The following is a 144179-nucleotide window of genomic DNA, read 5'->3' as shown; positions in this document are numbered from 1 at the left end:
GGGTCTGGTCTACTTACTTCAATGACTTTCACTGAACCAGTGAGTGGGGTGTCTCGCATCCTCTTCCTTCTCTGGCTACAGCTTTTAACCGTAGCCTACACTTTGTTGCCTGAGCCTGATAATTTGTCAAATTGCACTTGTTAAAAATTGTGTGTGATAAGATTGCATTTTGGAACCCCCCCCCCCAAGATGAATGGTTTTGAACACGCTCCACTGCTTTGATTGGTGCAGCTAGAAATCAAAAGTGTCCACGAACTTTGTTTATCTAGTTTGTGCTGTTGTTACATCAAATATTAGTGTTTCGTGTCCGATGCGCTCAGGGTGTTGCTACATATCATTTGCGGCACGCAGTCATTGTAGCCTATCATTTCACCTCCACTAGCTGTGAGAACTATTGCAAGAGTCTACTAAAGGCTTCACCGTGTCCATTACAATGTAGAAAAATGCGTCTAGTCCAAACCGTTCAATAGTTAGCAGGGGCGCAACTTTGGTCTTATCCAGTTGGATAAACACTCCAAACAGCCTACTCGACCGCTCGGTGTCATCCTCATGGTCCTAAAGCACACCCTTTGTCTCGTTTTCTATCACATTCCAATGAGAAAACTCGGGGGGAACAAAAATGCAATTTCAGAATGTGGGGGGGGCGTCCCCAGTGAAAGTTGCGACCCAGATAGTTAGGCTATCCATTTTACCGGAGCTTTATATTATTCTTCCCATTTCTATGGCAGATTCCCAGTCACAATTTATGGACGATGCCAAAACTGTGGACTGGTTTCCCCGATCCATCTGTGGCGAAGTTCTCCCTACACGCTTATGACAAATCCAACTCCAGAACCAGCCATAGCCTAGCTGGCTAATATTTTGAATACAGCGTAGCAATGGATAATATTAGTTAGCCAGATAAGGTTAGCATGCAAGCTAGCACTGACAGCTGTCAGTGCCCTACTTGTTGTTATTTGTGCCCTCCACGTGGAAAGCACCCACAGCGTTCCCATCCCCAATTCGTGAATATGTATTAGCAGCCTGTGTCACTCTTCGGAGGATGGAACCTAAACGTCAATTTCCGCTATAGTTAAATATAACATTTGGAAGAGGAGAAATCCAGTTGAAGTAATAGGTGACATTATAGGGGGTGTGGTCTAGGTGTGGTGTTAGCTAGCATGCCTCACCTGTCTGAACGTCGATGACCATCTGATGACCTCCCCTCATCCCTGGTCTGTTGTCATCCTCATTACCTGGAGTGAGCGATGGAGCAGGAGAGTGCGAGAAAGGGGTTGAGGGAAAGGAGGGAATCAAATGCAGGAGAGGGATGGAGTGTTGAAGGAAAATGGAAAAGGAGCAGAAGAGAAAGGGAGACGGGGAAAAACATTAATGAATCGTTATAGAGTGGTAGTGCACAGCGTACCACAGCATTTTGTTAATTAAAAAACATTTCCTACTTGAGTAGTTTGTCTCACTGTTCATGTCATCTGGGCTTGGCTCTTGCGAGGCTGTACCTTTGTTACTCTTGGGGATGATCTGACTCCATCTTGGCTTGTACTCTTGCTGGCTGATGTATTGGTTAAATAAACCATCTACAGAGGAAGATGTCAAACACAGGAAGATTGTCCAGATTATTTTAGCCAGAAGATAGAAGTGAATAGTTTTGTTACCTTTTCAATCTCAAAAAGAAAGGATGATGTCAGGATGACATTGCCATGCCCTGTGGTTGCAAACCAATCTGATAAAAATGAAAAAGTAATGTAGAGATACATGGATCTATAGTGTAAATAATGAATCACTATGGTATCCCCTGAATTCATGAGCTAAATATAAACCGAGCTAGGTTTTAAGTTCAGTCATGGGATGGTAGAGGTCTGTAGTTAGTATGATGATTGAGGTCATGTAGTTGTATTGAAGTTGATGTGTACAGGGCAGTAGGTCCAGCCCCCATCAGTCTTTCTGAGGAGGTGTGGGTGTCAGGACCTTTGACAGCTTTGTCGATGAGCTCCTCACAGGCGTCAAAGTCTCCACGGAGTACCAGGCGGTCGTGGAGGTGTGTCAGCATTTGGTGTTCCAACGCGATGCGTGTCTTCTTCTGCAGCGACTCAAAGGCCTCTGTGTAGTTATGCTGCCGGAAGTGCTTCAGGCACAGGCGGATCGCTTCCTGTTCCCGGTACTAGAGGAATACAGCTCCATATTTGATCAATGTTTTTCATCACATATGTTATACTTCATATTATAAACTAGGTGGTTCGAGCCCTGAATGCTGATTGGCTGAGAGCTGTGGTATATCAGACCATATACCATGAGCATGACAAAAAAATAATAAGTTTTTACTGTTCTAATTACATTGGTAACCAGTTTATAACAGCAATAAGGCACCTCTGGGGTTTGTGGTATATGGCCAATATACCACGGCTAAGGGCTGTGTCTAGGCACAACAAGTTGCATCGTACATAAGAACAGCCCTTAGCCGTGGTATATTGTCCATATACCGCACCTCCTAGGTCATTATTGCTTAAACTGGGTGGTTCAAGTCCTGAATGCTGATTGGCTGACAGCCGTGGTATATCAGACCGTATACATTTTACATTTACATTTAAGTCATTTAGCAGACCATAGGTATGACAAAATATTATTGTTACTGCTCTAATTACATTGGTTACCAGTTTATAATATCAAAAAGGCACCTCTGGGGTTTGTAGTACACGGCCAATATACCACGATGAAGGGCTATATCCAGGCACTCCGCAAATACCACACCCTCTCTGGCCTTATTGCTTAAGTACCCACTCAGACAGATTCTCTCCCTTAACCCCAACTGTGTTTGTGAGTGCGTGCGTCTCAGAGGCAGGCTCACCTTGCTGTACCAGTTAAGGCAGGGCTGCACTAAGTCAGGTTCCTCTATGCCATGCAGCTCAATGTACCAGATACTGAAGTTAAAACTGGGCCCCCAAGACATCAGAGGCACTGAGAGAGACAGAGAGAACGGTCTATAATTTAAATCATCAACTATTTTGCCATTTTGACTTATTTACATCTCCAGCCGTGTAGCATCCCTTCACTCTAATCATTTTCAAGCTGGACAGAGTCTGTACAACACGTAGGCCCAAGCCTTGGGCCAATTCCATCTCCAAACTCACCTATTTTAACAAATCTGCAGGGAAACATCTGTTCGTCAATCTTGTGCTTCAAGGTGAAGGTCTCCTTGTTGTAGTCATTTTTCAGGCCACTGCAGAGAAATAGAAGATCAAATTAAATAAATATGGTACATACAGTAAGGTAGGTTAATTATACAGTAAAGAAGTACAATTCACTGTCCCTCTGCTCTCACCTGGACAGGAGTTCTGTCATGTTCTCTTCACTCATCCCACCAAACACTTTGAACTTCTTCAGGTTACACACGTGAGTCTTCTCATACTTCCCAAAGGTGATGCTCTGAAAGATTGATGGCCGTTCCAATTTCAACATTAAGTACTGGAGGGAAAATAGAGGGGAGAATCTGATCAGCGGTCTCTCACAATAATTCATAATGCAGTGTCCGATCTATATTATCAACACATGACACTGCAGTTTTCATTCTACTGCTCTCCGAACATGTTTCACAACACTGCAAATGGCACAGAGAGCAGAGGAGAAGTGCTGTGTATACGAGCTGCTGCACAGTCAAACTATGGGACAAAGCTCTCCCTCGCCTTCCATTTGGCAAGTCTGACCATAACTCTATCCTCTTGATTCCTGCTTACAAGCAACAATTAAAGCAGGAAGCACCAGTGACTAGATGAATAAAAAAGTGGTCAGACGAAGCAGATGCTAAAGCTACAGAACTGTTTTGCTAGCACAGACTGGAATATGTTCCAGGATTCCTCCAATGGCATTGAGGAGTGCACCACATCAGTCATAGGCTTCATCAATAAGTGCATCGATGACGTCATCCCCACGTGACCGTACGTACATACCCCAAACAGAAACCATGGATTATAGGCAGCATCTTCACTGAGCTAAAGGATAGAGCTGCCGCTTTCAATGAGCGGGACTCTAACCCGGAAGCTTATAAGAAATCCTGCTATGCCCTCCGACGAACCATCAAACAGGCAAAGCGTCAATACAGGACTAAGATAGTCTGACTACACTGGCTCTGACGCCCGCCAAATGTGGCAGGGCCTGCAAACCATTACAGACTATGAGAGCTGCCAGTGACACGAGCCTACCGGACAGGCTAAACTACTTATACACTCACTTCGAGGCAAATACCACTGAAACATTCATGAGAGGACCAGCTGTACTGGATGACTGTGTGATCGCGCTCTCCGCAGCCGATGCGAGTAAGACCTTTAGACAGGTCAATATTCACAAGGCCGTAGGGCCAGATGGATTACCAGAACGTGTACTGAGAGCATGTGCTGACCAACTCGTAAGTGGCTTGACAGACATTTTCAACCTCCCCCTGTCCAAGTCTGTAATACCAACATGTTTTAAGCAGACCACCATTGTGCCTGTGCCCAAGAACACTAAGGTAACCTGCCTAAATGACTACCGACCCGTAGCACACACGTCTGTAGCCATGAAGTGCGTTGAAAGGCTGGTCATGACTCACATCAACACCATGATCTCAGAGATCCTAGACCCACTCCAATTTTCATACCGCCCCAACAGGTCCACAGATTATGCAGTCTCCATTGCACTCCACACTGCCCTTTCCCACCTGGACAGAAGGAACACCTATGTGAGAATGAATGAATGAATATATGAATATAAGATCAGCGTCAACTCACCATCAGTACGAACAAGAATATGATTTTCGCGACGGGAATCCTGTGTTCTGCCTTTCAAACAGGACAACGGAATGGATCCCATGCGGCGCCCCAAAAAAACGACTCCGAAAAAGAGGGAAACGAGGCGGTCTTCTGGTCAGACTCCGGAGACGGGCACATCGTGCACCACTCCCTAGCATTCTTCTCGCCAATGTCCAGTCTCTTGACAACAAGGTTGATGAAATCCGAGCAAGGGTAGCATTCCAGAGGGACATCAGAGACTGTAAAGTTCTTTGCTTCACGGAAACATGGCTCACTGGAGAGACGCTATCGGAGGCGGTGCAGCCAGCAGGTTTCTCCACGCATCGCGCCGACAGAAACAAACATCTTTCTGGTAAGAAGAGGGGCGGGGGCGTATGCTTTACGGCTAACGAGACATGGTGTGATGAAAGAAACATACAGGAACTCAAATCCTTCTGTTCACCTGATTTAGAATTCCTCACAATCAAATGTCAACCACATTATCTACCAAGAGAATACTCTTCGATTATAATCACAGCCATATATATCCCCCCCCAAGCAGACACATTGATGGCTCTGAACGAACTTTATTTGACTCTTTGCAAACTGGAATCCATTTATCCAGAGGCTGCATTCATTGTAGCTGGGGATTTTAACAAGGCTAATCTGAAAACAAGACTCCCTAAATTTTATCAGCATATCGATTGCGCAACCAGGGGTGGAAAAATCTTGGATCATTGTTCCTCTAACTTCCGCGACGCATATAAGGCCCTGCCTCGCCCTCCTTTCGGAAAAGCTGACCACGACTCCATTTTGTTGATCCCTGCCTACAGACAGAAACTAAAAAAAGAAGCTCCCACGCTGAGGTCTGTCCAACGCTGGTCCGACCAAGCTGACTCCACACTCCAAGACTGCTTCCATCACGTGGACTGGGATATGTTTCGTATTGCGTCAGATAACAACATTGACGAATACGCTGATTCGGTGTGCGAGTTCATTAGAACGTGCGTTGAAGATGTCGTTCTCATAGCAACGATTAAAACATTCCCTAACCAGAAACCGTGGATTGATGGCAGCATTCGCGTGACACTGAAAGCGCGAACCACTGCTTTTAATCAGGGCAAGGTGACTGGTAACATGACCGAATACAAACAGTGCAGCTATTCCCTCCGCAAGGCTATCAAACAAGCTAAGCGTCAGTACAGAGACTAAGTAGAATCTCAATTCAACGGCTCAGACACAAGAGGCATGTGGCAGGGTCTACAGTCAATCACAGACTACAAGAAGAAGACCAGCCCAGTCACGGACCAGGATGACTTGCTACCAGGCAGACTAAATAACTTTTTTGCCCGCTTTGAGGACAATACAGTGCCACTGACACGGCCTGCAACGAAAACATGCCGACTCTCCTTCACTGCAGCCGAGGTGAGTTAGACATTTAAACGTGTTAACCCTCGCAAGGCTGCAGGCCCAGACGGCATCCCCAGCCGCGCCCTCAGAGCATGCGCAGACCAGCTGGCCGGTGTGTTTACGGACATATTCAATCAATCCCTATACCAGTCTGCTGTTCCCACATGTATCAAGAGGGCCATTGTTCCTGTTCCCAAGAAAGCTAAGGTAACTGAGCTAAACGACTACCGCCCCGTAGCACTCACTTCCGTCATCATGAAGTGCTTTGAGAGAATAGTCAAGGACCATATCACCTCCACCCTACCTGACACCCTAGACCCACTCCAATTTGCTTACCGCCCAAATAGGTCCACAGACGACACTCAACCACACTGCACACTGCCCTAACCCATCTGGACAAGAGGAATACCTATGTGAGAATGCTGTTCATCGACTACAGCTCGGAATTCAACACCATAGTACCCTCCAAGCTCGTCATCAAGCTCGAGACCCTGGGTCTCGACCCCGCCCTGTGCAACTGGGTACTGGACCTCCTGATGGGCCGCCCCCAGGTGGTGAGGGTAGGCAACAACATCTCCACCCCGCTGATCCTCAACACTGGGGCCCCACAAGGGTGCGTTCTGAGCCCTCTCCTGTACTCCCTATTCACCCACGACTGCGTGGCCACGCACGCCTCCAACTCAATCATCAAGTTTGCGTACGACACAACAGTGGTAGGCTTGATTACCAACAACGACGAGACGGCCTACAGGTAGGAGGTGAGGGCCCTCGGAGTGTTGTGTCAGGAAAATAACCTCACACTCAACGTCAACAAAACTAAGGAGATGATTGTGGACTTCAGGAAACAGCAGAGGGAACACCCCCCTATCCACATCGATGGAACAGTAGTGGAGAGGGTAGCAAGTTTTAAGTTTCTCGGCATACACATCAGACAAACTGAATTGGTCCACTCACACAGATAGCATCGTGAAGAAGGAGCAGCAGCGCCTCTTCAACCTCAGGAGGCTGAAGGAATTTGGCTTGTCACCAAAAGCACTCACAAACTTCTACAGATGCACAATCGAGAGCATCCTGGCGGGCTGTATCACCGCCTGGTACGGCAACTGCTCCGCCCACAACCGTAAGGCTCTCCAGAGGGTAGTGAGGTCTGCACAACGCATCACCGGGGGCAAACTACCTGCCCTCCAGGACACCTACACCACCCGATGTTACAGGAAGGCCATAAAGATCATCAAGGACAACAACCACCCGAGCCACTGCCTGTTCACCCCGCTATCATCCAGAAGGCGAGGTCAGTACAGGTGCATCAAAGCTGGAACCGAGAGACTGAAAAACAGCTTCTATCTCAAGGCCATCAGACTGTTAAACATCCACCACTAACATTGAGTGGCTGCTGCAAACACACTGACACTGACTCAACTCCAGCCACTTTAATAATGGGAATTGATGGGAAATGATGTAAATATATCACTAGCCACTTTAAACAATGCTACCTAATATAATGTTACATACCCTACATTATTCATCTCATATGCATACGTATATACTGTACTCTATATCATCTACTGCATCCTTATGTAATACATGTATCACTAGCCACTTTAACTATGCCACTTTGTTTACATACTCATCTCATATGTATATACTGTACTCGATACCATCTACTGTATCTTGCCTATGCTGCTCTGTACCATCACTCATTCATATATCTTTATGTACATATTCTTTATCCCCTTACACTGTGTATAAGACAGTAGTTTTGGAATTGTTAGTTAGATTACTTGTTGGTTATTACTGCATTGTCGGAACTAGAAGCACAAGCATTTCGCTACACTCGCATTAACATCTGCTAACCATGTGTATGTGACAAATACAATTTGATTTGATTTGAGCAGTACAGATAGAACATTGATTAAAATCTGCTTTCCGGAAACCAGGCAACCCACAATCCCTGGAGACCCATGTTTCTACATTACATTCTACAAATCCTGTAGGTTTAAATGGCTGTGTGAGTGAGCAATAACCATCCACTACCAGAGTGCATCTGCTGGGCTTTCTAATGGGTCCTCTGATACGGTTCCATCTTCAACAGTTTTCATCAATAATAAGGCAGATATATTGCATCTCATTAGGTTATCGCCTAGGGTACATTTAACACAGAGGGATTATTCCTAGGCTTGGGTATATCGATCTTTCTTTTCCAAAACAGTCCTGTCACCTAAAAACATGGCACACTTGCTAATGAAAGACCCGTATCTCAATGCTTTGTCGATTCTTGTTGTCATAGAAACCATTATAAAACATTTATATGAAAGGACTCAGGCTTCATTTATGATTTATGGGGTATGGTTTTATCATTTGTTCAGTATAATTATTTTGAAGGCTCTACCTCTCAACAACCTCCCTCTCTTTGAAAAGATAAAAGCAGTTGATGAGAGTTCAACATTTTTAGAGAGTGTAACGTATTTGACGTAAACAGGTGCAGTGGAGTTTTGCCTCTGCCACAGTTGAATGTCTAGCTTGGGTGGTTAAGACTGCCATGCTTAGTTTCCTCTTACAGCAAAAACAAAGTTTCAATTTCCTCTGCCCATAACCACAAGACAGTCAAACACGCTACGCTGGGCCACTTCCTACTCACAAAAGTGCAAGTGCAAGTCATTGGGGTCAAGACGTGCATACTAAAGATGTGTTAGCTGACAATACACGCTTCTATGGGGCAGAAGCCCGTGGACTTCATGATTCTGGATGGCTAGATAGCTACCAACAGTGACAAGAAACTGCCATGTGGGGAATCGTAAGTGACTTGTTTCAACTAGTTTAATATTTTTCTTGAACTATACCATGTCTTGTTCAAGGTGTTGATACTGATTTCATGTCAATGCTAAAGAGGCTAAAATTCCCTAGCTAGCAAACAAACAAGTGTAACAATGTATTTGAGAAGTGTTCTTTGTGCAAATGTATTTATGTTTCAATAAATGCTGGAGACAAAATATAGTTTACATGTTGTCAACAATCTAAGTCAACGCAGTCTTTTGCCCCATAGTTGAATGCATGTTGGTTTTGTTGCTAAACAACCAACCCGTCTATTCGGCGCTCCTAATTAGCAGCCACCAGTGAAATGAGAACACGGGTGTTGTATGCAACTAGGCACAGACCCTCTACAGAAGAGCCCCATCCCAAGAAAGACAAGGCATGGAAGGTGTGTGAGTGACAGGAAGGCCTGAGTATGAGACAGGTGTCTATGTGGGCGGGGCACAGCAGACGTTACCTGTGGAGGGTAGTTGCTCTCAGACGACCACCTGGAGGACTGGTCATTGGGTTTGTCCACCAAGATGTTTCTACACACAGAAAGGGAAAGATGGGAGAAAGGACATGTTTCAGCCAACATCCAAACATCATTTGTTGTGAGCAAAGGGATAGGGTAATATCCATGTAAAAGGACCCATGAGCACCACATGTGCAGGGAGTTCATAACAGCGTATCAAATTGGGAGTAAAATAAAAGCTAAGAGTGTATATTTTGGGGAAATAAAGGCATAGATACATTTTTAATCAATTTTCCATCTTAAAATTGAGGCAAAAGTACTAGCCTTGATTTCTGGTCAAACGGGAGGAAACGGGGTCTTAGAAAACATTTACCAGAAAAAGTCAAATGGATTCTCCTGTACTTTTGTATAGTTTTTAGCCAGTAGTTCTGAAAATTGCACTCACGAGCCAAAAGTGGTCCCCGAAAATGGCATATTACGGCACATGTGATGATACTGTATGTGCAACACATCACTGCGCTCTCACTCGCTCCGCTGTGTGGGTATCTTGCTAGATGTCTCGCTTATGGAGAGGGGCTAAAGCTCATTTGGTTTAACTATTTGCTAGGGGGCTGTCCCACGTGGGGGAAAATGGTGCAGCACAGCTTCCAGAAAGAGTTCCTTTCGAACTAGGAATTTAGTGGCTAGTTGAACTAAGACAGTTATTCTGCTCAAAGATTAAGGGTATATGAACTACACATTGACACATCTAGCCCAAAGCAGGAGGTTTAAGTAGTTGCCAAAGTACCGGAGCATGTCTTTAAAAGGTATTAGAAATATATCAAAACACAATAATAGTGAAGTTAAGAACTTATATATAAAACTTGTAATTCTGTATGTCTAAAAATGTTAATGTCAAGCCCAGAAGAGAAATTAGAAGCTTTTTTTGAACTCGTCCAAAAGCTCAAGTCACTTGCCCCCCTTTAATGACAAAATTTGCCCACGAAGGACCGCCGAACCACCTTCCTGTTTAAGTGAGCAAGGCACATCAAGGTGAGTACAAAAATGTATTGTATGCTGCTGCATAGATTATGTAATATGCCAGGGAGATATGTATACTGTAGCTAAGGCAGTAACACTAAGTGTATGTTGTGTAGTAAACTGTTAGTAGCCCAAGTGCCTCACCCTAATAATTTGGTCTATTTTCACCTCTTAATTTCACTGAATATTGTAAGAGCTTTCATTGTCTGCTTATATGTCCCCGTTATTTATCCTACGGTTGACTTGGTGTACAGGGAGAACACTAAGAACGGCCCATGTTCTGAATTCTGTGAATTCTGTAAATAAATCTGTAAATAACAAAAGTGCCGAGCAACTAGTTATTGACTTTGTCCGTCCAAGCTCGCTCATGAATGTCTTAATCTAAATGATGGATTGCCTCTTACCGCTTGTTGTCCCCTTATGCCATAGTTTGTACATCTCAATTATCAGTAGAAACCACATCAGTTTAAGCAAGTCAACCATATCAGCTATGTTTTTTTAAAGACAGTAAACGAGGCTGAATGAACTGTTTTGCTGCCAGACAAGGCTCCGCTAATAGCCAGATGTAGCAGTGGTAAGGTGTTGGGACTGCTGTTGGGACTGCTTTATGTAGGTCCTAACAGTTTGTGGGCACCAGTTGTCACCATCACCATTATAATTAATATATTGTTTAGTGGCTTTGCTGGCATGCATCCCACTTTCTTTTTTTTGCCCCACCTAGATTTAGAGGATAAAATCGCCACTGATGCAGCATCTCTTGCTGTTGTGGCCTTAACCAAGGCACTTGCATCTTGAAATGTCTTTATAATTACATTTTATTTAATTTGATTGACTTAAACCCCCCCCAAAAGTGAAATACTGCAGACAGGCTAGTGTATAAAACACGTGGTCCGTCAACCTTCCATCTGGAGAGCTACTGGGGTGTCCAGGCGTTTGACACAACCCTGCTTAAACAAACCAGAGTCAGCATATCAAGGTCCTGTTGAGCAGCTGACATTCTACAATGTGGTGTGCTCAAGCAGGGCTGGAGCAAAAGCCTGCAAACCCAGTAGCTCTCCTGGAATTTCATGGAGGATGGTTTACCATCCTGCAACATTACAATTACAACCAAATACTTTACGGTTTTATAAAAGAAATCCCTCATTCAATGAACAAGGGATCAAATGGCTAAGGCGGGTGAGGTAGCAGACCTAAATGTTTATGTGTAAGGTTAAAATAGTCAGTGTTCAGGGGAGCTCTTGACAGCATATAAGCTACTTGTCAATTAGTTGAATAAATATTATTGGAATATCCTGTCAGAATTACATGGCCAGTATTGAACAGAGGAGAATCTTATCCAATTTTGAGAGCTTGAGACACATACGGTTTTACAACTGGAGTATGTATGGTTTTATCAACTGCGTGTCGGCCATATACGGTTTTACAACCGGAGTATGTATGGTTTTATCAACTATCAACTGCGTGTCAGCCATTTGCAGTTATACACGAGGGCCATTGGAAAGTTATTTTAGGACATTGAACATGACATTAATACATGCTGATAGCTAAATAGTTGAATAGTGAGAAAGCCAATTGAAAACATGGTGGAGTTTGGCTGATTATCTTTAATTTACCTTCTGCGCAAATCATCCCTCTCCTCTGGCAACAGCCCACTGGCACAGGCAGGTGATGCACACCATGACTTTTCCAGGATTTTCATTGCTGACCAAAAATCTGCTATAACTGGGTAAATAACTCACTAACAAGCAATGAATATCAACCAATATGCACACGTGGTTAGGGTCATTGATCTCAAACACACATCTTGTGACTGCATGATTGAAAGACAGCTCGTGCCCGTCAATGTAGGCCTACAATAATTATACTCCGATGCGTTCTGCAGAGATTTGTAGGACAGTGGGTAACACATTGCATCCGGAGCACACTGATACAATTCTGATCGGAGTAAATTAATTGTTTGATATTGTGATTTCTTCTTCTTTTACTTTTCCATTCGGGCAACTTAAAAGTATATTATTCTTGTCCGATTATCTTTTTTTACTATCCCCGGACAAGTGTTAATGTCGAGCCCTGCTCTCCCTCATGAGGGAGGATAATGAAAGTTCACATTAGTAACAAGTAAAAGTAGACCTACCAATTAAGCTAGTTGGTGTTTTTACTGAAATACATTTGTCTATGAATTAAAAATTGTAATATACTTGTACATATGAATTCCTTTACATTACTTTGTATAAGGTAGTTGTGAAATTGTTAGATATTACTGCATGGTCATAACTAGAAGCACAAGCATTTCGCTCACATTAATATCTGCTAACCATGTGTATTTGACCAATAAAATTTGATTTGATTTAATACTGTTACTTAATCAGAGTAGACAAACCACAGTTTGGTCACCTACTGTCCTCCCTTATGTTCAGCTCATTTGTTTTATTATTCTGTCGTCTGGTTGCCAAAGCAAGTGTGAAAACAGTCTGGACAACAAAAGGTTGAGTATAGTTCAGTCAAATTCAGTAACATAGAACGCACTAGAGTACAGTATAATGTACTGTACTAAACTCTACTGTAATTTGATGTCTAAACTTGGGAAACATAGAAGTCTATGATTCGATCAGATTTGATCCAGTTCAAACCAACCAAATTTCGTAATGTTTGGGAGCAGAGCTCATTCGAATAGCCAGTGTGTAGAATAATACCTATATGTAATGAATGATACTGCATATTTCCACCTTTGTGTAGAATTACGCATTTCTATGTAGTACAGATCAGAAACTAGTGATCAGGGTTCAGCGGTGTCCAGATTTCCATACCTTGCCTGTGCCATCCTGGGATATACGGTATTACTAGTAGTGCACAAGTAAATATATATATTTCTCCAAACAGAAATAAAAGCCCCAAAGAATGTACTTACCAGAATGCTATCAAAATGCTAACAAATACTAAAGAATTCTCATAGCGGATGCTAGGTAAATGGTAATGAGCGCATGCGAATATTTATTACTTGGACAGACAACCCAGCTCATAAAGTTATGCAAGTATCTCAAAATGCAGTTTGCAGCACGTACAACAACACAAATATTAGGCAGGGGATTTTCTCTGATGTAGTTACCAAGAAGCTGGATCTTGCAAGCTTAGTTAACATTAGCAAGTTAGCAACATTCACAAGTTACGTAGCAAAACCCAGCTGGAGAGAATTTGGCACATCTTAAATAGTTAATTGAATAGTTATAATATATATCTGGAAAACATTAGTAGTGGATTTCATACAAGTGTAACTTGATCACCACAACTAAGTTGCGCTGCAGAAGTGACTCACCTTACAAAGCTCCCATTTTGCTCGTTGTGCTTCTTTATAAACAAACACACGTGACTGCCTCAAACCCCTGTTTTGCGAAACTAGTACTGGTAAGCTTCATAATGAAAAATGATCTAGCATGCAAAATGATGAACGAGATCTGCGTTATCTATTGCACAAGTTGACTGGAGGGGTATTTATATAGCCCTAATATTCAAAGCCCCAAAAACATAACTTGCTAACAAAATCAAAGGGAATCAAAGAGAATGCTAACTATACTGAACAAAAATATAACACACAACATGTAAAGTGATCACAGAATTGTTCCATACACACAAAAAGCTTCTCTCAAATTGTGCACACATTTGTTTACATCCCTGTTAGTGAACATTTCTCCTTTGCCAAGATAATCCATCCACCTGACAGGTGTGGCATATCAAGAAGCTGATTTAACAGCGTGATCATTCCACAGGTGGCATGCTGATTGCAGGAATGTCCACCAGAGCTGTTGACAGATAAATGAACATTAAATTCTCTACCATAAGTCACCTCCAATGTCGTTTTAGAGAATTTGGCAATATGTCCAACCAGCCTCAAAAACACAGACCACGTGTAACCACGCCAGCCCTGGATCTCCCCATCCGGCTTCTTCACCTGCGGGATTGTCTGAGACCAGCCACCCGGATACCTAATGAAACTAATGAGTATTCCTGTCTGTAATAAAGCCCTTTTGTGGAGGGAAAACTTCCTGTATACAGCCATGTTAACAGCATCATAGCATATGTACCAGTGAATCACTGTGACATATGAAATACAAGTAAGTGTAATCACTACATATAAAATGTACATGTCAAATTATTAAGTAATGTGCAGTCGTATTCAAGTCCTGATTGGTCAATAAGCTTATTTGACTTGTTAAATAACGAAATGGACTGACCCGAACAGCGTTCCTAATTTGCCCGGCATTGGCCAGAGCAAGTTAGGCCTACTGATGACTGATCTAGTGGTCAGGTAGCCTAGTGGTTAGAGCATTGGACTAGTAACCGAAAGGTTGCAAGATCGAATCCCTGAGCTGACAATGTAGTACAAATATGTTGTTCTGCCCCTGAACAAGGAACCCACCTTTCCTAGGCCATCATTGAAAATAAGAATTTGTTCTTAACTGACTTGCCTAGTCAAATAAATAAAAATCACATCAATCATGGGGTGGTATTGTGACAGGGGCAGTGATACTATTGTCTTCCAAGGCTGCAATTACAAAGGCAGACCAATTCTGATATTTTTCTCACTAATGAGTCTTTTGACCAATCAGATCAGCTTTGAAAAATATCTGTGGGTAAGGAAAGAAGACCCATTTGCGGGAGAAAAAAATCTAAATTGGGCTGCCTGTATAAAAGCAGTAAACATTAGTGCTGACACTAGCAATTCCACTGTTTTTAAAAGAGCGGGATAATAGGATCCATAAATAGCTGACTGTACAGGCATTTCCTATGGTGTCAAGTTACCCAAGCAATACCATAGAAACATACTAGCTCGTTACCTAACATTAACTGGTTATACCCTTTGGCCTTGCACGAACGGGTACAGAACAATCAGATTAAACATGCCTACAAAAAGTGTAGGAGAAAGTTAACTATTTAGCTTACTAGCTAATATAAAAAGTAATGAGTGATTTTGGCTACTAACTTAGTGGTGGTGGCATGCTCGTCTAGTTTGCGAGCTCGCTAACTTAACTAGCTAGCTTTTTTGCCAACTTGTTAGTACGGTTGTTAGATAATTACCATTATCAGCTTTACATTGCATGGAAAGACGTCACACAGTACAAAAATAATCAATTTAGCTGGCTATGCGTGCATTTTGTTTACTCGAGTAAATCTAAATAGCTAACGTTATCCCTGTTGCCTAACGGTGGAGTAGTTAGCTCGCAGTCAAGCTAGGCCGCGGAGACACGATTTCGATCCACTGTGGCAGTTAATGAGACCTGCAGCCACGAAAACAAATACATAAATGTGGTCAACGTATGTGTGCATTACTCACTCTGGTAAATATGTGGAGGAATACGAGCTCCATTTAAAAACACTGAAGGAGAGGACTCTGTTCTCTGGAACGACCGCCATCTTGTTGCAGAAAATGACAAGCAGCAAAGGCTCGAGTGACAGCTCTTAAAGAGACAATACACTTTAATTCGATTAATGCGTTTGGTTACATCGGTCAAGTTCAATAATAGAGAAAACTGTTCAAAAATATTTATGAGGACATGATATTGATTAATGACCCTGAAAATGTGCCTGGAACACTTGCACCAAGTTATTTCAACCATGCTGCTGCCATTAGTTATGCATTTGGCTTGTGTGTGTGTGTGTGTGTGTGTGTGTGTGTGTGTGTGTGTGTGTGTGTGTGTGTGTGTGTGTGTGTGTGTGTGTGTGTGTGTGTGTGTGTGTGTGTGTGTGTGTGTGTGTGTGTGTGTGTGTGTGTGTGTGTGTGTGTGTGTGTGTGTGTGTGTTTGCCTGCGTTTGTGTGTGTGTGTGTTATGACAATAGGTTTCTCCTGACACCTGTTTTATCTGCAGAAATAATATAGTTTATAAACTTTTAGAAACTATTCAGTATAGGCTTGAGTATAGGCTTGTCTCATAATTGTTGCACGTTGAGAAAATGAACAGCATCAACATAATTTAGAATATGTTTGTAATACTGTATCTCTCAAAGATATGGAATCTGTATTATCTCACACAAGCAAGACTGATGTTTCCTTCTGTGTTTGGTTTTCCTTATTCATTTTTAACATAGGCCCATGAATTTGACTTCCCAACCTGTTTCCCACCAAACTCCCAATGATGAGGATATCACATGATAATAGAGTCACTGCTTCATTCTAATGTCATCTTCCCTGGTGATCTCAGTTCCTGCCTGTATATCACAGGGCACATTACTCCTCATCACCCTTTCCCGTCAGCATAACCCCCCCCCTCACCTCTCTCTATCATTCTATCATTCTATCATTCTATCATTCTATCATTCTCTCTCTCTCTCTCTCTCTCTCTCTCTCTCTCTCTCTCTCTCTCTCTCTCTCTCTCTCTCTCTCTCTCTCACTCTCTGTGTCTGAATGTCCAACCTATGGGGCAATGACTGCACTGATTCGATCTTGTTTTTGATTATTTGTGTTGGTTGTTTGACATTTGTCTGCACTGTTAGGAGCTAGTAACACAAGCATTTCGCGGCACCCGCTATAACATCGGTGTATGCGACCAATAAACTTGGATTCTATTTTTATTTGGTTTACTATTAGGCTATTATATAATTGCAAAAACAATAATCTTATTATAAATAAAGCCTCATAATTGTATATAATTTACTGATAACAATAATAGCCATGACTTTCTGCGCGTCAACCAGGCTTTGATCATCCCATTTTTCTAAAGGACCATCTCCGTGTCAAATGCACACCGGGGAATTATCTCCAAGTGGATTGCCAGGAAGCTTCTTGATGTAAGAAATGCACGAAAGTGGCATTTCTTCTAAGTGCACAAGCAGCACTTGGCACAGGAACCTCTTAATTTAGCTTAAATGGAGTGGAGAGGCACTTTTTATTCGTGACTTTTTTGGTCCAAAGCACAGCTGACAAGTGATTATTGAGTGACATTGAGAAGTATAGGCAATATTAAATTATGACTCCTTTTGTAAACTATTGTGTTTCATTTTTCAGGCACTCATTTCAGTATTCGAACTTTGGTAAAAAATTATAGGCTACATGTTTATCATGATAAAACATATATTAACCTATAGGCCTATGGACCAAGAGGTCAGTAGACACAACATTGGTCCTATAATAGCAATACATGCACCTCCTCATCTCATTCCTGAGTCATGGTCATGTCGATGTTATAGCCCACACATGAGCTCATTTATGCGGGAAATAACTCACTATGTGAATATTTTGGAGACGTATACTATTATGTAGGCTAGCTTATATTATATGGGCCAGAATTTACCGAGCGCAGTGGACTTCCCCCTGCCCATAATGACTGCGCATGGACTGGATCACGTGGGAGGTCCCTTTAAGTTTCCATTGAGAGGCTTGGCCATGTCACATGATGGACATGATATAATGAAACAGCAGGAAAACAGAGACGTAGTGTACCCTGAGCTGATAAAAAAAAATCTACGCACTCATCTGCAATAGCACCCGCGCAACTGGGGACCAAGTAGAGGACAGGGGCGGTCCAGAATACGTCCCCATCTGACGGGACATGCCTGTTCATTCGCGATTATACCTACAACTATTAAGCACTTTTTGAAGGGGAAGATCCATTTTAAGTACGTGTTTATTCCATCCATCTACCTGGGAGTGGAATCGGTGCGCATCTCAGGTGAGTGAACTTATTTATATAATGTCCCAGATGGTTGATACGCAGCTGGGTAGAGACACTGTTCCTCTATGCTCTGCTCAGCTGTCATTTCTGCGCGTTACCGCAGGTGCTTTTTGCGCGTTATTTTGGCTTTCTGGTGTTGACACAGCGGAGGAATCGCATTGTGTTCTGTTTTCTGTAAGTGCGTGAAACGAAAATTCGTCCCTGCTCTTGTGGCTGAGCAGATTTAAAAAAAAAAATTCTGCCAGATGGGTTTTGCTCTCTATATCTTTGCCAATGTCCGCATTCCAGTTTGTGTTGCGCAGATTGAAGTTGAAGTAAGCTCGACAACTGGGTCTTTGCTTTCTACACATATTTGATAGCCTATTGCATGTATGCTTAAAAAAAATGCCTATAGGTCGTCCACCTCACCCATATCTTGAAGGATGGCACACGAAACAACACATAGACAGCTGTCCGGTCCAAGGCTAGAAAATACAAGCAATAAAATGTTTTGTTTAAACTCAAATTGAAGTCGCTACTATAGTCTGATTTTTCGTTGTCAAGACAGGTTATTTGGAGCTTGCGCTGACAGCGGAGAGGGCGGCATTTTCATAATTTGTGATGTTCAGATCTCTCCAATCGTCATCATTACGCAACAAAAACAGAACATAACAACTCATCTTTATGAATTCTATTCTATTCTGATGTAACATATTGGGTAGCAAAATCATTCATAACCCGGTTAAAATGTATTTCTGTGAAATAATTGTAAAGTTATAGAATTAACCAAATACTAGGCTACAGCATTGTGATTGGGGTAGCCTTTATATGTCCGATGCATGGATACATTTCTACTGTCAAATCGGAAACTGCGTAGCTGTAGGACCGTCCGCCGTTGATTACATCCTATACCCCCCTGTTAGCCTACAGGTGGGGCCAAATCCTTTACCAACATGTTCTACGGTCCCTCTGTCGGACCGGAACGGGATGTTAAGGGAAATGTGGCAATAACATGCGACGTCACTGCCTTGTACAGTAAGTATGTCGGAGTAGTGTCAGGGACAAATGCGCTTTCAAAACAGGTAGGAACTCGCAAATCTCTAAAGTTCATGATAACTGGGATTCGAAGAAAAAAAACGAACTCTGACAGAGAGAAATCGTTTTGAAAGTTCATCCAACTCGGAATTCCATATTCCTAGACCTCCGACCTTCCGACCTGAATATTCTTTATTTTATTTAACTTGGCAAGTCAGTTATGAAAAAATATATATTTACAATTTTTATTTATATTTATTTGTTTCACCTTATTTCACCTTTATTTAAGCAACTGCGATCTGGCCAAGATAAAGCAAAGCAGTTCGACACATATAACAACACAGAGTTACACATGGAGTAAAACAAACATACAGTCAATAATACAGTAGAAAAATAAGTATGTACAATATGAACAAATGAGGTGAGATAAGGAAGGTAAAGGCAATAAATAGGCCATGGTGGCGAAGTAAATACAATGTAGCAATTAAAACACTGGAATGGTAGACTTGACAGTAGATGAGTGTGCAAAGTAGAAATACTGGGGAGCAAAGGAGGAAAATAAATAAATACAGTAGGGGAAGAGGTAGTTTTTTGGACTATTTATAGATGGATATGTGCAGTGATCTGTGAGCTGCTCTGACAGCTGGTGCTTAAAGCTAGTGAGGGAGATAAGTGTTTCCAGTTTCAAAGATTTTTGTAGTTTGTTCCAGTCATTGGCAGCAGAGAACTGGAAGGAGAGGCGGCCAAATGAGGAATTGGCTTTGTGGGTGACAACTGAGAAATACCTGCTGAAATGCATGCTACGGGTGGGTGCAGCTATGGTGACCAGCGAGCAGAGATAAGGCAGGACTTTACCTAGCAGGGTCTTGTAGATGACCTGGAGCCAGTGGGTTTGGCGATGAGTATGAAGTGAGGGCCAGCCAAAGAGAGCGTACAGGTCGCAGTGGTGGGTAGTATATGGGGCTTTGGTGACAAAACGAATGGCACTGTGATAGACTGCATCCATTTTGTTGAGTAGGGTGTTGGAGGCTATTTTGTAAATGACATCACCAAAGTCGAGGATCGGTAAGATGGTCAGTTTTACGAGGGTATGTTTGGCAGCATGAGTGAAGGATGCTTTGTTGCGAAATAGGAAGCCATTTCTAGATTTAACTTTGGATTTGAGATGTTTTATGTGAGTATGGAAGGAGAGTTTACAGTCTAACCAGACACCTAGGTATTTGTAGTTGTCCACATATTCTAAGTCAGAACCGTCCAGAGTAGTGATGCTGGACAGGCGGGCAGGTGCAGGCAGCGGTCGGTTGAAGAGCATGCATTTAGTTTTACTTGTATTTAAGAGCAGTTGGAGGCCACGGAAGGAGTGTTGTATGGCATTGAAGCTCATCTAGAGGGTTGTTAACACAGTGTCCAAAAAGGGCCAGATGTTTACAGAATGGTGTCGTCTGCTTAGAGGTGGATCAGAGACTCACCAGCAGCACGAGCGACATCATTGATGTATTCAGCCGAAGAGAGTCGACCCAAGAATTGAACCCTGTGGCACCCCCATAGAGACTGCTAGAGGCCCGGACAACAGGCCCTCAGATTTGACACACTGAACTCTGTCGGAGAAGTAGTTGGTGAACCAGGCGAGGCAATCATTTGAGAAACCAAGGCTGTTGAGTCTGCCGATGACAATGACGGCCTACCAAAAGGCAGCCTGTGATGATGGGGGCTGGGATTAAATATATATATGACAAAACACACATCACGATGAGAGACAACACAGCACTACATAAAGAGAGACATAAGACAACAACATATCAAGGCAGCAACACATGACAACACGGCATAGTAGCAACACAACATGACAACAACTTGGTACACAACATGGGACAAACATTCTTTTGCACAGACAACAGCACAAAGGGAAAGAAGGTAGAGACAACAATACATCACACAATGCAGCCACAACTGTCAGTAAGAGTGTCCATGATTGAGTCTTTGAATAAAGAGATGGAGATAAAACTGTCCAGTTTGAGTGTTTGTTGCGGCTTGTTCCAGTCGCTAGCTGCAGCGAACTGAAAAGACGATCAAACCAGGGATGTGTGGGCTCTGGGGACCGTTAACAGAATGTGACTGGAAGAATGGGTGTTGTATGTGGAGGATGAGGGCTGCACTAGATATCTCAGATAGGGAGGAGTGAGGCCTAAGAGGGTTTTATAAATAAGCATCAACCAGTGGGTCTTGTGACAGGTACACAGAGATGACCAGTTTACAGAGGAGTACAGTAATTGGTCCTATAAGGAGCATTGGGGGCAAATCTGATGGCCGAATAGTAAAGAACATCTAGCCCCTCGAGAGCGCCCTTACCCAACAATCTATGAATTATGTCCCGTAATCTAGCATGGGTAGGATGGTCACTTGAATCAGAGTTACTTTAGAAGCTGGGGTGAAAGAGGAGTGATTACGATAGAGGAAACCAAGTCTAGATTTAACTTTAGCCTGCAGCTTTGATATGTGATGAGAGAAGGACAGTGTACCATCTAGCCATACTCTCAAGTACGGCTAAAAGATGGCGCCAAAGAACATGGCTGACGTTTAACATTCTCCAAAACAATTGTGATATTTTGTTAGTTCTTTTGTGTTTTGTGTAACTTTAAAAAAAAAAACGTTTTTTGTACATAATGTTGCTGCTAGCGTCTTTTATGACCGAAAATAACTTGGTATCAGAACAGTGATTACTTCCTTTAACGAGTCCAACGAAAAGAATATACGGCTTTCACTGGAACGGGCCCAGATCCCCGTAATTTGCTTGAAGAACAGACGCAGGAAAAGGGACCGCAGATCTGGCTGCCTTCTGAGAATCTGTAGGCGAGCGAGTCATCTCCCACTGACATCCGTTCTTCTTGCTAATGTTCAATCATTGGAAAATAAAATTGATGACCTACGATTAAGATTATCCTACCAATGGGACATTAAAAACAGTGATATCTCATGTTTCACTGAGACGTGGCTGAACGATAATACAGATAATAAAGAGCTGGCAGGATTTTCCATGCACTGGCAGAACAGAGACTCTACCTCTGGGAACACCAGAGGTGGGTTGTGTGTTTGTTTGTCAATAACAGCTGGTGCGCGATGTCTAATATTGAAGAAGTCTCGAGGTACCTTTATGACAAGCTGAAGACCACACTATCTAACAAGAGTGGAGACACCTGAAACCCCACCTCTTTAAGGAATACCTAGGATAGGATAAAGTAATCCTTCTCACCCCCCCCCCTTAAAATATTTAGATGCACTATTGTAAAGTGGTTGTTCCACTGGATGTCATAAGGTGAATGCACCAATTTGTAAGTCGCTCTGGATAAGAGTGTCTGCTAAATGACTTAAATGTAAATGTAAATGAGAGTTCTCATCTATATTATTCGTAGCTATCTATTTACCACCACAGAATGAAAGTGGCACTAAGACTGCTCTCAACCAACTCTATAAGGCCATAAGCAAAGAAGAAAATGCTCACCCAGAAGCAGCGCTCCTAGTTGCCAGGGACTTTAATACAGGCACATTTAAATCAGTTTTACCAAATTTCTACCAGCATGTTACATGTGCAACCAGAGGGAAAAAAAATCATAGACCACCTTTACTCCACACACTGAGATGCATACAAAGCTTTCCCTCACCCTACATTTGGCAAATCTGACCGTAATTCTATCCTCATGATTCCTGATTACAAGCAAAAACTAAAGCAGGGAGTACCAGTGACTTGCTCAATACGGAAGTGGTCAGATGACGTGGATGCTACGCTACAGTACTGTTTTGCTAGCACAGCCTGGAATATGTTCCGGGATTCATCCAATGACATTGAGGAGTACACCACCTCAGTCATCGGCTTCATCAATAAGTGCATCGACGACATCATCCCCACAGTGACCGTACGTACATATTCCAACCAGAAGCCATGGATTACAGGCAACATCCGCATCGAGCAACATCCGCATCGAGCTAGAGTTTCCGATTTCAAGGAGCTGGAAACTAATCCGGACACTTATAAGAAATCCCACTATGCCCTCAGACGAACCATCAAACAAGCAAAGCGTCAATACAGGATTAAGATTGAATCCTACTACACCGGCTCTGATGCTCGTCGGATGTGTTAGGACTTGAAAACTATTATGGACTACAAAGGGAAACCCAGACACGAGCCTATCAGACAAGCAAAATGCCTTTTATGCTCGTTTTGAGGCAAGCAACACTGAGCATGCATGGGGCGGCAGGTAGCCTAGTGGTTAGAGCATTGGATTAGTAACCGAAAGGTTGCAATATCGAATCCCCGAGCTGACAAGGTAAAAATCTGTCGTTCTGACCCTGAACAAGGCAGTTAACCCATTGTTCCTAAGACGTCATTGAAAATAAGAATTTGTTCTTAACTTGCCTCGTTTAATAAAGGTAAAAAATAAATTTAAAAAATGTAAAAATGCACGAGAGCACCAGCTGTTCTGGATGACTGATAACGCTCTCGGTAGCCGATGTGAACAAAACCTTTAAACAGGTCAACATTCACAAAACCGCTGGGCCAGGCGAATTACCAGGATGTGTACTCAAAGCATGCGCGGACCAAGTGTCTTCACTGACATTTTCAACCTCTCCCTGACCGAGTCTGTAATACCTACATGTTTCAAGCAGACCACCATAGTCCCTGTGTCAAATGAAGTGAAGGTAATCTGCCTAAATGATTACCGCCCCGAATCACTCACGTCGGTAGCCATGAAGTGCTTTGAAAGGATGGTCATGGCGCACATCAACAGAATCCTTCCAGACACCCTAGACCCACTCCAATTCGCATACCGCCCCAACAGATCCACAGATAACGCAATCTCTATTGCACTCAACACTGCCCTTTCCCACCTGGACAAAAGGAACACCTATGTGAGAATGCTGTTCATTGACTACAGCTCAGCGTTCAACACCATAGTTCCCACAAAGCTCATCACTAAGCTAAGGACTCTGGGACTACAAACCTCCCCCTGCAACTGGATCCTGGACTTCCTGATGGCCCAGTACATCACTGGAGCCAAACTTCCTGCCATCCAGGACCTATATAATAGGCGGTGTCAGAGGAAACTCCAGACTGTTTTTTCTGCTACTTCACGGCAAGCGGTACCGTAGCGCCAAGTCTAGGACCAAAAGGCTCCCCAACAGCTTCTACCCCCAAGCCATAAGACTGCTGAACAATTAATAAAATCACCAATGGACTATTTACATTGACCCCCGCCCCCCTCCCCTCCCTTTTGTACACTGCTGCTACTCGTTGTTCATTATCTATGCATAGTCACTTCACCCTACCAACATGTACAAATTACCTCAACTCACCTGTACCCCTGCACACTGACTCGGTACGGGTGACCCCTGTATAGAGCCTCATTATTGTTATTCTTATTGTGTTGCTTTTTATTCTTATTTTTTACTTCAGTCTATTTGGTAAATATTTTCTTAACTCTTCTTGAACTGCACTGTTGGTTAAGGGCTTGTAAGTAAGCATTTCACGGTAAGGTCTACACTTGTTCTATACGGTGCATGTGACAAAGTTTGATTTGATAAGGTGACTACCTCAAGCTCTAAACTCTCAGAGGTAGTAATCATACCTGCGGGGAGAGGGTCATTCTTCTTACCAAACCACATGACCTTTGTTTTGGAGGTGTTCAGAACAAGGTTAAGGGTAGAGAAAGCTTATTGGACACTAAGAAAGCTTTGTTGTTGAGCATTTAACACAAAACCCGGGGAGGCTGCTGAGAATAAAACTGTATCATCTCCATATAAATGGATGAGAGAGCTTCCTACTGCCTGAAATATGTTGTTGATGTAAACTGAGAAGAGTGTGGAGCCTAGGATTGAGCTTTGGGGTACTTTGGGGTGTGCTCCCTCTCCGGCCTCTAGGTCACCAGGCTGCTCGTTATGGCACACACCTGTCACCATCGTTACGCGCATTATGACACTCACTTTGACTCATCACCTCCTTGATTACCTGCCCTATATATGTCACTCCCTTTGGATCCTTCTCCAAGTGGCATTGTCTCTGTTTCTTGTCTGTGCGTTGTTCGTGTTACTTGTTTTGTTAATTTGTTTATTAAAAAAACACTCCCTGAACTTGCTTCCCGACTTTCAGCGCACATCATTACAGAATAAGGCCTCACCAAAGGCCATTCTGAAGTGATATCGGGTCCAGGTGTCAAAACCGGAGCAACATGGGAGCCAGTTTGTCGGATTCCCATGCCTCGGCAGGTTCCCCGTGTCAGCTGGCTTGACGGGTTTCCATACCTCAGCGGGTTCGATAGGTTCCCGTGCCTCGACTGAGGCAACCTGGGAGGTCTCAGCCGGCTCATTTTCCCCTTTTAATGTGTTTCCTTTAATCTTGTGTTGGCCCTGCAGTTAATTCATTCTGAGGGATTTTATTTTTGCTCCTCATGTCATTGTCAACAAAGTGCCACATTGGCCTAAATTCTGGACCACAGCTCAATCTGATAACGAATAATCTAGCTATTGAGCAAGTTGAAGAGACTAAATTACTTGGTGTCACCTTGGATAGTAAACTGTCATGGTCAAAACGTATTGGCTCAATTGTTGTGAAGATGGGGAGCGGTCTGTAATTGATAAAGAGATGCTCTGCTTTTTGACACCACACTCCACAAAGCAAGTCCTGCTGGCTCTAGTTTTTATCTTATCTTGATTATTGCACAGTCATATGGTCAGTTGCGGCAAAGAAGGACCTAGAAAAACTGCAGCTGACCCAGAACAGAGCAGGACGTCTTGCTCTTCACTGTAATCAGAGGGCTAATATCAATATTATGCATGCCTGTCTTTCTTGGCTAAAAGTATACTGACTGCATCACTTCCTGTTTTTATAAGAAACATGTTCAAAATTCCAAATTGTTTGCATAGTCAACATACACATAGAACTGACTATGTGGGATGTGTAAAATGTATGTAGTTCTGTTCTTGTCTATTAATATTCTGTATTATGTCAGGTTTCATATATTATGTGGACCCCAGGAAGAGTACTTGCTACTATCACAACAGCTAATGGGGATCCTAATATAAAACCCCAAATAAACAGTGGTCAACAACAATCAGAAGAAATGTGAATGAAGTATGTTTGAGTTTGAGCACGATTGACATTCCAAAGCATTGAGTGAGATTGAGTGTGGGGATATTCTAACACCCATTTCAAAGGAGAGGTTCAGGGATATAAGCAGTTGTTTCCTCTGGAGAGTGCATGACTTAGCTAAACTACGCGCTCTACTACACTACAGAGGAAGCAGCGAGATTAGTGACATGTTTAAAATGGCTAGAGTGTCACTCAAGTACTGTCACCCAAGTGTTTGTGTGTGTCTGGTGTACGTCCATGCTGAAACCGACATCGCAGTCTGCGTCACAGGCCATGTATGAAGTCCAGTGTTGACAGTCTCCCTGTTACAGGCCAAATGGGTCTGTTCTTGTCCATTACAACAGACAATTTCATTGAATGATATGTTGTTGTGTTTGTCTTTTAAAGCCACGGCTATATTTAAAGTTGAAGCACGCAGACACCTCCTGTGTCTTGGTAATTTGCAGCAGACTGCAATCTAATTCCTGTCCTCTTTCCCCTCCCTCTCTTCCTCCCTCTCCATGCGCCATCACTACTGGTGAGTCAACAGTAGCATGTTACTTGAAAACACTTATAATATAATATAATATATGCCATTTAGCAGACGCTTTTATCCAAAGCGACTTACAGTCATGTGTGCATACATTCTACGTATGGGTGGTCCCGGGGATCGAACCCACTACCCTGGCGTTACAAGCGCCATGCTCTACCAACTGAGCTTGGATTGCAGACTGATTTGAGTACAGAGATCACTGAGGTTGGTGGTTTCACTGTGTGTGGGATGTATTGAATTATTGCAATTCCTCAGGCAGGTGTGTTGTAGTCAGAGTGTTTGTGTGTGTTTCTAGTTATACATATGTCTCTGTTTGTATCTGTGTGCCTGTGAGTGGGAGACAGCTGGTTTTTAAACCAGCTGTTAAAGTTTTATTTCCGCTTGGTGCTTGTGGTTGTGATTAACAACTCCCTTGTGACGTGTGTGTGTGTGTGTGTGTGTGTGTGTGTGTGTGTGTGTGTGTGTGTGTGTGTGTGTGTGTGTGTGTGTGTGTGTGTGTGTGTGTGTGTGTGTGTGTGTGTGTGTGTGTGTGTGTGTGTGTGTGTGTGTGTGTGCTCATGCAAATGAGCATGGATGGACTAGGAGAGGAAGTGACGCAGGAAGCAGCAGAAGAACAAGAGCTGCAGACATTAGGATACACTGCTGCAGAGAAACGGGGGGAGAAAGAGGGAGACAGGTGGAGAGAGAAACTAGCTGTACGTGCAGCACTGCTGAAATGCTCCATCATTTGCTCACAAGAAACAGACGAAGACCAGTTTAGTGTCTGTTTGAGTGTGTGACTGTGCATGTGTGTATGCGTTTGATAACAAGATGTTAACCGTAACGTGGCATGGCATTTGTTTCACCAGAGCCCTCCCGGTTCCTGCTCTCAGCAAACTCTACTGTTGCCAGAGCTATAACAGCTCTAACACAGTTCTAAGTCTCTCTTGAACACTAATCTAGACTGTTCTAGAATGGAAGGGTTTTAGCCCCGAGGTGAGCAGCAGGCTCTAGTCTAGAGCAGGTTGATTCCAGAGCCGAGCAGTCTGGTGGATAGGTATGCATTGTCAGTGTGTCTGGGCTGGCAGAGTTGGCACAGGGGTGGCCTGGGGAGGGTGTGAAATGAAACCTCAGTAGGGTACTGGCAAACAAGGGGAAAACTCCTGCCCACACCTTTATTTTATGAAAATTAGACGTCTACAAATTGCCTTTATAGATCTCCCTTCCTTTACATTTCATATCAGTTATTTATCATTCTGACAATAACTGCAGTTGCATTAGGGTCTTTGTCAGCGGGTAAATGTTATGTGAAAATTATAAAACAACTCTGGCAAGGCTGTCTGAATGTGTGGGCTCGCCAATTAAGCATACTGGAATTTGGATGAGAGAGGGAGGGAGAGGGAGAAAGAGACCGAGAGATGAATAAAGAGAGGTGAAAGAAAGAGCGAGCGAATGAGTGAGAGGGTTGGTTGTCAAGCTGACCAGCAGAGGGGTGGTTTGGGTAGGAACTGAGATGCATTTTCACACAGCAATCACATGAGCTGTACTTGGCAGCCACTATTTGCTTTGATTCTGTCCGGGAGAACAAGACGTTCTCATTCCGGAACCCATCCCGGACCCTGGCCTGCCATGAGGAAGTGGAGCAGTCGTCAAAAGAGAGAGCGAGAGAAAGCATGGAGCCTCATTCAACCCAGAGTGAGAGTTAGAGGGGAAGTGCAGAATGCTACGGCTAGCTAAGTAGGCCACAGGCACAGCGACTGTCACTTGAACGCTGCTGCAGCGTTAGCCATTCTCTAGTGTATGTGTTACCACAGAGTGGAAGAGAGAGTTCATCATTTACTGTACATTAGACCTAATGCGGTTGGCTATATATGAAAAAGCAGGGCAGTGACTAGCTACGTCAGAGCTTCCAATATCCTGTGAAAGACAAATATCGACAGTCAAACTTTGGTTATTAGATTTTTTTAAAAGCAAAGGAAAATTCAGATGTTTCCTTGACGACGCCCCCATGACCACATGACCCTTGGATCTCAATAACCACGACACAGAAGTGGACGTACTATTGTTTCCTTAAAGAGGAAATCCACAGCAGGGGAAACGGTGCCGCCACCCACGGCCGTTGTTATTGTTTTTGTTTTGTTAAAGCAGAGCTGGGAAGCATCATGGTAAAAGGATTGCAGCTTTAAACACAGGTTGATGATCTCTCTAACTCACCTAGTTAAAATACAGAAAAATCCCTGAGAAGAAATCAAATGTTAAGGGATTGTTGTCCAGTCAGAGAGGCAATAAGCAGACCAAGTGGGGATTTCTTGTATAGAGGTCTATGAGAGAGGGTTGTATTTGGTCAATAGAATGTTGTATTGTTAATTTGCTAAGTGAGACTTATTTAATCCAATAAAAGTTTTTGTAATGTTAAGGTTGTTCCGAATGTATTGATATACACTGAGTGTACAAAACACTAATATTCAGTTGCACCCCCTTTTGCCCTCACAATTCGTCAGGGCATGGTATCGAAAGCGTTCCACAGGGATGCTGGCCCATGTTGACTCCCATGCTTCCCAAAGTTGTGTCAAGTTGGCTGGATGTCCTTTGGGTGGTGGACCATTCTTGATACACACAGGAAACTGTTGAGCGTGAAAAACCCAGGAGCGTTGCAGTTCTTGACACACCCAAACTGGTGCACCTGGCACCTACAACCATACCCTGTTCAAAGGCACTTAAATATGTTGTCTTGTCAATTCACCCTCTGAATGGCACATATATACATGTCTCAATTGTCTCAAGGCTTAAAAATCTTTCTTTGACCTGTCTCATCCCCTTTGTCTACATTGATTTGAAGTGACATCAGTAAGGGATCATAGCTTTCACCTGGTCAGTCTATGTCATTGAAAGAGTGGGTTTTACTGATGTTTTGTACACTCAAATATTTGATATCGGAGTTGTCTTTTGTTCACACGAGTATCTGGCCAAACAATGTGCTAGAATGTTCCCACCTGATCTCACCTCCTCCCACCTACCTTTCTGACAACGACTTCCATTGTTAGGGCAGAGACAAGACCATTTCGACATTATATAGATTATCTCTGGTCCAGTTGTTATCTGAAGTCACAGGGAATGAGGTCATCACTTCACTCTAGCCTGGTGGTGAAACAGTGCTCCCTGCTCTAATTTTCAGCTATCCCTCACCACCCTGACACTCTCACCCATCAACAAGTCACACCACTACTGTAAGGAAGATAGCACTATTCCTCTCTTGTGTGAGGATCTAACATCCAGAGGTAGAGAGAAAGGAGACACACACACACACACACAGAGGGAGAGAGAGAGAACAGGAAAGAGACAGAGCACAAACAAATAAAGCAACAGATCGATGGAAGCCCATTTTGGGGCCCCTGCTGTCAACAGACAGGGCTTGTATTTGCATTTGGATTTATTCCCTGTTCTGTCTCTGTGAGCACCCGTCTCTTGAGTGCTACTACTGCTGCTGGGAGATTGACCCCCAGGCTGTCATCTGTCTTTGTCTGACTGGAGGAGGCCTCTCTCTCTCTTTCTGATTCTCTGTCTCTCTCTCTCTCTGATTCGCTCGCTCTCACTCTCTCTCCACGGAGTTGTGTCGTCTCCCAGTGACTACATGAAATGTGATGACTGTGGAGGACTTTGGTTCCCAGTATGAGATGGAAACAGGGTTACATGGGGATAGAAACGGGTACAATGAGGATTAGGATTCCCAGGAAGATGTATTAAACTCTTGTTCTGGACTAATTGATGGTGATAGTGGGTCTCTCACACACACACACACACAAAACACACTCACACATTTCCTCAAATCCAGGATCATTACATTCGTCCCACCCGTTTCCAGGCGTAACTGGCCTAGATTGATGAGTGACTGGCCTAGATTGATGAGTGACTGGCCTAGATTGATGAAAATTGACCTGGAACACTTACCATATTAAGACTTTCCTCTGCTTCTACCCAAGCAAGGTTTTCCAAAAAGTTCCACTGAGTCTAACCATTTAAGTGCTATGTGCAAGTCTATGAAATTATATTTGGCTTAGCTTTACAAAGTTGTTTGATGTTTTGTGCCAAATGTATAATGTGGGTGTAACGGCCGTCATTGGTGGAAGAAGAGGAGGACCAAGGTGCAGAGTGGTATGTGTCCATATTTATGAAATGAACACGGAACTAACAAAGAGAACAACCGAAAACAGTACTGGCTGGTGCAGACACACAACAGAAAATAGAAAATAATCACCCACAAAACACAGGTGAAAAAAGGCTACCCAAGTATGATTCTCAATCAGAGACAACTAACGACACCTGCCTCTGATTGAGAACCATACCAGGCCAAACGCAAAACACAACATAGAAAAACGAACATAGACAACCCACCCAACTCACGCCATGACCATACTAAAACAAAGACATAATAAAATAACTAAGGTCAGAACGTGACAGTGGGATAAAAGGATAACTTTTGTGCATATACAGTACCAGTCAAACGTTTGGACACCTACTCATTCCAGTATTTTACTTTATTTGTACTATTTTCTACAATGTAGAATAATAGTGAAGACATCAAAACTATGAAATTACACATGGAATCATGTAGTAACTAAAGTACGTGCTAAACAAATCAAAATCTATTTGAGATTCTTCAAAGTTGCCACCCTTTTCCTTGATGACAGCTTTGCACACTCTTGGCATTCTCTCAAGTCACCTGGAATGCATTTCAATTAACAGGTGTGCCTTGTTAAAAGTGAATTTGTCGAATTTCTTTCCTTTTTAATGCGTTTTAGTCAATCAGTTGTGTTGTGACAAGGTAGGGGTGGTATACAGAAGATAGCCCTATTTGGTAAAAAACCAAGTCCATATTATGGCAATAACCTGCTCAAACAAGCTAAGAGAAACGACAGTCCATCATTACTTTAAGACATGACAATGACAATTGCAAAATGTCAAGAACTTTTAAAGTTTCTTCAAGTGCAGTCGCAAAAACCATCAAACACTGTAATGAAACTGGCTCTCGTGAGGACCGCCACAGGAAAGAAAGACCCAGAGTTACCCCTTCTGCAGAGGAGAAGTTCATTAGAATTACCAGCCTCAGAAATTGTAGCCCAAATAAATGCTTCACAGAGTGTAAGTAACAGACACATCTCAACATTAACTGTTCAGAGGAGACTGTGTGAATCAGGCCTTCATGGTCGAATTGCTGCAAAGAAACCACTACCTAATGACACCAATAATAAGAAGAGACTTGCTTGGGCCAAGAAACACGAGCAATGGACATTAGACCGGTGGAAATATGTACTTTGTTCTGATGAGTCCAAATTGTCGATTTTTGTTTCCAACGGCGTGCCTTTGTGAGACGAAAGGGTAGGTGAAAGGATGATCTCTCCATGTGTGGTTCCCACCGTAAAGCATGGAGGAGGTGTGATGGTGTGGGGGTGCCTTGCTGGTGACACTGGCGGTGATTTATTTACAATTCAAGGCACACTTAACCAGCATGGCTACCACAGTATTCTGCAGCGATACGCCATCCCATATGGTTTGCGTTTTTTTTTTATAAAACATTTTATTTAACCTTTATTTAACTAGGCAAGTCAGTTAAGAACAAATGCTTATTTTACAATGACGGCCTACCCCAGCCAAACCCTCCCCGAACCTGGATGACGCTGGGCCAATTGCGTGCCGCCCTATGGGGCTCCCGATCACGGCCAGTTGTGATACAGCCCGGAATCACTGAGATGCAGTGCTTTAGACCGCTGCACCACTCGGGAGCATTTAGTAAGACTGTCCTGTTGAAAAACAAATGATAATGACCCAGCACACCTCCAGGCTGTGTAAGTGGTATTTTATTTTACCCCCTTTTTCACCCCAATTTCGTGGTATCCAATTGTTTAGTAGCTACTATCTTGTCTCATCGCTACAACTCCCGTACAGGCTCGGGAGAGACGAAGGTTGAAAGTCATGCGTCCTCCGATACACAACCCAACCAAGCCACACTGCTTCTTAACACAGCACCATCCAACTCGGAACCTTGAGACAAGGATTTCCCTACCGGCCAAACCCTCCCTAACCCGGACAACGCTAGGCCAATTGTGCGTCGCCCCACAGACCTCTCAGTCACAGCCGGTTAGGACAGAGCCTGGGCGCAAACCCAGAGTCTCTGGTGGCGCAGCTGGCGCTGCAGTACAGCGCCCTTAACCGCTGCACCACCCAGGGAGGCCTGTGTAATTTGACCAAGAAGGAGAGTGATTGAGTGACCTGGAAAGCAGTCAACAAGTGCTCAGCATATGTGGGAACTCTTTCAAGACTGTTGGAAATCATTACAGGTGAAGCTGGTTAATGGTGTGCAAAGGTGTCATGAAGGAAAAGGGTGTCTTTGAAGAATCTAAAATCTAAAATATATTTTGATTTGTTTAACAGTTTTTTTGGTTACAACATAATTCCATGTGTTATTTCATAGTTTTGATGTCTTCACTCTTATTCTACAATGCAGAAAATAGTAAAAATCAACAAAAACCCTTGAATGAGTACGTGTGTCCAAGTGTTTGACTGGTACTGTACCTTTTCTATATGTTTTATGTGGAATGAAGAGCTGATTATATTCTATAGGTTGTATCTCTATGGCGCTGACTGTGCTGCTTCAAGACTTTTCTTTAGCTCAAGGCCTTTGCTTTGACTCCACAGCAACCAGCGCCAGACACGTGGGCAGCTGGCTGGAAAACAGAGTCAGAGCAGCTCAACGTCACACACACCCAAAAACATGTCACATGTCATGTCACGCACAAAGTAATGTCACATGCTATGTTTACACTGTGCCTGTACCTGTGTGGGTGGAGGAGGAAGTTATTTGTGACTTTGTTCCTGGTGTTGTCATGCCCTTGTTGTCATGCCCCACTGGCCTCCACTGAGCTGGATCATGATAGAGCCGGGGGCAGACCTCGAGCACTCTGGGACAGACTTATCACTCTCACTACTCACAATGTCTTCTATCTGTCTATTGTCTGTCTGTCTGTCTGTCTGTCTGTCTGTCTGTCTGTCTGTCTGTCTGTCTGTCTGTCTGTCTGTCTGTCTGTCTGTCTGTCTGTCTGTCTGTCTGTCTGTCTGTCTGTCTGTCTGTCTGTCTGTCTGTCTGTCTGTCTGTCTGTCTGTCTGTCTGTCTGTCTGTCTGTCTGTCTGTCTGTCTGTCTGTCTGTCTGTCTGTCTGTCTGTCTGTCTGTCTGTCTGCATCTCCAATAGATGAGTATTACACATGCATAAACACAAACTGACACACTCTGTCTCTCTCTCTCTCTCTCTCTCTCTCTCTCTCTCTCTCTCTCTCTCTCTCTCTCTCTCTCTCTCTCTCTCTCTCTCTCTCTCTCTCTCTCTCTCTCTCTTCCCTCTCTTTTCGTTGACACTTTCCCAAAGGGATGTCTGGTATACATTTATGTCATCAAAATTCATCATGCTTGACACTGGCAGTAATAGTGGTGTCATGGTTACTGCTGAGCGGAAGAATAAAACACAACACACATTGTTGCCCTGATCATACTTAAGAGCCAAGGCCATATTTCTTATATTATTTATCAGTAATGTTGACTCTTAATTTTACATTTTATATATATATGTGTTACTGCGTCATGCATGGTGTTTACTGAATGTGTTCAAGCATAATTTAATAGGTGGCAGGGTAGCCTAGTGGTTCGAATGTTGGACTAGTAACCGGAAGGTTGCAAGTTCAAACCCCTGAGCTGACATGGTAAAAATCTGTCGTTCTGCCCCTGAACAGGCAGTTAACCCACTGTTCCTAGGCCGTCATTGAAACTAAGAAAATAATTTGTTCTTAACTGGCTTGCCTGGTAAAATAAATAAAAATAGGTCATTTGGCAGTTGTACACTTTACCTCCACTAGGTGTCCCTACCACCTCAGCGCTGATGCACTTTCTGTTAATCTAGTTTGCTCCGAAATGCCGGCGCTATGACATGTACAAAACATGGTTTTACATAGTGAGTTCAAGAGGTTAGTGCTACTGATCCTCACTTTCTTCAGGTTTCACCCTCCTACTGGCCTGTGTGTGTTCAAAGGAGCACTTCACAGACACTCACCATAGAGCCCCACAGTGGAGGTGTCATAATAGCCAGAAAACCTAACGGTCAAACAGGGAAATGGTTCCAAATGTTTTTCCACCATTCATATTTCTCATAGAGGATTTTAGAAACACTTCAAATAAGGGCTGTGTTTCGTGCAGGCTTACAGTGATGTGATGATAACCATGTAAATCTCTCTCGGACAAGGTGACTTATATTCAGCTCTATTTACTCTCAGATTCAAAAATGATAATTAGCATCAAAGTAGACATCATGCAAGACTACAAATCCCTGCAAGCTCCCGCATGTCATGTCTAGCTCACACGTTTGCTAACAGATATTGTGTCAATTTAAAACTTGCACAAAACAGTTCACAGAATTGTCAATTTAAAGAAATGTAGTCAATTTATTCATTACTACATTTAGCTAACATTAGATAGTTAATCCAGAGATTCTTAATTTTGCCTTAATCCGGTATTCTCGTCCAGATCATGATGACATTTGTAGTTCTTTATGATAGCCACATTAGCAGATAATTATTTGGGGGGAGGGAGGATATAGGTGAATATATAGGTGAATATATTGATAAAAGTCACCTTGTTCTTGGGAGATTTACACGATTATCAAAACGTCACGCCAGAGTAAGCATACACGAAACACAGCCCTTATTTTAAATGTTTATAAAATTACCTAAGGGAAACCTATGGGAAAATGAAAAAAGATTGGAACCATTTCCCTGTTTGACTGCTAGGTTTTATGGGTATTATGAATCATACTGTGGTACTCTATAGACCTGCAGAGTTACCTGGAACTCTACTGTTTTGTGTGTATGTGTCCACTGTCTTGCTGTGATGATAAATGGGGATGAGTGTTTTTCCTTGCCCCCCGTGAGAGGTCCTGCATTGAAATCAGTGCAAAGTACGTCTGTGGGAGTGGTACATTGCATCGAAGTGTCCTCTCTTACACACACACACACACACACACACACACACACACACACACACACACACACACACACACACACACACACACACACACACACACACACACACACACACACACACACACACACACACACACACACACACACACACACACACACACACGTTTGTTTTACTATCCTTGTGGGGCCCAAACAGTTGATTCCCATTCGAAATCAGATTTTCCCTAACCCCCAAACCTAACCTTAACCTCTAACCCTAACTCCTAACGCCTAACCCAAATTGTAACCCTAAATCTAACCTCTACGCCTAAAATGTCCTTTTTCCTTGTGGGGACTGGCGAAATGTCCCCACTTGTCCGAATGTTCCTTGTTTTACTATCCTTGTGGGGAATACTGTCCTTGTGAGGACTTCTGGTCCCCACAAGGACAATAAAACTAAAAACACACACACGTGGAGGGTGCTGCCCTCAGATCCTCTAATGGCATTAGTCAGGCCTCACCAAAGGAGCATAGCTGCTGTTTGTTTCAATTAAGAGCATGTCAAGACCAAGTCCCACACGGAGCTGGAGTGAGCTCTGCCTAATTTAGCTAATTTCTTATTTATGAGAGAGAATGCAAGTAATACAACTACCCGGTCGCATTCACAGGTTGTATCACATTTTCACTTCATTTCATTACAGTACAACGGTTTGATTTGTTTGATCGTAGCTAGCTACTTAGCTAGCTACATAGCCGTCTTTGTATCAAAGATAATTGTGTAGTCTAGAGCGATTTTCTAGGTTCGCTAGCCATCTATTGTCGTTCTTTTAACGCAACGTAACGTAAACAACACTGCTAGCTAGCCTGCTAGCCCCCGAATAGCAACACTGCAGAAACTATTACACTCAACGGAACGACTTGATTAGTGTAGTGTCAACAACGCACCCACTGCCAGCTGGCCTACTTCAGCAGTACTGTATCATTTTAATCATTTTAGTCAATAAGATTCTTGCTACGTAGCTTAACTTTCTGAACATTCGAGACGTGTAGTCCACTTGTCATTCCAATCTCCTTTGCATTAGCGTAGCCTCTTCTGTAGCCTGTCAACTATGTGTCTGTTTATCCCTGTTCTCTCCTCTCTGCACAGACCATACAAACGCTCCTCACCGCGTGGCCGCGGCCACCCTACTCTGGTGGTCCCAGCGCGCACGACCCACGTGGAGTTCCAGGTCTCCGGTAGCCTCTGGAACTGCCAATCTGCGGTCAACAAGGCAGAGTTCATCTCAGCCTATGCCTCCCTCCAGTCCCTCGACTTCTTGGCACTGACGGAAACATGGATCACCACAGACAACACTGCTACTCCTACTGCTCTCTCTTCGTCCGCCCACGTGTTCTCGCACACCCGAGAGCGTCTGGTCAGCGGGGTGGTGGCACCGGGATCCTCATCTCTCCCAAGTGGTCATTCTCTCTTTCTCCCCTTACCCATCTGTCTATCGCCTCCTTTGAATTCCATGCTGTCACAGTTACTAGCCCTTTCAAGCTTAACATCCTTATCATTTATCGCCCTCCAGGTTCCCTCGGAGAGTTCATCAATGAGCTTGATGCCTTGATAAGCTCCTTTCCTGAGGACGGCTCACCTCTCACAGTTCTGGGCGACTTTAACCTCCCCACGTCTACCTTTGACTCTTTCCTCTCTGCCTCCTTCTTTCCACTCCTCTCCTCTTTTGACCTCACCCTCTCACCTTCCCCCCTACTCACAAGGCAGGCAATACGCTCGACCTCATCTTTACTAGATGCTGTTCTTCCACTAACCTCATTGCAACTCCCCTCCAAGTCTCCGACCACTGCCTTGTATCCTTTTCCCTCTCGCTCTCATCCAACACCTCCCACACTGCCCCTACTCGGATGGTATCACGCCGTCCCAACCTTCGCTCTCTCTCCCCCGCTACTCTCTCCTCTTCCATCCTATCATCTCTTCCCTCCGCTCAAACCTTCTCCCACCTATCTCCTGATTCTGCCTCCTCAACCCTCCTCTCCTCCCTCTCTGCATCCCTTGACTCTCTATGTCCCCTATCCTCCAGGCCGGCTCGGTCCTCCCCTCCCGCTCCGTGGCTCGATGACTCATTGCGAGCTCACAGAACAGGGCTCCGGGCAGCCGAGCGGAAATGGAGGAAAACTCGCCTCCCTGCGGACCTGGCATCCTTTCACTCCCTCCTCTCTACATTTTCCTCCTCTGTCTCTGCTGCTAAAGCCACTTTCTACCACGCTAAATTCCAAGCATCTGCCTCTAACCCTAGGAAGCTCTTTGCCACCTTCTCCTCCCTCCTGAATCCTCCGCCCCCCCCCCCCTCCTCCCTCTCTGCAGATGACTTCGTCAACCATTTTGAAAAGAAGGTCGACGACATCCGATCCTCGTTTGCTAAGTCAAACGACACCGCTGGTTCTGCTCACACTGCCCTACCCTGTGCTCTGACCTCTTTCTCCCCTCTCTCTCCAGATGAAATCTCGCGTCTTGTGACGGCCGGCCGCCCAACAACCTGCCCGCTTGACCCTATCCCCTCCTCTCTTCTCCAGACCATTTCCGGAGACCTTCTCCCTTACCTCACCTCGCTCATCAACTCATCCCTGACCGTTGGCTACGTCCCTTCCGTCTTCAAGAGAGCGAGAGTTGCACCCCTTCTGAAAAAACCTACACTCGATCCCTCCGATGTCAACAATTACAGACCAGTATCCCTTCTTTCTTTTCTCTCCAAAACTCTTGAACGTGCCGTCCTTGGCCAGCTCTCCCGCTATCTCTCTCTGAATGACCTTCTTGATCCAAATCAGTCAGGTTTCAAGACTAGTCATTCAACTGAGACTGCTCTCCTCTGTATCACGGAGGCGCTCCGCACTGCTAAAGCTAACTCTCTCTCCTCTGCTCTCATCCTTCTAGATCTATCGGCTGCCTTCGATACTGTGAACCATCAGATCCTCCTCTCCACCCTCTCCGAGTTGGGCATCTCCGGCGCGGCCCACGCTTGGATTGCGTCCTACCTGACAGGTCGCTCCTACCAGGTGGCGTGGCGAGAATCTGTCTCCTCACCACGCGCTCTCACCACTGGTGTCCACCAGGGCTCTGTTCTTGGCCCTCTCCTATTCTCGCTATACACCAAGTCACTTGGCTCTGTCATAACCTCACATGGTCTCTCTTATCATTGCTATGCAGACGACACACAATTAATCTTCTCCTTTCCCCCTTCTGATGACCAGGTGGCGAATCGCATCTCTGCATGTCTGGCAGACATATCAGTGTGGATGACGGATCACCACCTCAAGCTGAACCTCGGCAAGACGGAGCTGCTCTTCCTCCCGGGGAAGGACTGCCCGTTCCATGATCTCGCCATCACGGTTGACAACTCCATTGTGTCCTCCTCCCAGAGCGCCAAGAACCTTGGCGTGATCCTGGACAACACCCTGTCGTTCTCAACTAACATCAAGGCGGTGGCCCGTTCCTGTAGGTTCATGCTCTACAACATCCGCAGAGTACGACCCTGCCTCACACAGGAAGCGGCGCAGGTCCTAATCCAGGCACTTGTCATCTCCCGTCTGGATTACTGCAACTCGCTGTTGGCTGGGCTCCCTGCCTGTGCCATTAAACCCCTTCAACTCATCCAGAACGCCGCAGCCCGTCTGGTGTTCAACCTTCCCAAGTTCTCTCACGTCACCCCGCTCCTCCGTTCTCTCCACTGGCTTCCAGTTGAAGCTCGCATCCGCTACAAGACCATGGTGCTTGCCTACGGAGCTGTGAGGGGAACGGCACCTCAGTACCTCCAGGCTCTGATCAGGCCCTACACCCAAACAAGGGCACTGCGTTCATCCACCTCTGGCCTGCTCGCCTCCCTACCACTGAGGAAGTACAGCTCCCGCTCAGCCCAGTCAAAACTGTTCGCTGCCCTGGCCCCCCAATGGTGGAACAAACTCCCTCACGACGCCAGGACAGCGGAGTCAATCACCACCTTCCGGAGACACCTGAAACCCCACCTCTTTAAGGAATACCTAGGATAGGTTAAGTAATCCCTCTCACCCCACCCCCCCTAAGTTTTAGATGCACTATTGTTAAGTGACTGTCCCACTGGATGTCATAAGGTGAATGCACCAATTTGTAAGTCGCTCTGGATAAGAGCGTCTGCTAAATGACTTAAATGTAATGTAAAATGTAATAAACATTCTGTTCTTTCGCTCGCTCGCTCTCTCTCTCTCTCTCTCTCTCTCTCTCTCTCTCTCTCTCTCTCTCTCTCTCTCTCTCTCTCTCTCTCTCTCTCTCTCTCTCTCTCTCTCTCTCTCTCTTTCGCTCTCTCTCTGAATGTTAAATCTTCACACAAGAGAGGGATAGTGCTATCTTCCTTACAGTAGTGGTGTGACTTGTTGATGGGTGAGAGAGTGTCAGGATGGAGAGGGATAGCTGAAAATTAGAGCAGGGAGCAGCAGACACTGTTTCACCACCAGGCTAGAGTGAAGTGATGACCTCATTTCCTGTGACTTCAGAGAAGAACTGGACAAGAGATAATCTATATAATGTCGAAATGCTCTTGTCCCTGCCCTAACAATGGAAGTCGTTGTCGTAAAGACGGAAAGGCAGGTGGGAGGAGGTGAGATCAGGTGGGAACATTCTAGCACTAGACTAGCACATTGTTAGGGCAGATACTCATGTGAACAACAGACACAACTCCGATATCAAATATTTTTTTCTCAAAGTTGCCGAGATGCCACGTGTGTTCACTTACACTGCTTGTACAGAACATCAGTAACACCTGCTCTTTCAATGACATAGACTGACCAGGTGAATCCAGGTGAAAGCTGTGACCCCTTACTGATGTCACTTCAAATCAATGTAGACAAAGGGGAGGAGACAGGTCAAAGAAAGATTTTTAAGCCTTGAGACAATTGAGACATGAATTGTGTATGTGTGCCATTCAGAGGGTGAATGGGGAAGACACAATATTGAAGTGCCTTTGAATGGGGTATAGTAGTAGGTGCCAGGTGCACCGATTAGAGTGTGTCAAGAACTGCAACGCTGCTGGGTTTTTCACACTCAACAGTTTCCTGTGTGTATCAAGAATGGTCCACCACCCAAAGGACATCCAGCCTGTGGGAAGCACTGGAGTCAACATGGGCCAGAATCCCTGTGGAACGCTTTCAACACTTTTTAGAGGCCATGCCCCGACGAATTGGGTCTGTTCTGAAGGCAAAAAGGTGTGCAACTCAATATTAGGAAGGTGGTCCTAATGTTTTGTACACTCTGTGTATATCAATACATTCAGAACAACCTTAACATTAGGAAACTTATATTCGATTAAATAAGCCTCACTTAGCAAATTAGCAGTACAACATTTTATTGGCTAAATCCAACACTCTCTCATAGACCTCTTTATAAAAAATCCCCACTTGGTCTGATTATCGCTTTTGATGGGAGTGGAGCCTCTTGCTTCGTTTTTTCCTCTCTGACTTGTCACAATCCCATATCATTTGATTTCATCTCAAGGTTTTTTCTGTATTTTAACTAGTTGAGTTTGAGATCATCCAAATAGCTTCAGGACCAGTGTTTAAAGCTGGAATCCTTCATGGTGAAACTGCCACATCCATTTGCAATATTACAACAACAAATAAGTTACTGCAAACATCCAACGCTGTTTTTTTCCCCCTCTGACATTGCACGCGTGACAGAACAGCAGCATATGTAATGCAACAATTAGACAATGTACTGTAATAAATCTTCTACCTCTCTTGTCTTTACGACCTGTGCTGTGCTGCTGCTCTCACTGTGACTAGGCCTGTTGCTATGGTACACCACCAACCCTGCTCTACAAATACAGCCCAGACTCAACACTGGGGAGGCATTTCGGTGGGTGATATGTAAATAAGCTGTTCCCCTTCCCACTCTGTTACCTGATGTTGGGTTTCAGAATTGATCCAGGGACAATGTTGTATTTTTGTTCTGCTCATAGTACAGTTGCAGTAGGTTTAAAATGCAGTCACTTCCTCATACCATCAGAGTAGAGTAACTTATTAGCTGAAGAGCCTTAGTCATTATGACACTGCGTCTGTGTGTGGCTGCTCATGTTTGTCCTATTTCACACATGTACAAGTGTGTATTAATGTAGTGTGTGTGGAGGGGGTTTGCGGTCTCCCATTTATGTGGAACAGTATAGATTTGAAAAGCCATGTATTTTCCGGTCATACGTCCTTCGTTGTGGCGGGGCAGGGTTTATATTTGCCTATGAATAAGGGGTTATTGGTCATAAGCTGACAATGATACACGTATGATTTGCTGAGGAACATACAGTGCCTTGCGAAAGTATTCGGCCCCTTGAACTTTGCGACCTTTTGCCACATTTCAGGCTTCAAACAAAGATATAAAACTGTATTTTTTTGTGAAGAATCAACAACAAGTGGGACACAATCATGAAGTGGAACAACATTTATTGGATATTTCAAACTTTTTTAACAAATCAAAAACTGAAAAATTGGGCGTGCAAAATTATTCAGCCCCTTTACTTTCAGTGCAGCAAAATCTCTCCAGAAGTTCAGTGAGGATCTCTGAATGATCCAATGTTGACCTAAATGACTAATGATGATAAATACAATCCACCTGTGTGTAATCAAGTCTCCGTATAAATGCACCTGCACTGTGATAGTCTCAGAGGTTCGTTAAAAGCGCAGAGAGCATCATGAAGAACAAGGAACACACCAGGCAGGTCCGAGATACTGTTGTGAAGAAGTTTAAAGCCGGATTTGGATACAAAAAGATTTCCCAAGCTTTAAACATCCCAAGGAGCACTGTGCAAGCGATAATATTGAAATGGAAGGAGTATCAGACCACTGCAAATCTACCAAGACCTGGCCGTCCCTCTAAACTTTCAGCTCATACAAGGAGAAGACTGATCAGAGATGCAGCCAAGAGGCCCATGATCACTATGGATGAACTGCAGAGATCTACAGCTGAGGTGGGACACTCTGTCCATAGGACAACAATCAGTCGTATAATTGCACAAATCTGGCCTTTATGGAAGAGTGGCAAGAAGAAAGCCATTTCTTAAAGATATCCATAAAAAGTGTTGTTTAAAGTTTGCCACAAGCCACCTGGGAGACACACCAAACATGTGGAAGAAGGTGCTCTGGTCAGATGAATCCAAAATTGAACTTTTTGGCAACAATGCAAAACGTTATGTTCGGTGTAAAAGCAACACAGCTCATCACCCTGAACACACCATCCCCACTGTCAAACATGGTGGTGGCAGCATCATGGTTTGGGCCTGCTTTTCTTCAGCAGGGACAGGGAAGATGGTTAAAATTGATGGGAAGATGGATGGAGCCAAATACAGGACCATTCTGGAAGAAAACCTGATGGAGTCTGCAAAAGACCTGAGACTGGGACGGAGATTTGTCTTCCAACAAGACAATGATCCAAAACATAAAGCAAAATCTACAATGGAATGGTTCAAAATTAAACATATCCGGGTGTTAGAATGGCCAAGTCAAAGTCCAGACCTGAATCCAATCGAGAATCTGTGGAAAGAACTGAAAACTGCTGTTCACAAATGCTCTCCATCCAACCTCACTGAGCTCGAGCTGTTTTGCAAGGAGGAACGGGAAAAAATTTCAGTCTCTCGATGTGCAAAACTGATAGAGACATACCCCAAGCGACTTACAGCTGTAGTCGCAGCAAAAGGTGGCTCTACAAAGTATTAACTTAAGGGGGCTGAATAATTTTGCATGCCCAATTTTTCAGTTTTTGATTTGTTAAAAAAGTTTGAAATATCCAATAAATGTCGTTCCACTTCATGATTGTGTCCCACTTGTTGTTGATTCTTCACAAAAAAATACAGTTTTATATCTTTATGTTTGAAGCCTGAAATGTGGCAAAAGGTCGCAAAGTTCAAGGGGGCCGAATACTTTCGCAAGGCACTGTATATTTGTGTTGGGTATCGCATGCGTCATTGGCTGATTTTCTTCAGGTCTCACTCTCTGATTGGTTCCAAGACTCCGTCTTCAGCTGCATAAACGCTGACGGTCTTCTGACGGAAGCCTGTGTTTGGCTGAGAGCCACAGGTCATCCATTCTAACAGGAAGGGACTGGACTTTGCACAACGTGTTTCCATAGCAACTGTGTAGAGGTCAGTTGCTGGAAAAGCATGCACGAGTCCTTTTGTAATAAAACTCTCTTTACAGTGTTTTTATATCTATCTCTTCACTCGCTATTTATTTTCCTCCCTCGCTGTCCTCAGAGCAACAGCAAACATGCCTAAACTAATACGAGAGAGAGAGAGAGAGAGAGAGAGAGAGAGAGAGAGAGAGAGAGAGAGAGAGAGAGAGAGAGAGAGAGAGAGAGAGAGAGAGAGAGAGAGAGAGAGAGAGAGAGAGAGAGAGAGAGAGAGAGAGAGAGAGAGAGAGAGAGAGAGAGAGAGAGAGAGAGAGAGAGAGAGAGAGAGAGAGAGAGAGAGAGAGAGAGAGAGAGAATCATCATTTGGGCAAAAGACTGTCCTCTCCTTGACTCCTCCTTCCTCTTACCTCCGTGACCCAGAAACCGTTAAGTGGGTGGTGTCAAATGCTCAAGAGTATCCTTGCAGCAGGTCGTGTGGAGGTGTTTTATAATTTGACACACCCCCTTTGAATCAGCTGTTGTTTTCTAGAAAGAGAAAAGCAATCGCACATTTAAAAACTATTTGCTACTTATCCTTTTATCTAAAAAATGTATTGTACAACTAGCCGTTATTCAATTTGTAAAAAATCAATTTGCACATTTTTGGGGGGGATTGCACCCCTGTAAATGTAATTTGCGTGATGACGCTCGAGTGGAAGAGTGTCTCATTTCATGCAAGCACATTTGTTTCCACATTTCCTCTCCTCCCCTCCCATCTTCTCCTCGATTACCTTTGAACTTGTTCAAAAAGAGGCGGGAGAGAATGGAGGATGGAGGAGTTAGCTAAATCAATTGACAATCTCCCTGAGAGGGAGACTGAGAAAGTGATTGAGTGAAAAGGAGAGTAGGAGAACCGAAAACAGGGCGGGAAAGAGAGATGCACAGAAAAAGCGAGGGAAAAGGAGCCAGGCTTGGCAAACAGAGTGAAGAGGGGAGGCTTTACAAGAGAGAAAATTCCAAAATGATGGCCGTCTTTTCCATTTTACTGGCTTGATCCCAGGTTTGTATACCTTGACCTCGTCTTCATGGCCTATTATTGTGTCCTTGACCCATTGTACAGTAGGGATGTTTAAGCACTGGAAGCAAAACCAGGTCACAAAGTAGTAGCAGTGCAGTGTTGTGTGCTGACACTTTGGACTGCACTGTGACCTCCTAAGCCAGAAGAACCATTCAAATCAAATCAAATCAAATTTGATTTGTCACATAAACATGGTTAGCAGATGTTAATGCGAGTGTAGTGAAATGCTTGTGCTTCTAGTTCCGACAATGCAGTAATAACCAACAAGTAATCTAACTAACAATTCCAAAACTACTGTCTTATACACAGTGTAAGGGGATAAAGAATATGTACATAAGGATATATGAATGAGTGATGGTACAGAGCAGCATAGGCAAGATACAGTAGATGGTATCGAGTACAGTATATACATATGAGATGAGTATGTAAACAAAGTGGCATAGTTAAAGTGGCTAGTGATACATGTATTACATAAGGATGCAGTCGATGATATAGAGTACAGTATATACGTATGCATATGAGATGAATAATGTAGGGTAAGTAACATTATATAAGGTAGCATTGTTTAAAGTGGCTAGTGATATATTTACATCATTTCCCATCAATTCCCATTATTAAAGTGGCTGGAGTTGAGTCAGTGTGTGTGTTGGCAGCAGCCACTCAATGTTAGTGGTGGCTGTTTAACAGTCTGATGGCCTTGAGATAGAAGCTGTTTTTCAGTCTCTCGGTCCCAGCTTTGATGCACCTGTACTGACCTCGCCTTCTGGATGATAGCGGGGTGAACAGGCAGTGGCTCGGGTGGTTGATGTCCTTGATGATCTTTATGGCCTTCCTGTAACATCGGGTGGTGTAGGTGTCCTAGAGGGCAGGTAGTTTGCCCCCGGTGATGTGTTGTGCAGACTTCACTACCCTCTGGAAAGCCTTACGGTTGAGGGCGGAGCAGTTGCCGTACCAGGCGGTGATACAGCCCGCCAGGATGCTCTCGATTGTGCATCTGTAGAAGTTTGTGAGTGCTTTTGGTGACAAGCCGAATTTCTTCAGCCTCCTGAGGTTGAAGAGGCGCTGCTGCGCCTTCTTCACAATGCTGTCTGTGTGAGTGGACCAATTCAGTTTGTCTGTGATGTGTATGCCGAGGAACTTAAAACTTGCTACCCTCTCCACTACTGTTCCATTGATGTGGATAGGGGGGTGTTCCCTCTGCTGTTTCCTGAAGTCCACAATCATCTCCTTAGTTTTGTTGACGTTGAGTGTGAGGTTATTTTCCTGACACAACACTCATACCCGTTTGTTAGTGTTGACCATTTTCTGGAACTTACTATGGCAAAACAAACCATTTGTTTCCACTGTGTTCCCAATGTGTTCACAGTTTAGTCCTTGGCTATGAAAAAAGAATGGAAAGTTTTCAAACCGGGAAACTCATGAGAGAGAGGGAGATAAGGCGAGAGGGAATGGAAAAAGTGGCAGGCTGGTATTTGCATTTGTTTGCGGCTTGTGATAATTGAAAACCTTTAAATGATTAATTTTTGTCAATGTTTGAGGTGGTTTCTTGAAATGAACCCTCAAATGGGTGGGGATGATGCTACATCTGAGGGGTGTAAAAGCAGTAGAGCAGACGTCACAACAACGGTGATAACTAAAAGGAGATGTGTGCCGCCTGCCTGACAAAGAGCAGCTTGGGTCGGAACAGACCGCGCCACTGTACCCGTCTGCTGCTGTGTTTGATATAACCATTAGGGATCTGTTTCTCCTAAACACAATGTTTTTACACAGTCTTACACCGCAACAGATTCCTTCTACTTTGCGAAGACCAGGTGGGGACGTTTTCAACGTCGACATGAGAGTCTTGTCTAGAAAAGAAGCAGCGTGACAGACACAGAGAGGCTGACATGTTGACTATTTCGGTAGCCGTGTTTCCTGTCTTTAGTGTTCGGTGGTGTTTGTGTGTAGAAGTTCTTTAGACGTGGTCTGTTATTGTCAAAGGGAGCAAAGGTAACCATCTTATTCACCCATATACCCCCCCCGCCTCTTCTGCCTCCACTCACCACTATGCAAGATCATTGCTCAAGCTTGTTATTTTACTGCATGTGTCATCAATGGACCTTTTCTATTCTCTATCCCTCCTCTCTCCCCCCTTTCGCTCTGCCTCCTAAAGAGACGTTCCTCCTTTCTCTGCCTCTCTCTCTCTTTTTCTCTTGCTCTCTGTGGTCAGTTTCCTGTTTGTCTGTTTGTCAGTTAGTCTCTGTTTCAGAATGACCAATTTGCGCTGAGAGCCAGTCGTCCATTCCATTTCCTGGAAGAGAGGCTTATGTTGTCTCATAGGAACGGGGGATTTTCTCCACACAACAATCAGCCAGTACATAATCCAATTCTAATTACTGATAGAGGCACTGTGACATACTGAATCATAACTGGAGTACTGTAGTGACTGGTATGAATGGACAGAGGTGACTATGTTCACTGTGGTTATACAAGGCCTTTGGATGATTGTGGTGTGGGTGTGTGGTGCTCCTCATTTCCATGTGTTGGTTTGTGCCATAAACCATATATACACTATACAGTATATGCAAAAGTAGGTCTACACTCCTTCAAATTAATGGATTATTATTATTATTATTATTATTGTGAAATGGAGCAACAACAGCTCAGCCGCGAAGTGGTAGGCCACAAAAGCTCAAAAGCTCACAGAACGGGACCTACCACTGCTGAAGCATGTAACGTGTATAAATCGTCTGTCCTCGGTTGCAATACTCACTACCAAGTTCCAAACTGCCCCTGTAAGCAACGTCAGCACAAGAACTGTTTGTCGGGAGCTTCATGAAATGGGTTTCCATGGCTGAGCAGCCGCACACAAGCCTAAGATCACCATGCGCAATGCCAAGCGTCGGCTGGAGTGTAAAGCTCGCCGCCATTGGACTCTGGAGTAGTGGAAACGCTTTCTTTGGAATGATGAATCACGCTTCACCATCTGGCGGTCTGATGGATGAATCTGTGTTTGGCGGATGCCAGGAGAACGATACCTGCCCCAATGCATAGTGCCAACTGTAAAGTTTGGTGGAAGAGGAATAATGGTCTGGGACTGTTTTTCATGGTTCAAACTAGGCCCCTTAGTTCCAGTGAAGGGACATTTTAACGCTACAGCATACATTCTAGACAATTCTGTGCTTCCAACTTTTTGGCAACAGTTTGGTGAAGGCCCTTTTGTGTTTCAGCATGACAATGCCCCCGTGCACAAACTGAGCTCCATGATTTGTCGAGATCTGTATGGAAGAACTTGATTAGCCTGCACAGAGCCCTGACCTCAACCCCATCGAATACCTTTGGGATGAATTGAAACGCCGTCTGCGAGCCAGGCCTAATCACCAAACATCAATGCCAGACCCCACTAATGCTCTTGTGGCTGAATAGAAGCAAGTCCCGGCAGCAATTGTCCAACATCTAGTGGAAAGCTTTCCTAGAACAGTGGAGGCTGTTCTAGCAGCAAGGGGGACCAACTCCATATTAATGCCAATGATATTGGAATGAGATGTTCAAAGAGCAGATGGTCATGAGGTGTAGGTTAATGGCTCCTGTGCCTCTTAGCAGGAAAAGGCTGTCACCTTGGTGATACGTTGGGTTCATTCCTAGAAAGAAATGTGGCGGTCTGACATCCCCAGAGTGGGAGAGGCAGAGAGCGCCAGGTAGCCTAGTGGTTAAGAGTATTAGGCTAGTAACCAAAAGGTTGCTGGTTTGAATCCCCGAGCTGGCAAGGTGGAAAAAAATCTGCCGTTCTGCCCTTGAGCAAGGCAGTTAACTCCCAACAACCACTGCTCTCTGGGCGCCTTGGACGCCAATCAAGGCAGCTCCCCGCACCTCTCTGATTCAGAGGGGTTGGGTTGAATGCATTGTTATGCAAGTGATTAGATATCATCCTCCTTTTCAAATCCTGATCAGATAAAAATAAATTAAATGGTTACTTCAGAGGCAAGTGGGGGCACTGTATTGCCAGAAGTCAGGTAATTTCAACATATAATATGCACATTTTGCAGTTAATCACAAGATCAGATCACTAAGCTTAGGCTGTGGCCTAGTCTCAGTGTGTCTCTTATGGGGCCACTCAATCAGAAACCCAACATTTCTCATACGATACTCTCATCTCACAGTTGGTAGCTAACCATCAAACCACACCAGCACAGTCAATGGCAGTTTATTAATTCAATTAGAAAAGTACCTGCTGTCTTTGACAGGGTGAAATTAGTGTGCCAACCAAAAGCATTCAATACAGTGGAACTGAGACAGCCTTATTTGGCTGTTGAGATTTGAATCAGAGATCAGCACCGTTCGTTTCAAACAAACCTCCCTCATTGGTCATTGGTGATGTCTTAGTTTGGTGTGTTATTATAAAAAACAATCGGAATCAAAAAACATGCTGGCGCACACCCAGAAAAATGATTTTGCGTGGAGGTGCTGACTAATGGCGAATAAACGATAAAAACAGAGTCACACTCGTTGGTGATTAGTTACTAGATGAAGGCATTTCTCAGGGAATTCTTGGAATATAAACCATTTATTATCAGTATTATCTCCTGACAATGTCACTGTTTTCTGTTGCCTCCCTTTTAAGTGAACGTTTCATTTCCTCCCAAACGAAACTCGTCAAACCCTCTTGACGGTTGTGTGACCCCACCCTAGCAGGTTCAGTTCAACAATGAGGTTTTGCACTTTGAGGAGGTCACAAGTGTGGGCCAGTGCTGGTGTTGAATCGTAGGGCTACTGTATGGTTACCTTCACTTCTGCACTGCAGTATAGCAGCTCTTACCATTTCACATACTAATAAGGCTATAGGACAGACTCCTACTGTACACTGTAGTATAGAAAGCCCTTCGCCAAGGTCTTGCTCTAGCATGAAGCATGTCTGAAGGGATGATGAAGTGCTCTATGTTGTATCTTCATACTCTGTATGTATGGCGTGTTGTAGGGGTCGGTAGCATAGCATGGTCTGTATGTTGTGCCTGTAGCTAGATCTGGATCAATGAATCATAGCAGAGCACAGATGGAGAGATCAAGAAAGGGAAGGAGAAATGAGTACGGTAAGGAAAAGGTGAGATAGGGAGGAGAGGAGAGAAAGGGAAGGAGAAACGAGTATGGTAAGGAAAAGGTGAGATAGGGAGGAGAGGAGAGAAAGGGAAGGAGAAACGAGTAAGGTAAGGAAAAGGTGAGATAAGGAGAGAAAGGGAAGGAGAAACGAGTAAGGTAAGGAAAAGGTGAGATAGGGAGGAGAGGAGAGAAAGGGAAGGAGAAATGAGTAAGGTAAGGAAAAGGTGAGATAGAGAGGAGAGGAGAGAAAGGGAAGGAGAAATGAGTAAGGTAAGGAAAAGGTGAGATAGGGAGGAGAGGAGAGAAAGGGAAGGAGAAATGAGTAAGGTAAGGAAAAGGTGAGATAGGGAGGAGAGAGGAGGGAAGAAAATGGAAGGAGAAATGAGATAGGGAAGGAGAGAAAGGGAAGGAGAAATGAGTAAGGTAAGGAAAAGGTGAGATAGGAGGAGAGGAGAGAAAGGGAAGGAGAAATGAGTAAGGTAAGGAAAAGGTGAGATAGGGAGGAGAGGAGAGAAAGGGAAGGAGAAATGAGTAAGGTAAGGAAAAGGTGAGATAGGAAAAGGAAAGGGAAGGAGAAATGAGTAGAAATGAGAAGGTAGGAAAAGGAGAGGAGGTGAGAGGAGAGAGGAGAGAAAGGGAAGGAGAAATGAGTAAGGTAAGGAAAAGGGGAGGAGAGGAGAGAAAGGGAAGGAGAAATGAGTAAGGTAAGGAAAAGGTGAGATAGAGAGGAGAGAAAGGGAAGGAGAAATGAGTAAGGTAAGGAAAAGGTGAGATAGAGAGGAGAGAAAGGGAAGGAGAAATGAGTAAGGTAAGGAAAAGGTGAGATAGAGAGGAGAGAAAGGGAAGGAGAAATGAGTAAGGTAAGGAAAAGGTGAGAAATTAGTAAGGTAAGAAAAGGTGAAGGAGAAATGGGAAGGAAAATGAGTAAGGAAAAGGTGAGATAGAGAGGAGAGAAAGGGAAGGAGAAATGAGTAAGGTAAGGAAAAGGTGAGATAGGGAGGAGGAGAGAAAGGGAAGGAGAAATGAGTAAGGTAAGGAAAAGGTGAGATAGAGAGGAGAGGAGAGAAAGGGAAGGAGAAATGAGTAAGGTAAGGAAAAGGTGAGATAGGGAGGAGAGGAGAGAAAGGGAAGGAGAAATGAGTAAGGTACGGAAAAGGTGAGATAGAGAGGAGAGAAAGGGAAGGAGAAATGAGTAAGGTAAGGAAAAGGTGAGATAGGGAGGAGAGGAGAGAAAGGGAAGGAGAAATGAGTAAGGTAAGGAAAAGGTGAGATAGGGAGGAGAGGAGAGAAAGGGAAGGAGAAATGAGTAAGGTAAGGAAAAGGTGAGATAGAGAGGAGAGAAAGGGAAGGAGAAATGAGTAAGGTAAGGAAAAGGTGAGATAGGGAGGAGAGGAGAGAAAGGGAAGGAGAAATGAGTAAGGTAAGGAAAAGGTGAGATAGGGAGGAGAGGAGAGAAAGGGAAGGAGAAATGAGTAAGGTAAGGAAAAGGTGAGATAGAGAGGAGAGAAAGGGAAGGAGAAATGAGTAAGGTAAGGAAAAGGTGAGATAGAGAGGAGAGGAGAGAAAGGGAAGGAGAAATGAGTAAGGTAAGGAAAAGGTGAGATAGGGAGGAGAGGAGAGAAAGGAAAGGAGAAATGAGTAAGGTAAGGAAAAGGTGAGATAGGGAGGAGAAGATAGAAAGGGAAGGAGAAATGAGTAAGGTAAGGAAAAGGTGAGATAGGGAGGAGAGGAGAGAAAGGGAAGGAGAAATGAGTAAAGTAAGGAAAAGGTGAGATAGAGATAGAGGAGAGAAACGGAGACAAGACGATGCCAGCAAGGCAAATGAAATATGTATTTAAAAAACAATGATAGCTGTACAGCCATGATGACTCTGCAGTTGTGAGGGGGACGGGGGGATTGGGTTGTTGTTAACTCCCAGCGTTGAGAGGTTTATTGCAGCGCAGGCCACACATACATACTCTCACACTATTAGACTTACAGGGGACAGCACTGTTTCCCAACCCATGCTCCAGCCCACAACCCACCTTATCAAATTAATTTGATTGGGCTGTGTATCCCCATGAGCTTCAGGTCGGTCTCACACTCCACTTAAAGAATGAGCATTGGACTGGTCAGTGATCCGATGGTGTGAAGGGGACAGAGGAGTTCTAGAAGGTTCTAAAATGAGTTTCTGATTTCACACACTCATGGCTTGACCTCTATCACACACTCGTTTTCTTGCTTTGTTGTTGTTGTTGTTGTTCGGATGTGATGTTAGATTGCATCATCCTCGATCCCTCTACAAAGCACAACATGTTGGGTAACATGATTGACATGTCACAGAGACACTGCCCTAACATGAGTTCATAGGAATTCATAGGAATCTTACTGCTTATGAGTCTGTTGAGATGGTTTCTCACTCTTTGGCTGGACTTAGATATCAAGACAGGTAGTGGTCACATTGCATTATTCATATCTCTCTCTTCCTCCTTCCTCCACTGTGTGGGAGTGAGCAGAGGATGTGTCTTTGTCCTGCTGTCCGTGTGAACATGAGGGTGCGTGTGCCTGCGGTAAGCTCTGCCTTGGCTGTGTTGAGTTAGATGAATCATGCAGTCACCCAGGTCATAAAATGCTGCAGTTCAAAGGACCACTACAGAGACACTCACCACACTGTTGAGAGAGAGAGAGAGAGAGAGAGAGAGAGAGAGAGAGAGAGAGAGAGAGAGAGAGAGAGAGAGAGAGAGAGAGAGAGAGAGAGAGAGAGAGAGAGAGAGAGAGAGAGAGAGAGAGAGAGAGAGAGAGAGAGAGAGAGAGAGACTGAGAGAGAGACTGAGAGAGACTGAGAGAGACTGAGAGAGACTGAGAGAGACTGAGAGAGACTGAGAGAGACTGATAAAGAAGTCCCTGTCTCAACAGCATGCTGAAGAGACATACAGAGGGGTAAGTACACACTCAGCTTGTGAATGCCATTATCTTGTGTTTTTTTTTAGACTGTTTGAGGCAGTGTTTGTGACCAGAGTGACTTGGCTGGTGCTTGGTGGATGTTGTTCTGATCTCGTGCCAGTGTAGTTGTGTTTGTGTGACAGGGAGTGGAGATGGTTCAGAGGTCAGGGATGATCCGGGGTGTTGTTTTTGCAACCATTTATATCAGTAAATTGCATTAGAAATGTCATACGCCCCTGTTGTTGCTTCATTCATTCCATGATCCTTGCCTGAGCTTCCAACACTTTCATATATGAACTGATTTCAGTCACCTCCAAAGTATTATGATGGGATGGGCTATAGTGGAATGGAAGTGTGGATACAGACGTAATTTTTCCACTGTGTTACTGGTGATTGGTCAACAAGGAGTTGTCAAACTGTCAGAATGACCACTTCACAATCAGAGTTATTGTAACACAGGGTACATCCATGCTTCAGTACAGCCATGCTGTGTATTGAGATTTAGCAGCCAGATTCACTTCGAAATTGGACGTCCATCCATGTCCCGAGGACGTCTGGAGATGCCTTCAGAATCCTGCTAGGGCATTGTGGACGGAGATGGTGAATGAGCGTTAGCCACCCAGTGCTAAACAGTCGTTTTACATGTATTTGTTTTAACCCTATCCTTAACCTTGTAAGTTCTAAATCTGTCATTTTCATTGAAAGCAAATCTAAGAAGTAGTAGTTCTGTCATATGCTCTATTTCTATGCTTCCTGTTCTTACGTTTTGTTTTTATGTCTTTTACCTTCGGTTTTGTACACCAACTTCAAATAGATGAAAATACAATATTTTCGGTTATTGAAAATATATTTCACAGCGGTTTAAATGGTACAATGATTCTCTATACTATACGGTTAAAGGTGAAATATGCAGAAATCGCTCCCCCAATTCCTGGTTTCTAAAATTCAAATAGTTAGTTCAATTTCAGTTTATGCTAAATTACTTGTTTTGTCACGAACTTAAATTAGGCGATCTATTCAAATTTTAACCTTTAACTATTGTTTTTGTTTGAACTCTATCCCAGCCCTTAACTCTTAACTTAACCATTCAGAATGAGAGACAGCAGTGGTGCAACCCCAGATGCAGATGCTGCAGTAGGAGCAACTCTTGGTGTCCAAAACATGTCCTAATTTGACATTTGGAGCAGTTTTTGAAATTTTACGTTTGAAGAAACATGAAAAAACATCTGAACCTGAAGTTAAATTGATCAAACCGTAAGATCTTGTTGGATCTTTCTTCAAGGCGTCTAGTTGTTCTATATTATAGACCTGACAGTCACTACGAGACAGCAAGGTACGCTAATATGTGGTGAAGAAGGAACTACCCAGATTACTCTACTACGATAGGGTAGTTGTGAAATGACTCAGTCGCGAATGGCTGGTTTCTGAAATGACTTGCCACCGATTGATTGGATGATGTGTAGAGAGAAAAGGGTAGGGCTTCATTCCAACCAGTGATTCAAACCACCTGTGGGGACTTCACCTGAAAGTATCAATGTGCTTGTTTAAGGATTTTGGCCAGTGCTCTTTTCTCAAGAACACACACACCACAGTTCCCAAGGCTATGGTAATACAAATACAAGAGAGTCACTTTGAATAATATGTGTGTTCTCTCACTCTCTCTCACTTTGTGGAAATCACACTGACATTGTCACTGTAACTGGGCCTTTCAGAGCTGTGGGCAGGAATGACTGTGACATCTCATTTTCACAGAGCAAAAAGTGACACGGTTGTCAAACGGACATTATCACCATTTACACTTCACTCACTTGAAAAACCCTCTTTAAAACCCTGTAAGAACTATATTTACCCCCAGGAGAGGGAAATTACATTTTAACTTGAGTATGAGTGGGGGTATAAAATAGAATTTGTTTGGAAATGGAATACGCTGTCAGACATGATTAGAATTCTAGATGTATGCAGGTTGGGAGTACTTCACTCTTCGTTCGAGATGCTTTCGCCCTGTCAAGGAAGGTCGGAGAAAAAAATATATATTTTCCAACAATGCAGAGTTAAAGATGCAGAGTTAAAGATCAAATAAAAATAGAAATAGTGACATGAGGAATAAATATGCAGTGAATAACAATAACGAGTAAATAATAACATGGCTATATACAGGGAGTACCAGTACTGAGTCAATGTGCAGGGGCATGAGATGCACTATGAAAACCAGTCCCAGACCATTATTCCTCCTCCACCAAACTTTACAGTTGGCAATATGCATTGGGGCAGGTATCGTTCTCCTGGCATCCGTCAAACACTGATTCATCCATCAGATGGTGAAGCGTGATTCATCATTCCAGAGAAAGCATTTCCACTACTCTAGAGTCCAATGGCGGCGAGCTTTACACTCCAGCCGATGCTTGGCGTTGCGCATGGTGATCTTAGGCTTGTGTGTGGCTGCTCAGCCATGGAAACGAATTTCATGAAGCTCCTGATGAGCAGTTTTTGTGCTGATGTTGCTTCCAGGGGCAGTTTGGAACTTGGTAGCTTTAAGATTTTCCTTCACTGGAACTAAGGGACCTAGTCCAAACCATTAAGAACAGCCACAGACCATTATTCCTCCTCCACCAAACTTTACAGTTGGCACTATGCATTGGGGCAGGTAATATTCTCCTGGCATCCGCCAAACCTGGCATTCGCCAGTCCCTGTCACACACGTTTTTTGGTTACTACATGATTCCATATGTGTTATTTCATAGTTTGATGTCGTCAATTTTACAATGTAGAAAATAATTAAAATATAGAAAAACCCTTTAATGGGTAGGTTTGTCCTAACTTTTGACTGGTACTGTCCTCGTTCAGCCATGACTCTGAGAAACATTGGATATTACAGTTTTTCATGTCCCGTTGATAAGATAGTCTCAAACGGACTTCATCCAGTTTGTTTTTGCCCACGTAATCTCGTCAGGGAGCCGGCTCGCTTGCCAGAGCTGCCAACTCGTTGAAGTAGACATTTTAGTCCAAATCGAGGTTAGTGATCGCTGTTCTGATGTTCAGAAACTGTTTTCAGGTCGTGGGAGAATTGGTCAGCAGCCGGTAGGGGGGTATCTGGGTATGGGCCGACAGTTTCTCCGGCTGGTGCCAAAAATGACATTCTTTGGCAGGGCACAGGGCTGCTGCAAAGCACTACTCAGGAACACAATGTTCGGGACGCTGGATGCAGCAAAGAAGCACTCTTAGATTAAACAAGACCAATGTGATAACTGCTGAGCTCTAATGGAAAACAATACAGTCAAAGCATTACCACTGTTGAAATATTACTGTAACATTACAGGAACAGTCACTTAGCGAAGTTGTCCTCTTTTTTTGGTCCACTTTGCCGAGTGATTGATTGACACTTCCTCCAGCCAATAGGCCACTCAATCTCCTGGCTGTGGTCCTGGCCCAACAGAGGGGAGATGAGAGTTATTCTGCCTGCAATGCCAAGGGTAATGAGAACAACGCCACCACTGTATCTGGCTTCCCGGGATCTGTGCCAGTCTAGGGGCCTCTCTGTCCATCCATGGCCGAGCTCCCCTCACCCTCAGTCAGCCACAGATGGGTGGTGTCTCCCCTGGGTGTGGTAGTGGAGAACCAAGAGACTGAGCTGAGACATCCGGTCAATTAATTATATAAAATGGCCATAATTGTAGCATCTTAGCATTCATTTGTCTTATTAAATGGAGATTTGACAGACTTCCAATAGCAATCCATTAGTTTATTTAGATGTCTTGTGAAGAGGCAGGTAGAACTATTGTTACATGCAGGTGTATTGCTTGTCCAGTAGAGAGCAGTGTGTGTTGGACTGTATTGTATTTTTTTGCCAGCTCAGACTTGATTTGTTAACTTCCTGGGATAGAGGATGGAGATGGTAGTATGGCTGTGTGTGGTAGGGCTGGGATAGAGGATGGAGATGGTAGTATGGCTGTATGTGGTAGGGCTGGGATATAGGATGGAGATGGTAGTATGGCTGTGTGTGGTAGGGCTGGGATATAGGATGGAGATAGTAGTATGGCTGTATGTGGTAGGGTTGGGATATAGGATGGAGATAGTAGTATGGCTGTATGTGGTAGGGCTGGGATATAGGATGGAGATGGTAGTATGGCTGTATGTGGTAGGGCTGGGATAGAGGATGGAGATGGTAGTATGGCTGTATGTGGTAGGGCTGGGATAGAGGATGGGGATGGTAGTATGGCTGTGTGTGGTAGGGCTGGGATAGAGGATTGGGATGGTAGTATCTCTGTGTGTGGTAGGGCTACGATAGAGGATGGAGATGGTAGTATGGCTGTGTGTGGTAGGGCTGCGATAGAGGATGGAGATGGTAGTATGGCTGTGTGTGGTAGGGCTGGGTTAGAGGATGGAGATGGTAGTATGGCTGTGTGTGGTAGGGCTGGGATAGACGATGGAGATGGCAGTATGGCTGTGTGTGGTAGGGCTGGGTTAGAGGATGGAGATGGTAGTATGGCTGTGTGTGGTAGGGCTGGGATAGAGGATGGAGATGGTAGTATGGCTGTGTGTGGTAGGGCTGGGATATAGGATGGAGATAGTAGTATGGCTGTATGTGGTAGGGTTGGGATATAGGATGGAGATAGTAGTATGGCTGTATGTGGTAGGGCTGGGATATAGGATGGAGATGGTAGTATGGCTGTATGTGGTAGGGCTGGGATAGAGGATGGAGATGGTAGTATGGCTGTATGTGGTAGGGCTGGGATAGAGGATGGGGATGGTAGTATGGCTGTGTGTGGTAGGGCTGGGATAGAGGATTGGGATGGTAGTATCTCTGTGTGTGGTAGGGCTACGATAGAGGATGGAGATGGTAGTATGGCTGTGTGTGGTAGGGCTGGGATATAGGATGGAGATAGTAGTATGGCTGTATGTGGTAGGGTTGGGATATAGGATGGAGATAGTAGTATGGCTGTATGTGGTAGGGCTGGGATATAGGATGGAGATGGTAGTATGGCTGTATGTGGTAGGGCTGGGATAGAGGATGGAGATGGTAGTATGGCTGTGTGTGGTAGGGCTGGGATAGAGGATTGGGATGGTAGTATCTCTGTGTGTGGTAGGGCTACGATAGAGGATGGAGATGGTAGTATGGCTGTGTGTGGTAGGGCTGCGATAGAGGATGGAGATGGTAGTATGGCTGTGTGTGGTAGGGCTGGGATAGACGATGGAGATGGCAGTATGGCTGTGTGTGGTAGGGCTGGGTTAGAGGATGGAGATGGTAGTATGGCTGTGTGTGGTAGGGCTGGGATAGAGGATGGAGATGGTAGTATGGCTGTGTGTGGTAGGGCTGGGATATAGGATGGAGATGGTAGTATGGCTGTGTGTGGTAGGGCTGGGATAGAGGATGGGGATGGTAGTATGGCTGTGTGTGGTAGGGCTGGCATAGAGGATGGAGATGGTAGTATGGCTGTGTGTGGTAGGGCTGGGATATAGGATGGAGATAGTAGTATGGCTGTATGTGGTAGGGTTGGGATATAGGATGGAGATAGTAGTATGGCTGTATGTGGTAGGGCTGGGATATAGGATGGAGATGGTAGTATGGCTGTATGTGGTAGGGCTGGGATAGAGGATGGAGATGGTAGTATGGCTGTATGTGGTAGGGCTGGGATAGAGGATGGGGATGGTAGTATGGCTGTGTGTGGTAGGGCTGGGATAGAGGATTGGGATGGTAGTATCTCTGTGTGTGGTAGGGCTACGATAGAGGATGGAGATGGTAGTATGGCTGTGTGTGGTAGGGCTGCGATAGAGGATGGAGATGGTAGTATGGCTGTGTGTGGTAGGGCTGGGTTAGAGGATGGAGATGGTAGTATGGCTGTGTGTGGTAGGGCTGGGATAGACGATGGAGATGGCAGTATGGCTGTGTGTGGTAGGGCTGGGTTAGAGGATGGAGATGGTAGTATGGCTGTGTGTGGTAGGGCTGGGATATAGGATGGAGATGGTAGTATGGCTGTGTGTGGTAGGGCTGGGATAGAGGATGGGGATGGTAGTATGGCTGTGTGTGGTAGGGCTGGCATAGAGGATGGAGATGGTAGTATGGCTGTGTGTGGTAGGGCTGCGATAGAGTATGGAGATGGTAGTATGGCTGTGTGTGGTAGGGCTGGGATAGAGGATGGAGATGGTAGTATGGCTGTGTGTGGTAGGGCTGGGTTAGAGGATGGAGATGGTAGTATGGCTGTGTGTGGTAGGGCTGCGATAGAGGATGGAGATGGTAGTATGGCTGTGTGTGGTAGGGCTGCGATAGAGGATGGAGATGGTAGTATGGCTGTGTGTGGTAGCGCTGCGATAGAGGATGGAGATGGTAGTATGGCTGTGTGTGGTAGGGCTGGGATAGAGGATGGGGATGGTAGTATGGCTGTGTGTGGTAGGGCTGCGATAGAGGATGGAGATGGTAGTATGGCTGTGTGTGGTAGGGCTGGGTTAGAGGATGGAGATGGTAGTATGGCTGTGTGTGGTAGGGCTGGGTTGGAGGATGGAGATGGTAGTATGGCTGTGTGTGGTAGGGATGGGATAGAGGATGGAGATGGAGTATGGTGTGTGGTAGTATGGAGATGGTGTGGATGGTAGGGCTGGGTTGGAGGATGGAGATGGTAGTATGGCTGTGTGTGTTAGGGCTGGGTTGGAGGATGGAGATGGTAGTATGGCTGTGTGTGGTAGGGATGGGATAGAGGATGGAGATGGTAGTATGGCTGTGTGTGGTAGGGCTGGGTTGGAGGATGGAGATGGTAGTATGGCTGTGTGTGGTAGGGCTGGGTTGGAGGATGGAGATGGTAGTATGGCTGTGTGTGGTAGGGATGGGATAGAGGATTGAGATGGTAGTATGGCTGTGTGTGGTAGGGCTGGGTTGGAGGATGGAGATGGTAGTATGGCTGTGTGTGGTAGGGCTGGGATATAGGATGGAGATGGTAGTATGGCTGTGTGTGGTAGGGCTGGGTTAGAGGATGGGGATGGTAGTATGGCTGTGTGTGGTAGGGCTGCGATATAGTATGGAGATGGTAGTATGGCTGTGTGTGGTAGGGCTGCGATAGAGTATGGAGATGGTAGTATGGCTGTGTGTGGTAGGGCTGCGATAGAGTATGGAGATGGTAGTATGGCTGTGTGTGGTAGGGCTGGGTTAGAGGATGGAGATGGTAGTATGGCTGTGTTTGGTAGGGCTGGGTTAGAGGATGGAGATGGTAGTATGGCTGTGTGTGGTAGGGCTGCGATAGAGGATGGAGATGGTAGTATGGCTGTGTGTCGTAGGGCTGGGATAGAGGATGGAGATGGTAGTATGGCTGTGTGTGGTAGGGCTGTGATAGAGGATGGAGATGGTAGTATGGCTGTGTGTGGTAGGGCTGCGATAGAGGATGGAGATGGTACTATCTCTGTGTGTGGTAGGGCTGGGATAGAGGATGGAGATGGTAGTATGGCTGTGTGTGGTAGGGCTGGGTTAGAGGATGGAGATGGAAGTATGTCTGTGTGTGGTAGGGATGGGTTGGAGGATGGAGATGGTAGTATGGCTGTGTGTGGTAGGGATGGGTTGGAGGATGGAGATGGTAGTATGGCTGTGTGTGGTAGGGATGGGTTGGAGGATGGAGATGGTAGTATGGCTGTGTGTGGTAGGGCTGGGATAGAGGATGGAGATGGGAGTATGGCTGTGTGTGGTAGGGCTGGGATAGAGGAGGGAGATGGTAGTATGGCTGTGTGTGGTAGGGCTGGGATAGAGGATGGAGATGGTAGTATGGCTGTGTGTGGTAGGGCTGTGATAGAGGATGGAGATGGAAGTATGTCTGTGTGTGGTAGGGATGGGTTGGAGGATGGAGATGGTAGTATGGCTGTGTGTGGTAGGGATGGGTTGGAGGATGGAGATGGTAGTATGGCTGTGTGTGGTAGGGATGGGTTGGAGGATGGAGATGGTAGTATGGCTGTGTGTGGTAGGGCTGGGATAGAGGATGGAGATGGTAGTATGGCTGTGTGTGGTAGGGCTGGGGGGAGGCATGGAAAGGTACTCATTGGGGTGTTGGACCCAGCAGCTCTAACAAGGCTGTATGTGACTCATCACAATGTGTGTGCTACTAACAATGTGTGAGATGTGCTCTGGCTGGCATTACGAAACCCAGAGTGTTTAGCCCCTCTCACCCAGTCCAGCCTTAGAGAGAGAGAGGGGGAGAGAAAGAGTGTTTGTGTCTGTTTACTGTTAAGTCCAGCCTTAGAGAGAGAGAGAAGAGAGAGTGTTTTTGTGTGTTTACTGTTAAGTCCAGCCTTAAAGAGAGAGACAGAAGAGAGTGTTTGTGTGTGTTTACTGTTAAGTCCAGCCTTAAAGAGAGAGACAGAAGAGAGTGTTTGTGTGTGTTTACTGTTAAGTCCAGCCTTAAAGAGAGAGACAGAAGAGAGTGTTTGTGTGTGTTTACTGTTAAGTCCAGCCTTAAAGAGAGAAAGAAGAGAGAGTTTGTGTGTGTTTACTGTTAAGTCCAGCCTTAAAGAGAGAGAGAAGAGAGAGTGTTTGTGTGTGTTTACTGTTAAGCCCAGCCTTAAAGAGAGAGAAGAGAGAGTGTTTGTGTGTGTTTACTGTTAAGTCCAGCCTTAAAGAGAGAAAGAAGAGTGTTTGTGTGTGTTTACTGTTTAGTCCAGCCTTAAAGAGAGAGAGAGAGAAGAGAGAGTGTTTGTGTGTGTTTACTGTTAAGTCCAGCCTTAAAGAGAGAGAGAAGAGTGTTTGTGTGTGTTTACTGTTAAGTCCAGCCACAGAGAGAGAGAGAAGAGAGTGTTTGTGTGTGTTTACTGTTAAGTCCAGCCTTAGAGAGAGAGACAGAAGAGAGTGTTTGTGTGTGTTTACTGTTAAGTCCAGCCTTAAAGAGAGTGTGTGTTTGTTTACTGTTAAGTCCAGCCTTAGAGAGAGTGTTTGTGTGTGTTTACTGAGAGAGAGAGAAGAGAGAGTGTTTGTGTGTGTTTACTGTTAAGTCCAGGCTTAGAGAGAGAGAGAGAGAAGAGAGAGTGTTTGTGTGTGTTTACTGTTAAGTCCAGCCTTAAAGAGAGAGACAGAAGAGAGTGTTTGTGTGTGTTTACTGTTAAGTCCAGCCTCAGAGAGAGAGATAGAAGAGAGTGTTTGTGTGTGTTTACTGTTAAGTCAAGCCTTAGAGAGGGAGAAGAGAGTGTTTGTGTGTGTTTACTGTTCAGTCCAGCCTTAAAGAGAGAGAGAGATGAGAGAGTGTTTGTGTGTGTTTACTGTTAAGTCCAGCCTTAAAGAGAGAGAGAGATGAGAGAGTGTTTGTGTGTGTTTACTGTTAAGTCCAGCCTTAGAGAGAGAGAGAGAGAGAGAAGAGAGAGAAGTCCAGCCTTAGAGAGAGACAGAAGAGAGTGTTTGTGTGTGTTTACTGTTAAGTCCAGCCTTAGAGAGAGAGAGAGAGACTGTTAAGTCCAGCCTTAGAGAGAGAGAGAGTGTTTACTGTTTTGTGTGTGTTTACTGTTAAGTCCAGCCTTAGAGAGAGAGAGAGAGAGAGAGTGTTTGTGTGTGTTTACTGTTAAGTCCAGCCTTAGAGAGAGAGAGAGAAGAGAGAGAGTGTTTGTGTGTGTTTACTGTTAAGTCCAGCCTTAAAGAGAGAGAGAGAGAGAGAGAGAGAGAGTGTTTGTGTGTGTTTACTGTTAAGTCCAGCCTTAAAGAGAGAGAGAAGAGAGTGTTTGTGTGTGTTTACTGTTAAGTCCAGCCTTAAAGAGAGAGAGAGAGAGAAGAAGAGCCTGTTTGTGTGTGTTTACTGTTAAGTCCAGCCTTATAGAGACAGAAGAGAGTGTTTGTGTGTGTTTACTTATAGTGTTTGTGTGTGTTTACTGTTAAGTCCAGCCTCAGAGAGAGAGAGAGAAGAGAGTGTTTGTGTGTGTTTACTGTTAAGTCCAGCCTTAGAGAGAGAGAAGAGAGAGTGTTTGTGTGTGTTTACTGTTAAGTCCAGCCTTAAAGAGAGAGAGAAGAGTGTTTGTGTCTGTTTACTGTTAAGTCCAGCCTTAAAGAGAGAGAGACTGTTAAGAGCCTTAGAGTGTTTGTGTGTGTTTACTGTTAAGTCCAGCCTTAAAGAGAGAGAGAAGAGTGTTTGTGTGTGTTTACTGTTAAGTCCAGCCTTAAAGAGAGAGAGAGAAGAGAGAGTGTTTGTGTGTGTTTACTGTTAAGTCCAGCCTTAAAGAGAGAGAGAGATGAGAGAGTGTTTGTGTGTGTTTACTGTTAAGTCCAGCCTTAAAGAGAGAGAGAGAGAGAGAGAGAGAGAGAGAGAGAGAGAGAGAGAGAGAGAGAGAGAGTGTGTGTTTACTGTTAAGTCCAGCCTTAGAGAGAGAGAGAGAGAGAGAAGAGAGTGTTTGTGTGTGTTTACTGTTAAGTCCAGCCTTAGAGAGAGAGAAGAGAGTGTTTGTGTGTGTTTACTGTTAAGTCCAGCCTTAAAGAGAGAGAGAGAGAGAGAGAGAGAGTGTTTGTGTGTGTTTACTGTTAAGTCCAGCCTTATAGAGACAGAAGAGAGTGTTTGTGTGTGTTTACTGTTAAGTCCAGCCTTAAAGAGAGAGAGAGAGAGAGAGAGAAGAGAGTGTTTGTGTGTGTTTACTGTTAAGTCCAGCCTTATAGAGACAGAAGAGAGTGTTTGTGTGTGTTTACTGTTAAGTCCAGCCTCAGAGAGAGAGAGAGAAGAGAGTGTTTGTGTGTGTTTACTGTTAAGTCCAGCCTTAGAGAGAGAGAAGAGAGAGTGTTTGTGTGTGTTTACTGTTAAGTCCAGCCTTAAAGAGAGAGAGAGTGTTTGTGTGTGTTTACTGTTTACTGTTAAGTCCAGCCTTAAAGAGAGAGAAGAGAGAGTGTTTGTGTGTGTTTACTGTTAAGTCCAGCCTTAAAGAGAGAGAGAAGAGTGTTTGTGTCTGTTTACTGTTAAGTCCAGCCTTAAAGAGAGAGAGAAGAGAGAGTGTTTGTGTGTGTTTACTGTTAAGTCCAGCCTTAAAGAGAGAGAGAAGAGAGTGTTTGTGTGTGTTTACTGTTAAGTCCAGCCTTAAAGAGAGTGTTTGTGTCTGTTTAGTTAAGTCCAGCCTTAGAGAGAGAGAGAGTGTTTGTGTGTGTTTAATGTTAAGTCCAGCCTTAAAGAGAGAGAGTGTTTGTGTGTGTTTAGTTAGAGAGAGAGAGAGAGAGAGAGAGAGAGAGAGAGAGAGAGAGAGAGAGAGAGAGAGAGAAGAGTGTTTGTGTGTGTTTACTGTTAAGTCCAGCCTTAGAGAGAGACAGAAGAGAGTGTTTGTGTGTGTTTACTGTTAAGTCCAGTCTTAGAGAGAGAGACAGAATAGAGTTTTTGTGTGTGTTTACTGTTAAGTAATGTTTATGTAAGATGTCTCCCCGCCTCTTCGATGGGATTGAGAGGCTTGTTGAAGATTTATCAGCAAAGACAGGCAATAAAGAGATGATGTCCTTATAACACGGACCTTATATAAGGAGCTCTCTCTCTCTTTGTTTGTCTGTCTCTGTCTCTGTCTCTCCCTCTATGGCCTTGAGTGGAATATGCAGACAACGTCTATGCAGATAACGCATAGGCAGTCAAAGTTATATTGGAGATGTACTGTATATCATAAAGGCAGAAGTTCTCCTCTTGATGCTGTCCACAGTGTTGTTATGTGTGGTGATGAATGTTGAATCGTTGTGTACATTTTGTGTGTGTAACGTACAGTAACTGATGTGTTTGCATAAAGGTGTGTGTTTATGTGTATGTATGTGCTTAAGGGTGTATGTGGTTAATTGGGATCTGTACATGATATGTATTTGGGGTCAAAGTTGAAGGTTTTATGTTTGTGTTGTGGGTGTTGACGGAGGATATTTTTGGTCACTGGTGACGTGGTGTGTGTGTGTGTGTGTACTGTGTACAGTGTGTATACTGTGTACAGTGTGTGGGTGTGTACTGTGTGTGTGTACTGTGTGTACTGTGTGTGTACTGTGTACTGTTGGATCCGCAGTCATGGAATTACGCCCATTCACAACCCCTGTCCGCAGCTCCCTAGCAAGTTGAAAGCCTACTCAGTGGCATGTATTCATGGATGCCAAGGGAAGGGCATTTTAACCAGGTAGTTTAGGACAACAAAAACTAAGTGTGTATTGTCTGACAGAGTCATAGACAGTTTTGGCAACATGAAAGAAAGGAGGATGCCATTGGTGTTTCTCCACAAGTAGGGTGAGTCAACATTTTGTTATACTTGCAAACACACACACACACGCATACAGAAATCAGTACCATGGACAGCCACATCATATTTAGCTGACGTTGATTGGACTGAATTGTTTTTGGTCTTTTAGTCACTGTATTAGATTAAGCGTAGGTGATTTGATGAATTTGAAATGGTGCTGGAATAGTGGAGGCAGCTCCTGTTTTCTTTGCGACTTGCTGTAAGTCTCTGTGGTTCTAAATCAATAGTTGTTTAGTAGTCCTAAAAATGTCAGAAACATCAACTTGCTTGACCATGCTGTAGGTCATGTAACTGTTTGTTACATGCAATATGCTTTGTGGACTTCACCGGACAGAGCGTGCTCTCCGGTTTTGTGATGAAACAAAGGTGTGGTTGAATTTATTCTGCCACTGTGTCTTCTTGTTGTCTCGGCCTTTAGGCCCAAATATCACGGTGGCAAGGCATATGAACTAACAGGTTATAGAGCAAACAACTAAATGATCACGTTGTAATATGGAATTTACCCACGCACCGCTGCTGAGCCTATTTGACCCTGATTTCCGGATTCATGGGATTCTGCTCAAAACCCAGGCCTACTTAATGGTAATTGCGCTCACTGTTTCCTCCAGTGGATGGTTTTGAAGGCATTTTCCAACTTCGTTGTGAGATGGACAGATGTCCAATTTCTAAGTCAATCTTGGGCGGTGTGTGTGTGTGTGTGTGTGTGTGTGTGTGTGTGTGTGTGTGTGTGTGTGTGTGTGTGTGTGTGTGTGTGTGTGTGTGTGTGTGTGTGTGTGTGTGTGTGTGTGTGTGTGTGTGTGTGTGTGTGTGTGTGTGTGTGTGTGTGTGTGTGTTTTGTGTGTGTGTGTGTGTGTGTGTGTGTGTACTTAATTGTTTACCTGGCCAGAGAACTTTAAAATGTGTGTGTGTGTGGGCATCTTGCAAGTTCATGTTGTGTGTGTTTTGGACTGGCCATACACACCACCACCACTTCTTTCACTACGAACTCTGCCTCACATACCCAACTATTAGTTCTAGGATGTACTGTATGATCATGCTGTTTTTGACAGATACATGGACGTTTGGAGGGAATGATTAAATGGAGGGAGGGATAGATTGAAGACAGGTGGAGGAAGGAGGTGGTATGAGGCAGATAGCTGCTGGGGGTTGTGGGTAGTGAGAGGAACAGGGTCAGAGTATCGGGTGACTTGGGAAGGGATGCAGAACTAGGTGAAGGGTTATGGGCTGGAAGACAGGGGCTGTTAAAGGGCTGTGGTGACACATATACACACACACACACTGAAACACACACACACAGACAGTGCTGGCTGCTGGCACCTGATGAAGAACATCAAGAGTGAAACCTCAGTGACTCATAGTCCAGTCATGGAACCATAAATGCAGACACTTATGTGTTCATGGATGTGGACATGTTTAACTATACTTGTGGGGACCAGAGGTCTCCATAAGAATAGTAAATGAACAAAAATGTTATCAACTGGGGACATTTTGTTAGTCCCCACAAGTTCAAATGCTATTTTTAGGGGGTTTATGGTTAAGGTTAGAATTAGAATTAGGTTTAGTGTTAGGAGCTGGTGTTCGTTTTAGGGTTAGGTTTAGGGTTAGGGTTAAGGTTAAGGTTAGGGTTAGGGTCAGGTAAGGGTAAGGGTAAGGGTTAGAGTTGGGGAAAATAGGATTTTGAATGGGACTGTATATTGTGTCCCCACAAGGTTAGTTGTACAAGTCTGTGTTTTTGTGTGTGTGAGACAGGTGTTCCCGTACAGTGGGATGTGAGTCAGGAATGAGGAATCCACCAGTGAGGGTTCATTTATTTTGGTGGGAAACCGAGAGTTACCTTCAACACACACACACCGCAGGCCACACACCACGCATACTCCACGAGAAAGGACCACAGGCAACTTCCTAGCATTCTCCTCGGCATTCCGTGTGTGTGTGTGTGTGTGTGTGTGTGTGTGTGTGTGTGTGTGTGTGTGTGTGTGTGTGTGTGTGTGTGTGTGTGTGTGTGTGTGTGTGTGTGTGTGTGTGTGTGTGTGTGTGTGTGTGTGTGTGTGTGTGTGTGTGTGTGATGGCATGTAAACGTAGTGTCTCCATGTGTTTCCATTCCAGTGAAATGGTGTTTAACATCTAGTTTGGGCAGATATCTCTCTCTCACCATGATTACAACATTTTGAAGGCCAGCAAAATGTTTTTTTTTCATGAAACATCTGTTTAATCCTTTCAACAAGTTGTTTTTGATTGTAGTCTGAGGATTCCTTTGCCCCTTCCACCCTCCAAGGTTTCCAACACAATGGCAGCCTGTCATAACCACAACCACAATAACACAATCCCAACACAACAGTCACACTAACCATTACAAATGTGAATCATGGCAGTCAGAGGACGTTTTCACTCGGAAACAGTACCGACTGCTGTGTGTTAGAAGAACTGCAACAGAGGAAGACAACCAATCTATATACAGAAAAGAGTGAAGGGAGAATCTTAGAGAGTGTTTTGGAGAGTGGCAGAGAAAGAAGGAATGGAAGAGAAAAGAGGATGAGGGGGAGAGGAAGAGAGAGAGTGAGGCTCACTGCCTGTTGACTCACTGAGCAGGAATGACTTGACTGGTCATGATCTGTATGACTGAGCAGTGCGCAAGCTCTCTCTTTCTCACACACGCTCTCTCTCGCACTCTCTCACCACAGACACACTCACCCGCTGAGTGGAGAGCTCCAGGACAGGCTGCTCTCGCAGCACAGCCTCAGGGACTTAGAGGTACTCTGCTGGGGAAGAGAGACAGGCAGGGACCCCCCCTGGAGCTCACTGGAACTTACTCTGTTTTTCTCTCCCTCTCTTTTTGTCTATTCCCTCTCACTCAGTCTCTCTCCCCTTTCTCTCCCATTATCTCTCTATTTCTACTCTCTCCTTCCGTCTCTTTCCCTCTCTCTCCTTCTCAGGACGGACACAGGATGTGAAGAGAGCAGGTGGCTGACAGTCTCACAGCAACAGTAGGTTACTTTTTCTATTTTCATTTTTTCATGTTTATAATATATTACAGGGAGTTTGTTAGTGTGTTTTCGTTCCAAGGACATGGAGTCATATTGGAACACATCACTGCAAGTCTGGACAGATTCAGAGGAGATTCAAATAATGATCTTAATAAGTGGAATGCGTGATTATTCAAATGCCGCCGCTTATTCTCAGAACTCATTGTTCACCTACTGCCAGAGCTTGGCTTTAGGCTACCCTTTGGCTAGGTTAGTGATGATATGGTGCAGCTCTGTGCTTAGTCATGTGTGTGCTTAGTCATTAGTAGGGATCTATGATGTAGTCTGTCTGTTCGCTGTAATGACTGAGGTCATTTATCTCCATTATATCTCCTCCTCCTCTGATTGCTGTGGAATACGAGAGGCTAGTGAGGGAGTTAACCTACCTACTGTACGGTTGTGAACGGGTCAACTCAGTTAGGAGCCCATATCAATTAGAAAGGGACTCCAAGGGACATTAGAATGGACAAGACTTTCCAAGGCGTGTTTGAATCAGATTTATTGCGCAACATTCCGGTTTCTGAGACCAATCTCACAGAGATACACAGACACACCTACACCTGAGGTAACTATAGCTGTTGACTCAGCTGGTTTTGTGTTTCTGTGAGTCTCCTCCTCACACCTCCGTATGTTCTTGGAATCAGCGTGTGAATGGCTGGGAGGGGTGGGTGTGGCACGCACCACTGTACCTTGACCTAACACCCGCAACGCCCACACACTCGTAAACCTGTATCTTCACAATCACACTCTTACATACAAGGTAAGGGCATGGCAAAGTTTATACTTTATACTGGACTAATTCAGGTAGGGGCTCTTTCCTTCTCCCTATCCTTCAGATGATAGGTGAACACACCTGGATTGTCCTACTGTGTGTGTGTCTGCTGTAATAGAAAGGCCTCATTCTGTCAGTACGGCTGATTCACTGTAGGGGGGAGGCCGGGAGAGCTTAAAACCTGCTCGTCTCTCATGTGACACACACACACACACACACACACACACACACACACACACACACACACACACACACACACACACACACACACACACACACACACACACACACACACACACACACACACACACACACACACACACACACACACACACACACACACACGCTTATCTCTGCTGGTCAGACTTAGCAGTGTGTTTGTGGCCATAGATCATGTCTCTCTAATTGAAAATGAAGCTCCTGTTCTCATGGCTCTGGATGTATGGGGACTGGAGTTGTCTTTGTGCCTCACTAGAGTGGCCCAGATTCAGTCAGGTCAGCTTGGGTCTCCACTTCAGGGTTAGTAGACAGGTCAGGGTCAATGGCATGGTTGTTTGTGTGTGTGTGTGTGTGTGTGTGTGTGTGTGTGTGTGTGTGTGTGTGTGTGTGTGTGTGTGTGTGTGTGTGTGTGTGTGTGTGTGTGTGTGTGTGTGTGTGTGTGTGTGTGTGTGTGTGTGTGTGTGTGTGTGTGTGTGTGTGTGTGTGTGTGTGTGAGAGAACAGACAGACAGACAGACAGACAGACAGACAGACAGACAGACAGACAGACAGACAGACAGACAGACAGACAGACAGACAGACAGACAGACAGACAGACAGACAGACAGACAGACAGACAGACAGACAGACAGAAAGAAAGAAAGAAAGAAAGAAAGAAAGAAAGAAAGAAAGAAAGAAAGAAAGAAAGAAAGAAAGAAAGAAAGAAAGAAAGAAAGAAAGAAAGAAAGAAAGAAAGAAAGAAAGAAAGAAAGAAAGAAAGAAAGAAAGAAAGAAAGAAAAAGTTGGATACCACTGAGAGAGCATGTGAACTGGGTCCGTTTTTCCACAATGCCAAGTGTGTATAGAGATATGAGTCGTGGTCACTCAGGTGGAGCCCTCCTCTGTTCCTACATCACCACAGAAACAGGCCTCTCATTTTGTTATCACTTACAGACTAAATTGGGGCTACATTGGAATTGCCCCACTTGACCAACAATCGCCGCCCTACTAGGGAATATGCTGTTTAAGGAATAGCTAACACTTGGGAACTGATAAGTGGGATTGACAATAATCTGTGATTAATATGTAGATGTTTAAACTTCCTCTTCACTTTTTGGTTGGTGGTCTCTGCTGTTTGCTTGTCAACAGCCCTGTGGCGTGCCCAAGCCTGTGGCTATTCCCATTTCTCCTGGTATTCCCAGTTCTCCTCCTGGCTTGGCTGGGCTCCTCTCCAGCTTCCTGTAGTGGAGTGTTTGGCATCACACCGTGCCCAGGAACACACATTGCAGCCATGCCTGTGGGCATGAAGTGTGTGTGTGGGAGAGAGAGAGGGAGAGAGATGGAGTGTCAGGGGACGTAGAGTAAAGGTACTGTCTCTCTCAAACACACACACACACACACACACACACACACACACACACACACACACACACACACACACACACACACACACACACACACACACACACACACACACACACACACACACACACACACACACACACACACACACACACACACACACACACACACACACACACACACACACACACTACTTAGCAGTGCCACACTTTCTCACATGTGGGCTTCCTTTTCTTTACTAGTTTTTGTTGACTGCTGAGATAGACATACCCTCTGTGTTTGGTAGACCTGGAGTAAGAGGAGAGGACAGGAGAGGGGCCAGACTCACCCAGGTGGACAGAGGTAGGAGTGGACGGAAGAGGACACCCATGGAGGAAGGTCACTCTGATATTTCCCACTACTGACCCCCTTGTCGTGCATAGCCAGACATCGTATTCTTGCAATCGCAAAAATCAAAGCTAGTGACACGTTGATGACTCGGCTGGTATTCTTGTGCTTTCTCAGGAAATGGGAGGCTGTGGAGGATATGACAAACAGCCCTCATTCAGTCAGCAGACTAACAGCTCTACTGTACGCCACAGGGTACAGTAAGTAAAACTATTTATTTACTAAGGACCATACGGGAAGCCGTGACCTGTTTGTCATGGTCCTGTTAATGACTAATTAGTGTGTGCGGATGTATTTCAATTCAGAATGTTTTTATTTGATTTGTGTGTCTGTCAGTGCCTGCGTTTCTTCATTGTATGTTAGTATTGTGTAGAGAATGCGTGTTTGTGTTTTTGTGGGTGTGTGTATTTGATTACATCTGTGTGTATCTCTGTGTGAATGTGCGTCAGTGGATGGTAACCAAATCTGGCCGGCTCCGACCCACCCCTCTGGTGATGCACACACACTCTGCCACGTCTCACAGCTTTGTTGTAGTGGAATGAATACCTGTTACGTCTCGGAGGGAGGGAGGGAGGGAGGGAGGGAGAGGGAGGAGGGAGGGAGGGAGGGAGGGAGGGAGGGAGGGAGGGAGGGAGGGAGGGAGGGAGGGAGGGAGGGAGGGAGGGAGGGAGAGAAATAAAAAGAGAAGGAATGAGATGGAGAGCAGTGGGAGGGGGTGTTACAGAGATTGAGGGGTGATTGTTAAGTTGTGATAGATGGAGTTGGATCCAGTACTGTAGATAGGGTAAAGGGTAGGTCAACAGAATAGTAAATATGAGATGTGTGTCCCTCCTTTCCAATACTGGTGTCTGTAACTGTAAAACACAGGGAATTCCCTTTTCTCCTACCTCTGACAAATACACCTCCGGGGGATGATTTCTGAAAACATGTTTTTGTGGGCCTTACACAGAGACACAAAGCATCGATGGGTGTCAATTGAGTGTTCTCAGCATAGCACAGGAAGTGACTTGATTTGACTATAACATCACTTCCATTGTGGGGGTGGTCGAGAACAGTTTGTTTCAGTTGGAACAAACGGTTTTGCTAATGTCATTGGGTGTGTTTATGTGTGGCAGTCCATGTTTACGGGTCAAATTCACCTGGGACGACTTCTCAGTTGAAGCAGAACACACACAGTTCTGAAGCAGTGAAGCTCGCTCCCACACATGCTGGAGAACGGTCACTGTTTGGCTGGTCCCAAGGGTGTCTACACATCAGGCCCTGAGTGTTGCGGGAAACCAGGCCAGCCTGTTCCACACACACACACACGCACCCCTCCGTAGCTATCACTGTCAGAGCTCCCATTAGCGTCATTGTTCCCTTGGCGACAACAGGGTCAGGGGTCACTTAGCAACGGCAGAATGTTGAGGACACTGGAGGGAGACTGGAGCTCAGTGCTTCTGGCCTTTTGTTCCAGAACATAGCCTCAAGTCTGAAAATAGATATGGGCTTTAATATTTCCACACTGTTTTCCTCCGCAAAGTGATGACACACTCTTCTATGGTAGTCGGATGTCGTCATCACAGCTAATGACATACGTTAATGTATAGAGAATCTATGTCCTTCTATGATATGAGGAAGCCGGCGTGATGTTCTATATGACACTGAGCATGATGGATCGTCTCCTCTCCTTCTGGCTCGCTGCCAAGAAGGGCTTTACATGTCTTAGAGTAGGCTTCCTCTTTCCTTATTCCCTCTTTGATCAGACGGCACACCGTAAACACAAGGGGTGGTGATCGATACAAGCAGTGTGAGAGTTCTTGCCAGTAACAAATGTTTTTGACAAGGTTAACAGCGGTGATAAATGACCATAGTACTGGAAAAGCACGCGTGAACATTTATGACACCACCAGGCTGTGCTGCCGTGTACCTGTGCTTCATGTAGTACCTGCGTCACACTACCTGTGTACTCTAATGACCGTCAGAGAAGTGGCCCTATATAGTCCTTACAGTGCACTATAAACTGAATAATCAGATAAACATGATATTATGACAAAGCTTATCATATACTGGGAACCACGTACACATATATTCAGGAAAAATAACATTCTGGCATGTGGATATGCTTACACCTTTCTCTCTCTTTCTCTCAGGCACCTCTCCGTAGGGACGGAGAGGTGCCTGAGGAATGATTTGTAGGGAAGGAGAGGAGCCTGAGGAATGATTTGTAGGGACGGAGAGGTGCCTGAGGAATGATTTGTAGGGACTGAGAGGTGCCTGAGGAATGATTTGTTGGTGAAGGAGAGGTGCCTGAGGAATGATTTGTAGGGAAGGAGAGGTGCCTGAGGAATGATTTGTAGGGACGGAGAGGTGCCTGAGGAATGATTTGTAGGGACAAAGAGGTGCCTGAGGAATGATTTGTAGGGACGGAGAGGTGCCTGAGGAATGATTTGTAGGGACGGAGAGGTGCCTGAGGAATGATTTGTAGGGACGGAGAGGTGCCTGAGGAATGATTTGTAGGGACGGAGAGGTGCCTGAGGAATGATTTGTAGGGACGGAGAGGTGCCTGAGGAATGATTTGTAGGGACGGAGAGGTGCCTGAGGAATGATTTGTAGGGACTGAGAGGTGCCTGAGGAATTATTTGTTGGTGAAGGAGAGGTGCCTGAGGAATGATTTGTAGGGAAGGAGAGGTGCCTGAGGAATGATTTGTAGGGACGGAGAGGTGCCTGAGGAATGATTTGTAGGGAGGGAGAGGTGCCTGAGGAATGATTTGTAGGGAGGGAGAGGTGCCTGAGGAATGATTTGTAGGGAAGAAGAGGTGCCTGAGGAATAATTTGTAGGGAAGGAGAGGTGCCTGAGGAATGATTTGTAGGGAAGGAGAGGTGCCTGAGGAATGATTTGTAGGGAAGGAGAGGAGCCTGAGGAATGATTTGTAGGGAAGGAGAGGTGCCTGAGGAATGATTTATAGGGAAGGAGAGGTGCCTGAGGAATGATTTGTAGGGAAGGAGAGGAGCCTGAGGAATGATTTGTAGGGAAGGAGAGGAGCCTGAGGAATGATTTGTAGGGAAGGAGAGGAGCCTGAGGAATGATTTGTAGGGAAGGAGAGGTGCCTGAGGAATGATTTGTAGGGAAGGAGAGGAGCCTGAGGAATGATTTGTAGGGAAGGAGAGGAGCCTGAGGAATGATTTGTAGGGAAGGAGAGGTGCCTGAGGAATGATTTGTAGGGAAGGAGAGGAGCCTGAGGAATGATTTGTAGGGAAGGAGAGGAGCCTGAGGAATGATTTATAGGGAAGGAGAGGAGCCTGAGGAATGCTCTTCAGATGTACAGTCGTTGATTTTAGAGGTGGAAGAGAGAAGTGCTCAGACTCCGAGGGCTTTGGACTGGCCGTGAGCCAGCAAGCAAACACTGGGCGCCTTTGAGGAGAACAGCTATGGTGCTGGGGGGAGGTCAGAAATAGTTGGCTCATTTTCCATCTGCATATCCAACGATAGAGAAATTATATATTATTCTCTGGAGACCGTGACATAAAGTTCTTGCCTAATCATCAACCATTCCCCACTCACTCAAACACACGCCTACACAGTACTATCAGATGTCTAAACTTGAAGATTTCTCTCTTCATAAACAATGTTGTACAGTCATAGTGTGGCTGCTGGGGCTTTCTGGAAAATTAGTTTACAGTAAAAAGGAGCTCTCTTTTTGGGAAGTTGCCTTGGCGATGGGCCAACAGGGAGTCCGCCTGCTTTGTGTGTATGTATGTGTGTGTGCATGTGTGTGTGCGTGTGTGTGTGTGTTGTTGTTGTGACTCAGTGTTTGTGGGCTGCAGATAACTGTGTCAAAATTAAAAGAAAATGTGTCCCATTTCAAATGGATTTTAGGGCTTTAGTAAGAAAATAGCAGTCCTCAGTTTGCCGTGGCAGATGTTTGTCAGAGACTAAGAATGTACTGTACAGATATACTATCTTAATTTGACCAGTTTCGCACTGCAGGAAAATAATCCTGCAGGAACAGGAAATGTGAATTATTATGTGGATTGTAATTAATGGATGTTCCTAGGCCGTCATTGAAAATAAGAATTTGTTCTCAACTGACTTGCCTAGTTAAATAAAGGTAAAATAAAAATAAATAAAAATAGGGGCTGATTCATTTAAAAAAAAAAAATCAAGTCTCACAAATTTAAAGTGGAAATTAAACTTAAGAAGCCTTTTTAAACCTCAAATACACTACAATTTGCATTTCCTGTTGCACTGCAAAATTATCTGACAACACAGTGATCAAATTACAATAGCACATCTGTGTATAATTGGTTTACTGTAAATGTGAACCACTTTGTCAAGATGTGTGAGTTTTGTCTCAGCTTAATTCCAAGGAGGGTGATGGTTCCCCCCTTTCCCTTCTCTTGCAATAGACACACACAAACACACACCCTGTCAGTTGGGATGTGTGGAGATAAACAGGAGGCTGATCACAGCAATCCTGAATGCCACATCATTCCTGCTACCACCGTCATCTGGGTTTAGTGACTCACCCTGCCGTCATCTAGGCCCTCCGAGGGTCACACACGTCACCCAGAGCCCCACAACACACCCCCTCTTCCTGGCTTGCCCCCCCCCCCCCCCCTCCCTCTCTCTATGGCCTACTCATCCCTCTCTGGCTCCCTGGCAGCCTGCTCCTGAGCTGGAGGTGAAGAGAGTCTCTGTTTCTCTCTCGCACATTTCCAGAGCCTTTCAGTCTCATACGCAGAAAAACAAGGGCTATTTTTTAACCGTGCTCCAATTAGGATGTTAAGATTGTTTATCTATTTCCGTGAAAGACGTGTCCTCCCGGCTTGCAGTGGCACAGAAAATGGAGCAACGTTCGTCCCGTCCCGTTCCCGGAACTGGATCCAAACAGAGCCAGATATTTAAGATTCTCTTGCAAGCGAGGAGACGCACTTGTTATTGTCCTCTTTTTCTCTGACAGTGGAAAATACTTTGGATGGTTATGGGGAAACGTCAGCCTGCCTTGTGTGTGTTCTGAAAAGCCAGGAACTCTTAAATCTTATCTTATTATGTGGGCTTATTTTCATGTGTGTGTGTGTGTGTGTGTGTGTGTGTGTGTGTGTGTGTGTGTGTGTGTGTGTGTGTGTGTGTGTGTGTGTGTGTGTGTGTGTGTGTGTGTGTGTGTGTGTGTGTGTGTGTGTGTGTGTGTGTGTGTGTGTGTGTGTGTGTGACATTCAAAAGTCTGGCACTGTACTGTATTCCTCGCTTACTGCATAGATGCATGTTCGATAGTATTTGATTAAAAGCCCCCACTTACTCCAGAAACATGATGGATGTTCTGTTCTCCCTCCATCAGACTGATCTGCCATTAGCATAGCTCACACAGTGGGCTAATACCTGCCATCAGTACAGCCTATTGCTCTGCATGGCCCATGCATGAACCCATAGCGCAGCTAGCGCTCGCGCGCTAATGCACATTAACACACACATGAACCCAGCGATACACGCTAGGCTTAACCACATGATCTGGAATGGGGTACTGACAGAGACACTTATCCAGTAATGGAGGGTCTTTATTGGTTAACTCCTGGAATGCCCCTCAGAGAATGGCCCCATCATCCAGTTTAATGCCTTACCACCACATCTGTACTGAACGTGTGGCGTCATCTGTCACGGTTCACATACTGTACAGCACAGGGTCTTTGATGGGGTTGCAGGCTCCTTCATTATCATTACTCAGTTGGCACTCCTGTTTTGTAACATCCTATGCAGATTGACACGCACGCGCACACACAGAAACACACACACCCAATATTCACATCATGGACACCTGTGCATGTTGGCTGTGTACCCTATCATGAAAGATCTGTTTCAATGTGCAACCTCCTCCTTTAGCTTCTCCCATTGACTTTCCATAGACTTTCTTGATCAGGAATCCAATAAAGAGACTTAAGCCAGAGGTTCCAGGGGTTCTGAAAAGACTAGGAGGGAAGGTATTAATCAGTAGTATGTCAACACTGATTCACTGTCTCTGATGAAATGCCAGTCACTCCTTTGAGCCTCTTCAGCACTCCATTCCGCTACACAGTTCCAGGAACAGTTATGTCAATATAATGGCTCAGATGCTATATTTACAGGAATGAAGGATACACTCAGGTCAGTGATGATGTAGTCCCAGGGGGATAGAGGGGTTTGACGTGCTGCCTGTTGAAGACAGGAGAACTTAGTCAGTCATCAGGCCTCATAAAGCTCTGGATGACTCACTGTTTTAACACCTCAGCAGTGTGTCCTCTCTATTCCGCTTTAGTGAGTCCCATCAGAACAGTGTTTCTCACATTTATCAAATGACTGATTCGCATTATATTAGATGTGTTGTCATGGTGGGAAAGATGCTCTGACTGATGACTCATAATCCCTTTCCCCTCCCACACGTATACACACACACACACACACACACACACACACACACACACACACACACACACACACACACACACACACACACACACACACACACACACACACACACACACACACACACACACACACACACACACACACACACACACACACACACACACACAACCCGTAGGTAACTAATGCCATATCCGGCAGGAGGGGTAACCTTGTTGTCTGATTATCATACTGGCAGTGAGTAATTCTTCCTGTGTAATGACGAGAACATCCTTTCCAGAGTCAACCCTCCATCATCCCCCATCATCCTCCTCTTATGCACCTTCACCACAATCTACCCTCTCGCAGTCACCCCACATCCACAGAGCTCTGTCTGTCTCCTCCTCTTGTGTGAGACGTTTATGTGTGTTTGAAACTCAGAGTGGACGACTTGCAGCACATACCGTTTCCACCCTTTTCTGAAACTAACAAATGAATAACCTTGTGTCACTTTTTTGGATGAGTATAAGATTAAGTCTAATCTCACTAAATAGGTGTGCCGCAAGATGTGCCCATACAAGTTTGGACAAAAGAAAGATGCTACTCTACCCAGCATAGGTATAGGCCGGCCTCTCCCTGAAAAAGGAATCTCATAAAATTTTCAGGAAAATTACCCCCCCCCCACCCCTCTCCACCACCATCCAGGCTGTTATATAAACACACCACCGTCACTTTCTCTCTTTCTTGCTCTCTCTTGATCTTTTTGATACCCTGAGTGAAGGAATGGAGGAGCAGCAGCAGGAAGGGGGACATTACCGTCACCCGCAGCAGCTAGGGCCTGCCGGGCTGGTGTGTGGGAGTCTCTATCTCTGCATGTTACTTCCTGGGAGAGAATGAAACAGAAAGCGCAACGGCCAAACCTCACAAGGGCTCCTTTCACATGGGGGGGGGGGGGAGTGGTAGAGTTGAAATCTGTCTCTTACTTATTCATTCATCCCACAGGGTGTTGTTGTTGTTAGGTTTGGGGTTGGCTTCTCTCTTTCCTCTCCCCTACCATGCTACGTGCTGGTGGGTGACTATTTATGGTGTGGTTTATGAGATGTTATGCCTCCCCCTAGTGTCCAAAGGCAGGATTGTAGAAAAGTGCCACGTTGTGATGATACTGTTCCATCCAACTGTGTTTTCCTTATTTACAACATGCTCTGACATACACTATGCTACATGGCCATTATAGGTCATCCAACACCCAGCATTCAGACACCTGTGATTGACTGTGAGAACCTCTTTGACCAACTGCTATTAAGCTGTGTTGTCATGGCGACGCCATGGTTACGTAAGTGTTTTGGCCTGGTTCTCATAATCACAAAGCACAGAGCTCTTTGTGTCCCAGTCGTTTTTCCCGACACTGGACACCCCAGCTGTGATCTGTTCACCCACTGTACATTCCTCCACCTGAATGTGATATGATGAAGATCAGGTGGGATACACAGGTGTGTGTGCTGCCTGCCACGCCCTACGTGAAACACACGTGTGTGTTTGTGTGTGGTGGGTGGTCATGATGTCATCGTCAACACTAGCCCCATTGTAAATAGAAATAGGGTTTGGGGAGGTGCACATCGGTGTGTCACTGTGTCACATGGACAGCAGCCTGTGCCCTGCCGTGTCCATAGATACCTGCAGGACAGGTACAGTAAGCCGGACACAATAAGGAAGCTATTGTAAGGCTATGAGGCAAGCACTGTAAAACACGTAAGATATCACAACTAGTGTTTAGTGGCTGTGAGAGTAGTTTGTTTGGTTACTCATGGATGTGGAGTGTATGCCCAAACACACACACACACACACACACACACACACACACACACACACACACACACACACACACACACACACACACACACACACACACACACACACACACACACACACACACACACACACACAGACACAGACACAGACACAGACACACACAGACACAGACAGACACAGACACAGACACAGACACAGACACAGACACAGACACAGACACAGACACAGACACAGACACAGACACAGACACAGACACACAGACACACAGACACACAGACACACAGACACACAGACACACACTCACTCACTCACTCACTCACTCACTCACTCACTCACTCACTCATTCACTCACTCACTCACACACACACACTGTGTGGTCATGTGGTGTTTCTATGTGTTTTTCCCAGGACCCTTGGCAGGCAGAGAGGTCGCTGAGCTCTGAGAACAACAGTTAGTTGGGTGGGTGAGTAACATTGTAACATTCATGTTTGTTGGGTGAGTTCTAGAATAGAAGACGAGTAGACTGGTTAGATGTTGTTACATATTTCTTACAGTCATTTATTGTTGATAGATAATGATTGCTGTAATGAATTGTGCATACAAAATTGTACAATTGTCCTATACTGTCTAATATTATATCATGTGTTATGTTTTCTTTATGTTGACGTGACGAGAATAGTATCTGAAGATATGATAGTATTCTTATAATGTTGCTGCAGATCTTCTTCACAGCTCTACTGTTAAGAGGCAGTGTCCAAAGTGTGGAGGATGATGTCACACGTCAGCTGTCCTCATAGCTGGGCTACCATGGCAACGACATTCATCAGAATGACTTGCTGCAAAAGCAAAGCACTGTCACGATCACTTTCTGTACTGACAGATCACTTTACGAGGATAATTATTGTGTTTGTGTAAGGTTAAGCATTGAAATGCGATGCCAAATGAGTGGACTGTCTTTGTAAATCTACTTGTCATCCATGTCACAACTGCTGCACAGAGTTTCTAAATAAGCAAAGTGTCCTCCAAAATCTTTGCTGCTGCCACGCAACCACTGCATCCCTATTGTCCGGCAGGGAAAGTCTTCCCCCAGAGGCTGGTTTCACATGGTGGTTTAGATTAATGTTCCCAGTGTCTAGCACCATTTGAAATCAGTGTTCTTGGGGACAGGAGAACAGCACTGGGCCTCTGGTAGTGTCAGTCAGTCTATTGGAGCCATCCTCTCTCTCTCTCTCCCCTTTAAAGGATGACTGATTTCCTCTGGTGTTTAGAGCCCCTTACAGCCTTCTAGCACCATTTGAAATCGGTTATAATGACTGGGGATCAATGCCTCAATGTCTTCACGATGTCTACATGTTAACTCTACAGTCAAGCAGACAGGAAATGAATTGGATGAATGTTCATATTATACGTGTCACAGGGTCTGCTCTTCAGATCCTGGAATCGCAATGAGTTGGACAGGAGCTCAATTCCAGTGGGACAGTTTAAAAGTTTTTATTGAATAAATGTTCAATAAAACTGAATTGATATTGCAACCTTATTTTACTTTTTCTGTGTGTATGTTATCATATTTGTGTCCGTGGTTCTGAACCTGCATGTGAACTATATAACCCTGCTCTGCTATGTATAAAACCTATCAGAGCTCAAGGAATCATAACAGGTCTTTTCACAATACCCTCACTCATAACAGATTTAATCACTGTTATATCTAGAAGCACTCAACACAATCCAACACTTACTTTATAACATGATAATGGAAACAGGAAAGGCTTTTTATTGCAGGGCTTGTACCAGACACCGCACAGAACCACAGAAGATGGCGTCTACTGAGTACAGAATGTTAAACCGGAAATGTTCCTGTTCTGTAATTTGGGGTGAATGAGTTCCAAGGAAGCCTGATGTTTTCAATAAGATTTTAAAGTTGTGTAAGTTTATCTCACCTCTGCTCGGCGTCTCTGTCGCCTGTGTTACCATGTCACTCTCCGGGTCGGGCGAGACATGCTGTGCACAACCGGTATCTATTCATTTAGTGTGTTGTTAGGTGTAGATAAAGGTGTGGGCGATGGCGTTGATGGTGGTTAGCATGGTAGTATGAACATGATCATGGAGTTGAACTTGGAGACCATCCCAGAGAATGCAGTTGAACTGGGAGAGGAAGAGGAGGCGGCAAAGGAAGACAAATAAGTGCCTCTCCACATTCGAGCTCTACAGAGGTTCAACTTGGACCCGAGGTCATTCTGTGTACATGATTATTAGCTGAGATACTATGCAATTTCAACTCATATCATTATTTTAGAACCTAATTGGGGAGGACAGGCTCATTGTAATCGCTGGAATGGAATGAACGGTAAGAAACACATCAAACCTGTGGTATTATGAGCCATTCTCCCCTCACCAGCCTCCTGTGGAGCCTGTATTGGCAAGGTTGAAGACAAAATAGGTAAGGACAAGTTGTATTCATGAAAATTAAACAGATTCATGTTTATTCTAGTTGATAACTAGCATCGCCTGGTCGTTCTTTAAAAGTGATATCCTCACCATCTTAAATAAGCATGCCCCTTTCAAAAAATGTAGAACTAAGAACAGATATAGCCCTTGGTTCACTCCAGACCGGACTGCCCTCGACCAGCACAAAAACATCCTGTGGCAGACTGCACTAGCATCGAATAGTTCCCGCGATATGCAACTTTTCTGGGGAGTCAGGAACCAATACACACAGTCAGTCAGGAAAGCAAAGACTAGCTTTTTCAAACAGAAATTTGCATCCTGTAGCTCAAACTCCAAAATGTTTTGGAACACTGTAAAGTCCATGGAGAATAAGAACACCTCCTCCCAGCTGCCCACTGCACTGTGGCTAGGAAACACTGTTACCACTGATAAATCCTCGATAATCGAGAATTTCAATAAGCATTTCTCTACGGCTGGCCATGCTTTCCTCCTGGCTACCCCAACCCCCGGCCAACAGCTCTGCACTCCCCGCAGCTACTTGCCCAAGCTTCCCCAGCTTCTCCTTCACCCAAATCCAGATAGCAGATGTTTTGAAAGAGCTGCAAAACCTGGACCTGTACAAATCAGTTGGGCTAGACAATCTGGACCTTCTCTTTCTAAAATTATCCAAAGCCATTGTTGCAACCCCTATTACCAGTCTGTTCAACCTCTCTTTCATATCGTCCGAGATCCCTAAAGATTGGAAATTGGAAAGCTGCTGCAGTCATCTCCCTCTTCAAAGGGGAGACACTCTAGACCCAAACTGTCACAGACCTATATCCATCCTGCCCTGCCTTTCTAACGTCTTCGAAAGCCAAGTTAATAAACAGATCACTGACCAATTCGAATCCCACTGTACCTTCTCCGCTGTGCAATTTGTTTCCGAGCTGGTCACGGGTGCACCTCAGCCATGCTCAAGGTACTAAATGATATCATAACCACTATCGATAAAAGACAGTACTGTGCAGCCATCTTCATCGACCTGGCCAAGGCTTTCGACTCTGTCAATCACTGTATTCTTATCGGCAGACTCAACAGCCTTGGTTTCTCAAATGACTGCCTCGCCTGGTTCACCAACTACTTCTCAGACAGAGTTCAGTGTGTCAAATCGGAGGGCCTGATGTCCGGACCTCTGGCAGTCTCTATGGGGATACCATAGGGTTCAATTCTTAGGCCGACTCTTTTCTCTGTATATTAACGATGTCGCTCTTGCTGCGGGTGATTCCCTGATCCACCTCTACGCAAACGACACCATTCTGTATAAATCTAGCCCTTCTTTGGACACTGTGTTAACTAACCTCCAAATGAGCTTCAAAGCCATACAACACTCCTTCCGTGGCCTCCAACTGCTCTTAAATGTGTGTAAAACTAAATGCATGCTTTGCTGCCCACACCAGCCCGCCCGACTAGCATCACTACTCTGGACGGTTCTGACTTAGAATATGTGGACAACTAGAAATACCTAGGTGTCTGGCTAGACTGTACTTTCCTTCCAGACTCATATTAAACATCTCCAATCCAAAATTAGATCTAGAATCGGCTTCCTATTTCGCAACAAAGCCTCCTTCACTCATGCTGCCAAACATACCCTCGTAAAACGATCCTTGACTTCGGCGATGTCATCTACAAAATAGCTTCCAATACTCTACTCAGCAAACTGGATGCAGTCTATCACAGTGCCATCCATTTTGTCACCAAAGCCCCTTATACCACCCACCACTGCGACCTGTATGCTCTAGTCGGCTGGCCCTTGCTACATATTCATCGACAGACCCACTGGCTCCAGGTCATCTTTAAGTCTTTGCTAGGTAAAGCTCCGCCTTATCTCAGCTCACTGGTCATGATAACAACACCCACCCGTAGCACGTGCTCCAGCACGTAAATCTCACTGGTCATCCCCAAAGCCAACACCTCCTTTGGCCGCCTTTCCTTCCAGTTCTCTGCTACCAATGACTGGAACGAATTGCAAAAATCGCCGAAGCTGGAGACTTATATTTCCCTCACTAATTTTAAACATCAGCTATTTGAGCAGCTAACCGATCGCTGCAGCTGTACATAGCCCATCTGTAAATAGCCCAGCCAATCTGCCTACCTCATCCCCATATTGTTTTTATTTACTTTTCTGCTCTTTTGCACACCAGTTTTTCTACTTGCACATCATCATCGGCTCATCTTTCACTCCAGTGTTAATCTGTTAAATTGTAATTACTTCGCTACTATGGCCTATTTATTGCTTTACCTCCTCACGCCATTCACACTGTATATAGACTTTCTTTTTAAAATATTGTGTTATTGACTGTACGCTTGTTAATTCCATGTGTAACTCTGTGTTGTTTGTGTCACACTGCTTTGCTTTATCTTGGCCAGGTCGCAGTTGTAAATGAGATCTTGTTCTCAACTAGCCTACCTGGTTAAATAAAGGTGAAGTAAAAAATAATGTAAAAAATTGCTTGTCTGTTTGTTTAGAAATTGTTTACAAAGCTTTATGGGATATTAGAAATCCTCCTAACCTGGGTATCTTCAACCTAGCATATTATTGCTTCGATGTCACAACATACAACTTTGGGGGTGTTTCAGCAACAGTGCAAAGTTCTACATTACAGTTCTACAGTACACTATGACATCACCCAAAGACCTGTAGAATGCTGAATATCATATCTAAATATGATGGAACGGTGCTTTCACTTAAGCCTCTGAATCACAATGTCAGTATTCTCATTGTATCAACTTGTTTTTGAATCGTCCATGCAGGCTAAAAAGTACGTTTTGATTTGATAGATTATTAGAGTTTGTTATTATAATACTTATGAATTGGCTGTAGTGAGATTGTCCATGCATTGATTTAGAGGGCTTTAGGGAATAAGGCTTTCCTCCATCCAGTGAGCAAGGATGAGATTATTGAGATGAGATCTATCAGAAAGCAAAAGTTGAGAGAATCATTCTAATAATGCAAATATATGACCGGGTTCCTCCTCAGAAACATCCTCTTAAATTGCCATCTGGGACGAGAAGAGAGGGCAGTTAGTGGAGCAGCATGTGCGTGTGCTGGGAAAGAGTTGAGTGGTCTTGAGTTGTTTTCACAAAACATTTGAAACATTATATTTCTCTCCATTACCATGTACAGTACATGTACAGTTAGGTATATTGATGAATGGCAATACTTTGTGTCCCACAGAGCTGCATCATGGGTGTGAACACATCTCTGTGTGCAGTTCTCTGAGGATAGGTCAACTTTTCAGGCAGGGACAACTGGCAAGAAGGTATTTCATCACACGCGACAAGACATTGATTTTGGTGATGATTACAATTATAGAAATATTTTGTGCGTGTGTGTGTGTCTGTATCTAAGTGCTGCCCTAGATTTGACCGAGAGCACTGAGGTTAAATATCAGTGTACTAAACTGTGTGAGCCCCTCACTCTCTCGGCCCTGCTGGAGACTAATGTCACAGTAACAGCACCAGGACAGGGGGCGTTCCGTTACCGCCTACTGGAATGTGACCAGCAACTGTGAACTGCCGCCATGACTTCTGAAGCCTGGACCTTTCCGTGCACGCTAGATTTGGAACTATTTGTTGAAATTCAGCAATAAATACTTTATACTGGACTAATTCAGGTAGGGGCTCCTTCCTTCTCCCTGTCCTTCGGATGATAGGTGAACACACCTGGATTGTCCTACTGTGTGTGTGTCTGCTGTAATAGAAAGGCCTCATTCTGTCAGTACGGCTGATTCACTGTAGGGGGGAGGACGGGGGAGCTTAAAACATGCTTGTATCTCAGGTGACACACACATATACACACACACACACACACACACACACACACACACACACACACACACACACACACACATCTCTGCTGGTCAGACTTAGCAGTGTGTTTGTGGCCATAGATCATGTCTCTCTAATTGAAAATGAAGCTCCTGTTCTCACTCTGGATGTACACAAATGTTATCTCTGCTGGTCAGACTTAGCAGTGTGTTTGTGGCCATAGATCATGTCTCTCTAATTGAAAATGAAGCTCCTGTTCTCATGGCTCTGGATGTATGGGGGCTATGTGTGTGTAAAAACTAATGTGTGTGTGTTACTGTAGTGTTTTACTGGGTGATTTTCACTTTTGCTTGAGTAACTTCCTATTAAGTTTGACAATTGTAATTTTTCCATGTGTGTGTGTGTGTGTGTGTGTGTGTGTGTGTGTGCGTGCGTGCGTGTGTGCGTGTGTGTGTGTGTGCGTGTGTGCGTGCGTGCGTGCGTGCGCGTGCGTGCGTGGACTCACTAAACACAAATGCATCTTTTGTAAATAATGTGTTGGAGTGTGCCCCTGGCTATCCGTAAATTGTAAACAAGAAAATGTTGCCGTCTGCTTTGCTTAATATAAGACATTTGAAATGAATTATATTTTTTACTTTTGATATTCAAGTATATTTTAGCAATTACATTTACTTGTGATACTTAAGTATTTTCAAAACTAATAACTTTTAGACTTTTACTCAAGTAGTGTTTTACTGGGTGATTTTCACTTTTGCTTGAGTAACTTCCTATTAAGGTTTGACAATTGGGTAATTTTTCCATGTGTGTGTGTGTGTGTGTGTGTGTGTGTGTGTGTGTGTGTGTGTGTGTGTGTGTGTGTGTGTGTGTGTGTGTGTGTGTGTGTGTGTGTGTGTGTGATTCTATCCAGAATAGTTCATTTCACACCAGATGATCCCATCTGCCTTTTGCAGTTGCATAACAATAAGGTAATATTTTAAATCCTTGCAGAACACAACTGTTTGTTGAACTGAAATATCAAAGAGGGCAGAAATGCACAACATTAGTCTATTACAATACAAAAACACGGTAGAGTGCATTGATATGTAATTGCGTCTAAGGGTTGTTTTGTGCAGATAATAGAAGCAAGTTCATTGTAACAGCATTTCCAATTGTTATTAGAGGTGCTGGCCCCGCCCAGAGTCGTCTGTTTATGTTATGACCCCTCCCATTTAACCATATAGCCTAGCAACTAGAACCTCACTAGAACTAGAACCTCTTTCCTTATTGGTCATTGTTCAGATTTCCGCCATATTCAAAGAATTTCAAACATCCGTCTACTGTTATTATTTTTTTCATAAATAGTTATCTATTATCTAGGTGAGAATCCTTTAACATTGATTTCTGGTTCTGCCTTTCAAATGGAGGAAACCGGTGAAGCACAGGTTCAAATTTCGATACCAGAGAAGCAGAATGACAGACCAAAGAGAAAGGCAAACATGAAGAGGAAGTTCACCATAGATGATGAGACATCCCCCGAGAGAAATAACAATAGCAAATCAAGGTGAGACAAACGCGGCCTTAACTATTGAGTGCAGGGGATGAAATGATTATAAGTGTAAACTATTTATATGGCGTTAACAACGTATTACCAACAGACTCTAGCTAACATTATTTAGATAGCTAATCATATTAGTTACGTCAGTAATGTTTGTTTCGTTGGCTAGCATGTGCCTGGCTGACGTTACAATTCGAGTAAATTGTCATTGTTACACCCCAGTTTACCTCATGGTTCTCACAAGGGAAGTGAAATTATAGGCTTGATGACTTTGCTCATGAGTTCATGCACGCCGCAAATGACATGTTACTATAAATTCCTTGAATTTTCTTTCACGGGTGTCTTTTCATTATCGATAACGTTACACCTATCAAAGCAGGGCGAGTGTGATGAATGGTCAACCATTCATCTTGGAGCGGGTTTGCGGAATGCTGTCATATCACGTAATTATACAATTTTATACAATTGAGATTTATTTATATATGAATAAATTGACAAATTATCCAATTGATTATGGTATTTTTTCCCATCGAAGAGCACAAAAGGCTGTTTGGCGCATCTATCATGAAGAGGAGTAACTTTGCAGCTGTTTCTGATTAATAAGCAATGCCATGCTGGCGGGTGGTAACCAGTGTGTAACCAGTGGCGATTTTAGCATTTTAGCAAATAAATATTTAACCAGGTAGGCTAGTTGAGAACAAGTTATCATTTACAACTGCGACCTGGCCAAGATAAAGCATAGCAGTGTGAACAGACAACAACACAGAGTTACACATAGAGTAAACAATAAACAAGTCAATAACACAGTAGAAAAAAAGAAAAAAAAGAGTCTATATACATTGTGTGCAAAAGGCATGAGGAGGTAGGCGAATAATTACAATTTAGCAGATGAACACTGGAGTGATACATTATCAGATGGTCATGTGCAGGTCGAGATACTGGTGTGCAGAAAAGTAAATAAATAAAAACAGTATGGGGATTGGGTGGGCTATTTACAGATCGACTATGTACAGCTGCAGCGATCGGTTAGCTGCTCAGATAGCAGATGTTTAAAGTTGGTGAGGGAGATAAAAGTCTCCAACTTCAGCGATTTAAAAAAAAGTTTTTTTTTTTTTATATAAATATTTTTATATATATATTTTTTGCAATTCGTTCCAGTCACAGGCAGCAGAGAACTGGAAGGAAATGCGGCCAAATGAGGTGTTGGCTTTAGGGATGATCAGTGATATACACCTGCTGGAGTTCGTGCTACGGGTGGGTGTTGCCATCGTGACCAGTGAACTGAGATAAGGCGGAGCTTTACCTAGCATGGACTTATAGATGACCTGGAGCCAGTGGGTCTGGCGACGAATATGTAGTGAGGGCCAGCCGACTAGAGCATACAGGTCGCAGTGGTGGGTGGTATAAGGGGCTTTAGTAACAAAGCGGATTGCACTGTGATAAACTGCATCCAGTTTGCTGAGTAGAGTATTGGAAGCCATTTTGTAGATGCGGCGTGAGTGAAGTAGGCTTTGTTGCAAAATAGAAAGCTGATTCTAGATTTGATTTTTGATTGGAGATGTTTGATATGAATCTGGAAGGAGAGTTTACAGTCTAGCCAGACACCTAGGTAATTATAGATGTCCACATATTCTAGGTCGGAACCATCCAGGGTGGTGATGCTAGTCGGGCTTGCGGGTGCAGGCAGCGAATGGTTGAAGAGCATGCATTTGGTTTTACTAGCGTTTAAGAGCAGTTGGAGGCGACGGAAGGAGTGTTGTATGGCATTGAAGCTTGTTTGGAGGTTAGATAGCACAGTGTCCAAGGAAGGGCCAGAAGTATACAGAATGGTGTCGTCTGCGTAGAGGTGGATCAGTGAATCGCCCGCAGCAAGAGCAACAGCATTGATATATACAGAGAAAAGAGTCAGCCCGAGAATTGAACCCTGTGGCACCCCCATAGAGACTGCCAGAGGACCGGACAACATGCCCTCCGATTTGACACACTGAACTCTCTGCAAAGTAGTTGGAGAACCAGGCAAGGCAGTCATTAGAAAAAACCGAGGCTACTGAGTCTGCTGATAAGAATATGGTGATTGACAGAGTCGAAAGCCTTGGCCAGGTCGATGAAGACGGCTGCACAGTACTGTCTTTTTCCGATGGTGTTTATGATATCGTTTAGTACCTTTAGCGTGGCTGAGGTGCACCCGTGACCGGCTCGGAAACAAGATTGCACAGCGGAAAAGGTACGCGTGGGGGGGGGGGGGGTGGGGAGTAGCCAGGAGGAAGGCATGGCCAGCCGTTGAGAAATGCTTGTTGAAGTTTTTGATTATCATGGATTTATCGTTGGTGACCGTGTTACCTAGCCTCAGTGCAGTGGGCAGCTGGGAGGAGGTGCTCTTGTTCTCCATGGTGGGGCAACCTCAACAAAAAAAATGTTTTATTTGCATGCCAGCAAAGCCACAACACTAAACAATACATTCAAATGGTGGTGCCCACAAACTGCTAGGGCCTACATAAAGCTGTCCCAGCAGTGGAGTCCCACCAGCAGTCTCAACACCTGAATATCAACTACGACTTGTCTGGCAGCGAAACAGTTCATTCAGCCTCATTTACTGCCTTTAACAAAAAAAGACAGCTAATATGGCTGACTTGGTTAAACAAATGTGCATAAGAGGCAATCTGTAATTTCGATTAAGACATTAATGAGCTAGGACGGACATAGTCAATATAACTATTTGTTCAGCACTTTTGAAATGTACAGCAACATAATTCAGAACAGGTCGTTCTTACAGTATTCTCCCTGTACAGCAAGTCAGAACTGTAGTATAAATAAAGGGGGCATATAAGCAGACAATGAAAGCGCTTACAATATTCAATGATGACATTTTTCTAAAACAGGCTACAGTCTACATGTGCACCACCAAGTCAGAACAGTAGGCTAAGTTATGGGGGTAAAAGAGATCAAATTAATATGGTGAAGAACACAGGCTACCAACAGCTTACTACACAATGTATATTAGTATTACATTCTTAGCTACAGTATACATATCTCCCTGGCATATTACATCATTTATGCAGCAGCATACAATACATTTTTGGACTCACCTTGTTGTGCCTTGCTCACTTGAACAAGAAGGTGGCGCGGCGGTCCTTCGTGGGCAAATTCTGTCATCAAAGTCTGGAATCCTCTGGATTTATGGTCCTATCTCCCATTGGCTATCTAGCTAGCTTTGTTAAACCTGGATTGAGGCTTATTTGACAAAGATACAGTCGTTCAAGTGATGGCCACCCGCATCATCGGCGTGCCATGAAGGCCTCACTCTCTGACCAAATATGGTGTCCTATAAGATATACTACACCCCTAATGAAGTCTTGTTACCTTCTAGGATCTCTGAGGAATAGATACGAACATGATTTGACTCGTTCAAACAACGTTCAGGGTGAGATTTTCACAGATTCCTTTCTTTGCAAATTGAACGAGTGGAAATACAAAATCGATTGTGAGTGCTATATGGACCTTTTTAGGATATGAAAAATTTTATCTAACAAAACAGCACTTCATGTTATCTCTGGGACCCTTTGGATGATACATTCTGAAATCTTGCTCTAAGCACACATTTCACCTTCAGAGGTGAAATTATCCAACAATATATAATATAATAATATAACCTATTGCATTGAAAAAAGTGTTTTCTTGATATAACGCGCTGCATGATTTCTAACTGTCCCGTTAACGGAAAGCCGATCCTTAATTAAACAAGCAAACACATTTATATTGCAGCTAGAAGGTAGTGCTGGTTGCATATTCCAAGTCCTTGGAAAACTATTTTAGCTGGTTACTTTTGCATGTTCCCGTCAGGACCTAATTATCCTTTTGCGTCAGCACATGCCGTAATTGTAAACTTTTAAACAGACAGTCGGCTACAGATAGCAAGTACTGCAAATAATTGTGTACTACTGGACAGTATGCTGCAATACTGTAATACACACTAGTTGACCACAAGGTGGCAGTAAATGCCAACAAATTAATCAAGTAACTACGAATAACAGTTGGTGTGGGTGTTTGGATGATAGATAAATAGTTTGTTAGTCACATGTGTAGGGATGCAGATGTAATTTCCGTGTACAGGGAAAATCTTATGCGCCGTGCTCCAACAGTGCAGGTCATTCTAAAAAGAATTGAGTGAGACAAAATAAAGATGATAATAATATAACCACATTTACAACTGGGGGCAGGGTAAGAGTGAATGAAACAGGAATATAAAAAATAATACTATATACTTTACATAATTATTATTTTAAAAAATGTAACCTTTACAGTTAAGAACTAATTATTATTTTCAATGATGGCCTAGGAACAGTGGGTTCAGGGGCAGAACTACAAATTTGCACCTTGCCAGCTCGGGTTTCGATCTTGCAACCTTTCGGTTGCTCGCCCAACGCTCTAACCACTAGGCTACCTGCTGCCCCTTACACTGTAGCAATGATAAATGTCCATTGGGGGTAGTCGGGGGGTGTAGCAGGGAGCTGCCTAGTGACTATCGAGCAGCCTGATGGTCTGGGAATAGAAGCCAGTCTGACAGTTTTTGTCAGAGTTGGGACGTGCCAAGTAAACCGTTTAGACTTCCTATCAATTCAATTCAAAGGGCTTTATTCGCAAGGGAAACATATATTGACATTGCCAAAGCAAGTGAAATGGATAATATACAGTAAACATTACCCTCAAATTCTGACTGAATAGAGACATTTCAAATGTCATATTATGTCTATATACAGTGTTGTAATGATGGGCAAAAAATGAAAGTACAGAAGGGAAAATAAACATAAATATGAGTTGTATTTACAATGGTGTTTGTTCTTCACTGGTTGCCCTATTCTTGTGGCAACAGGTCATCTTACTGCTGTGATGGCACACTGGTATTTCACCGAATAGATATGGGAATTTATCAAAATTGAATTTGTTTTCAAATTCTTTGTGGGTCTGTGTAATCTGAGGGAAATATATGCCTCTAAATGGTCATACATTTGGCAGGAGGTGGCTTTTCTTGGGAGCACATAGCCTGTCTTTTCTTGGGAGACAGGTCTGCCTACGGTAGCCTGTCCTTTCTTGGGAGCCAGGTCTGCCTACGGTAGCCTGTCTTTTCTTGGGAGCCAGGTCTGCCTACGGTAGCCTGTCTTTTCTTGGGAGCCAGGTCTGCCTACGGTAGCCTGTCTTTTCTTGGGAGCCAGGTCTGCCTACGGTAGCCTGTCTTTTCTTGGGTGCCAGGTCTGCCTACGGCGGCCTGTCTTTTCTTGGGAGCCAGGTCTGCCTACTGTGGCCTGTCTTTACTTGGGAGCCAGGTCTGCCTACGGCGGCCTGTCTTTTCTTGGGAGCCAGGTCTGCCTACGGCGGCCTGTCTTTTCTTGGGAGCCAGGTCTGCCTACGGCGGCCTGTCTTTTCTTGGGAGCCAGGTCTGCCTACGGCGGCCTGTCTTTTCTTGGGAGCCAGGTCTGCCTACGGCGGCCTGTCTTTTCTTGGGAGCCAGGTCTGCCTACGGCGGCCTGTCTTTTCTTGGGAGCCAGGTCTGCCTACGGCGGCCTGTCTTTTCTTGGGAGCCAGGTCTGCCTGTCAACCTTCCTTGTTTTGGGTCAGTCACAGTGGTCAGGTATTCTGCCTCTGTGTACTCTCTGTTTATGGTCAAATAAGCATCTAGTTTGCTCAGTTTTTTTGTTAGTAGTTTCCAATATGTCAACTAATTATTGTTATGTTTTCTCGTGTTTTGGTTGGGTCTAATTGTGTTGCTTTGTGCTTTCTGTTTGTTTGAACAGAGCCCTGGGACTCATCTATAGGTTCATCTCTCTGTAGGTGACGGCTTTGTTATGTATGGTTAGGGAATCGATTTCCATTTAGGTGGTTGTCGAATTGAACGTCTCTTTTCTGGATTTTTATCATTAGCGGGTATCGACCTAATTCTTGCTCTGCATGCATTATTTGGTGTTTTACGTTGTACACCAATATTTTTGCTGAATTCTGCATATCTCTCTGGCCTACAGAACAGCATATGTCTCATGAAAGGACTTGGACTTCTTGTTCAAAGTCTCATAAAGATAGTGTTCCCGTGTGACTCCAACCTCTACTTGTAAGGAAGAAAATACTTGATTTGTTTATACTTTTTTAATCTTTCCTGTTTGAGTATACAATTTATGACACATAGTCTTCATGAATTTCCCCAGGCCTTTAAATCAAACTTACTATTTCAGTTTTAGACAGACAGCAGACAGGGAGCCAAAAGTCACATTTATTTTGGGGTAATCAGTACTGAGAAATTTGATGTTGGCATGTGGCACACTGGTAGGCTTTCTATCCTTTGTGCCAAAAGGCCCCTGCCCACTGTTGGGAAAACATGGAAAACTGTGACTATAAATATGACCCCAATAGCCAACCCTGCAGGGAAACAAGGAGAGTGTTGCTCAGTGGACTTTGGACTACTAGGTAATAGGTGTTTGATTGCATGTTACCTTTGTGATTATTGAGCCGCGTGTTCCTGTGTCTCGATCGTTATTCACTGTCCTTCAGCCTCAATTATGTCAACATTTTCTGACTTGCTTCCAGCCTATTCAGGTGTTATTCACCCACAGAAGTGTGTAAGAGATAGGTCTACCTCTGAGTAAGAATCATACCCCTGCCCGTGACGTCCAATCACAAGCCCCAGGGACCGACCTTTGTCTCCTTTTACAATGGACCGGTGTCGTGGGAGCAGAATGGTCAGTAATGTTCTAGAAAAATAAACAACTATCTATATAATGTCCTACAAACCTAGATTGTAAAACATCTATAGTTTTTAGACCCTTTAACAATCGCATTCAGGTGTATTCAATGTAATGTATCCAATGTCACGTTTCCAACCCACGATGAGCTGTTCAGAAAGCTGATACCAGCCATTGTGCTGGTGTGTGGGGCCTTTTTATGCATACGTGATTGATGTCACTTCGTATTCACTTGGTCATAGCAGTCAGCTTTGGGGCAAAGGCCACTTTCACTGTGCCAGTGTGAGAGAGCTGTATGTGCTGTGAGTCAGTGGAAAGGCATCATAGTAGGCCCTGCCTTTGTTTGTTAGGTTAGGTTATATAAAACTGATTCCAACCACTCCACCTCCCGCTCCCCTGGCCTCCGCTCTTCCAGTATTTCTCACCTGGAAAAACTCTCTTGCCCCAGGTAAAGATTTCAGAGTAAATGACCTTCAGGCATGCACAGTCAGACACTCGGAGGGGTTTTTATGATGAAGTCTGTCAGGTGCACCACATTGCTATCTCTGTTTTTTAACAGGTCAGCATCCTTAAACATCCGGTCCACATAAGGTCAGATAAAAGGAAATTGTGTCTGAAATAATCATGTGTTTTGTAATTGGGATGTTTTTTTTTCTCATTTGAATGACCCAGGTTCCCGAGTGGCTCAGCGGCCTAAGGCACTGCATCTCAGAGCTTGAGGCGTCACTACAGACACCCAGGTTCGAATCCAGGCTGTATCACAACCGGCCATGATTGGGAGTCCCATAGGGCGGCGCGCAATTGTCCCAGCAACGTCCGGTTGTGGCCCTCTAAACAACATTACATCCCATCAACATTACAGAATCTGAAATAATCGATTTAGGCTAGGGTCAGGTGTGACTGTTATCTGGTGTGTGTGGGTCAGAAATGTGAGTAAAAGCAATGCTGGCCTAACCACTCTAGGATGATACAACGTTGATGTCATTTGCTGAACAACGTGTTTATCAGAGAGGAAGAACCTTCCAAAACATCATGATTAGGCCTAAATCCTGTTAGCAAATGCCTTTCCCAGTCTCTGGGTGGAATTATTTTCTGCATTATTACATAATGTACCTTTTTACTGTGTTTGTTTAGAATAATGAGAGACAGGACTGCTGGTGATATATGTGTTGGTGTACACACACACCCGTGTTGGGCTCCAGCCTCATTCCCTGCATGTTTTGACCACTGTCTGAGAAATAGCCCTGCTCTGGCCGTCCCTTGGCTTCTCCTGAAGGAGCTACTGTGATTATCTAGTGTTCCTGTGAAGCTCCATTGCATTCCTCAGACACCACCACCAGGCAGACACCAGAGAACCACCCAGGTCGTCACAGCGTAGCAGCATAGCTTTCATTCATCACCTCGCATACCTCAGTGTTCCTGCTGTCTACAGAACACACCGGTTCCCAGAACATAGAATAACACAAAGCATCACCTCACTTTATGAGCTCATTGGCTGCCAGATGTCACTGGGATGTCTATTGGACAGGAATGTCTCACTGAACAGAGACGTTTCTGATAGCATACTGTTGATAGACCTATCAGGGTACTTATTACTGGTGTCTCTTCAGATTTGTTTCACATCATGGCTCATTGTCTGAGGTAATGTCATTTTGAATAATGTACACATTAATACACACCCTAGGGGTGTTCTTGACAGTCGTCATAACCATCCTCCTCACCTCCAGGCCACAGCAGATCCAGTAACTAAACTCTCCCTTCTTTTTCCCACCTTATGGTGCGTTCAGTTGAATACTGAGTCAAACCGATCATCCCGTTCACGCTGTGGTTCTGACTCATGCAGGAGCAGCACTGCTTGTGCGTAGGACTCTCGCTCATAATGGCTGGATGGTCTCTACCATGAGTGTCACTGACCACAGTCCTCATGATGTAAAGGGGTAAGATGGCGGAGGGGTGTGGTGTCTGTTGACCACCTGTAGTGACCTTTCACATCTCCCAGTGCCACACAGACACAACTCTCTCTTCTGCCCAGGTCTCTCTCTCTCGCTCAATTCAAAGGGATTTATTGGCATGTTAAACATATGTTTGAGGTCCGCCTACGGCGGCCTCTCTCAATAGCAAAGCTATGCTCACTGAGTCTGTACATAGTCTAAGCTTTTTTTCTCTCTTTTCCCTTGTTGATTCTCCCATCACTCTCTTTATCCTTGGCCTTATTCCCTACAATCTACTTTCCACCTTTTAGTCCTATATTTTTCTTCCTGTTTGACTTGTCTGAACTCCCTATGTTCTTCGTTCTCTCACACTCATGCTCTCACACTAGTGCTCTCACACTCGTGCTCTCACACTAGTGCTCTCACACTCATGCTCTCACACTAGTGCTCTCACACTCGTGCTCTCACACTAGTGCTCTCACACTCATGCTCTCACACTAGTGCTCTCACACTCGTGCTCTCACACTAGTGCTCTCACACTCGTGCTCTCACACTAGTGCTCTCACACTCATGCTCTCACACTCACACTAGTGCTCTCACACTCATGCTCTCACACTAGTGCTCTCACACTCATGCTCTCACACTAGTGCTCTCACACTCGTGCTCTCACACTAGTGCTCTCACACTCGTGCTCTCACACTAGTGCTCTCACACTCGTGCTCTCACACTAGTGCTCTCACACTCGTGCTCTCACACTAGTGCTCTCACACTAGTGCTCTCACACTCGTGCTCTCACACTAGTGCTCTCACACTCGTGCTCTCACACTAGTGCTCTCACACTCGTGCTCTCACACTAGTGCTCTCACACTAGTGCTCTCACACTCGTGCTCTCACACTAGTGCTCTCACACTCGTGCTCTCACACTAGTGCTCTCACACTCGTGCTCTCACACTAGTGCTCTCACACTCGTGCTCTCACACTAGTGCTCTCACACTCGTGCTCTCACACTAGTGCTCTCACACTCGTGCTCTCACACTAGTGCTCTCACACTCGTGCTCTCACACTAGTGCTCTCACACTCGTGCTCTCACACTAGTGCTCTCACACTCGTGCTCTCACACTAGTGCTCTCACACTCGTGCTCTCACACTAGTGCTCTCACACTCGTGCTCTCACACTAGTGCTCTCACACTCGTGCTCTCACACTAGTGCTCTCACACTCGTGCTCTCACACTAGTGCTCTCACACTCGTGCTCTCACACTAGTGCTCTCACACTCGTGCTCTCACACTCGTGCTCTCACACTCGTGCTCTCACACTCGTGCTCTCACACTAGTGCTCTCACACTCGTGCTCTCACACTCGTGCTCTCGTTCTCTTTCTCTCGCACTTGTGCTCTCACTCATGCTTTCTTTCTCTCACACTTGTTATTTCTCACACGTGCTCTTTTTCTCACTCGTTCTCGCTTTCTCTCACACTTGTTCTGTCTCTCACACTTGTTCTTTCCCTCACACTCGTGCTCTCACACTTGTTCTCTTTCTCTCACACTCGTGCTCTTTCTCTCTCACTCGTGCTCTCTTTCTCTCTTCTCTCACACTCATTCTCTCGTGCTCTCTTTCTCTCACACTTGTGCTCTCACTCGTGCTCTCTTTCTCTCACAGTTGTGCTCTCACACTTGTTCTCTTTCTCTCGCACCCGTGCTCTCTTTCTCTCGCACCCGTGCTCTCTTTCTCTCGCACCCGTGCTCTCTTTCTCTCGCACCCGGGCTCTCTTTCTCTCGCACCCGGGCTCTCTTTCTCTCGCACCCCGGCTCTCTTTCTCTCGCACCCCGGCTCTCTTTCTCTCGCACCCCGGCTCTCTTTCTCTCGCACCCCGGCTCTCTTTCTCTCGCACCCGGGCTCTCTTTCTCTCGCACCCGGGCTCTCTTTCTCTCGCACCCCGGCTCTCTTTCTCTCGCACCCCGGCTCTCTTTCTCTCGCACCCCGGCTCTCTTTCTCTCGCACCCGGGCTCTCTTTCTCTCGCACCCGGGCTCTCTTTCTCTCGCACCCCGGCTCTCTTTCTCTCGCACCCGGGCTCTCTTTCTCTCGCACCCGGGCTCTCTTGCTCTTTCACTCACTCACTCCACCACTGTCCGCCAGGCCTCCACTACTAGTCGTTCAGTACCGATTTCTGAGTGCAGACCACATAGGAAGCTGTAGAGTGGCACCACAGCTGCGGTCAGTGCAGTCTGCCCTTCACTATAGACAAGTGCTGTGTCACTGTGCACAATGCCACCTGTAGCAACGAGGCAGGCAGGCCAACGGAATGACTTGGCCCAGTAATAGCAGTACAAGAGGAACACATGCTAGAGACAAGTGGTTCAATGGAATCAAGGAAAGAATGTTAGGATTGTAGAGGTTTAATTTCCTTTGAGGTTTCTCAAAATATATAAAGACCATTATCACCAATCTGTTTTCAGATATGATCTGAACATATTGTTGATGGTTTCAGAAGATATGAGTGTTCATCTAAGTAACACCTTGACATGAACTCAAACCCAAACAATGTGGAAACTGGTCTTTTTGAAAGCCATCCAATTTGGCTTCATCGTCACTCATGTGGGTTGTTATCAGTGTGTGACAGGGCAATAATAGAAATCCAATCCTTCTGTCTCAAAAGACTGACAGAGGTTTTTAGGTGTGCTGACAGGGTGCCTGTCTGAAGGGGAATCGTCTCGTCAGACAGAGGGAATAGATTCCGCTTTGTCTAAGAGCTCTCAACTTGTCCTGATCTGACCTAAACTAGCCCACTCTAATGGCCAGACTGACGTAATCCCTCAAAAATCCCTTATACAGATCTCTCCCTCATCAGGTTATCAATGATTAAATATAATCAGAAGTTTAATCATTGATGATAACCTGATAAGGGTGAGTATTGTATTCGAGGGGTTCCATGAGGTCCATGAGTATTGTGAGGACATCTTGGAGACCTGGTAACCCTGTGGGTGCTGCACAGAGAGTGAGGGGTGAAGGACAGTTCTCTGACTGGATCTACTCTGCTGGGTGTCTATCCTAGCTGGCTGTCTGAGGATGCAGCGAAGGGGACATCGTTATGGCTACAGCAGGCTGTGGTATGTACCAGAGCCCATGCACCGTGTGCCACAGATGTATACGGTGGCACCTGAGCATGGGTCTTTGGGGAAGGCACTGAATGACTGAAGTAGTTATTGTGTTTGAGGCACTTCCTGCACTACCATGATTGAGCGTTCACAAGGCAGGGGTGAGCTTGCGTTCTTGCATGCGGTTGTTACCTGCTGGCGTTGTGGTGGTGTTATGTCATCTCGTGCCCTGAGATGTAAAGGTCTTAGTAGTGTCACCTTTTTGAATTATGGTGTAGGGTATGGTGTTATTCATATTGTACTAGTTGAACAAGCAATCATTTCCTGCTCTTTTTCCATCTTCATCTTGTAGGCCTGGACTGAGAAGAGGGAGCTCCTTCACCTTCCTCACCCCTGGACCTCAATGGGACTTCAGTCTGGTGAGTACAGCCTCCATCCAGCTCTTGTTTTTGTGTTTCCCTGTTCCCTCACAGAACCTTGGCTCATTCCACTGTCCTCCACATTTTATCCTGGCATTGTTTGGGACGATTATGGCTATCCGGCCTGTTTGTGCAAAACTGTCTGTTTTGGCTTCAAATCTGGCCTTGGTGTTTTTAAACCGACACAGAAGCAAATGGACCTGTTCATTCTCAAAGCTGTAAAGTTCCTCTGACTTGGACCACAGATACGGACTCTTTGCACTTAGGTTTAGGAAAAAGTCCTTTATTAGTAAGCGATAATGACAAATGACTGAATCACTTTGGTCTTAAGGTTTTGAGGGGAGGTTTGGACTGCATCTTGGATGCATCCGGCATCACTTGTGTATCGGTATTCAGAACATAGTCTATTGTAACCCAGTCTTCACCCATTACTCCATAGTGGATGATGGTGTCACTCAGGCTCCTGAGTGGCACAGCAGTCTAAGACACTGCATCTCAGTGCAAGAGGAGTCACTAGTTTATTCCCTGGTTCGAATCCAGGCTGTATCACATCCGGCCATGATTGGAGTCCCATAGGGCGGTGCACAATTGGCACAGCGACGTCCAGGTTTGGCCGATGTAGGCTGTCATTATGAATAAGAATTTGTTCTTAACTAACTTGCCTAGTTTAAAAAATACACGTTACTGCATTGTTCATGATAACCTTGATCCCCAAAATAAAGGCACTCAAACTAAACCTTGAATCGCTCATGCAACTCGCAATCACCTCTGAGTGAGAGGTGACGTAAGCATTCTGCAGGTCCATCTGATCCTCCATTCAGGAACCTTTTAATTGCATGACTCCCTCACAGCTGATGCCAGGCACAGGACATACTACCCAGTGACCCAACAGTGAACAAACAAGAAAAATTTCCTGTTTCTATTTCCCCTTCAACATAATGGAATCAACATAGCTCCTGTTCCTCTCAGATTGGCCGGCCTACTGTTTACAGTAAAACCTAGACCTCAATGTGATCAGTGATTGGAAACAGAGTTGAGAGGAGAGATTAGAGAAAGGAACGGAACGACAAGCCCTGGAGCATTCCAGGGTTTATGAGTGAACCCCAGCTGAAACCCTATCTATCACTCATCTGAGCCGGGGAGAGGAGGAGATGAAAAGAAGGGACGAGGGAGGGGTAGAGGAGAGGAGGCTAGCGGCTCTTCATCTCGTGCCAAACGTTGCCTTTGATTCCACTAATTTACTTTAACTGGCATGCTTACCTCAACCACTAAAAGCATATAGCGCGTGTTGCCTAGGCCCCCCCCACCCCCCATGACTCCATTATTATCTCAACTTTTATAAATCTACCCAAAGAGAGAGAAATGTAGACAAACGGTGGGCTCCTTTCTTCTCCTTTGTCTCCCATCCCCTCCTATCTCTACCTTGAAACGTGAATAAGGTCAGGAGGATCCTGTGCTTTGATGTGGGAATGTAGGGGACTTTCTAGAGGCTGGGGCGGGCATAGTACAGTTTAGGTAGGGGGGGGGGGCTGTAGTGTTTCATATTATCTCAGACTACATTAGCAAGGCCTCAGGGCAGTTCTGTAATGTTGAGAATGTCATTTAGGTTTCCAGTTCTGTGCAAAGCCCAACTGCTGTTGTGTGAATGTAGGCAGGTAATTAGTAGGGGAGATCGCAGCTTTTCTGTCTCTCCCAGCGACGTGTTCAGACAGACAGAATGTCAGTCAGCATCGCTTTCCATGCAAACGTTCCTACTTCAAACAGGTGTGTGTGTGTGTGTGTGTGTGTGTGTGTGTGTGTGTGTGTGTGTGTGTGTGTGTGTGTGTGTGTGTGTGTGTGTGTGTGTGTGTGTGTGTGTGTGTGTGTGTGTGTGTGTGTGTGTGTGTGTGTGTGTGTGTGTGTGTGTGTGCGCCTAGGAATTGAGATTGTATTTTGATGTGCCTATGTGTGTGTCTCTGTGTGTAAGATCAAGCACCCTAATTCAATGATATCAACATAAACCTACCCAGCACATACCAAAAGACTGAGGTGGGGTACTAAGTATGACCACTGTTTATCATAGTCTCTGTTCTAGAATCTCTTGAGAGTCCATGGCATTCTTTAACACAGTGTCGACCCCACAGCCCCCACCTTTTTCTATGCCTACCTACCTCATACTTTGTTTTGTGCCGGTAATTACATAGGGCCAGCCAGGTTGTGTATTCTGGCAGCTGACCAGGTCATGGTTTTATTGTGCCATTTTCACGTGACACACACACAAACAGGCTAGCACAATAATAGGCCAGTGTTACTTGTGAGAGAACTCCACTGTTGCCTCACTCCCAACCCCCACTCTGTCCTTTCTGCACCTCTCCCCATCCTCCCTCTACCACTCCCTCCTTCTCTCACTGTTTCCCTCTCTCTGTGCAATCAATGTTTCTCACCTATCATTCTATCAAGCAGAACATACTTAACAAATATCACCAAGTTCTTTATCTAATCCCACCTGACATTAATGCCCTTTTTTCTCAGGCCGAAGCTGGGCCTGTTTAAAAGGTTAGTTTAGCCCAGCCCATAATGTTATGGTAATGTAAAATTGTATCATTTGCATGGGCAGCAGCAGCAGTCAACAGGGACTCTGCCCTCACACAAGCCTTGTTGTCTGGGGGAGGCTCTGAAGAAGAGACCCCTCTAGCCCAGACTTGCATGGCATATGCAGTAGTTTGTTAGCTTCATGAACTGAGGAGCTTCTACATTATGCCTCTAGTCCAGTGTAAACATTCCATCTAACCTGGCACACCCTTTTTGATGATTTCATCAAAAACTGACCAGAAACACATCGTTATTTAATAGCTAGCCTAGCACTATGCAGTTAAGCCCTCTGATGGTAAACTCTTTAATGTCTTGTTATTTTCTCTGATCAATCACTTGAATTCCTTTTTGAATGGGGATCAGCTTAATGATTAGTCGTTCAGTCACTAGCTGATTAAAGACACTAGTCTAAAGCTATTGGCTAATGAGCCTTTTTTAAAGCTAGTTGATGAATGGCTACACTTGTAGCCTTTTGATCAGATTGCCAGTTTCAGGCTCTCCTTTTACCGTCAGCTCTACTATAAACAAGAGTTGAATTGATTGATCCCACTTCCCTCATTAGCTTCAGAAAAGGTCCTAACTGCCTCAATTAGCCTACCTTTAAAAAAACTGACTGAGTGTGGAACTACTGTATTCAACAGCTGTAGCATTAAATGAGAATCTCTTGATAAGGAGCTGTACTGTAGTATTGAGTAACTTTATGTTAGCCAAAGCACTGTTCACTCCCCTTAGTGGGCTAGCTAATCATCTAGCCTTGTTCTCTCATCTGGGGCATTGCATATGGAGGCCCCTTGTGTCCCCTTGTAATTTATGAACCATGCAAATTCACATTTTCTCACCTTGTATGATCAGATATTGCACAAGGAGTTGTCTTTATATTGCACAAGGAGTTGTCTTTATATTGCACAAGGAGTTGTCTTTATATTGCACAAGGAGTTGTCTTTATATTGCACAAGGAGTTGTCTTTATATTGCACAAGGAGTTGTCTTTACAAGGAGTGCATGTTGCAAGGAGTGAGTTGCACAAGGAGTGGTCGTTTGCATATTGCACAAGGAGTGGTCGTTATGTTGCACAAGGAGTGGTGTTGCACAAGGAGTGGTCGTTATGTTGCACAAGGAGTGGGAGTGGTCGTTATGTTGCACAAGGAGTGGTCGTTATGTTGCACAAGGAGTGGTCGTTATGTTGCACAAGGAGTTGTCGTTATGTTGCACAAGGAGTGGTCGTTATGTTGCACAAGGAGTGGTCTTATGTTGCACAAGGAGTGGTGTTGCACAAGGAGTGGTCGTTATGTTGCACAAGGAGTGGTCGTTATGTTGCACAAGGAGTGGTCTTTATGTTGCACAAGGAGTGGTCTTTATGTTGCACAAGGAGTATGTTGCACAAGGAGTGGTCGTTATGTTGCACAAGGAGTGGTCGTTATGTTGCACAAGGAGTGGTCGTTAGTTGCACAAGGAGTGTCTTTATGTTGCACAAGGAGTGGTCGTTATGTTGCACAAGTTATATTGCACAAGGAGTGGTCGTTATGTTGCACAAGGAGTGGTCGTTATGTTGCACAAGGAGTGGTCGTTATGTTGCACAAGGAGTGGTGCATGTTGCACAAGGAGTGGTCGTTATGTTGCACAAGGAGTGGTCGTTATGTTGCACAAGGAGTGGTCGTTATGTTGCACAAGGAGTGGTCACAAGGAGTGGTCGTTATGTTGCACAAGTGGTCGTGTTGCACAAGGAGTGGTCGTTATGTTGCACAAGGAGTGGTCGTTATGTTGCACAAGGAGTGGTCGTTATGTTGCACAAGGAGTGGTCGTTATGTTGCACAAGGAGTGGTCGTTATGTTGCACAAGGAGTGGTCGTTATGTTGCACAAGGAGTGGTCGTTATGTTGCACAAGGAGTGGTCGTTATGTTGCACAAGGAGTGGTCGTTATGTTGCACAAGGAGTGGTCGTTATGTTGCACAAGGAGTGGTTGTTGCACAAGGAGTGGTCGTTATGTTGCACAAGGAGTGGTCGTTATGTTGCACAAGGAGTGGTCGTTATGTTGCACAAGGAGTGGTCGTTATGTTGCACAAGGAGTGGTCGTTATGTTGCACAAGGAGTGGTCGTTATGTTGCACAAGGAGTGGTCGTTATGTTGCACAAGGAGTGGTCGTTATGTTGCACAAGGAGTGTTGCATGTTGCACAAGGAGTGGTTGCACAAGGAGTGGTCGTTATGTTGCACAAGGAGTGGTTGCACAAGGAGTGGTCGTTATGTTGCACAAGGAGTGGTCGTTATGTTGCACAAGGAGTGGTATGTTGCACAAGGAGTGGTCGTTATGTTGCACAAGGAGTGGTCGTTATGTTGCACAAGGAGTGGTCGTTATGTTGCACAAGGAGTGGTCGTTATGTTGCACAAGGAGTGGTTTATGTTGCACAAGGAGTGGTCGTTATGTTGCACAAGGAGTGGTCGTTATGTTGCACAAGGAGTGGTCGTTATGTTGCACAAGGAGTGGTCGTTATGTTGCACAAGGAGTGGTCGTTATGTTGCACAAGGAGTGGTCTTTATGTTGCACAAGGAGTGGTCTTTATGTTGCACAAGGAGTGGTCTTTATGTTGCACAAGGAGTGGTCTTTATGTTGCACAAGGAGTGGTCTTTATGTTACACAAGGAGTGGTCTTTATGTTGCACAAGGAGTGGTCTTTATGTTGCACAAGGAGTTGTCTTTATGTTGCACAAGGAGTTGTCTTTATGTTGCACAAGGAGTTGTCTTTATGTTACACAAGAAGTGGTCTTTATATTGCACAAGGAGTTGTCTTTATGTTACACAAGGAGTTGTCTTTACTGTGGAAAGCTGACAGGTTTGTGGAAGAAATGCCCATTTACCTCCTTCAAAACAAACTATTCATAACAAAAAACTACCTCAACATACTGTCTCACTCACTCTGCACACCCGTGGTCCCGTCTCGACTTCCTGAATGCCCTGTGATGGCCCTCTACTCCCTCTGTGGTTAATGTGCCCTAATGACAGCGCCCTAAGAGCCCCGGCAGTCAGGCGACGCCAGCGCTCCTCCAGCGCTCCTCCAGCGCTCCTCCAGCGCTCCTCCAGCGCTCCTCCAGCCTTTACAACCCTAGTCGCATACACACAAACTCCGGGCCAGATCTCATCTCACCTGCCAGCTGATCTTTTCCCCAGGTGTTCAAGTGCTCTTGTGCTTCATTAACCCTTTCCTCTTCCCAATGGAACCTGCAGGGGTGAACATTGTCCCTGGGGCAATAGTGGCAGTTCTTCACTTCACTGGGGTTATTCTCTGAGACCAGGATAGGACAGGGTAATGGGGCAGAGGGGTGGCGGTTGTCTATTAAAGTCTAACTATTTCTAACATCAGAGAACAGCAGGAGTCCAGACTAGATGTAGTTGTTTTGTGTGAATTGGAGAGACTCATGAGTGTGTGTAGCTATCTGTCTAAAGAGTGTGTGTGTGTGTGTGTGTGTGTGTGTGTGTGTGTGTGTGTGTGTGTGTGTGTGTGTGTGTGTGTGTGTGTGTGTGTGTGTGTGTGTGTGTGTGTGTGTGTGTGTGTGTGTGTGTGTGTGTGTGTGTGTGTGTGTGTGTGTGTGTATTTATCTGTCTAAATTTGAAAAATAACAATCTAATTTCAATCTGTCCACAGAAGCGGAAGTGCAGAGAGAAGGATGAGTCTGATGCAGTCAGCCTGTGCAGCTTTGACTTCAAGGTAAAACACACAATAAATCGGCCCATAACACTGATCTGAGTTCACAATATAGATGCCCTGAACCAGCATTACTGATCCGAGATCAGTTTGTCAAAGTGATGCACACAGTTATGTAAACTGTTGTTTTCCCCAAGAGTTGCTGACATTCATGAATGTACGGGAAATTCCATTCCAGACTTAGAATGTTATTGCAATGGATCATTTGGTACCAACATGGAGGACAGTTTCCTGACCTCTGTATATCTTTGGCTGAGGTCTGAAGAAGCTAGGTCTATAGCCTATCCAAAGTCTAGCCCTGTCCTGTTTGTTTGTGATACTTGAGCATATCACTGAAAACCATCCAGATAAGGACCATGTTTGTTTATAGCAACCACCACAACATTCATCAACTTATGTTTGGGGAATTCCATCACCAAATCTACTGTAGTTACTAAGATTATTATTTCTAGTAAATTGACAATCAGGGCTCGTTGGTTGGAAAAGGTCCTCCTAATGGGTCTATAATGTTGTCTGGGTGTTTGACTCACATACTCAGGCCTGTCACCAGTATTCCAATTTGGGATGATTTTCTCAATAATCCCCCTTTGGTAATGCTCTCTGCTTCCACAGAGGTTTCATTATCACACTCAATCTGGAGGCGAAAGAAACGCACACCTGGTGAGGTGAGGTGCTGGCTAGTGGAGTAGAACACCTGGTGAGGTGAGGTGCTGGCTAGTGGAGTAGAACACCTGGTGAGGTGAGGTGCTGGCTAGTGGAGTAGAACACCTGGTGAGGTGAGGTGCTGGCTAGTGGAGTAGAACACCTGGTGAGGTGAGGTGCTGGCTCGTGGAGTAGAACACCTGGTGAGGTGAGGTGCTGGCTCGTGGAGTAGAACACCTGGTGAGGTGAGGTGCTGGCTAGTGGAGTAGAACACCTGGTGAGGTGAGGTGCTGGCTAGTGGAGTAGAACACCTGGTGAGGTGAGGTGCTGGCTAGTGGAGTAGAACACCTGGTGAGGTGAGGTGAGGTGCTGGCTAGTGGAGTAGAACACCTGGTGAGGTGCTGGCTAGTGGAGTAGAACACCTGGTAAGGTGAGGTGCTGGCTAGTGGAGTAGAACACCTGGTGAGGTGAGGTGCTGACTAGCGGAGTAGAACACCTGGTGAGGTGAGGTGCTGGCTAGCGGAGTAGAACACCTGGTGAGGTGAGGTGAGGTGAGGTGCTGGCTAGTGGAGTAGAACAACTGGAGAGGTGAGGTGCTGGCTAGCGGAGTAGAACACCTGGTGAGGTGAGGTGCTGGCTAGCGGAGTAGAACACCTGGTGAGGTGAGGTGAGGTGCTGGCTAGTGGAGTAGAACAACTGGAGAGGTGAGGTGCTGGCTAGCGGAGTAGAACACCTGGTGAGGTGAGGTGCTGGCTAGTGGAGTAGAACACCTGGTGAGGTGAGGTGAGGTGCTGGCTAGCGGAGTAGAACACCTGGTGAGGTGCTGGCTAGTGGAGTAGAACACCTGGTGAGGTGAGGTGCTGGCTAGTGGAGTAGAACACCTGGTGAGGTGAGGTGCTGGCTAGCGGAGTAGAACACCTGGTGAGGTGAGGTGCTGGCTAGTGGAGTAGAACACCTGGTGAGGTGAGGTGCTGGCTAGTGGAGTAGAACACCTGGTGAGGTGAGGTGCTGGCTAGTGGAGTAGAACACCTGGTGAGGTGAGGTGCTGGCTAGTGGAGTAGAACACCTGGTGAGGTGAGGTGCTGGCTAGTGGAGTAGAACACTTGGTGAGGTGAGGTGCTGGCTAGTGGAGTAGAACACCTGGTGAGGTGAGGTGCTGGCTAGTGGAGTAGAACACCTGGTGAGGTGAGGTGCTGGCTAGTGGAGTAGAACACCTGGTGAGGTGAGGTGCTGGCTAGTGGAGTAGAACACCTGGTGAGGTGAGGTGCTGGCTAGCGGAGTAGAACACCTGGTGAGGTGAGGTGCTGGCTAGTGGAGTAGAACACCTGGTGAGGTGAGGTGCTGGCTAGCGGAGTAGAACACCTGGTGAGGTGAGGTGCTGGCTAGTGGAGTAGAACACCTGGTGAGGTGAGGTGCTGGCTAGCGGAGTAGAACACCTGGTGAGGTGAGGTGCTGGCTAGTGGAGTAGAACACCTGGTGAGGTGAGGTGCTGGCTAGTGGAGTAGAACACCTGGTGAGGTGAGGTGAGGTGCTGGCATGAGAGAGCCCCAGTAAGCCAGTGACTCAGCCCCTGTAATAGGGTTAGAGGCAGAGAATCCCAGTGGAAAGAGAGGGAACCGGCCAGGCAGAGACAGCAAGGGCGGTTCGTTGCTCCAGAGCCTTTCCGTTCACCTAGGAGCTAGGAGCACAGTCTAGGAGCTCAGATGCAATAATTGAATAACCTAATAACTAATGTTTGGACAAACGAGCTATAATTATCACACTCAAAACATAACAAGCACTTTTCTGAGTAATCAGACGATTAATAGTACCCTGTTAAATTTCTCACAAACCACTATGACAGGCCACATTTCTAGTGAACGCTTACTTTTGATGACTACATGGAGGACATTAGTCTGTTTCTACCCAGCGGAGCCTAATCTTGTTTTTTTGATCGCTTCATATTTCTTCAGTAAAATGCTTGGGTCTGAAATGACTCGAAAGCTGAGGATGGTCTGATGAGACTGTTGATAGTCGTGCATTAAAGAGATTTGCCCGTCACAATTTATAAACAACCCTACATCATTATGCTCAATCAGATTTGAGCCATTTTACTGGTAGTCTCTGTATACAAAGACTTGTTATTGTCCTGTAGCATTGGTTTTTTTTTAGGTGGTTTATAGGCTGGTCTATGTATTGGTCTATACCAGGGAACTCTGTCGGGGTCTCGACTTACTTTCTACAGTTAAAATACTAGAATACACAAGGTGCAATTTCAAAATGTGGTTGTGTATCAGCAGTTTCTCTTATGTCAATCACTGAAAGTCAGTCAATTAGCTCATGTCGGCTAATCGATTTTTAGATTAGCGGTCAGCTATAGTAGTTACTAAGATTATTATTTCTAGTAAATTATTTCTAGTAAATTGACAATCAGGGCTCGTTGGTTGGAAAAGGTCCTCCTAATGGGTCTATAATGTTGTCTGGGTGTTTGACTCACATACTCAGGCCTGTCACCAGTATTCCAATTTGGGATGATTTTCTCAATAATCCCCCTTTGGTAATGCTCTCTGCTTCCACAGAGGTTTCATTATCACACTCAATCTGGAGGCGAAAGAACCTGGTGAGGTGAGGTGCTGGCTACACCTGGTGAGGTGAGGTGCTGGCTAGTGGAGTAGAACACCTGGTGAGGTGAGGTGCTGGCTAGTGGAGTAGAACACCTGGTGAGGTGAGTGCTGGCTAGAACACCTGGTGAGGTGAGGTGCTGGCTAGTGGAGTAGAACACCTGGTGAGGTGAGGTGCTGGCTAGTGGAGTAGAACACCTGGTGAGGTGAGGTGCTGGCTAGTGGAGTAGAACACCTGGTGAGGTGAGGTGCTGGCTAGTGGAGTAGAACACCTGGTGAGGTGAGTTGCTGGCTAGTGGAGTAGAACACCTGGTGAGGTGAGGTGCTGGCTCGTGGAGTAGAACACCTGGTGAGGTGAGGTGCTGGCTCGTGGAGTAGAACACCTGGTGAGGTGAGGTGCTGGCTCGTGGAGTAGAACACCTGGTGAGGTGAGGTGCTGGCTAGTGGAGTAGAACACCTGGTGAGGTGAGGTGCTGGCTAGTGGAGTAGAACACCTGGTGAGGTGAGGTGAGGTGCTGGCTAGTGGAGTAGAACACCTGGTGAGGTGAGGTGCTGGCTAGTGGAGTAGAACACCTGGTGAGGTGCTGGCTAGTGGAGTAGAACACCTGGTAAGGTGAGGTGCTGGCTAGTGGAGTAGAACACCTGGTGAGGTGAGGTGCTGACTAGCGGAGTAGAACACCTGGTGAGGTGAGGTGCTGGCTAGCGGAGTAGAACACCTGGTGAGGTGAGGTGCTGGCTAGCGGAGTAGAACACCTGGTGAGGTGAGGTGCTGGCTAGCGGAGTAGAACACCTGGTGAGGTGAGGTGCTGGCTAGTGGAGTAGAACACCTGGTGAGGTGAGGTGAGGTGCTGGCTAGTGGAGTAGAACACCTGGTGAGGTGAGGTGCTGGCTAGTGGAGTAGAACACCTGGTGAGGTGCTGGCTAGTGGAGTAGAACACCTGGTGAGGTGAGGTGAGGTGCTGGCTAGTGGAGTAGAACACCTGGTGAGGTGAGGTGCTGGCTAGCGGAGTAGAACACCTGGTGAGGTGAGGTGCTGGCTAGTGGAGTAGAACACCTGGTGAGGTGCTGGCTAGTGGAGTAGAACACCTGGTGAGGTGAGGTGCTGGCTGGCACCTGGTGAGGTGCTGGCTAGTGGAACACCTGGTGAGGTGAGGTGCTGGCTAGTGGAGTAGAACACCTGGTGAGGTGAGGTGCTGGCTAGTGGAGTAGAACACTTGGTGAGGTGCTGGCTAGTGGAGTAGAACACCTGGTGAGGTGAGGTGCTGACTAGTGGAGTAGAACACTTGGTGAGGTGAGGTGCTGGCTAGTGGAGTAGAACACCTGGTGAGGTGAGGTGCTGGCTAGTGGAGTAGAACACCTGGTGAGGTGAGGTGCTGGCTAGTGGAGTAGAACACCTGGTGAGGTGAGGTGCTGGCTAGTGGAGTAGAACACCTGGTGAGGTGAGGTGCTGGCTAGTGGAGTAGAACACCTGGTGAGGTGAGGTGCTGGCTAGTGGAGTAGAACACCTGGTGAGGTGCTGGCTAGCGGAGTAGAACACCTGGTGAGGTGAGGTGCTGGCTAGTGGAGTAGAACACCTGGTGAGGTGAGGTGCTGGCTAGTGGAGTAGAACACCAGGTGAGGTGCTGGCTAGTGGAGTAGAACACCTGGTGAGGTGAGGTGCTGGCTAGTGGAGTAGAACACCTGGTGAGGTGAGGTGCTGGCTAGTGGAGTAGAACACCTGGTGAGGTGAGGTGCTGGCTAGTGGAGTAGAACACCTGGTGAGGTGAGGTGAGGTGCTGGCATGAGAGAGCCCCAGTAAGCCAGTGACTCAGCCCCTGTAATAGGGTTAGAGGCAGAGAATCCCAGTGGAAAGAGAGGGAACCGGCCAGGCAGAGACAGCAAGGGCGGTTCGTTGCTCCAGAGCCTTTCCGTTCACCTAGGAGCTAGGAGCACAGTCTAGGAGCTCAGATGCAATAATTGAATAACCTAATAACTAATGTTTGGACAAACGAGCTATAATTATTACACTCAAAACATAACAAGCACTTTTCTGAGTAATCAGACGATTAATAGTACCCTGTTAAATTTCTCACAAACCACTATGACAGGCCACATTTCTAGTGAACGCTTACTTTTGATGACTACATGGAGGACATTAGTCTGTTTCTACCCAGCGGAGCCTAATCTTGTTTTTTTGATCGCTTCATATTTCTTCAGTAAAATGCTTGGGTCTGAAATGACTCGAAAGCTGAGGATGGTCTGATGAGACTGTTGATAGTCGTGCATTAAAGAGATTTGCCCGTCACAATTTATAAACAACCCTACATCATTATGCTCAATCAGATTTGAGCCATTTTACTGGTAGTCTCTGTATACAAAGACTTGTTATTGTCCTGTAGCATTGGGGTTTTTTGAGGTGGTTTATAGGCTGGTCTATGTATTGGTCTATACCAGGGAACTCTGTCGGGGTCTCGACTTACTTTCTACAGTTAAAATACTAGAATACACAAGGTGCAATTTCAAAATGTGGTTGTGTATCAGCAGTTTCTCTTATGTCAATCACTGAAAGTCAGTCAATTAGCTCATGTCGGCTAATCGATTTTTAGATTAGCGGTCAGCTATCTAAACTTGTTATCATTGAGGAATTACGACCAGGGGGCCCCCGTTGATTTTGTTAGTCAGTCTCACTCGGTTATGATATTAAAAAATGCTAACATTTCTGTCCACACTGTGGCAAAATGAATAGAATTGCATAAAATGACACTGAACAAAAATATAAACGTAAAGTGTAGGTCGCATGTTTAATGAGCTGAAATAAAATATCCCAGAAATGTTCCATACTCACAAAAGCGCATTTCTCTCAAATGTTGCACTCAAGTTTGTTTACATCCCTGTTGGTGAACATTTCTCCTTTGCCAAGATAATCCATCCACCTGACAGGTGTGGCACATGAAGAAGCTGATTAAACAGCATGATATTACACAGGTGCACCTTGTGCTGGAGGTTTTGTGTCACAACATAATGCCACAGATGGCTCAAGTTTTGAGGGAGTGTGTAATTGGCATGCTGACTGCAGGAATGTCCACCAGAGCTGTTGCCAGTGAATTGAATGTTAATTTCTTTACCCTAAACGGACTCCAATGTCATTTTAGATCATTTGGCAGTAAGTCCAACCGGCCTCACAACCGCAGACCACAATCTATGGCGTTGTGTGTGGGGGCGAGCGGTTTGCTGACATCAACGTTGTGAACAGAGTGCCCCATGGTGCAGATTATGCCATGCCTTGTCTCTGTTGTTGCTTCATTCATTCCATGATCCGTGCCTGAGCTTCCAACACTTTCATGGTTGAACTGATTTCAGTCACCTGAAATCAGTGACTGGTATTATGATCCCATCACAAGGTATTATGACGGGATGGGCTATAGTGAAATGTGTGGATACAGACGAAATCCTGTCTGTCATTCTGTGGTATTAAAGTCTTATTTTTCCACTGTGTTATTGGTGATTGGTCAACAAGGAGTTGTCAGAATGACCACTACATGATCAGAATTATAGTAACACAAGTTACATCTATGCTTCAGTAGAGGACGCCATGCTGCGTACTGACATCTAGCAGCCAGATTCACTTCGAAATTGGACGTCCATCCATGTCCCAAGGACGTCTGGAGATGCCTTCAGAATCCTGCTAGGGCATTGTGGACGGAGATGGTGAATGAGCGTTAGCCACCCAGTGCTAAACAGTCGTTTTACATGTATTTGTTTTAACCTTATCCTTAACCTTGTTAGTTCTAGATCTGTCATTTTCATTGAAAGCAAATCTAAGAAGTAGTAGTTCTGTCATATGCTCTATTTCTATGCTTCCTGTTCTTACGTTTTGTTTTTGTACACCAACTTCAAACAGATGAAAATACAATATTTTCGGTTATTGAAAATATATTTCACAGCGGTTTAAATGGTACAATGATTCTCTATACTATACGGTTAAAGGTGAAATATGCAGAAATCGCTCCACCATTTCCTGGATTCTAAAATTCAAATAGTTAGTTTAATTTCAGTTTACGCTAAATTGCTTGTTTTGTCACTGAAATTAGGCCATCTATTCGAATTTTAGCAACCAGCAAATGGCGGCGCGATTTCTGCACATTGCACCTTTTAACTGTTGAGTTGTTTTTGTTCCAACACTCTACTCAGCAAACTGGATGCAGTTTATCACAGTGCCATCCGTTTTGTCACTAAAGCACCTTATACCACCCACCACTGCGACCTGTATGCTCTAGTCGGCTGGCCCTCGCTACATACCCACAGACCCACTGGCTCCAGGTCATCTACAAGTCCATGCTAGGTAAAGCTCCACCTTATCTCAATTCACTGGTCACGATGGCAACACCCACCCGTAGCACGCGCTCCAGCAGGTGTATCTCACTGATCATCCCTAAAGCCAACACCTCATTTGGCCGCCTTTTGTTCCAGTTCTCTGCTGCCTGTGACTGGAACAAATTGCAAAAATCGCTGAAGTTGGAGACTTTTATCTCCCTCACCAACTTTAAACATCTGCTATCTGAGCAGCTAACCGATCGCTGCAGCTGTACATAGTCTATCGGTAAATAGCCCACCCAATTTTACCTACCTCATCCCCATACTGTTTTTATTTATTTACTTTTCTGCTCTTTTGCACACCAATATCTCTACCTGTACATGACCATCTGATTATTTATCACTCCAGTGTTAATCTGCAAAAATGTAATTATTCGCCTACCTCTTCATGCCTTTTGCACACAATGTATAGGTTAAAGGCTCTTGTAGTGTATGACTAACTGAGGTCAAACCACTCACTGACTCAAACTAAACACGATCAAAACAAGATTCGGCACCGCTGGGGAAGAACGGAATAATTACAATAAACTTACAAAGTGATATTTCATATAGTCGAAGTTAGGCAAGAATAGAGAGAGGAATGATTCACTGAACCACTCCTCTGTCATAAAGTATGTGTTTACTAGAAATGTGGCCTGTCATAGAGGTTTGTGACAAATTGAACAGGGTACTATTATTCATCTGATTAGAAAAATCTGCCATTGTGTCCTTGAGCAAGGCACTTAACCCTAATTGCTGCTGTAAGTCGCTCTGGATAAGAGCGTCTGCTAAATGACTCAAATGTCAAATGAACTCATTCGGCTGCTAGGTGAACAGTCTACTCTGGCGAATGGTCCTCGTTTCATGAAGTTAGATCAAAGCTGAATCAATGTCTGCATCCAAGATCACATCATGATGGTATTCTACATAACTGAGTATTATAGTGTATTATAGTTTTCCTGTAAAACAAACACTACCTCAATCAGGGTGATTGTGGCATGCTACAGTTTGATAACCCATCTACACTAAAATCTGCCCATAATTCTAAACCACACTGTAGGCTACTTCAGAACAACGCTGTATAACTCCAGAAGAGCTAAATGTATCTCCTTGTGAAACTGATTGAGATCCAATAGTTGGCATGCAGACGCTGCATGGATGTTTCACTGGTAAAACTTGAAGAATTATTATTCCCGAGTGAAAGTGAGAAATGTGCAGGGAGGGTACCACAAAAATGTGTGCGTAAATCCTTCCCACATGCGCAGAACGTGATTTGGAGGGCGGTTACCTACAGAATCGCAGTCTCGGCCTGTTCGCAAACTTGTTGTACCAGACCATATCCCCTCCCCCGCACACCTCCCCAAATCCACCTTCAAACCCCCCATGCTGTCTTGCTCTTTGGCCCAGGTGGAGGGGGTTGAGGCAGCTTAACAACCTACGAACAATAGGCTACTTCCATAGTTCTCTGCCCCCCCTCAACCCTCCAGGTTTGACCTCCATGCTCGCCCGGAGAGCCAAAATGTTGCCACAATAAAAACAGGGCAGGGGGGTTGAGTAGCTGACTAGAAGGTGTTTGCTGTAAATGCTGCACACTTGTATCGCGTATCGCCAGTCCTGGCTGGAATCAGGGTTCCTTGAAAAACCTGAAGCCACAAGTTGTAACTTTCCAAGCTTCTTTCACCACCCATTTTTTTCTCTTCTGCATGTTTGCTTGGTGGGTTAGCTAGATTGTGTGTGTGTGTGTGTGTGTGCTCTCTATGAATGTGTCATGACAAACCTGTGGTTCCTGGTTACCTCCACACACTGTTTGGTAGCAACCCATAGAATCCCTGGTTGTGTGCACTGAGAATAACTCACTTAAGTAAACTATTGAGTAACCAGGGGATGTTTGTCTGGTGTGAATTATAGCGCTGGTATTGTGTTTAATGGCTGCTCTGTGATGGTTTTAGTGGGGCACTGCTGGATAAGAAGCCCTGTCCTCATCTCCCCTCTAATAGCTGCCGAAGATACCTTTTTTAAAGGTTGATTGGCAGTAAGACAGAGGAATGAGGGAGGAATGGAGACCACGGGAAATTGGGGATCAGGTATAGGTGGAAAGTGAATGGGAAGAATCGAGCGAGAACAACAGAGGCAAATTCCAAATAGAGAGAAATGGGGCGATACAGGAGTTGGTGTATCAGAAACAAAACTGTTTTTGTTTTTCTCTTTCTCTTGGCCCACTCAATCTGGCAGTGCCTGGGCTTGATATGATCACACTGAAGCTGTGATTCATTATAGTATATGAACACCCGTAGGCCTATTCTCTTCCTGCCTGCTCAAATAAGGACTCACCGGCCAAATGTATATAGGGAGGAATAATCCACTAATATTAGATTCATTCCAGACCATATCTGCCATTTGCTGTACCTGAACTCCTGCACCAAACTCCCACCACCAGGGGGCAATGGTTCCACCACTTGTTGAGTGAATTAGTCCCCTTGGAAATTGTTGGCTGTTATGTTTACTCCAGAACTCTAATAAACACTAGCCTTTTCCTGTACTGCTGGTGTGGAGGGCATGTACAGTTCAGTCCGAACTGTAAGCCCCAGGGCTCTGTTTGTTCCTGGCAGGGAGGTACCATGGTGGAATAGAGGGTAACGCTATGGTTGAGGTGACTCACTCCTGCCTGCCTCTCTGTGTGTGTGTGTGGGGGGGATAGTAAAGTGTGTGAGAGGGTAGTATTAAGTAAGTAAGTAAGTGTGTGTGAGAGGGTAGTATTAAGTAAGTAAGTAAGTGTGTGTGAGAGGGTATTAGTATTAAGTAGAGTAATTAAGTAAGTAAGTGTGTGTGAGAGGGTATTAAGTAAGTAAGTAAGTGTGTGTGAGAGGGTAGTATTAAGTATTAAGTGTGTGTGAGAGGGTAAGTAAGTAAGTAGAGGGTAGTATTAAGTAAGTAAGTAAGTGTGTGAGAGGGTAGTATTAAGTAAGTAAGTAAGTGTGTGTGAGAGGGTAGTATTAAGTAAGTAAGTAAGTGTGTGTGAGAGGGTAGTATTAAGTAAGTAAGTGTGTGTGAGAGGGTAGTATTAAGTAAGTAAGTGTGTGTGAGAGGGTAGTATTAAGTAAGTAAGTGTGTGTGAGAGGGTAGTATTAAGTAAGTGTGTGTGAGAGGGTAGTATTAAGTAAGTAAGTGTGTGTGAATACACGGTTGTTTGTCAGACCTTTCCTACAGCTGACTGGGTGTTTGGGCCCAGCAGGTTGAGCTATTTTGTGTTTGGTTGTGTCCACAGCCCACCCACGGGTGATGGACCAGACAGAGGGGTGACTCAGCCTCAGGTCTCCCCACACGGAGTGACTAACACTGAGATGCACCGTGTTGTCTTCCCTGTGTCTGGATGATTGCACGATAAAGACTCTTTTCACAGACACAGGTTTTCATTTTCTCCACTGAAAGTGTACACTGGGTCAGTGGTGTGTTTTATAGTCTATCTCCTCCAGACTGTCTGTTTCCTGGTTCATATTCCAGCAAACAGACATTTTGTAAATATTATTATTCAGTCTTCCCTGAATAATCATTCACACCATCCTCCCTTCTGGCAAACTGCTCTCCCTTTTCCACAAGTAATCTAATCATCCCCCAAATCAACATGTAGTCAGACTTTCCCCCTGGGCTGTTAATTAGCATTTGATTCCTTGCCTGGAGCTGTGAATCCTAGCCACTTCTTGGTTCAGTTTGTGGAGTGGACTCTGCTTGTGGAGTGATTGATGTATGCCAGACTGTCAGAGCCCTGTTGGTCTGTATAACACAATCAATTTGACCTGTAAACAGACAGTCCTGACGAACACATTCTCAACCATGGTGCCAGTCCTCATGTAGTTTAGCAACAATGATCCATCTGTGTTTTCTCAATTCTGTCACCACACACACACACACACACACACACACACACACACACACACACACACACACACACACACACACACACACACACACACACACACACACACACACACACACACACACACACACACACACACGCTTAGTTGCATATGTCCTGTTTCACACCTTAGTATTGACACAGGAGGGTGAATTCGAGCCTTCACATTGGTCTAATTTGTTTGCTCAACACACACGCAAGCACACACAGACTGTGGCTAAATGACTAGCAAGGCTTTACATCCCTTCCAACACATAGCACCTCAGCACATTATCCTGTCCATCACAGTCAACACCTTGGAATCTGCAGTCCATTTGCACAGCAGTTCTGAGTATGTAGCAACATGTCGGGTTTAGTGGCTTGCCACAGGTGTTTTCACATCTCTAATCACGTCTCGGTTCACTTTTATTCAGATGGAACACGAATGTGTCTGGCTGTGACATGAGTTTGTGCAGGAAAAGGGCAGCAAGCTTGTCTTTTACTTTAAAACTCTGCTACAGAATGAGTGAGTTTAGTTTCTCACTTCTATGTACTGTTAAACTGGGTGCAGATGAAATGCACCCCCCCGCCCTTTATCTACATTCAGAGTCTGATGAACTTGTGGATACCATTTTTATGTCTCTGTGTGCAGTTTGAAAGAAGTTGCTAATTAGTGTTAGCGTAATGGAAGTCTATAATATCTACTAGCATTCTGGGTAATAACAAACTAAACACCCCTATTTAAATCCACCCCACCCCCACACACAACACTTCTGCCCTCAATACACAGGGTCTTGTGTGTGTGTGTGTGTGTGTGTGTGTGTGTGTGTGTGTGTGTGTGTGTGTGTGTGTGTGTGTGTGTGTGTGTGTGTGTGAGTGTGAGTGTGAGTGTGTGTGTGTGTGTGATATAATAAGGAGGTGAATGAGTGCGTCCCTCTTATTGATATTCTAATTGATCTTCCCCTTCCCCTGCTGATCAGAGCCTGGTAACAGCTCTCTGCCATTAGCTAAAGCAGACAGCGAACACTGGTGCACTTTACACCTTTCACACCAGAAAGCCAGGGGACAAAGAAGTGCTCCATAATTACTCACTCAATGAGGTGTGTTATTGATTACATGATAGTTCATTACTTATAGGTTGTGTTTGAACTAGATTCTATAGGTGGAAATGTACAACTGCTGTTTTCAAGGAATTTTCATGATTAATTATCTGAAGTAGAATTCCTCTTAGCCTACTTTTTTACATGATTCATCAGTAAGAGCTCAGAAGACATTTGTTTAGTTTAAAAACGCGAAGCAGGTTTCTGTCTGAGTTAGGGATGCTCAATGAATCTAATTTGGATCGAAACTGCAATATTGTTAGAGGCTGCATTTTTAAACATGTTTTTAAATTATTTTTATGCCATGATTATAATATTCAAATGTAATAAGGGTCTCCAGGGAAACGCTGACCAACACTTTGGGTTCCTTCCCTTTCACAACGTCTACTGTACCTGTCTTTTTCAGTAGTTGTCATGACAAACAACACCAACCATAGAATTGGAATACTCATTTTATTTCTATGATTCTTAGTGTTTTGATCTAAATCGGAAGTAAAATCGCAATCATAATATTGGGTTCAAAAATTGCGATTTAGATAATTTTCCCATATTGTGCAGTCCTAAATTGTTGGACGGTAACTTGTTCTCTGATGCGAGAGCAACAGATCTCTTATCAGATCTGTGACTGAATCAGCAACTAGCCCTGTTCTCTCTGCTATCTCCACTGAACACTGTATCTTAGCAGGGTATGTTTGTGTGTGTTTAGTCTCTGGCAGATTACTGCCTTGTTCAAACCAGAACTCTTAGAGATCATTGTTCTGTAATACTGTCTGCACATGATGCATACCTTTTCCATGCACTTTAACAACAGACCTACATGGAATTCTCCCAGCACTTTTTTTTTAATGTGTGTGTGTGTGTCACCAACAAAAAGCAAACGGGCTGCTTCGCCTGTATAGCCCTTCACACTTCCAAGAAGAGTCTGATTCCTCCAACAGTAACCCCCGTAAATGGTGGGAGGGGTTTGGAGAGCTTGGTCCTCCCTTTACCAAGGAGTATTTAAACCGCCCCCTCCCTAACTCCACCTCAGACCAAAGTTTAGAAAGAGAGAGCGGTAGTGTGTGGAGAGAATTTGTTCTACTGTCACAAAGATATTTTGAAGAAGAGAAAGAAAAAAACAACTATTTCATATGGATTAATGAAGACTAACTGGACATAGCAGAAACCTTGTTGGATTTTTTTACTCAACGCTATGGTGGCTTACGATGAACTGGGTAGCTTGGTGCCTATCAAACGGACTCTACAAGCTATAGACTGTCAGAACCGAGGCAACAAAGACTCAGAGGTGAGATACTGGGAGAAGAAATGATTGATCTAGTATGTTCTTTCTGCTGGCTTTGTCATTTGGTATCAGTTGGATAGGAACTTGTTCTCTGCTGCGATAGCCACTGATCTCTTATCAGATCTGAGTGAATCAGCACCTTGCCCTGTTCTCTGCTATCAAATTTTATTTGTCACATGCTCCGTAAACAACAGCTTTGTCACAAGCGTATTTGTCACATACTTCGTATCTCACCTGAACACTGCACCTTACTTATTAGTAAGGTATGTGTGTGTGTGTGTGTGTAGTCTCTGGTAGAACCTTGAGCAGGCAGGAACCATATTTGTTCTATGATACTATCACACTGAAGATTGCTCAACAGGTTGAAGTTGAGGTCATAAAACTATCCATCCCTTTAGCTTTGCTGGCTTTTGTGTGAATCTATCTGCCCAGACAGGTAATGTATCGTATCCTATCCCTGGGGGTTGAGTAGTACCTCATCAGCACTGTAACAGCAGGGGACAAATAGCCATAAAGAGATCAGCACCATGTTTTCAACTTCTCACCAAATGTTTCATTGCAATAACATTCTTTACTTGGAAGGTATGTGGTTTGAAGTTGGAACTTAATGCCAACATTATTGCACATTTAAATGTTCCAGTTGGGATTCCCCCAGCCCCATTTCTCCGAGCCCTGGGGGAGTGAGTGCAATGAAGCGGCTCTCAGGTGTGAGTGCTCACACCGAAGGCTGAGTGCATTCCTCACACACAATTAAAGGGAGGTGGGGTAGAACCCAGGTGTGAGTGCTCACACAGTAGGCTGAGAGCATTCCTCACACACAATTAAAGGGAGGGGGGTAGAACCCAGGTGTGCCTCTTCTTCTCTGACTCACACAGAGCCACTGGTCAGCAGAAGCCTTTCTCCCATTCAAGGTTTTTGTGGTTATATTTCGGAAGGGGTTTCAGGGGGAAGCCAGCGGCTACATTGTCGGTAAATCAGAAAGAAGAAGTTGAGTTCTTCAATGAAGTGAGTAGTCGCGTTTGGAAACCTAAGTCACCCCACAGTTACACTTTGATGAGCTCTTTTGTTGGAGTCCAGGGTAAACCATGGCGTTCCACTCCCTCAGAGCCCTGCTATCAGCTATGCTGTAATGAGAGAGAGAGAGAGAGAGAGAGAGATGCAGTAGGGAGGGACAGCCAAGCCAGCAGGGATTAACACATGTGGGGTTACATCAAAGGGAGGCCAGGGGCACAGGAAGGGGCTATTGGGGGGGGCTGGCTGAAAAAGTGGATGCATTTAGTTGATGAGCCTTTGGCTTTCTGGTTGGAGATAACGAAGTAGAAGGATAATTGTGGAGAGGAGGAAGGGAGGGGCGTTGTTATTAAAAGGGGCCAATTTAGGACATTAGGGAAGATTTGAGTGAGTGCCCATGGTCCCTCAATCTGTGGTGGTGGTGGTGGGGGGGATTGTTCCAAAGACTGTACAGAACGATACAGTCCAGCAGCACAAACCCCGGATATATCTGGCTTCCTGAAGGGAGCGAGACTGAACAGTATTCCAGGGAGTTCCCTGTAGTCAAACTGCCTGGACCAGAACTAGTTTCTATCAGTCTGCAGGTTGTCTCTCCAGCTGATAGTAACACTGGGTGGGCGTACAAAGAACAGCACTAGTGGCCTTTGTTATTCCAGGGCCGGTCCCCAAATGACAGGAAAGGCACAATGGGCAACACACGTTTCCAAAGTTTACATTGGAAGACCCCTTGATTTCCAAAGCAAATTCCCCCTCTGTTTCCATTGTCCAATGGGGTTTACAGCAGAACTAGTTGGACACAGTGTGGCTGTTATGGTCCTCTCTCCACTCAGTAATGAGGCCCATTAAAATACATTCCTAGAGAGGTTTAAATCAGACCTGTGTTTTAGGATTGGGATTCCTTTCTGACCGCACCACTGTCAGAGCAGTTCGGATGTGGTCAGTGCTGGTCCTCTCGGTTTATTGTCTCTGGGGTACAGTGGTTTAGATAAGTTCCTGGACTGTCTGGCGGTCCTGGTCAAAGACCCCGACCACATTTGGACCATGACCCTAGCTGTCCGCAGCCACAGTGGCTTTCACACCAGACTCTGGGGTGGATCTGTTCTGCAGCTGTGTTCTGCTTCTGGGGCCAGGAGGAGCCTGAATGGCTCTCTGTTCCCCCAGTTTTGCTGAGCTAAGGCAAAACCCCATTCATCCTGCAGCATAGATTTCATAAGACTGATTTTTTTCTTTTCTTTTTTTTTCTTTCCTAAACATGTCTAAGAGCATTATATTTAGGGTTGTTTTTGAAGAGGTCTCTCTCACAGTTTATGAATTCATTACCTCAGATCTGCAGTGCTTTGATATGTGTGCTGCTGTTTGCAGCAGACCAGTGCATTGGCAGGGGAGTGTTGCGCTCAGTACAGGGGAGTGAAGCGGGATTACATGGTGTGATGCTTCTCTCACGCGACAAGGGCTCCAGGGCCTGTTCTGACTCGCACCCACAAACCCCACACCACCCCCTGTGACTCCTAAAAAAAGACTGAGACTTCCAGTATTCTAGTGCCTGTTTAGGACGAGGCCTGTGAGTTCCTCTCTATCTCTCACTGGTGGTCTTTCGTCTAGTCTCACATCAGTTTTACTCTGGCTGTCCAAACACAGCACCGTCCTGTCTCGTACCTCACTGAACTCTGGGAGACGGGAGTTAAATGATGAGGCCTTTTGTCGTCCTATGTTTGAGTGACTGAACAGTCCCAAATCTCACGGTCAGTTTGCTGTAGTTAAGCCATAATGCTGAGTAGTTGTGTAGTGTGTGTGTGTGTGTGTGTTTGTGTGTGATAGAGTGAGTGTGTTGGACAGCTGAGAGCAGGGGTCCCATGCATTCCTGGCATGCCTCCAGGCCCCTTCTCTGGTCGGCGCCTCTGGGCTGCAGTCTGAAAGGGGGTCTTTGTGCTCCCCCAGCCTGTCCTGGGCTCCTCAGTCCTCACATGATGGAGGCAACAGCTGCTGGGGCTGCTGCTTCCTCCTGCCCGCAGTCTCTATGGCCTGACCCCAGCTCCAAACCCCTCCTCCCTTTTGGAGGGAGTGTCATCAATAGGGATTCATGGCTGGCATCATCAGGGCCATGTCATATCAGATATGGGGAAGCTTCTAGCTGTTTCCTGTTGAGGCTTCTGCTAAAGGAGTTGACGTTCTGATGGTTGAGGTTTATGATAAAGGAAGTTGAGAATCTGAGGCCTAATCTGTGTTTCCCCCTTCTCTCTCTTCTCTCCAGGAACCCAGCAACAAGCGTGTCCGTCCTCTCGGCAGAGTGACCTCGCTGGCTAACTTCATCTCCCCCGTGAGGAATGGGGCCGTCCGGCGCTTCGGCCAGACCATCCAGTCCATATCCTTCCGGGGCGATGGCAGTGGTGGCAAGACGCCGGGCGTGCCCCAGAAGCCATGCAGTAAGGCGGCGGCGCCCACGCCGCCCAAGAGACGCAACAGCACGCTGTGGTCAGAGACCTTAGACGTCCACCAGAAGGGCACCTTCTCCACCAAGGAGATCAAGAGACAGGAGGTGAGAGTAAACACCGTCACCTTAGACTTCTCAAATCTCTTTTCACACAAATCCCAATATAGAAAGTATGGGAACTTGGCTGCAACCATAGATGGTGTGATTAGATTAGAACGGTGTGAGGTGAGAGACTGAACCACATACCTGATGTCTAGTTCGGCTGGCCCTGCTAAAGCGCTCCTGATGGCTGAGTGCGCTCCAGGTCACAAAGCCAGACGCCACTGTATTCAGCCTAGCCCGGGACAGAGTTATTAAAGCCAGACGCCACTGTATTCAGCCTAGCCCGGGACAGAGTTATTAAAGCCAGACGCCACTGTATTCAGCCTAGCCCGGGACAGAGTTATTAAAGCCAGACGCCACTGTATTCAGCCTAGCCCGGGACAGAGTTATTAAAGCCAGACGCCACTGTATTCAGCCTAGCCAGACGGGCCTACAGAGTTATTAAAGCCAGACGCCACTGTATTCAGCCTAGCCCGGGACAGAGTTATTAAAGCCAGACGCCACTGTATTCAGCCTACAGCCAGACGGGACAGAGTTATTAAAGCCAGACGCCACTGTATTCAGCCTGTAGCCTAGCCCGGGACAGAGTTATTAAAGCCAGACGCCACTGTATTCAGCCTAGCCCGGGACAGAGTTATGTATTCAGCCTAGCCCGGGAGCCAGACGCCACTGTATTTATTAAAGCAGCCACTGTATTCAGCCCTGGGACAGAGTTATTAAAGCCAGCGGGACAGAGTTATTAAAGCCAGACGCCACTGTATTCAGCCTAGCCCGGGACAGAGTTATTAAAGCCAGACGCCACTGTAACAGCCAGACAGAGTTATTAAAGCCACTGTATTCAGCCTAGCCAGAGTTATTAAAGCCAGGGTATTCAGAGCCCGGGACAGAGTTATTAAAGCCAGACGCCACTGTATTCAGCCTAGCCCGGGACAGAGTTATTAAAGCCAGACGCCACTGTAAAGCCACAGAGTTATTAAAGCCAGCCACTGTATTCAGCCTAGCCCGGGACAGAGTTATTAAAGCCAGACGCCACTGTATTCAGCCTAGCCCGGGCCTACAGAGTTATTAAAGCCAGACGCCACTGTATTCAGCCTAGCCCGGGACAGAGTTATTAAAGCCAGACGCCACTGTATTCAGCCTAGCCCGGGACAGAGTTATTAAAGCCAGACGCCACTGTATTCAGCCTAGCCCGGGACAGAGTTATTAAAGCCAGACGCCACTGTTCAGCCTTCAGCAGAGTTATTAAAGCCAGACGACACACTGTATTCAGCCCCGGGACAGAGTTATTAAAGCCAGACGCCACTGTATTCAGCCTAGCCCGGGACAGAGTTATTAAAGCCAGACGGTATTCAGCCTAGCAGAGTTATTAAAGCCAGACGCCACTGTATTCAGCCTAGCCCGGGACAGAGTTATTAAAGCCAGAGTTATTAAAGCAGAGTTAGCCTTAAAAAGCCAGACGCCACTGTATTCAGCCTAGCCCGGGACAGAGTTATTAAAGCCAGACGCCACTGTATTCAGCCTAGCCCGGGACAGAGTTATTAAAGCCAGACGCCACTGTATTCAGCAGCCTTAAAGCCAGACGGGACAGACAGAGTTATTAAAGCCAGACGCCACTGTATTCAGCCTAGCCCGGGACAGAGTTATTAAAGCCAGACGCCACTGTATTCAGCCTAGCCCGGGACAGAGTTAGCCAGACGCCACTGTATTAAGCCTGTAGCCACAGAGTTATTGTATTCAGCCTAGCCAGCCACTGTATTCAGCCTAGCCCCCGGGACAGAGTTATTAAAGCCAGACGCCACTGTATTCAGCCTAGCCCGGGACAGAGTTATTAAAGCCAGACGCCACTGTATTCAGCCTAGCCCGGGACAGAGTTATTAAAGCCAGACGCCACTGTATTCAGCCTAGCCCGGGACAGAGTTATTAAAGCCAGACGCCACTGTATTCAGCCTAGCCCGGGACAGAGTTATTAAAGCCAGACGCCACTGTATTCAGCCTAGCAGCCTAGCCGGGACAGAGTTATTAAAGCCAGACGCCACTGTATTCAGCCTAGCCCGGGACAGAGTTATTAAAGCCAGACGCCACTGTATTCAGCCTAGCCCGGGACAGAGTTATTAAAGCCAGACGCCACTGTATTCAGCCTAGCCCGGGACAGAGTTATTCAGCCTAACAGAGTTATTAAAGCAGACGCCACTGTATTCAGCCTAGCCCGGGACAGAGTTATTAAAGCAGAGTGTATTCAAACAGCCAGACGCCACTGTATTCAGCCTAGCCCGGGACAGAGTTATTAAAGCCAGACGCCACTGTATTCAGCCTAGCCCGGGACAGAGTTATTAAAGCCAGACGCCACTGTATTCAGCCTAGCCCGGGACAGAGTTATTAAAGCCAGACGCCACTGTATTCAGCCTAGCCCGGGACAGAGTTATTCAAACAGCCAGACGCCACTGTATTCAGCCTAGCCCGGGACAGAGTTATTAAAGCCAGACGCCACTGTATTCAGCCTAGCCCGGGACAGAGTTATTAAAGCCAGACGCCACTGTATTCAGCCTAGCCCGGGACAGAGTTATTAAAGCCAGACGCCACTGTATTCAGCCTAGCCCGGGACAGAGTTATTAAAGCCAGACGCCACTGTATTCAGCCTAGCCCGGGACAGAGTTATTAAAGCCAGACGCCACTGTATTCAGCCTAGCCCGGGACAGAGTTATTAAAGCCAGACGCCACTGTATTCAGCCTAGCCCGGGACAGAGTTATTAAAGCCAGACGCCACTGTATTCAGCCTAGCCCGGGACAGAGTTATTAAAGCCAGAGGGCTGGGCGCTTTTCCTGCCCCCTTTGCACTGTTTTTCTCTTTTGATTCTCATACAAGAGTTCAGACTTTTGTTTGTTTTGAAAGACCCCTCGGTATTTGTGCTGCGTGAGCTAAGTGGGGTTAGAAGCGGTCAGGGCCCAGTCTGTCACCAGTCTGTTCCAGAGCTGGTGTCTGACGTCACTAATGTACCCCTGGCCTGGCAGACCTCTCAACCAACTGTCAGAATACTCTCAAACCATAGACAACACAGAGAGAGTAATTGAGAGAGAAGGGACACAAGAATTTGGCAACTCATTGACCTCAGTAATTTGGCGTTGATTTGGCCTCTTACTTTAATATGTCCTCAGTAATTTGGTGTCCTTTTTAGTTTAATGTGTTTTAATTTGGCATGGCCTCCTGTTCCATGGTGTTTTAAATATGTATTTCATCTCCTTTGTCCTCAGGCCATATTTGAGTTGACTCGCGGAGAACAGGACCTGATTGAGGACCTCCAGCTCGCACGCAAGGTTCGTACTTTAATTCAAACCCTCCGAGAGTGCATATCAGGCAAACAGATTAAATCTGACGAGTTGGAAGCTCTCCTCTAAACATGACTGACCATTACCCGTGAGCTATAAAAATAAATGATTCCATTTCTATCTCACTAAAACCTTTCCTCCAGAGCTATTCTTAGGCTCCCACTCTCTTTATAAATAAACCGTAAGCTGTTGAATGACCGCTTGGCTCTATTTTCCTCTCTCCTCCAGGCGTACCACGACCCCATGCTGAAGTTGAGTATCATGTCGGAGGAGGAGCTGAGCCATATCTTTGGGGACCTGGATGCCTACATCCCCCTCCACGAGGACCTGCTGGCCCAGCTGGCCAGAGCCACCGGCCCCGACGGCACCGTGGGACAGATAGGACAAATCGTCGTCAGCTGGGTAAGTACCAGGGCCCGTGCCCACTCAATTCTGGCCTCTCTCTATCTTTCTCTACCTGTGTGTTTAGCAGGGACTAAAGTGTTGAAGATGCCATAAAGATGCCCCTTTATGACATGGCGTATCTGTATGTTTATCTAGCAGAGAATGGCCAAAGTGCTAACGGTACGGTACATCTCTCTCCCCTCCAGTTGCCAGGGCTGAATGCATACCGAGACTACTGCAGTAACCAGGTAGCGGCCAAGGCCCTGTTGGACCAGAAGAAACAGGACCGGAGGGTGCAGGACTTCCTGCAGCGCTGCCTGGAGTCTCCCTTCAGCAGGAAGCTGGACCTGTGGAGCTTCCTTGACATCCCCCGCTCCCGCCTGTTCAAATACCCCCTCCTGCTCAAGGAGATCCTCAAACACACGGCGCCCGAGCACCCTGACACGCCCCACCTGGAGCTAGCGGTGAGTGGAGACACCCACAAACACTTATGAATACAGCGTTCTGAAACATCAAATATATCATTGTATCCTATCCGTTTGTGACTATAACTGTGTGTGTGTCTCTCCAGATCACCATCATCCAGGGTGTGTTGTCTGACATCAACATGAAGAAGGGTGAGTCAGAGAGCCAGTACTACATAGACAAGCTGGAGTATCTGGACGACAGGCAAAGAGACCCGCGCATCGACCAGTGCAAGAGTCTGTTGTGTCACGGCGAGCTACGCAACAAGAGCGGAACAGTGAGTTTAGAAGACACGCATACACACACATTATAATGCTAAAATACACACACTCGCACCCAAATCCACCTAAAGCAATGATTCTTCCCTGGCTCCTTCTAACCCTCACGTGCACAAACTTGAGCTCTGCACCCCCAAATAAGGCAATCGGGGCCAAAACCTGGACCTTTTTTCATTTAAAACGAACCGAATAACACAACACATGAATTACATAATCACATGAGAATCTCTACCAATGATTAATCCTCAGGAAAAAAAACATCTGTTGGCAGATGAGAATATGAGAAACTATGCTTGAAATTAAAAAAACCTTGCAATGATCTGATTTTTAACATATATATATGATTTATTCCTTTCTTTTGTCCTCCAGAAGCTGCATGTGTTCCTGTTCACAGAGCTGTTGGTGATGACCCGGCCTGTGACGCGGAACGAGCACCACTGTTTCCAGGTGTACCGGCAGCCAATCCCGGTGCAGGACCTGGTGCTGGAGGACCTGCAGGATGGAGACGTCAAAATGGGTGGCTCCTTCAGAGGAGCATTCAGTAACTCAGACAAAGGTGAGCCCTCACCTATGACCCCTCCCCTATGACCTTCCATGTCTATCTGGAGGTCAAAGCCTGTAACTGAAAGTGATGGTTAATTTAACGTCTTGTTCTCTGTTCATCTCCTCAGCCAAGAACATCTTCCGTGTGCGTTTCCATGACCCGTCTCGGGGCCAGTCCCACACGCTGCAGGTCAACGACGTCTTCCACAAGCAGCAGTGGCTCAACTGCCTGCGCAGCGCCATCTCCGTCCACCACCCCGCCGATGTCACCACGCCCACTTCCTCCCCGGCAGCCGACGCCCACTCCAAGCGGCACTCCTCCAAAATCTCCTCCGTCATCCACACGGAGGAGGCCGACGAGAACTGCCCTTTGACGCCCGCAGGTGCAACGTCCGCCTCCAGTTCTCTATGCGGGGACGAGACCCCCAGTCCCACCTCAACGTCTCCCTCCTCATCGTCTCCCTCCTCCCGCTCCTCATCCTCCTCTTCATCACCACTATCCTCCCCGTCGCCCAAACACAAAACCAAAAAGGACAAGCGCTCCCTCAGTGCTTTAGGGAAGAGGAAGGAGACCATGGTGTAGTTAGAGGGGAGAAAATGGACTCCTTGGCGAGCGGACAATATGTTTGTACATAAGGGGGGGGGCGTGTCCCCTCCCCATGGGACTTTTATTTATGCATCTGTGTGCTTATTACAACAGTGTTTTGTGTTACTGTCCCCATTGGCAGCTATTTACATTACCCTTCCATCCCTCCACTGTTTGGTTCTGTCCACAAAGGGGCTAAGTGCATACCATTCAGTATTCTGGAGAGGCCTGCTTGGCTTTCAGTAATTAGAGAGAAGTCGTGCATATAGTCCTGTTTACTATTTGATTTTTTTTTAATTGAAGTTTTACTCCTTTTTTTCCCAATCTGAAATGACTGTAGCTCTGTTTAAAACTGTTTCTAGCTTTTTGCTGTTGCTATTGAACACTTTTTGGGGAGGTGGATAGAAGGGAAGAGTTCCCACAATAGATGAGATACGAAACTGAAAACTATACATTTTGATAAGTCTGATTTGTAGCTGTATTGGAGGACGGGTCTTATTTTTGTACATTCCTAATAACAGATATTTTTTTATGGTCCGGACACCTTTTTGCATCACCTGCAGTTGAAGGCATTAACTTTAATCAAATCACATTTTAATGCGAAAAAAACATGAATTGCTACAGAATTGTAGTAATTTTATGTCAAAACGCATATCAAATGAGATTTTGTTTTACTATAATGTAAAAACAATTTAAACTGAGCCATGTTGGTTTAAAAAGCTGACTCTTCCAAATGAAAATTGATCACTTTTCAATGTAGCAATTTTGCATGGAGCTTTAGTTGTTGACACTGCCACTCCCCAGCCACAGTACTGGCAGGAGCATATACATGCTTGTCTGATGGGTTGGGATCTACTAAGGAGATGACGTATAGCTGAAAGAAACCACAAAGATGGGTTGAGAAAAGCAAGAGTATGTTAGAAGAAGATTTAAGAGATGTGGAAAAAAGAGGGAAATGTTGAATGTGTTTGAACTGAGAAGTTGGGGGTTTTTGTTTTCAAGGTGTGTGTAGCCACTAGCCACGCAATGATGGAGCTGTGATGTGGTGCCTTGTCCAAAAATGAAGGTTTGAGGCACTGGTCAAAAGCCAGTGAGAAAAATGAAAAGAAAGTCTATGTATGTTATAGGGAGAAAACAGATGAAGGTGTTCTGAAAGTGTTGAAGAAGGAAAATGAATGAGGTTTGACTGTTTGAAAAGGGGATGGTAAAGAACTGTACTGGAAAGTAAAGGGCTGTGATATGACTGCCATGGCCTATATGTAATGTGGTGTAAAAACAACACAAAAATCTATAATAAAGATCTGTGTAAGAGTTGCATCTGACCTCTTGAGTTACTATCTTCCTTTCTGTTTACTACCTCAGTGGACTGAATGATCTGACCTGAATAACTACATGTGTCATACATAAACACACCATCATCATTGGCTGTTGGTTGCTGTCTGGGTAACTGTTTTTGAGTTCTCTGAATTGCTTAGATAGTTAATGGCGTGACGACAATGTTTACACCATTATGGCATCTCTTAGTCTTGCTTATAACAGGCAAATCACATTTACGTAAGTATTCAGACCCTTTACTCAGTACTTTATTGAAGCACCTTTGGCAGCGATTACAGCCTTGAGTCTTCTTTGGTATGATGCTACAAGCTTGGCACCTGTATTTGGGGAGTTTCTCCCATTCTCTGCAGATCCTCTCAAGCTCTGTCAGGTTGGATGGGGAGCGTCGCTGCACTGAGCGTCGCTGCAAAGCCACTGCTGCGTTGTCTTGGCTGTGTGCTTAGTGTCGTTGTCCTGAGCGCTCGGGAGCAGGTTTTCATCAAGGATCTCTCTGTACTTTGCCCTCTTAATCTTTCCCTCGATCCTGACTACTCCCAGACCTTGCTGCTGAAAAACATCCTTGCATAGTCACTTTAACTATACATTCATGTACATACTACCTCAATCGGGCCAACCAACTAGTGCTCCCACACATTGGCTAACCGGGCTATATGCATTGTGTCCCGCCACCCACCACCCACCAAACCCTCTTTTACGCTACTGATACTCACTGTTTATCATATATGCATAGTCACTTTAACCATATCTACATGTACATACTACCTCAATCAGCCTGACTAAACGGTGTCTGTATGTAGCCTCGCTACTTTTATAGCCTCGCTACTGTATATAGCCTGTCTTTTTACTGTTGTTTTATTTCTTTACTTAACTATTGTTCACCTAACACCCTTTTTGCACTATTGGTTAGAGCCTGTAAGTAAGCATTTCACTGTATAAGGTTTACCGACACCTGTTGTATTCGGCGCAGGGGACAAAAAACTTTGATTTGATTAGATTTTTTGCTGCCATCACCATGCTTCACCGTAGGGATGGTGCCAGGTTTCCTCCAAATGTGACGCCAAAGATTTCAATCTTGGTTTCATCAGACCAGATAATCTTGTTTCTCGTGATCTGAGAGTCTTTTAGATGCCTTTTGGGAAACTCAAAGCAGGCTGTCATGTGCCTTTTACTGAGTAGTGGCTTCTGTCTGGCCACTCTACCATAAAGGCCTGATTGGTGGAGTGCTGCAGAGATGGTTGTCCTTCTGGATGGTTCTCCCATCTCCATAGAGGAACTCTGGAGCTCTTGATCACCTCCCTGACCAAGACCCTTCTCCCCCAAGCTCTAAGAAGAGTCTTGGTGGTTCCAAACTTATTCCATTTAAGAACGATGGAGGCCACTGTGTTCTTGGGGACTTTCAAAGCGGCAGACATTTTTTGGTACCCTTCCCCAGATCTATGGCTTGACACAATCTGGTCTCGGAGCTCTACGGACAATTACTTTGACCTCATGGCTTGGTTTTTGCTCTGACATGCACTGTCAACTGTGGGACCTTATATAGACAGGTATGTACTTTTCCAAATCATGTCCAATCGACTGAATTTACCACAGGTGGATCAATGGAAACAGGATGCACCTGAGCTCAATTTTGAGTCTCAGAGGAAAGGGTCTGAATACTTATGCAAATAAGGTATATGTTTTTTATTTGTAATACATTTAGAAAAAAATCTAAAAACATGTTTTACTTTGTCGTTATGTGGTATTGTGTGTAGATTGATGAGGGCATTTGTTTATTTAATCATTTTTAGAAGGGAAGAGGCCTGAATACTTTCTGAATGCTCTGTACCTCAGTCTGTCCCCAGGTCTTCCATTCCTCACAACACCACTGACCGTATTAACAGCCTCACTCTGAAAGGGGGGACTTAACGGACGGACCATCAAAACCCTTTAATACCATTAGCATGTTAACAGTGGCAATTGGGGGTTCATATCGGTTGTTATGACAAGAGAGACCAGATTTGGTGTTTTTTAACCTTCATTTAACAACAATTTCTTATTTACAATGACGGCCTACCAAAAGCCAAAAGGCCTGGGACAAAAAAAATATATATAGGACAATAAAAAGAGAGACAACATAACACTACATAGAGAGAGACCTAAGACAACAGCATAGCATGGCGACAACAACATGGTAGCAACAAAACATGGCAGCAGCACAACATGGTAGCATAAAAAACATGGTACAAACATTATTGGGCACAGACAACAGCACAAAGGCAAGAAGGTAGAGACAAACTAACCACCAACCAAAGGACATCCAGTCAACTTGACACAACTGTGGGAAGCATTGGAGTCAACATGGGTCAGCATCCCTGTGGAACGCTTTTGACACCTTGTAGAGTCCATGACCCAACGAATTGAGGCTGTTCTGAGGGCAAGAAAAGGAGGTACAACTCAATATTAGGAAGGTGTTCTTAGTGTTTGGTAAACTCAGTGTATAAGGTGTGTGTCCAATAATGTGATTGGTAATATTAGTGCCAACATAAGTATGGAGTTAAGTTTTGGGCTATGAGAGAGAGAGAGAGAGAGAGAGAGAGAGAGAGAGAGAGAGAGAGAGAGAGAGAGAGAGAGAGAGAGAGAGAGAGAGAGAGAGAGAGAGGTAGGGAGTCCATTGCAGACATCACTGTAAACACATTCATGTCCAGCAGCATAAAGTGCTGTTAGACTGGTTTAACTTACAGCCATTTTAATTGGTCTCTATGCAGCCAGTGCTGCTTGGCAGGGCTGAGCTCGGGTTCAGCTTTTATGGAGAAATGGCCTCATGTCTGCTTTTCAGTAATAGGAGAATTCTCAGAGCATTCGCTCATTCTCTCCACAAAGCAAACCTGCTGTTGCATTTTTACTTTAACCCAGGCCCTATATACACAAGTACATAATTGTTACAATTCAACAAATGGACACTTAACTTTATTTGCCAGTGAGGTAATATAAGGATCCTATCAAGTGTCTGTATTCAGTAGAAACTAAAACATTTACTTATATTGTTTTTATCTGCTTGAGGAAAGGGATATTTTGTGTTTTTTTCCTACAAAGAAAGTCCAAATGAGAAATGATTGTCAGTAATTGTCATGTAACAACTCTGACTGAGACTAAACATGAACCAGTGTCAGCTCACTGCTTGAGGGGTTGTTAGGCTCCAAGCCCTCTGACAAATATTACAACTCCCTCATCACTGTGTTCAACTCTGACTGAAACTAAACATGAACCAGTGTCAGCTCACTGCTTGAGGGGTTGTTAGACTCCAAACCCTCTGAAAATATTACAACTCCCTCATCACTGTGTTCAACTCTGACTGAAACTAAACATGAACCAGTGTCAGCTCACTGCTTGAGGGGTTGTTAGGCTCCAAGTCCTCTGAAAGTATTACAACTCCCTCATCACTGTGTTCAACTCTGACTGAAACTAAACATGAACCAGTGTCAGCTCACTGTTAGTTCTAAACATGAACCAGTGTCAGCTCAAGGGGTTGTTAGGCTCCAAGCCCTCTGAAAGTATTACAACTGTGTTCAACTCTGACTGAAACTAAACATGAACCAGTGTCAGCTCACTGCTTGAGGGGTTGTTAGGCTCCAAGCCCTCTGAAAGTATTACAACTCCCTCATCACTGTGTTCAACTCATGTTTCCTTTCTTGTGTTTCCCTTTGACCCCCAATAAGGAGAACTGGGTAACATCCATCGTTGTGCAACACTATTATACACAGTCTTACTTCGTCTTTGGAGCGGAAGGGAGGAGGGGAGTCACTCGGGAGAAAACCCCCAGGCGTTCGCTGTTGTCTATTGTGCTTAAGGTGTTTCTAAACAAACAAGGGAACGTTTGGCTTAAAGTGGTCGATAAAACTGCCACGCTCCCCATTAACAGTAACAACTGCGGTTGCGTGACAGGGCTTTGTCTCAAGTGTGTACTTTTGAGGTGTGGATGTATGTAATTCAATGCAGGGTCTTTGAAGCAGACAGTTACACCATATTATTCTTCATGAGGCTACAGAGTCAAAGCATTGCTCTGGACACTGTTATACCTGTAGATATTGATATGGAAAGATATGCAGAGATACCACAGTGGCATCAGTTGTCAAAGTCATTGGGTCAGGGGGCATTCAACCGAGCTGGCTTGTATCCAGCATGGCAGGAAGCTGTCTCATTAGGCTATGTAGTTGAAGCTACCCGGTGTCCCAACAATCAATCAATGTACACCTCCGCAAACCATGGCCAAAAGCCCCTATTGCATGATACCATATAATCTCTACTAAATGTTGATATGTGAATACTGAATAATGCACAAACAAACACATATGAAAACTCTCGTCCACCCTAAAAAATATTCCTCTCAGCAGCTCATGGGGGACATGTAGTGGAAAGAGCTTGGGGGAGCTGATTGAGATAGACAGCTGTGGCTCGTTGCAGTAACTGATCACCCCTCCATCCGGTAACACTCATCCTAAACCCCCCACCATGCATCACTCATCCCAACTCTTCCGGATAGACAGCCTACTTCTCTATTACCCCTGGGGTGACAAAGAGACACAGGGATATGATTCAGACCAAGTAGGGAAGCAGCAACGTTTGTGTGACTAAGTGACTAAGTTACATATTACCTTAACAGTGCCATGGAAGTGACACTGTTACTCAGTTCCGGAATCAAAACAACTTGACAAAGACTACAATGGGGAACGGCGATAACACACTGTCCTCTATACACACTCCCATATCAGTGCACTACCCCCGGGCTAGCTCAATGACCAAACTGTTTTGTATTTCCCTAATGGTGCAACACCACATCCCAATGCTTTGGACAAGCTCCCCAAGTCCATTCTCACCACCCCCAGTGAAAATGTAAAACATATGCACGCACCATCAAAGAGTCCTTTGAAATCAAATTGGATCTGAATTGTAATAAGTGAGGCCCATGAATAGCCAAAAGGTCAGCCTCCCCTACACACAAGTACATACATATTACAGAACAAGGATTATCATGTAATAGATGTTATGTTTGATGAAAAGCCATCAACAGCGTTGCCTCCCTTATAGTGCCCGCGAGTCAGAACAGAGTGAACCTGCTAAACTCTTTGTCATGTCAGTTTTATGACTCTCAAGGTAGAAATGACTCACTTTGCACAGACCTAGGATCGGTTTTCCCAAATGAATCTCAAACTGAACTCATTTGGAGCTATATGTAACATATGACTTGAGACCAGTGCTTAAGGCAACTTCTATGGACTCCGGGTCACATGGGTACAAAGAAGCCCCATTTGAAAGCCAGCCTTCATGTTTCTGTCACAGAAGCGGTCCTCCATCCTCACCCTGACATACCAGGGCATCAGAGTGTAGAATCAAAAGGCACGTTCAGTCACCACTAACACCGTGTCAAAAGGACCTGTCAGCTAAATGCATTTTCCTCTCAGACAAACAGTCTCAGGGATTTCCCCCATAGACAGTCGCCTCAGGTGAGTGAATTCACCCTGAAAGACAGCTCAAAATGGACCCAAAATAAGATGAACCTGTTTCAGTCTGAAATGTAGCTCCAACTTTGTCTTGCTCTAAAGGCAGTTATCAATCCTTCATTTTTTAAGCTCCAAAATATACAGTGAAGAATACCACCAAATACCAATTAGGCCGTCATAAATAAGAATTTGTTCTTAACTGACTTGCCTAGTTAAATTAAGGTTAAATAAATCAATACAATTCAATACCACTGACATTTAGAAGTCCTTAATCATGCCTTCAAGTGCAGAAGGTCACTAGTTTAGTATAATGGGTGGATCAATCTCTATTGACAATGGGATAAACTTAATTGTGACTGAGTCATGTGTGGAATTATACTAACTTAATACATGTTCTGGTTCATATCAATCTGATGCTCACCACTATCTTTCCAACCGAGTTTTTGAAGCATGATACCTCTGTGTAATCACTCTCACCCACATCTCAAACATTTCAATAGAAAAGGTTTAGATAGAAGATGTGTAAAAGTGTATAAACATGCAGGTGTGGCTTTAGGTGAGAAACCCAGAAACGACACACCTTGGTTAACTCACAAAACCAAAGGAATTAGCAGTAGGGGGAAAATACTTTAAATCAAGTCCAATTGTATTTGTCACATACACAAGGTTAGCAGATGTTAATGCGAGTGTAGTGAAATGCTTGTGCTTCTAGTTCTGACAATGCAGTAATAACCAACAAGTAATCTAACCTAACAATTTCACAACAGTTACCTATTACACACAAGTGTAAAGGGATGAAGAATATGTACATAAAGATATATGAATGAGTGATGGTACAGAACAGCATAGGCAAGATGCAGTAGGTAGTATAGAGTACAGTATATACCCATGCGATTAGTAATGTAGGGTATGTAAACATTATATTAAATGGCATTGTTTAAAGTGGCTAGTGATACATTTTTTTTTACATGTATGGCAGCAGCCACTCAATGTTAGTGGTGGCTGTTTAACAGTCTGATGGCTTTGAGATAGAAGCTGTTTTTCAGTCTCTCGGTCCCTGCTTTGATGCACCTGTACTGACTTTGCCTTCTGGATGATAGCGGGGTGAACAGGCAGTGGCAGGGGTGGTTGTTGTCCTTGATGATCTTTATGGCCTTCCTGTGACATCGGGTGGCGTAGGTGTCCTGGAGGGCAGGTAGTTTGCCCCTGGTGAATGTACTACTTAAGTAGCTATTTTGGGGTATCTGTACTTTACTTTACTATTTATATTTTTGACAACATTTACTTTTGCTTCACTACATTCCTAAAGAAAATGATGTACTTTTTACTCCATACATTTTCCCTGCCACCCAAGTACTCGTCACATTTTGAATGCTTAGCAGGACGGAAAATGGACCACACTTATCAAGACAATATCCCAGGTCATCCCTACTGCCTCTGATCTGGTGGACTCACTAAACACAAATGCTTTGTTTTTAAATGATGTCTGAGTGTTGGAGTGTTACCCTGCTATCCATAAATTTAAAAAACAAGAAAATTGTGCCATCTGGTTTGCTTAATATAAGGAATTCTATGCATACTTTTACTTTGACTTTTGATACTTAAGTATATTTTAGCAACTACATTTACTTTTGATACTTAAGTATCTTTGAAACCAAATACTTTCAGACTTTTACTCAAGTAGTATTTTACTGGGTGTCTTTCACTTTTTTACTTGTTTTTTACTAATTTTCTATGGTTTTTACTTTTACTCAAGTATGAGAATTGAGTACTTTTTCCACCACTGGGGATTAGTTTGCCATCATCACAAGTACCTTATTGGCAGTGCATGGCAGGTTCATTGCCATTTTTCATACCAGTCACAACACCCCTGTCCTGGTTTATGTCTGGCCTCTTTACGCACATGGCATTTTACTAGTGTTGTGTTATACCAGCGTGTTGAGTGTTATGCAGAGGTTGAGTTGTTTTCCCCCTTATTTAGGTCATATCTAATGATTTTCAATATGTCTGGAAAATGTTTGTGGAATATGGGGAACGGAAAGGGGGATATCTAAATCAGTTGCACAACTGAATGCATTCAACTGAAATGTCTCTTCTGCATTTAAAGGGAAGTTCCGGTAGGCTATTTTGGCGATTACAGTAAGTATTTTTTAAACCTCCCTCTATTCGTTGGATGTGTCAATGTGTAGTTCATAAATGCATAATCTATGAGCAGAATGACTGTTTTACCTTGATGCAAAAAGATGTTGAACTCAGACTGTCATTGTTTTACCACTGTTGTTTTACCACTGTTTTACCACTGTTGTTTTACCACTGTTGTTTTACCACTGTTGTTTTACCACTGTTGTTTTACCACTGCATCTTTTTAAACTACGGTGAGCGACATGCCAATAAATCAGCACAATACACTTTTTCTTTTTTTCATATTGCCGGTGTACACTGGGCTAATGACAACACACAAAATAGTAGGTCTAAACGAGATAATTGTACAATAGAGCGGACTTAGTAAACCAGGCATTTGTGGTGAGTGCATGGGGGCCGCCACCTTTATAAACCTCCGCTATTAGCCACGAAATCCCTCGTTTGAAAGTGATTGTTTTCTGCAAGCAGTGTGGTGAATCATTCTTAACACACACGGGAAACTGTTGAGCGCTGCAGTTCTTGACACAAGAACTGGCACCTACTACCATATCCTGTTCAAAGGAACTTACATTTGACATTTTTTGTCTTGCTCATTCACCCTCTGAATGGCACACACACACAATCCTTGTCTCAATTGTATCAAGGTTTGAAAATCCTTCTTTAAACTGTCTCCTCCCCTTCATCTAGTGGATTTAACAAGTGACATCAATAAGGATCATACTGTAGCTTTCACCTGGATTCACCTGGTCTGTCTATGTGTGTTGTGTACTCAGTGTAAAATGGGTGACACAGTAGAGAGCGAGAGCGCGAGATAATGTACTGCACATTATCTGCACATATATGACTTTGTGGGAATTATTATGTGTATTATAATTAATGGACGTTTTTGTGGAGGTTGCTACATTTTTTTTCATAAGGGAAAATCAAGTCTGAAATGTAAAAGTGGAAATTACAAGCTTACGAAGACTTTTTAAACCTCAAGTTTAAAATGTCCTGCATGGCAGGAAAGTTCTACTGCAACAGGGTGATCAAATTAAGATCCTACTTCTGTATGTAGATCGTTTGACTTTGAGGTGGGAAACAGGTTGGTACAGTATTGCCAGCCAACTGCATCTTGGGAATGTACTAGTAGTGTACCCAATTAGTGCATACAGTACATGCTTTTTGAGGCAGAACATTATTAGATGCCTTATAGTTCAAATCTGTGTCCCACAGTATTCTGCTAATTTCTGGTGTGACAACCAGGTAGGCCACATATTGCTCATGAAGCAGTCCTTTAATTTCCTCTGCAAAAGCCTGTGGCTTTAGGGGTCTAAACCACTCACTCTGCTCAGACTGAAGTGGAGTTTTTCTTGGATGCCTGCACAGCTACGTCAAGCATTTCTCTTTCCCAGTCATGTGTAACGCTGTCCTGTGGTAGTGAGTGTGTAATCGACCGACCCTTATATGCCGAGATACTGAGGCCAGCAAGGAGAGGAGATATGAGTTCTGTCTGCCCAGACTGGCATAAATACACAAACAACTTCACAGACGATTATTTACACACACACACACACACACACACACACACACACACACACACACACACACACACACACACACACACACACACACACACACACACACACACACACACACACACACACACACACACACACACACACACACACACACACACACACACACACACACACACACAGATATACAGTATATCCATCTAGATTCACATCATACTATTTTAGAGGCACGCACACTGCACACTGTGATAAAAAAAATCCACTCCTTCATTTTACTTTACTCTGTCTTTCACATCACGGAGGCCCCGAAAAGAAATCTACATTTCCTTCAATATCTATAGGGTCAGATTGGGCTTGACTAATGGTGTCTTGGCTTTGCCTTTGCCCCCCTGTGGGTTCTTATATGAATGGTTCAGTGACAGTGGCGACCCGTCATTCAGGGCAGTTGGGGCAACAAACAGCATTTTAATGATCAAACCTTATGTTTGTTAAAAAAAAAAAATGTGTAAAGCTCACCGATTCATTATAGATTTCTGCTGACAGGTTCGATGATGGACCTGAGAGACAAAGCCAAAGCTGTGGCCCAGTGTTAGTGTGTCTCTGTCTAGGTAAATCCTACTTCATTATTGTCTTATGTAAGATTGGTTCTCCATATTTCATGCTCTGCTACTGTCGCCAGATAGGGAGTCGTGTATGTTTGTGTGTGTGTGTGTGTGTGTGTGTGTGTGTGTGTGTGGGGGTGCAGATTTGTATGTTACAAACTGTGTATTTATTTATTGTGTTATCATTTTATTATTTCTCTTGTTTCTCTGCCCATAAGTAAGCATTTCATTCATTGTTAGTCTACACCTGTTGTTTACGAAGCATGTGACAAATAGCATGTGATTGATTTATTGTAAACTCAGCAAAAAAGGAAACGTCCCTTTATCAGGACCCTGTCTTTCAAAGATAATTCGTAAAAATCCAAATAACTTCACAGATCTTCATTGTAAAGGGTTTAAACACTGTTTCCCATGCTTGTTCAATGAACCATAAACAATTAATGAACATGCACCTGTAGAACGGTCGTTAAGACACTAAGCTTACAGATGGTAGGCAATTAAGGTCACAGTTATGAAAACTTAGCACACTAAAGAGGCCTTTCTACTGACTCTGAAAAACACAAAAAGAAAGATGCCCAGGGTTCCTGCTCATCTGTGTGAACATGCCTTCTGCATGCTGCAAGGAGGCATGAGGACTGCAGATGTGGCCAGTGAAATAAATTGTCTGTACTGTGAGACGCCTAAGACAGCGCTACAGAGAGACATGCCGGACAGCTGATCGTCCTCGCAGTGGCAGACCACGTGTAACAACACCTGCACAGGATCAGTACATTCCACCTGCAGGACAAGTACAGGATGGCAACAACAACTACCCGAGTTACACGCACAATCCCTCCATCAGTGCTCAGACTGTCCGCAATAGGCTGAGAGAGGCTGGACTGAGGGCTTGTAGGCCTGTTGTAAGGCAGGTCCTCACCAGACATCACCGGCAACAACAACATATGGGCACAAACCCACCGTCGCTGGACCAGACAGGACTGACAAAAAGTGCTCTTCACTGACAAGTTGCGGTTTTGTCTCACCAGGGTTGAATGTATGATTTGCGTTTATCGTCGAAGGAATGAACGTTACTCTGGAGCGGGATCGATTTGGATGTGGAGGGTCCGTCATGATTTGGGGCGGTGTGTCACCGCATCACCGGACTGAGCTTGTTGTCATTGCAGGCAATCTCAACGCTGTGCGTTACAGGGAAGACATCCTCCTCCCTCATGTGGTACCCTTCCTGCAGGCTCATCCTGACATGACCCTCCAGCATGACAAGGCCACCAGACATACTGCTCGTTCTCTGCGTGATTTCCTGCAAGACAGGAATGTCAGTGTTCTGCCATGGCAAGCGAAGAGTCCGATCTCATTCCCATTGAGCACATCTGGAACCTGTTGGATCAGAGGGCTAGGGCTTGGGCCATTCCCCCCAGAAATGTCTGGGAACTTGTAGGTGCCTTGGTGGAAGAGTGGGGTAACATCTAACAGCAAGAACTGGCAAATCTGGTGCAGTTCATGAGGAGGAGATGCACTGCAGTACTTAATGCAGCTGGTGGCCACACCAGATACTGACTGTTCCTTTTGATTTTGACTCCCCCCTTTGTTCAGGGACACATTATTCCAGTTATGTTAGCAACATGTCTGTGGAACTTGTTCAGTTTATGTCTCAGTTGTTGAATCTTGTTATGTTCATACAAATATTTACACATGTTAAGTTTGCTGAAAATAAACGCAGTTGACAGTGAGAGGACGTTTCTTTTCTTGCTGAGTTTATATGTGTGTGTGTTTGCATACTTTGAGTAGATGAGTTCCTCTCTGGAGTCCTACTTTTAAAAAGTCAACTGAGTTTGAATTAGTAGCCTTTTGTTAAATATGTAGGAGAACTTTCCAGGAAATGTAAAACTTGAAGTATATTTGAGGTCTTTGGCAACTTTTTCTCTCGAGGCAAGCCGACGTCTACACCCCGTCATCGGTGATTGGTCAACAGTAGTGATTCTTCAATGAGGTGTTTGTTGTCATTCAGCGAGAGACAAATCGTTTTCATGCGAGAAATACTGCAATAACGTCTTAGTTTGCATGACTAAGATCTCTGCAAAAATGTCCAAATGAATGACAGATTTCCTGAGTTATCTTAGATTAATTCAGACTGTTTTGAGGAAGTATACTGGCTACGGCCTCATGGGGTCTTTTAACACTTGTTTGCTTCAGCCGAACCAAAGCATGAGGACGGCTCTAGGCAACTCTACCTCTCCTTCGTACATACACCAGTATCCCACCTTCAGTAGTAGTAGTTCTCTGTTTTCACGATAATGTACTGGTTATTTTGAAAAAAATGTCCTCTTCTAAAATTGATATACTGACTTTGGAAGTATATAAGAGTACTCCACTCAGGTATTTTGGAGGTCTTGAGTCTCTCAATCAGGAGGACCATACAGTTACATTTTTGGATGGTTGACCTGCTAGGAAATCTGTAGGATTGTATCCCGAGGCCTTTCCCCCAAGCTGTGTGGTCTAGGAATAAAAAATAGTGATATTTATGAGCCAAGTTCAGGATCGTAGAGGCTGATCTCCCTCTGAATTGGCAGTCTTCCAAACCGGCGTCAGAAATATAAAAAAATATAAAATTACATTAACCCTCTTAGAGCTGGGGAGGAGGTGGGTTCTGGTTTATGTGGATGGGTGGGTGTGAACTCAAATCCTTCCCTGAGGCTATGTGGTTAGCTTGAGTTATTTAGCCTTGTTGAAAAATCCCCCATCTCCCCTCTGTGCTTTGTCTGTGTTCCTGGTAAACCAGATTTAGAAGCTTTTCGGGAGCTACAGAGGAGGCAGCATTGAACTACTGATCCATTGTTCTTCAGTGAACCTGTGCGGCCCCTGTCTCCTCCCAGTGGGTTTCTAACAGGTTAACTACAATTTGTCATGTCTTCACACTGGGCTTAGCATGGTGGATGATGAGCAGTCACAGAGATTTATTTTTATTTTTTACCTTTATTTAACTAGGCAAGTCAGTTAAGAACAAATTCTTATTTTCAATGACGGCCTAGGAACAGTGGGTTAACTGCCTGTTCCGGGTGAGTGTAGTGGGCGGGGTAGTGGGCGGGGTAGTAGGCATGGCCAATGGCACGGTCTCCGGCCACAGAGACAAAATGTTGCTGTTTTAAAGCAAATTTCCTGCAATTCTACACTTTTTACCATGGCTTATGCCATGTTCTGACTCAAACCCCATGCCATGACATTTGGGAAATGTTAGATTCATCCTGACTGTCTGGTTTTTATTCTGGTGGTTGTTAGTTCTCAAATATAATCTTATTTAAAAATATATAACTCCATTATCTTTTCTACATAATGTATGTCTGGTTTTAGTTGTTTAAGTTTACACTGAAAGTGTTTTATCATCCCAAAAAGGATTTTAAATATCATATTTTTTGGAGTGGAGGCCACGGCCATCGCTGTTAAATTAATATAGATATAATATAATATATAATATATAAATATATTATATATACACTGGACAACTATTGCTTTGTACAGGAACACTGTAATCTAGTTTGGTTCAATTTGAATAGTTTTCCATAGCGAACAAAAACAAAAATATTCCTTTAAAAATTAAGGAATTCTGAATGGCAGTTTCATGTAGGTTTTACCTTCTTGCTTCTGAGAATCAGTGTCTCCTGTCATGTAATCTGATAGCGTTCTGAACAACATCCACCTCTGTAGCATCAAACAGCTAGAATATACAAACACCAACCCACAGCCCATTATTGTACAAACATCTCCGTCCTCCCCGCCCTCTTCCCGATCTTGTCCTCTGCCTGTTAAACGAGGTGAGCGAGTTCTGTTAAGTCAAGCCCTTGATTTACTTCCAGACCATCGCTCTACCCCACACCAACATCAAAGTGAAAAGACAGACAGTGTCCTCAAGCTCAAATGATGTGTTCCCTTTTCTGACTGTTGGGAAACTTAATGTCTTTGATTCCAACACAGTAGTTTTTCAACCCCCTGTATGTCTCTCTTTCTCTCTTGTCTTTCTTCTCACCTGTTTTTCCCCACCTATGTCTGTCTCTCATTTCTTTCTTGTCTCAAAAGGGTCATCCGGACAGGGAACACCTCGTTAAAATCGACGCTCAGTTTACTAGCATCAACGTCATCCTCCTAAACTGTTATCCATATGGCTTAGAAATGGCATTCACGTGCAATGTTAAAATAATGGAGTGTGCTCTTATGAAACGCTAATTTGACTGTAATTCTATTTCATAATCACTACTTAAGGGCAAATGTCTAATGATCATGTCAGCCTGCAGGTAATAACATGTGTCCTTGACTTTGTGTCCCTGACATGGTAGCATGGAGAGCATAGCCACTTAGATCTGTACATGTCAAAATAGACAGCAGGTCGATTGTGCCGATGAGGCAGAGAGAGGCTTCGACTTCCACCTGTAACCTAACAGAATGTAGCGGTACACATACATGCTCTCTACATGTGGGTGTTTCATAAACCCAAACCAGAAGCCATGAATGTCATGCAATGCAATGCAGCAGCACAGGCACTGTCGGGTGAGGGGTTGAAAGGTGAGAGTGAGTGTGTGTTTCTTTTTTGCGCAATATGTGGTAGAAGACTGTTTTTGTGTGTCAACAAGAAAGAGATTGAGTAACAATGTGTTTCTCAGTGAGCGATTAACAATGAGTGTGTGTGTCTGTGGGTGCGTGCGTGTGCAGGTTTGGGTGGAGTGCTGTATTTCTTAACCACAATGACAGACACATTGGTGTCGGTCAGCCGCCTGGGCACTGAGGTGTGTCCGGTATGTGAACTCTCTGCTCTGAAGGTTTCTGCACACAACTCCCAAACACACACCCTTCTGTCTCTAT

At 44.8% G+C, this 144179-nt stretch overlaps 2 protein-coding genes and 1 long non-coding RNA gene across 5 annotated transcripts in view; 2 read left to right on the top strand and 1 right to left on the bottom strand.

The window, feature by feature from the left end:
* Window positions 1-15891, bottom strand: part of LOC123994540 (muskelin-like) — a 37581-nt gene extending 21690 nt beyond the window's left edge. The window contains exons 1-8 of the mRNA XM_046297241.1: window positions 15782-15891; window positions 9436-9505; window positions 3317-3459; window positions 3126-3214; window positions 2843-2952; window positions 1966-2158; window positions 1497-1574; window positions 1170-1235 (exon numbers count right to left, since the gene is read on the bottom strand). Of these exons, the coding sequence (XP_046153197.1) occupies window positions 1170-1235; window positions 1497-1574; window positions 1966-2158; window positions 2843-2952; window positions 3126-3214; window positions 3317-3459; window positions 9436-9505; window positions 15782-15861 (829 nt within the window). The 5' untranslated portion in view covers window positions 15862-15891. The remainder of the gene's footprint in view (window positions 1-1169; window positions 1236-1496; window positions 1575-1965; window positions 2159-2842; window positions 2953-3125; window positions 3215-3316; window positions 3460-9435; window positions 9506-15781) is intronic.
* A 53945-nt stretch (window positions 15892-69836) lies between these two features.
* LOC123994539 lies at window positions 69837-80597 on the top strand. Its single transcript, XR_006831666.1, has 2 exons — window positions 69837-71096; window positions 79468-80597. It is a non-coding gene; the product is annotated as an uncharacterized LOC123994539 (long non-coding RNA).
* Window positions 80598-86620: 6023 nt separating this feature from the next.
* On the top strand, window positions 86621-129580 carry LOC123994538 (neuroepithelial cell-transforming gene 1 protein-like). Of its 3 annotated transcripts, XM_046297239.1 has the most exons (11): window positions 87248-87289; window positions 95418-95511; window positions 98952-99018; window positions 105227-105289; window positions 122397-122681; window positions 125928-125990; window positions 126231-126404; window positions 126593-126850; window positions 126958-127128; window positions 127499-127685; window positions 127801-129580. In XM_046297239.1, the coding sequence occupies exons 2-11, from the start codon at window positions 95462-95464 to the stop codon at window positions 128253-128255; spliced, it is 1773 nt and encodes a 590-aa protein (XP_046153195.1). In that variant the 5' UTR covers window positions 87248-87289; window positions 95418-95461; the 3' UTR covers window positions 128256-129580. The 3 variants fall into 3 exon arrangements, with proteins under 3 accessions (XP_046153194.1, XP_046153195.1, XP_046153196.1); XM_046297238.1 differs by lacking the exons at window positions 87248-87289; window positions 95418-95511 and adding an exon at window positions 86621-86852; XM_046297240.1 differs by lacking the exons at window positions 87248-87289; window positions 95418-95511; window positions 98952-99018; window positions 105227-105289 and adding an exon at window positions 118871-119137.
* Window positions 129581-144179: the final 14599 nt, after the last annotated feature.

This window comes from Oncorhynchus gorbuscha, linkage group LG14 (genome assembly GCF_021184085.1).
Source record: "Oncorhynchus gorbuscha isolate QuinsamMale2020 ecotype Even-year linkage group LG14, OgorEven_v1.0, whole genome shotgun sequence".
NCBI lineage: Eukaryota > Metazoa > Chordata > Actinopteri > Salmoniformes > Salmonidae > Oncorhynchus > Oncorhynchus gorbuscha.
The sequence above is the reverse complement of the archived record's forward strand: the minus strand, read 5'-3'. Positions and strand labels throughout refer to the sequence as shown.

Bases quoted from the DNA above. Each gene is read 5' to 3' on its own strand.
- LOC123994538 (XM_046297238.1), top strand. From the start codon at position 86,710: ATGGAGGAAACCGGTGAAGCACAGGTTCAAATTTCGATACCAGAGAAG. The intron at 126,405-126,592 runs GTAAGTACCAGG...TCTCCCCTCCAG, and splicing joins GACAAATCGTCGTCAGCTGG to TTGCCAGGGCTGAATGCATA. The intron at 127,686-127,800 runs GTGAGCCCTCAC...TCATCTCCTCAG, and splicing joins ATTCAGTAACTCAGACAAAG to CCAAGAACATCTTCCGTGTG.